The sequence below is a fragment of the Carassius auratus genome, unplaced genomic scaffold (genome assembly GCF_003368295.1).
Source record: "Carassius auratus strain Wakin unplaced genomic scaffold, ASM336829v1 scaf_tig00215530, whole genome shotgun sequence".
Taxonomy (NCBI): Eukaryota; Metazoa; Chordata; class Actinopteri; order Cypriniformes; family Cyprinidae; genus Carassius; species Carassius auratus.
Window position 1 is genome coordinate 1 of NW_020528126.1, and position 144,179 is coordinate 144,179.

Below are 144,179 nucleotides of genomic sequence, written 5' to 3' on the forward strand. Positions count from 1 at the left end.
ACATGACCTCACAGTAAAAAATATAAATGATTATTATTGTATGTTTTACAAGAATATACAGTTCAATTTCAAAATTGCACATTTATTTCTGTGTTACTTGCCATTTCTTTCTGAAGTTTATTAGCAATTTCCGAAGGAAAAGCGTTTCCACACAATTTTGTTGTTGTTGTTGTTCAATGCGCAACATCAGTTAAAGAGACCAGAAACAACTGTAAATATTTATGCTGTACATACTTTATGCGGCACTTAGCCTGCTTCCCCCTTATTTCCCTTAATTCACTCACATTACATGATTTAATCAGCTTTAAAATGGAAAACAAATTGCTTTGGCACAGCATGTGAGTTTGTGTAAATACAGAGGCATATTCACGCTCAGCTGTCCTTTTTAATTTGATCTATCTGTCTTTCCATTCTTTATGTATCATGAACTATGCAGTTCAACTTGAATGACAAGCTCGCACACTGAAGCAACAACAACCAGACGCAGATCATGGTGGCTACATTGTTAGCAACACATTTGCTATGTATTTTCACCAGTATATTTTTGTATAACACAAATGAATGGCTTTAAGATTGTTTAGTCATTTTTACTAAGCACTTTCCAAGCCTTTATATAGTTACATTAGATTTAAAGCTACAAAAAGGTTGCTGTACGTGTACAACTGTTTCCGACTAAAGCTTTAAAAAGCAAAGTGATATTAGCTGGTCACTGGAGGTCTGTGATTATGTACCATTACTGCACACACAAGCAGTAATTTGTCTTCATAATTGGCACTGGCACAAAGACCCAATCAGAGCAGCTTACTAGGTGATGTTGGCATGGTAATTACAATCGGACAGGAAGCTTGGCATCCTGGTGGCTTCCATTTTAAGGTCAGAGTTCAACTTTAGTCAGCTTTCACAATGTAAGCTTTCACTCAGACATAAAGACAGAAACATGGTTAGCTCCTACACCTACAGCAATCTAAACCCACACAGTACAACACATTATCTATTATGTATAAGGAGTGACTAATCATATACTGTAAGAAGGATTCTATCCAATAAAAGTCAAAGGTGAAGTCTGTAATTTCTGCACTTGGAAAGGTATTGATTTTTAAAACTGCAATGTTCAAACTCACTTAACCTCCATGACATTTCACGGCTCAAAATAAAAATAAAATTATCTAGCTATATTACATCAATTCAGACATGTTTACGATAATGATAACATTCAAAGCAAAACATTACAACACTGCAAAACAGAACTGAACAGAAAAGCTTGCATACTGGTCACGGTCCTGCACTGCTCCTATAACAAGTGCAGTTCAAGTTGTTCTGGATAAAAAGTGTCAGCTAAAAGACAAACTAATAGTAATAGGTCTATAGAGAAGCGTTCTGGAGAAAGCTATCGTTTTCGGAATCATTCTAGATAGTTGAAGGTTATCGTGCTTCATTGATAAAAGATATTAAGCTCATCAACTTGATTAGGTAAAAAAGGGGATTTCAATAAGATACTTCCTGACTCTTCAGAAAAGTCACTGGCGGCCTGGTGTGACATTGCATGCATGCATGATTTTGAAACTCCACACTTCATGTTCATTATTCTGAAAGCGGAGCTTCTCAGAGAAGACGATGACATAAACCGCCATTGTGAAGAACAGCGATGAGGATAGCTCGCTCGCTAAAGGTTCATTCAAACTAAAGAAGTCAACCAATCAGAGGGCTGAAGTTTGTGTCCAACAGGCAATTCGGAGGAACAAATTAATTCATATTCGCAATGAACCCTGCAGTTCATCACATGCTTTTACCTCTATATTTTTTCTGACAATGCCTGAGTTCTCAGTCAGCCCGGGCCTCGAGACCAGCAATTTTAACCTATAATGAGAGCAGAGAAATAAATCACATCTTTTTGGAGGCGCTTCCTGTTTTTTATTTCAGGCTAGATGGACATTTTTCAGGAAATGACAGAGTTGACTTGGATTTGAGATGGCAGCTGGGCCGTAGGCAGGGGTTCTGATTATATGGTTTCATATTAAAATTAGCAGCGTGTCCTAAAGCCTAAAACAGGAAGTCCTTGTGTGAGGTCATAGTGATGTACTGAGGGTCTGTATATGACAGTCAGTGGTGTCATGGCTCTGAGGTAGACAAGAATTAAATGTACACAGCTTGTGTGGCTTCCTGTGTGTTTCCATCTCTTCAAGCCATTCCTTATCGACTATCAAGGTGTGGGTTTATTTCATTCACAGCAAGAGAGGGGAAAAAAAACCTCGCTAAAAGGAGTATGCTGGACCAGAAAAAAAGGGTTAAAATGTTGCTTTTGATTTTAGGGACTATAAAAGTAAAGTAATGGTATTGCTATAGGCTCCTTTTTACTGAGGGGGGAAAAATGCATCTTTTTACTGGCCAAAGTAAAAAAAAAAAAAAAAAAAAACAATAAAATTTACAAATAAACTCTGATTTCACGTTTACATAAAAGCTGCAACTTAAATTATGCAAATAATATTGTAAAAATAATAAATAAAAACAAAGTGGCCATTTCACACCATGTGCTCAAGAGAACAAAAATGATTTCAAGGATATTTGCTGCAAAATAAAAGTGGATGTTGAAGCCACTGCAGGAAATATAAATTTTATTAAATTAATATTACCTAATAGTGAAGCTACAGTAACAATTCAGTGGGAATATTAGCCAACTGTCTGAGAATTATTCAGTCACATGACTTCTGAATTGTATCAAAAATTTATGCGGCATGTTTTTTTTAATTCTAGTTTAATGGCATGTCATCTTAAAAAATAAGTAAACAAATAAACTAAATAATAATGATGATGATTATTATTATTATATTATTGACATATCTGTTATATAATATTTTATCACATATTTTGGAAATGTTATTTGCATCTTGCTGTTACAATCTAGAATTTTTGTATGCATCATCTCAACATTTGCAAAAAAAACATGGACAGATAGCCCTTGATCAATACAATACGTAGCCCCAAATCATACATTCAATAAGCTAGAACAAAATCCACATCAAAAAGAGTGTGGGGCAGTCTCCTAACCTTATATTTATGAGGCTCGTTTCCATCACAAGACAAATAATAAATAAATGACTTTGGTATAAACTCTATAAAATAAAGTATAAAATAAAGTTGTGAGATAAACTCTGAAAAAAATCAGATTTCGCAAGAAAGTTGCAATTACCGGTTTAGTCTTTTTATTCCATGGAAGAAATGGGTTTCCATACACATTAGACCAATTCCTAATAAATTAAACAAAAGTGTTATAAAACAAATCATACACATACTGTACTAATGAATGTATTCTGAACCATGCAGATGATTCATTTCTATGACCTGGAAAACTGAGCAATGTTTTAATGGGGTTTCGGAGTTGAAATAGAAATTCAGAACTAGCGTCTGTCTCTGGAGGTTAATATCAGAAAGGGACTGATCTTTTTCTTGCAGCGGGGAACATGCATGAACAAAGTCCAGCGTGTCACGCAGCAGGCCAGACAGCGGGAGCAGCGGTTCCCCCAGACAACCGCTTACCAGCACAGCCACTCCGACAAGCCTCTCATCTTCCTGTTTCATCTTCTCCTCCTGCATCATTTAGTCCCTGGAGAGTGTGCATACTTAATGTGCGATGATATGGAGGTTACCCACCGCCAGCAAAACACTGCATTCAGAGATATTTACATGTCAACAAGCCCATTTGCCCAAACAAATCATTTTTATGTTGATTTCTGGAATGATTTGGTATGATTACAACCAGGCCATTGGGGAAGCAAAAAGGTAACAGAAACACCACCCCCTGGAGAATCTTGACAGAGAAGAGGTGGGGATCAACAAAGGAAAAAATTATATTACCATACCACAGAGATCAAAAGCAGTATAATGTTCTGGCAATCCTAAATTCAGACCCTACAGGAGCTTTTAAACACCCAGACAGTGCAGATGTGAATGACGAGCACTCAGCGTGTTTTCATTAGTGGAGGAGTGGGCGGAGACTAGTACAATCAACCAATCAGAACGTTTTTCTCTAGTCAAAACAGGCCAGCATGAAACAGTTACTATAGTAGCTGTTTTATCTAGAATGAGGTTTTAGATATGGCAACTGAATAACATTAAAACACAGATTTTCGCTCAGTCATGGTGCTGCTAGCCGAGACTTGATCCCACAACCCTAAGGTTAGGAGTCATACTCTCTAACCACTGGCCACGACTTCCCTTAAAAGTTAAGTTCCTTCTAAAATATCAAATATTTTAAAAGAATGTATGCAAACATTTGCTGGTGCTCATTGACTTCCATAGTATTTTTTTCTTCCCCACTATGGAAGTCAGTGGGGACTAGCAACTGTTTTCATTACCCAACATTCTTCAAAATATCTTCTTTTGTGTTCAACAGATGAAAGAAACTCATATGCTTTTGGAACAACTTGAGGGTGAGTAAATGACGACAGAATTTTCATGTTTGGGTGAACTATACTTTTAAAATTGTTTTTCAACACTGTTTATGTTTAGAGATTTTGACTGCTGTTAGGTTGATTAATATCGGTGACATTCATGCTACTTTAAGGAGAATTAGTAGCTAGCCCTATGTGAACTTCACATCCTAATTGAAGACCTTATGAATGGCCGATGTGTATATAAGACAAACAGGTTGAAGGTGCGACTACCTGTAGTGCTGTATTATTTGTCACAGAAGAGAACAATGCCTTCCATTCAGATCTCTCTCATGCGAGGGAGACGTAATGAAAGATAGACTAGAATGTCATTTCCTTGTGTTTGCTGTAAACACTCAGGGTTGGCACACAGCTGCGACCCGTGATCTCCTGTACCACCTCAGGCCTGACGCCGCTCACATCAACGCTCATTTAAACTGGACTTGGCCGTGAGATGAGTGGTTTGTTTCTGCAAAAAAAACTAAAAAAGTTAACAAAATACAATTATACTTACATTATAGTGTTCATGTTACCATGTAAGTACAATTTATGTGAATAATGAGAAATACTAATTAACATCATGTTCTTATTATGCAATTAGCTTGTGGAGAAGCTTGCAATTACACATTGCTGTTGTAATTAATTTGATTCATTGTCCAATATGTGTAACATGAACACTGCGACTGTGTTAACCAAGAAAACAATTAACAAATGCTCAAAAGCTCTGCCTCATGAAAATAAGGTCTGTGGTTAATTTTATTTGAAGGGACTTGTTTTGTAAAAATAATATGCAACAAGCTAAATACATCTTTTTTTATTATTATTATCAAAGCTATTCTGAAAGCCTTTTATAAGTTCCTGAGGGAACCCATGGCTAATTTGCTTTATGATGTCTTGTGACATCAGGTGACATCATTTCCTCTAATGTCTGAGTGAACTGCATCTGAGTGAATCTGTTTCTATTTATTTTCTATCTTTATTTCCTTTTCCTTCTCACTTTTGGGTTTCAATTTTACTTTACCCCATGGGTATTGCATTTTCTTTCCTTCTATTCTGCTTCAACAGTCTCACTTTGTTGAATTAAAATTGCTAAAACTATTTTCCCGTGGTTGTCCAGTTGTTTAAATCATAGGCTTTATTTATATCGGTTTCTTATCATAGTTAATTTATGAATCCACTATGGCTTTATATATGGGGGTTCAGTCCCTTGCTCAAGGGTCTCACCTCAGTCGTGGTATTGATGGTGGGAGAGATCGCTGGTTATTCACTCCCTGCAACGACAACTCCTGCCAGACCTGAGACTCGAACCTGCAACCTTCGGGTTACACCTCGACTCGAACCATTATGCCACGACTGTCCCAGTAGGTAGAACACAAAAACAGAACGAAAGACAGAATGATAGATGTAACAGTAAACAGACAGAACAACAAAGAATGACAGAACGAAACAATGACAGAATGATAGATGTAATGATAGACAGAACGATAGCTATATCAAACAATAGGTAGAACGATAAGATAGACACAACGATAGACAGAATGATAGAGCTACAGAATGTTTAAAAAGATGGAATGACAAAGAATGATACAATAATATAATGTCACATAGACAACGATATGAAGAATTATAAAACTATGGCAGATAGACAGAACGACACAGTATAAACAAATAGAATATACTGTATATAGATATAATGATAAAATAGAACAATAGATGGATAGAATGATAGATGGATGTAACCATTAGTTACATATAATTTATGGATAGAATTTTAATTCAACAGACCTGTTGGATGCATCTTTATTGCTTTCACACATTAATAATAAAAACCTTCTTTTTAAATGACTCTTGCAGTGTCAGCCTTGTATGAGTCAGATCTGCCCCCAAACATGAATGTATAAATACATTTTGTGAAAATGTTTTTAATCAAGAAATCCCCATTAAAACAACAACAACAACTCTGCATTATATTAAAAGATTGTTTTATTCACAATTGAAGTGTAACAAATATAGTTTATCAAAACCTTTTGCTGCTCTTTAATATAATTTATTACATAAGATCATAAGATTTATATAAATGATGGCTGGCAGTTTGCCAGAATGAGATATGTACAATACAAAAAAAACAAACAAACAAACAAACAAACAAAAATGAACCACTTTACCACAAAATTACTTGCATATATATTAAAGAAAAGAAGAGAAAAAAGTAAACCGAAAACCGAAACAAAACAAAGACTATGTGCAATGGAATGATTATCAGCAATATTGTACGGTTACATTTCTGAGGTTGTCTCATGAAGAAATAAACGACAAGAATCACAAACAAAAGGCATTTTCTATGCAAGATCAACACAATATTTAAACAAGCGCAGCTCGTATTCTGAGTATCGCAACCAGATGCGAGGAAACATCTGTATCCGAGTGTCACCTAAGAGTCGCTACAAATCATCAGTCACAGCTTGAGGAATCACTTTCACTAAAGAGACAGCACAAATCGCTAGTCCGCGCTATGCCGCAGCAGTGCTAAACATCGTTTAGATTTGCAGTATCATGAATCCAGTGAGCGCGATGTCTTATCTACAGTGTCACAGTGTCCTCGAGATGATGTTACTTTCATATGTTGCGGTTCCTAACTCTGACAGTATGCCGTTCACTAGCACACATACAGCGGAGAAATACCATGTCAAGTGTTGCAGTCACTGGCCTCAAGAGAGAGGAATCTCTGCGAGGTATTTTTTTCACCTGGATCCACTAGTATACTACATTGGTAAAGCACCACACCGTTCTAGTTGAGCAGGGTGGTTTGGTTTTGGGAACACTGTCTAAATGTAGATGCTAGCATCAGCACCACTCCACAACAGACCTTGCAATCCTGCCATTCAGACCTCAAATTTGAGTTGTCAATTCCCCAAAATTACTAATAAGATGGGCATTGGTCTGTTCTTCTATAAATTGGAATGTGGCTACAGATGTAGTGTATGTAATTTTGTATGTATGTGTGTTGTATCCAGTGTATTCATTGGTTTGCATCTTTTTCCATCATCATTCCGCATTTGTGCCGTCACATTGTCCTACAGTAATATTATTCCTATTCTTTCTTCATGGAAAACCCAAATATACTGATTCACAACTTTGTGCTTTCATGTTAAATCAAATGAACGATCAAACAAACAAAGATAAAATGATAAATCACAACAATTAGGCCAAAGCATATTCAATTCACATTTGGTGGTACATTCATACAAATATTCACTCCCCTTTTTGACTGATGCTGCCCGTGTTGTCCTAATAAAACACTTTTCCAATGGATTCGAGCAGCTTCACTGCAGTTTACTACAATGCTCCTAAAAGGACCTGGTGATTAGATTGGAGGAAAAATTAGATTTCAATGCTGATGCGTCTTCTTGGGTTCGCACACAGGAAACTATGCATTCGCTCGCAAAAACCTTTTGTGTTCCACAGAGAAACTTTCGCTCATAAAAAGCTGTTTGCCCGCTCACAAAACCTTTGCATGAGCTTGCAAAATGTTTGTGATGGAAATAAAGTGGGAAGAAAAATTTATATTCAGCGTGTTTGCTAGCAAACGCAAAACTTCTCAGGAAAACAATAGTTTTGCAAGCAACTGCAGTGCATTGAATTGTAAATTTATCCTCTCATCTCATATTTTTTCCTATCATCGTCTCCTCTTAAGAGTCTCTGTAGTTTCCTGCCCTCCACACTGAAAAAAAGACAAAAAAATCCCTACATCTTGAGTAATAAATTAACACAAAGTACTCTATTTTACATGTCTAGGATAAAAAAAGTCTCTTCCTCCACTGATTAAGTAAACAATCAAAACACATTTTGCACACATTATTTGAAACAAAGTAAGCTCACAAATGTAGAGGAATAAATGACTTATTCTTACATCCATTAAGAGAGTAGGAGGGCTGTATGCCAGTAGGAAGAAACCTTCGGCCACAGCGAAAATAAATAGAGCGTTGCTATTAAAACTAAAATGATCAGTAAGACTAAAAGGCACTAGTTGACTTGGTTTCACTACCTTGCTGTCGAATAAAGCCTCAAAACGCTGAACCAAACCTCATCCCGAAAGAAACAGACAGCAGGAGATGGTGAAGTCCAGTGGATATCTCTTAGCTTCGCTCCTGTAAATGCACATGATGCAAAAAACACAGACGGACTTTTATGCAATTACCTATGGCTTTATTACATGTGTGAGAGGGCAAGTATGATGGAAAACGATCTGGTCCGGTCTCCTCACAGAGGAAATAAGGTCCTTCTGGGTCTCTGAGGTTCAGAGACGTGTCCGCAGATTCAGGGACAGAGAGAGGGGCGACAGGGCAGCATGCGGAATCCCGAGAAGAGACGGCAGAGGAGAAACACTTGAAAAAAAAGTCCTGGAGGATAAGAACTCTCCAGCCACAGGGGTTTTGAGTCCATAGCTCTTCTCCACCGTTAAAGCAGGTTCAGGAAGATACGTCTCAGTGGGGTTTTGGGGTTGGATGAAGATTACTTGAGTTGGTTTGCTATTTCTGGGGTCGGTTTCTTAATGACAGGAAGAGGATGGGCCTCCGTGTTGAACACCCAGTGTTCGAAGGACAAATGGTCGTCGTCGGAGAACAAAAGATACAGATACCTGAAAAACAAAGAAAGAAAATCTCTCAAGATGTTTCCAGGGCATTTTATAAAACAGTTAATTACAGTGAGATTGCTTGTAAGAGAACACACTTTGAGCTTCAAAAACACTCTTCAGGAGTCTACGGGTGACGTCACAAACAGTACATCCATGCTTTTATACAGTCTATGATTAATACCCATTTACTATCACTATTTATCCAATGTTGATTCAAAATATTTATTTCTAAAGCTATATTTTGTAGTGTAAATTAAATGCTTTTCTCATAGAATAGGTTTAAAAATATACACACACACTAGGGCTGTCAAAAAAAAAAAAAAAAAAAAAAATATTTACAGTGGGAGCCAGCAGCCTGTCATGGAGAAAAAAAAAAAAATCTCGGAATGCTCCACGTGAAACTTTGGCGTTCCGCCCTTTTTCTATCGGGTCTAATGATTTTGGTTAATATGCCCGAGGGGGGGGGGAGAGAGAGAGAGAGAGAGAGAGAGAGAGAGAGAGAGCGCGAGCAAGACCGCGCTCGTGTAGTTTGAAGACTGAGTGCGCGAGCGCGAGTGAAACTTCGGTGTTTCGCCCTTTTTCTATTGTGTTTAATGATTTTGATTAATATGCACAGGGGAGAGAGAGAGCAAGAAGCGCTCGTGTTGTTTGAAGACTGATAGTGTGCGTTCAGCCAGGGCTCTCTCTCATACAGGCGCAGGAGTCATTCTATTCTACATCACACACCGATCAAATAAGGCTTTGACAGCCGCCAAAAACAAATAAATACAAAATAAAAAGATCAATGCAGAAAAAACCCTGGATTGGTTATATAACGTTGGACAGAATGTTGATCCGGCCATCGCGTATATTCAGCGCACATAAGGTAAATGTTTTGCAAACGTTTTTTAGAGAATAAAAACAGGTCGACGAATGGATGCGCATATTTTGCGTCGACGTATTTTTTGCGTTGTCCCAGCCCTAACACACACACAAACAAAGTCTAGTCTTTCCACCAGTTTTAACAATGAAGTTTGACAGAACTCAACAAGCTGCATCATTTGAGGTACGGTTTACGTCTAGCACAAAAGGCTGCGTCTCAACACGCCAACGTTTAATATTTAATATGCACAACAGTACAAACACAAACACCACTAATTATCTCAATGAATTCCAAACTGCATAAATCCACCTCTTAAAATCGGAATGTTTTCTTCGTTAACAAAACATGAACATCTCCCAAGTGCTTAAGTGAAACTCTGCCAAGCAAAACACTGCCAAGACAACAACAGCAACATAAATAAGGGATGAAGATTACAAATTACAAAAGGTCTCAACATTTTGCTTCCTTTAGCAGAGAGTAGCAACTTGTTGCCGACAGCCATAGCTAAAAGACATTGTTTTATGAGCGAAGGCTATAATTCAAAACCTGCAGCCAAGGAGAAAAAAAAAGCCACAGGTTAGAAGGCACAACTTTATTTGGAAGGCTGGATGACAGATTTTAAATTACAGTCTATAAACTTTAGCTAGAGACGGCGATGCTGACACTTGTTTCCTGATGAAGTTGTGACCTTGATAATATGGATTCTAACCCTCCCTTCCTCTCGGTTTCCTCTCTGAACAGACATGCATTGGCTGGAGATTTGCTGATGAAAGGCTCTCTTCTCCGCTGGCCCTCTGAAAATATAAGCTGCTGACCTTAGGCCTCTAGAGTTAAAGCTAAATCATGCGGGTCCACTGGATGAACCACCTCTGGCGGCTTAAACCATGCTTGGCCTCCTTCTACAGAGAGTATGATCTTCAGACCTGGGAAGAAACTGGAAGGTGAAATTATAAATAAGAAAAGGCAGCTTTATTTAACGAAAGAGGTCACAAGAGGTCAGACTGCATCTAAAAGTGAAATGGACCCAACAATCATCACACTGATAACCACTTTTATATTTAATTTTTGGGCCATTTTTAATGGAGATGTGTCCTGGTTTTACTATATGCTGTGTGAAGTGAAGCCTCAGAATACTGAATCTAGAAAAAACAGCAAAAACACAAATAGTAGAAAAAACATGCATAACGACTGACGAAAAAAGCCACATCTTAAGCCCTACTTTTACTCACAGGCATATGCTATGTGGTTTAAAACATGCATGTATATATTTTTAGAATTATGTTCTCTTTAATGTCTATATTTCATTACATTTATTGCTTATGTATTTAATGTGTTTATATTTTTGAACAGCACTCCGGTAAGCTTTTTTAATTTGTTTGTTTATGGATTGAAATAAAATTATTGTACATAACATTTACTAAATTATTTTATTTGAAAAAGCTTAATTTTGAAAAAAAAAAAAAAAAAAAAAAAAAATATATATAATAATAATAATAATAATAATAATAATAATAATAATAATATATATATATATATATATATATATATATATATATATATATATATATATATATATATATATATAGATTTGATAAAATAAAATGATCGTATGGAGAGGATCATATGCGTGAGTCGGCATATATTAAAAACTTTTACAACTACACAATCTCAGTGTGATTATGAGCACTATTTTGTTTTACTAAGAGTTTGATATTGAATCTCGGGGGTAAATCTATTAGACTGCGGCTGTCAAACGTGGCTTTACCGATCTCAAGGGCAGATATAAACAAAACGCTATTGGCTATTTTAAAAAGGGGGTGGGCTGCTCTATATGTCCCGCCCTCTTTTCCAGTTTCAGTTTAAATTATGTCACCACATAGAATAATGCTGCATGTTTCAAGGCACTTTAGGGGACCTTTAAAGAGAGCAGAGAAATTAAATGTTTATTAGATATTCAAAGACTTGTTGAAATTAAATGCATATAAGCTGAATGCTGACTGTGGATGAGAAAGTATTATAGCATTTGCCTTTATGTTACTAATAATACACTATGCTATTTTTTCATATATTCTTTACTAACTGTTTGAAAGTTCTGTGTATAAAAAAATTATCAGAAGTGTTATACAGAGACAATACACTAATGAAGACAGAAACGGGGAGCTCTGGGCGCTCAGGCGTTGGCATCTAAGAGCAGTCAAAATAAAGGTCCTGCTTCTGACATATCAGCCAAACAGGAAAAAAAAAAATAAATAAAATAATAATAATAATAGGCCCCCCCCAAAAAGAACATATCAGCGGATATATTGTTTGACTAGGCAACATTTACTCATTGCATGAAAAATACCTTCTTTTCCACGGAAGAAAGTCAGTCATACAGGTTTGGAATGAATGCATGGTGAGTAAATGAACAAATTTAATTTTTGTGTGCGTGTGTGTGTGTGAATTATCCCTTTAGTGGCTCAGCGTGTGAAGCAGAGCAGATGCAGTGTGCTGAAGTGAGCATGTTAAAGAGCACAGTCATGTCTACAAACACACTGAGAGCATTTCTATGAACAGGAAACTCTGATCCCTCAGCCCGCCAGACAGTCTGGCTCTGAAGAAGAATCATTACTTAATATGCACTTACTGTGCAAAAGGGGCGAAAGCAAGCCAGAAGCAGCAACAGAATGAGAAACAACCAGAGTGGGAAAAGTCGAAAGCAGGGGCTTCTTGATGCGCGCTCTCTCTCACTCTCAAAGAATTGCTAAATCTTGTCTGTGCTCAATTGTGTGCGCTGCACTCCTCCTGGCCAAAGGGCAAGCGCTCCTCCAGAGTATTAAAGACTGCAGAAATGAAGAGCTGCTGTCTGGCCTGGCAGGATGAGACTCGAACAGTTATTTCCTCTTAAAACGCAATCAAATGGGAGGACTGGAGAGCTGGGAAGAGACACCAGCAACCCCCTACCCCAACCCCAACACCCTCTCCACAATGAAGGCCATCATTTTGTGCCCTGACAAACTGATCGACTCTTTCTTTATTCATTCCTTTCATTTATCCGTCTTAAATGATGAATGTTGTTTGATAAGTACCACTGTGAATGAGTTCCAGCTGTCACAGTCTTGTGTCTCAATCATTTCACCTTGACAGTGACAATTTTCCCTCTGACAGAGAACTGGCTCAATTCATGCATTCTAAGTGAAGAGCTTTCCTCTCCTTCAGACAGTCATTGCAGAATCACAAGTTAGTCTCTCGCAACATGCCTATATATTGCAAACCAATGGATAAGAAGTTTGTGAAAATCGCAGGCTCCAGTCAGACTCAATCTCTGTGCTACAAAGATGTTTTTATAAGCTTATTTCAGCCCAAATTCAAGACAGTCAGCTGTGTATGTGTGTGTGCTCTGTACTCACTTTAGTGTTTCAGCCAGGTAGAAGCTCTGCTGCACGTCATCATGGTTGGGCGTGCTAGCGTAGACATCTCTCACTCCGCTGTAACCCCCTTCCACCCTGCAGTACTTCTCCAGAGCCTGAAAAACAAATGTACCTGTCAGTATCAATGTCATAGTTTTCCACAATCCTAGCAAGTGTCATGTAGCCTGCTTTTCATTTTCAGAGACCTGGCACTGATGCAAGTCAATAGGCCCCCAACCCACAAGTCTATATGAAAGAGCTGGCCATCTCTGGCCCTCCAGATCTACATTCCTGCAGAGTTTTGCTGCAGTTGTAGTCTGTAGTAATTCTAAAGACCTTGGTTAGTGTATTCTTACTGGCCTTGAGGTGCTGTGTAGGGTGCAAAAAAGGACATTAAGATACTGAAGATTTGACAAAATAGTTCTTGGAGCAAAGAATCAAGCATTGAGTGAGTGTTGAGCCAGCACATTTTTATGAGAGAGGAATAGATGGCAGAAGGAGAGCGAGGGTTGAAGAGATCTGATGTATCGCCTGAAGGGACAGACACATCACAATGGCAATCTGAAGTCATTATGGTACAATTACAAGGCTGTGAGACCCTGGCGGTCTAATCCCGCTGTGCTGAAGTGCAGCGAGCGTCTGAAGGCATGGATAAAGCCTCGCTGTGACTCACAGTCTGGCCTACATCCTGGGCCTCTTTACCAGTCACATACTGGTGGTGTTATGCAATAAGTGATAATGTGAAATCCATGTGACTGAGTTCTCACCTGCACCGCCTCCCAGCCCCACTGTCTGTATTTGGGGTCGTGGGTGAACCTCCACATGTACATGTACGTCTCAATGACCTCCGGCCTCAGGATGAAGTACTTCTCATTCTGCCGTGTGGCGATGGCTTCTACGCCTCCGTCGAAACGGAAGGCCTCGGGACCCAGCTTCATACCTGAAACACACATGCTGTCAAATTCATCGCTTAAACATCCACGTTGACAATGGATTATGGGATTACACTGTTCCTGAGATGAAGAGAAACACTTTTTGGATGTGGATTATGGGCTGTGGGATAATCTGGACCTCTGATAATCTGTGTCTGCTAAAAATACCTAAGCATTATGAACAGGCCAGTGATGATTGTGTATGTGTGTGTTTAATAAGGGATTTGAGTGTGTGTGTTTGTGTTCAGGGTTAACAGCAATGGATTTAGGGAGTCTCTACACTGACAATAAGACTATTATAGACAGAATAGTTATACAAATCTCACTTATGGGTGAGCACTTTATAATTCAATTTATTAAATTTATAATAAGTAAATAAATTAGATTTTTTTTGTGATGTTGTGTCATGATAAATCACTTGTTTTACACATTTTTTGTATTTTTTGCATAGAAGTTGCTGCTAAATAAATAAAGACTAATATATATATATACATATATACACACACACACAAACAAATCGGTGGGGTAAGAAAAAAAGGTACATAACCACAAAACATTATTTCTTTTTTTTTTTTTTTTTTTTTTTTTTAGATGTTTAACATTTCAAAGCTGTTCTCCCACTCACTTGTTCGGGAGTAAGACTCGTGACACGTGCGGGCGATCTCAGCCGCCAGTTCCATCTGGTGACCCGTCTTATCATCGGGGGCTCCGTCCGCCCCTAAAGCGATCATACCACCAGCGAAGCAGGTCAGGTGACCCATCTTATGCTCCAGGAGTCCGCCTTTCCATTCAGCGATATACGTCAACCCTCCACTTGACTTGCGGATCAAATTCTTCTCAACCGCCTGCACGCAGAACATGATAACAAGAGATCACTTTAAATGGTTGTTCAAATCAATTTCTTCTCTCTGTGGTTATTCATACTGTGTGGGTTAAAAGAAACTTTGTCCTTGTTTGCATTTGTTTTGTTTGCCTAACAATAAGAGAGACCATTCAAGGCTTCAGAGTGATTTCATTCTCTAAAAAGCGTCAACCGAACTGTTCACAGCCCGAAGTTAGATCATAGCAGAGATCAGGGTCACAGCTGTGTGCCAGCGTTGTGTATTTACAGAAGCGTCACACACATGGGAAATGAGATTCTTATCTGTCTGGAAAAAGGCCCCTGTGCATTTAAATGGAAAACTGGAGATGTTCATCACCATGGTACCAAAGGAAAATAAGAAAATAAGTAAAGCATATGACTCCCTCTTTTTTTCTTTTCTTACATCACTCTCTTTGTTCTTCTATTTCATCATAAATATGGCACCAGTTTTGAGGGGAAACTAAATGTAGTAAAAGAACCAGCATATATTTTTTCAGAATCTTGAATACAATAAAGTACTGATTATGGTAACAAGTAGCCGAACAGATGTAACTGCATATCAGATTTAGATGAGTAAATAATCAAAGATCATCTAGAATGTGCTCTCTGATTTAAGAATTCGATTCTGGATTCTGGATCTAGGTTCACTCTGAAGGGTTTATAGAATGATCTTGACAGACAGTTCATTATCCTTTGTATTACTACAGTGCCAATCAATGGACATAAAAATACTAATTTGAGTTCGTTATTTTGTTATCCAAAAGAAAGAGCACAGAGTGAAATATGAAACCAAAGTCGACCACAGCTACTGAAGTAAATACTCTCCTGCCTCACAACAGTGATAAATACATCTCTACTGTAAGATGGGTTAAAGCCTTAGAAGCTTAAAAAAAAAAAAAAGTTTCTGAATCCAGAAGATTTTTCAGTGAAAATGTCCAGGCTCACCTCAAAGTTTTTGCATGAAAAAAATAAAAAGCTATATAAAAATAAAGCTATATAAAAAAATAATTTGTAACTAAATTAAACCTAAAAAGATATAGTAAAAAGTAAAAAACTACAGCAGTATATAAATAATAAAACAAAAATAAATAAAAAAATAATTAAAAGAACTACAGTACCAAGACATTTAAATCATTTATATATAATTTTAGTAATATATAAAATGAATATTTATAAGTAATTGAGGATTATTATAATTTTTTTTAATGCTCACCATAACTAGAAAGATATAGGAAAATAATATAAGAAATTAACTACCCGAATGCCAATTTGTAGCTTGTAAAGCAGCTTGCCCAACAAAAATGAAAATTTTAGTATTTAGCATTCCTCTAACAAACTGAATTGAATCTGCTGCGATTCGTCAGTCACTTCCGTAACGTCCTTATTTTTTTCCAACGGTGCAAATAATCGAATGCTACCAGCTGAGAGGTGTGGATGGACGGAGATGACCAAGCAGCCTATCCATGGTTAGTGAGATAAATTAGGTGAAATCAGGCTGTACAGAGTGAGTTAAAGGCCTGAAAAAGAGCTTTCTCTAGTGGTAATGAATGCCTGGGTAAAATAGTGGACAGAACAGCCGTTCTCTGAAGGTGACCGACATAATGGACTTTTCTTTAGCTGGATGATTGGCCTGGAGTTCAAAGTGTGTGTGTGTGTGTGTGTTCGAGTGACTCCGGGGAGGCACCCAGACAGACGGCCTGAGGGACAGCATTATCTTAGGCAGGTTGTGATGGTCCTCTTTAATGAAAGTGAGGATTGAGTTTGTGGTCTGTAACAATCAGTCTGCAGCAGCTTTCCAAAGCTCTCACGGACGGCTCCAGCAGAACAACGCTGGTGGCAGCTTACACACAAACACACACACACACACACTTTACTTTCTTAGAGTCAGACACTATAAAGACGAATTCCAACTCACAAACTCAAAACCCACAGAGGACAAATTTTCAGTTCAAGCTTGAACAACAGACTAAAATTTGCATAGCAAACATTTTTAATATTCACACAGGAAAAACTGGACACTTGAAACTTGAGGGTAAAAAACATACCACTTCTGTTATTTTAATACATAAACTTTAACTAGATGTTGAATTTGACAAGTGAGCAGTGATGTAAAAAATGTAACCTGTAAAATGTATATTGTGAATCTGGATCGTTCTGCCATATTAAAAAAATAAAATTAAAATTAAAATAAAAAAATACCTTTGAGATTTGATTTGGCCAAACAGGGTGCAGATTTGTGCAGAAATGTTAGAATTTTTTTATATGAATTCGCATTAACATGTCATCAAACAACATATGAAGTATTTCCAGAAACATTATAAAACATATATATTATATATATATATATGCAATAATCAATGTTTGAAATGACAACTATATAATTATATATTAACTACATAGCACTATTTTGTTATTTAAAAAAAAAAATATTTGATACTTTGATTATATGGTGGAACAATTAATTTCCTAGAAAGTACTACTTTACTCTTTAAAAGCAAGTCTAACTTCAATATGTATTCAGCAGATTTACTACTTTTATTTTTAGGTTTATTTTACTTATCTGAAAATAATGTGTGAGAAAACTGAAATTCATTTGTGTATTAACTGTTTTTAGTACAGTACTAGACTAAGTTTAGGATAAAAACTGACCAAAAAACTGAAAAACGTATACCTAAAAAAGGTATACTACAATTCAGGAAATTAAGAGACATAACTGGTCAAAACTAATTACTGTATGTGATATTGTTTTATTGACTAATATATGTCTGATCTTTGCATGAACTGCAATTCAGTAGATTCCACTTCCTGTGGGACATGGCCAATTCTATTTTGAATTCACATTCATTAACTGAAAGGGACCCAATTCTCAAATTCAATATTTCACTCAACCCTGGAATCAACTCGAACCATGACTGTGTTGGTGCTGAGCTCCTATTAGACACTGAAGTACTCCGTATCCTCAATATTTTGCTGACACAAGTAACTTTAGATAGCAGGGATCTTCCAGAAACAAGGATGTCAAGGATGCTCTTGTCTAGTCAGCATTTGATCAAATGGCCAGCAGAGTGTAACATTTCTAAGGGCTTCATCTCTTTCTGTAACATTGGTCTTTACCTGCAGGGCATCATAGTAAAGCTTCTTTCCCTCCTCGTCGGTTTTGTCTGACATGAGCCAGGCCTTCAGCAGGTACTCGTAGAAACTGTCCCCCAAGCCTCCAACTGAGACGTGATCTGCAACACAGCGAAAACAGCTGAGTGAGTGAAAAATATCTTCCTTCATTCATGTGCCAGCATAATAGTCTGCTGTGGGACTGCTTTAAACAGAATAACACCAATTATTAAGCATTCACCCACATAAACTTTCACACAGACCTATAGAGAAGAGCTCTAATCTCAGCACTTTACAATGGTCATAAGATTGCTTAATGATGATATCACGGAGGTACATCACCCATGTTAAAAGAGATGAACCTAGCAACCACCTGTAACATCCTAGTGGCTAATAAGAACACACATGCAATCACCTAAAACACCCTAACAACCACTGAAACATCCAAGTGACCACTTTGCATATACTAGCAAACACTTCGAATAACATAGAAAACAACTTATAATATGCTAGCAACCAATTAGAACACCCTAGCAACACCCTAGTGGCCAATAAGAACAATTTAGCAACAATCCTAGAACACCCTACCAACCGCTTCGAACACCCAAGCAGCACCTAAAACACACTAACAACCACTGAAACATCCTAGTGACCACTTAGAACACCCTAGCAACACCTGAACACCATAGCAACCACTTAGAACACCCTAGCAACACCTAAAACAAGTTTGTGGCCAACAAGAACACCCTAGCAACCACCTAGAACACCACTGAAAGCACTTAGAACACTATAGTAAAATTTATAGCACCTTTGAAAGCATTTATAACACTCTAGCAACCACCTAGAGCACCCTAGCAACCACTTAAAATAACCTAGCAACCACTAAGAACACCTTAACATCACAGAGGTGTGTATGGGTAAGCACCACTCACATTTTCTAAAGAAAGTGAAACAAATCTAGTAAATTATTTAAATGAGTTTTTAGTTAATAAATGTGTGTATATGTATGTATATATATATATATATATATATATATATATATATATATATATATATACACATATACACACACACACACACACACACACACACATTTATTAACTAAAATCTCATTTAAATAATTTACTAGATTAATGAGGTATAAATATTCACAAGATTCCATATCTGAACTACTGTACAGTATGTGCTGTGTATGCTGGAGTCTAGTGAGTTCCTGTGTAAGGAGAAATGAAGCGTGTATGTGTGTTTTTCCAGGTGATGTGTGAATGGGGCAGTCCGTTCAGCGCTGTCTAGTCCACTGTGTGTGAGAAATGAGAATCTGTGGCTTGAGGGGCAGCACTGTTGTGTGAGTGTCTGAGTGATGATCAAGCTCATGAATATTTATACCTCATTAAGCACTTGTTTTTGTGATAGATGTGTCAAGAGATATCAAGCCTCAGCGCAGACAGCCATAAAAAATACACTGCAACGCTACTATTCAGAGAAAATGCACAGAAAGGAAAAACAAGGATTTTTCTTAAGATTAAATTCTTATTTCAAATGTCAGAGGGGCTATTATGGTACCCATTTTGCCTGTTAGCACTAAATTTGTTAGCTACATTTCTAAATTAGGCAAATTTTTGTTAATCTTACTCCAATTATGCAGCTCATGGGCCAAAATGTGTACCAGGGGCAAGTTAATGAAATGACCTGCTAATAGCCAATCCTTGACTTTGATATTGTTTTAAAATGTGCAATGACCAACAATTACAGCTACATGTACTCAGATTTATATCCAGTCATAAGTGCTGGTCGGAGCCTTCCCATTTTCCAGAACAATGTAGTCAAAGTGAATAAAAACATCTGTTAATGTTTCAACTTGTCCCAACAATGTCAAATTCTTTCAATTTAAGGCATCCTTATTGGAGAAAAAAAAAAAAAAAAACCTTAGCTACCGCACAGCTTTCAATGGTAGTATAATTTAATGTAAAAGTGCACTTAAACTATGTAAAAATAAAAGTCTGCACTGCAAGCAAAGTGACATGACAAAACTAGATCACTCCGGTGACAGTGACGAGAAGTCTTTCTTGCACTGCTTTATTTATTATAATAAGAGAGGTCGTTTCATTCTCTTGCAGCGTCATTGATGAACTCGAGGCAGACTGGATTTGCCTGTAGGCCAGACTTTGAGCACCTCTGCACTACCTGATTTAGTTTCTTAGTCATATAAGATGGCTTTTCCCCACTGTCGTAATAACAATTCACACACATCACAAAGAAACTCCAAACTGTACTGCGTTGGTGGTAAGAGGGCTTCGCTGTGCAAAGGATCTGTGAGGTCTTCTGTTGGTAAAATTTGACAGCAGGAAACAGGAGTTTTGTTGTCAGCTCTTGCAGTGCTTCCTGAGCGAAACCTGATGACCAGCTGAGATTACTACCCAACAGACACCGGGAACATTTGAAGCCTCTCTGTACAGCACTGAAGCACACAGAGCAACCCTGAAACAGACCTCATGCACGTCAGGTGCTCGATCATAGCCCAACATTTCATACTTACTCGCAACACAGCAAATACTTACTGAAAGAAAAACTCTTAAGTGCCAAAACTACAGCTAATCAAAACATGTTCATTGTCTGATGTGGAATGGGGGAATGAACCAATGAGATTTCACTGTGGGTGGGGCTACAAGTGCAATGCGACAACATAGCAGCGTGGCTTCAGAAAACTTGTGAAAAATTATATGTACAATTTCTGAGACTTTTTTATTAGGGCTCAGATATTCAGCCCAACACTTTCTTTTGTGTTTCACAAAAGAGAAAAATGGGAAGGACTTGAGGGTGCCTAAATATCCCCCTATATAAAGTTAAAACAAGCACTGCTATTCAGTGTCTCATGAGTTTTCAATTCGGTAGGATGTAACCTCATAAGACCGCTTACTAGCTTATGAAACTTCTGTTGAGTGGCACATATGAAGCTAAACTGGAGACAGCTTTGAAACACTGAGAATCTCTGACAGTGCAAAACGAAGTTTGATGTATGACGATGAAAAAGAAAAAGAGATAAAAGAGAGGAAGGGTAGATTGTGGAATTTATAGGATGGTTGATTCATGTTGTTGTTTCATTAAGGTTAACCCTAAAGCTTCAAGCTGCTCAAACCCAAACATGACAACTGACCCACATATGGAAAGCCCTTCAGGACGGTTCTGGGCTACTTGTGCGAAGCTAAAAGACTGACAGCCATTTTCAAGTGCAGCCACACGTTACCATCCCATCTTCCCTGCAGCTTGCTGCCATCTCAGATCATTTCTGTTTACGATCGTCTAAACAAATGACTTTTGTCGAAGCGAAAAAAGAAGGACTTGCTCCAATGCACGGAGAAGAAAACTAGTTTTGGTATTGCTACATTCTGACAGCTCAAAAGCCTCTATCTTTTTTTCCTCCATCATAATTCATATGTATTATCCCGACGACACACACTGCAGTAAGAATCTTTGTTCTCCTCTGGCTCTTCATCATCAAGCGCCTGCGTCATCAATGACCATGAAGTTGAGACAGCGTTGCTCCCCACGCTAAGCCGCCAATAAACCCCTTGGAGCGAGGACGACACGAAAGCCGGCTAAAGCAGCAGAGCAGGCCTCACTGAAGTCGTCATTCCAGTCGCTGCGGGACCAGCATAAAACATCCCAAACTATTGATGTGTGTGTCGTCTACAGCATGAACTTAAGGAAAAAAGTGTGTATATTTCTGGCTTTGTTGCATAATTAACTCTTAAAGCACTATGACGACAGATGTGGTGAGAAAGTTGACATTTCCCGACAGTTTCAGGGGCGCCACTGGTCAAGCCAAAGTCTCATATGGCATGTGCACAAACCGTCTGCTACAGATTACACCCAAAAATGTCAAAAGCTGGCCGTAATCAGCGATTGAAAATGGAAATGGAAAGTTTTATCAGTTTGCAGGCGACCAAAGTCATGTCTAAAAGTTCCCAGGCTTCAATAGGAAAAACTTGTTGCTGGTTTTGTCAGTGTTCTGTCTATCTGTCTGTCTGTCTCTATCTCACACTGACTAAACAAATCAGCGCTCTATCCATAAGAGAAACACTTACAGATCAATTCCACTTAGATACAGATAAAGACACTCATTTTAATCATGACATTTCTGGGAAAACACTTCTGAGGTTCTCCAGTATGTGCGTGTGTTTCTGGACTTACGCTGGCCCCACTGTCCACTGTTAGGGTTCAGGTAATTCGGGTACAATCCTTGAGGTTTGTCCAGTCGATTCAGCACCTTTCTGATGTTCATTACCTGCAACGGCAAATCACATATCGCTTGTATTATCACGTCAAATTAAGCCATAGCTAAGCTCATCCAATAACACAGTAAACAAGGGACAGAACTCATGAATCTACAGACTAGGTCACTTTCACAGCTTGCACAGCCTCATTCAGAGCTTGTAATAGTGTCATTTGTCTGTGTCTATATTTCAGGTCAGGTCAGCAGATTCATTCGAAGAGAATCAGATATGAGGATTGAAGCGAAAAGAGCATCAATATAACTGTTACGAGCGGAGGTCATCCTGGGTCACTGTGGTCAGCTTTTATAACAATTCACGACCGCTCCAAATTCACATTTAGTTCAGTGTGGTGTTTAATACACTGCAGAGGCGTGATGCCTGAACTGCTGCTCACCTTCTCGGCAAAAACTGGTCTCCCTGAAAGAGCACTGAGATGCATGAACTCCAAATGCAGCGTCCCGTATTCGGCAAGAATACTGCTTCCTCCTGACGCCCATGGCCAGTTTCTGCCGATCCCACTGCATGAGGAAGAGGAATTACATGAGGAGAGATCAAATTTCAGTAACTCCGCAATCATGAGCTCTGTGTTTATACTTTACATTTTGTGTTGTGCAGAAAACCTTCAACCAGTCAAAATTGCAACTTGTGTAATTTTATGTATTTCAGATTGAAACCGAATATTCAGAGAGAAATAAGGCAAGACCTGATTTTAATCATCAGACTTGATTGGATTCAGGGCTTTGATATTATTGGTGAGAATTTCAGTTGATTCTATACACTGTAGTTCAAAGGTTTAAGGTATAATAATAATAATAATAAAATAAATTACTACTTTTCAGCAAGAATGCAATAAATTGAAGTAAAGAAATTGTTAAAAAATATTTATTTCAATGAACTGAAGTTCTTTTAAATTTTATATTGTATATTTAAAGAATCCTGAAAAAAAAAAAGTTTCTATCAGGGTTTCTATAAAACTATGTAGAATAACAGTTTTCAAAACTGATAATATTCAAAAACAAACCAAAAAAAAAAAAAAAAATCTTGAGCGCCAAATCAGCATTTTAGATCGATTTCTGAAGGATCATGTGACACTGAAGACTGGAGTAATGATGCTGAAAATTCAGCTTCGCATCACAGGAATAAACTAGAATTTACAATATATTCAAACAGAAAACATAATATTTAGTAATAAAAATTTTCATATTTATTTTAATATATACAGTACAGTATTTGCTTGTGAATGAAATATATATATAAACATGAATAAATAACACACACGCACACACACAAATTTCAGTACTTAACACATCTTACATGGCTGCCAAGTTGATTTCATGGCCTTGTTTTACAGAGCGGCCGTGTTTTCCTTCAGTGTTTAGAGCCGCCTTTATTAACTTTCACTGGCACGCTTCCAACTAAAAGCTGACAACTTAACTCCGGCCTGAAAATGGAAGCCACGTCTCCTGACCCGCTGCTCCAACCCCGACATCAGATGCGCTCTGTGTGGGCCTCTGTGTCTACACCAATTATGAAGATAAATCACTGCTGAGTAATGACACGTAATCACAGCTTTAACGAACGAAAGAATGACATTCTCCACTTTATTTTTAAAGCCTAATTCTACAAAACAGACCGTGCAAGATATTTGTGTCATTAAGACAGCAAATTACCCACAGTAGCTCTGGCCTGGAGGAACGGAGTACTCAAACGGTTTAATTTGGAGGCATTTTATGTGAATGTTTTTCTATGTGTGATGCAACTGGATGGCAAAGAAGTCCACGCGTGTCACTTTGACTGCAAGAGGATATTTTCTAGCCTGTGGTAGTGAATTCTTAATAACACAAAATGAGGTAAAGGCCTCATATTTCAGGCCACAGCAGGAAACGCGTGTAAACACCTTTGGAATGTTGCTACCAATGTCATCATTTTTTACACGGCGCTGATCTGCCTCTGGCACTACAGAGTTCTGTGCATTACACACGCTGCAGGGCTCTCCTGCGTGAGGAAACTGATGTGTGCGAATGTGAAAATGCATTCAGTGACATCTGACGAAAACTTGCTAACATAAACAACTTACATTCAAATGACACTGTGGCTGGCTGCTTTTCACAATCAACAAAACTTCCCAAATCCAATGGTTTAAGGAGTATTTTGAGTGTCTTCACTTTAATTGGACCATGTAGACTTCAATAACAATGCGACTGTTTATGTGAACCAAACTTCACAGGAACTTTCAATCATGTATCTTGTAAAAAAAAAAAAAAAAAAAAAAAAAAAAGTTTGACATGTATAACACTCAACAGGTCAATAGTTAAAACACATTCAAATAAAAGTTTGATTACATTGAAATCTTGAATAGCTGTTAATGTTTTGTGTTTTGTTACACTGGGGGGAAATGGTTTAGAAACATTTAATCAGAAATGGCTAATAAATTAAAGTAAAATACAATTTAAATAATTAAATGACGCCTTGAAGTAGAAAGACTGAAATGTAATTTTCTTGTAAAATGTACTCCAGACTTTGGGCTATTTATGTATGAATTAGTTAATGTTACAGTTTAAAGCAGGTTAATATAAACTTCTCAATATAAATGTTCTTTATCAAATGTTCCTCACTCAAATCTGACTGAACCCCTAGGGGCACGAGTGCTCCTAAGCAAATGTTAGTGTAGAGCACGGAGCTGAGCCAAACCAATTTGTTTTTCATTACACAGATGATTAGAGCATGTAACACAAAAACGAAGGGAAAAGAGATGCCAGGCACACAACAAAAAGATGATAAAGGCTCTTTCCTGAGATTCCACACTTACCTAATTATCTGCCACCTAATGATATTTCATACGTATGCTGATAGAAAATTCCTTTACATAATATAAAACGGCCAAGAATATATTTTACACGAACGAAAAGTTTCCATTCTACAGTGGAATTACATAAGAACAGTGACATATTACTGAATATGGTGGCATTTCATGGAGTTTTAATTTAAATTCATGTGAATACTTAAGGCTTAAGTCTATTTTCATTTTTGTCTATTATGCAATACGTCCATTTTTTTTTTGCAGAATTAAGTCATGCTTTATTAAGCATTGGTCCGAGTGCTGTACTCTACACGCTCAGATACAGCAGATATTTCTGGACTTTTGACAAACTGTTTTTACTTGCTTTGGATAAAAGCATCTGCTAAACCCAAATGTATGTCAATTTTGCATTAAATAGGCAAGCAGTGTCTTCTTTAAAGCAAGCGAATGTCAATCCGTTTCATTTGTTTAAATATGCAAACTTTTAAGAGGCAGACAGAAAAGCTAGTTCTTTCTCAGCTGTCTTTCTATGTAGACCCATGTCCCTTACATTTGGACACTTAATGAGCAGTAAGGGATACATAACAAATGATCTGCCAGAGCTCTGAGAAAATACCATTAGCCTGAATAATTAAATAGCGCTGGAGTGAAATACGAACTCCACCAAATTAACCAAAGCTCATGTATCCTCCGGCTGCTACAGAACCTGGCCTTTATGTTTGACATCAGACCAGAGTCTCACAATGACATTCTCTCCATCTCTCTCGTCTCCAACCTAACATTTCATTCATGTAGGCCAGAGGCCACAGAGGCATGCTATACATTACAGAGATCTATAAAGCAGTCGGACCCCACATAACAGTGATATTGATCCAATAGGATGAAATTGTATGCGTTTGTGTTTAACTTTCATTAACGTCTGCAGACAATAAAAGCAGCACAGTCATACTGGTAACGGTTATGACTGCTCCACTAATGATCAACAGCAATATGCTTCTGAAATTAGGCTCATCACATCATGCACATATTCCTAACAGCCCAAGTCTTCTGAATTGATTATCCTGCTGGAGTTTAAGAGCCTGGGGGCACAGTGGCGACCCGGCCATTTGTCATAATAAAACAGAGATTAGCAAAAGAACGTTTATACTATTCTTTACTCCATGACATCTGCTTAATGTAAAGCTCAATTAAACTGTAGAACAATTTTCCGTCATTTTGTTCGACTTTATTTCGTCTGGGGCGAGAGGGGAGTCCTAAAAATGGATCAAACGGAGCTGTGGCTCTCAGAGGAGGGCGAGGGAAGAGTAATGTCTCATTATTGTCTGACCTCTCGCCGCCTGTTTTTTTTTTTTTTTTTTGGCACGGCCAGAAGAAACGTCCTCATCAATCCCTATCAAAAGCATCCATCATGCCTAAATAAGCCTGTTATGTAACCCTTACGTATGCCCGTAATAGATGAATAACTGAAATAATCGTGAACAATTGTAAGATACCATTTAGAGGACATCAATTATCTAGAGAGGAAAATGATGGCAGAAAAGCACGCAGCATGTGGCCTATTCAAAGCACGGTTATGAAGCTTTCATTTCCAACCAACAATGAACATCTCAGCAAAGTGCAGCCGTCATGCAGTTACTGTCTTGCCTTTTTATGAAACGAATACATTATGTGAAAGGCACATTTACCTCAATAGAAGATTAGTGTTGACTGACACTCCATCACTTTCTTTAGTGTTTCTTATTCAAGCATGCATACTTGTGCTATTGGTTTGACTCACTGTGCCATGTATATATACAGACACGTGACATCATAGGGGAACTAGATTTGTTTTGTTTTTTTCTTTTGTTGCTATGTGGTTGCTAGGGTGTTCTGGGTGATTGATTACCAGTTTAAATCAGAAGAACCCGTCTGCATGTGTCTTTCAATGTAGGTCTACTGAATTTAAGGAGTTTCATCATCAATGGGTGAAAATTGCACATTTAAAAGAGTACCACCCCATTAAGAACCAGTAATAGACTCTCTTCTTTAAGCTCTCCACAACATCTCTCAAACAAATCTGTGGATTTAAAAAAAATTGCTCTCAACAGGTGAAGTCAGACAGTGATTGCCTTGAAGTTGATCAAGGAGGTGAATTAGTATATAAGTGCCTCATTGATTAAACGAGATAAATTAAGAGATGAAACTTTATTGTGCGGATTAAAAATAAACATGATAAACAATTATATTAAACTCACTATTGGCCTCAATCAACAAAGCTAGACTAGCTTATTACAAATTGTCTTTGTAAAGAAAACACAATAATACTAATAATAATTAAAGATAACATTATGAAAAGGGAATTAAATTTATTAAGACAATTGATAAAAAAAAAGAAAAAAAAGATTATACAAAATTAGTGGTAAAAAAATAAGTAATAGTTAAAAATATTTTTTTTTAACCTTTTTTCCCATTATTACATACTTGTATGTAATATTATTATATTTTACATATACTGTATGTAAAATATAATAATAATAAAAAATAGTTTTTTTTTTCCATAGTAAATGTAGTCTAATATGCTTTTTAGCAGCAAATTAGGAGGGGTTTGGAAAAACATGAGGTTCAACACACGCATGCACACATGGAGTAGACAGAATACATATTTGAATAATAAAAAAAAGGATGTGTGTATGTTTCCATTAATACTTAGAAGTATGAGCAACAGTAACTGTGATTGTTTTGTTTGCAAGTGAAACTAATTAAAGGATGGCTCTGCCTTGTTGCTATGGTGAACAACTTTCATGTAAATTTTTTACCCATTTTGTACAATTCAACCTCTTTGACATGAGTACAGTATTAAGTTTTTGGTTAAGTTCCAAAAAAAATGGGTATATCTAGATTTAGATGCTTAGAAGTAAAAAGCATGGCCTTAACATGCTTGTAGTGAAAGACTTTGCTCTACTCTTGACCATGCAGCAAGCAGGACTCTTCAGTTTACTTGAAGCGAAGGAGGATAAACCGTTAAAGTGATGTCAGACAGGTAGCACGGTAAATTTGATTTGGGAATCCTTTATCTGCCTTTCAAGTTTTCATAAAAAGCACCAGGATGGAGTGCAGAAGGGAGATAAGCTGCAGAAAAATGACCATGAAACACATTTCACTAAGCAGAGGACGTTAAAAAACTCTTCAGGAAAAGGGGTCAACAGTCACACGAGCACATGACTAGATGGGCTCACAACAGACCGGGTAAAAAGGAAGGAAAGGGTAAGATGGAGGGGAAAAAGTAAAAATAGAGAAATGCTTCAGGCTGCTTGACTTTAACCAAGGGGAACATGGGGGGGGGGGGGGGGGTGCAACGAAGGACTTATGTTTATGCATGAAGGGAACTTTTCCCTATTGAATAGTTAACGAGGAACAAATGTGGAATTTGCAGGAATTCAGGACTGCAGGAAGAAGCGTAAGAGGGCAGGTACAGGATGATGGCTTGAGCGTTTGACACTTCAGGAGTTTAAAGAGCTCCATGTCCTTGGCAGGCAGTCGCAGGGATGATCTAAAGCAGGGCTGCCCAACCCCGCTCCTGGCGATCGACTGTCCTGCAAAGTTTAGCTCCAATCCTAATCAAACACACCTGAAGCAACTAATTAAGGTATTGAGGCTCACTTAAAAATTAAAGTCAGGTGTGTTTGATTAGGGTTGGAGCCAAACTTTGCAGGACAGTCGATCGCCAGGAGCAGGGTTGGGCAGCCCTGATCTAAAGCCAGGGTAGGCAAGTTCGGTCCTAGAGAGCCGCAGTCCTGCACAGTTCAGCTCCAACCTTCACCTGCCTGTACCGTAGTAATCCTGAGTGGATTGATAAGCTTGTTCAGGTGTGTGTGATTAAGGTTGAAGCTGAACTCTGCAGGTCTGCGGCTCTCTAGGACCGGACTTGCCTACCCCTGATCTAATGCAACATATACCATCAAAAGGTCCAATTTTTGGTGGTATATATAAATAAAAAACTTTCTTTCAAAGAAAACAAAATGTTCTTGATTTTTTTTCTTAAGTTAGAAAATAATAAGAAAACCGTTTACAGAGAAATTGTCGTCATTAAAATGTTTTATAAATGCAGCTCCTAGAAATTTCAGTCTTTTCAAATACATTCAGCCAGACTATCAACTGAAGAGAGCCGTTAAAAGTGGTACTTACACAAGAAAATATTTAATATCTCTATGAAAAGAACTGGCCATTAATCTACCATTTCTTTCTCTTCTTCCTCTTCCAACCAGACAATGTTTTAAATTCCACTTTCAAATACCTTAGAATGAACTGCCTCACAGTTTTGTCTTTTACAAGTGAGTTGAAAGGATTTAAAGAGAAAAACAGCAGTAATCAAGGTTTAAACCACTGAAACAATTGCAACACTCCTTTAAAGCAGAAAATGGAACAAAAGGAAACAGCTGCATCAAGAATCAATGAGCAAATAATGACACATTTACTGCTGGTTTAATTTCAAACACGCCGGGAGTCGCGTCGTCTTACAGTTAATTGAACAAATGCTTTGTGCGTTTCGAAGCAGCAGTAAATGTTCACATTTGGATTTTACACCACAATTAGAGACTACACATCATGATTGTCCACACTGTGTGAGGGTTTTGCCCATGCAGAGAGACTGCGTTCACGCAAACTTGTGCAAAGAGAAGCAGAAGTTGACGATGTGAAGGGAAAGTCAAGCACAAGGCCTTCAGTCTTGCTCCAGCCAAATCTGGGTCAACTTTGTCTGTAAAATTAGGCCTCTTCTGTCTTTTCTCGCCCCAACACTGGGGACTCACAGTAGACAGATAAAAATAAATGAATAATAAAGCCCACATACCACATAGAAATTCAAATGTTCTGCTGGCTTGAGGCTGATTGCTACTGCAAGTGGGTCAATACTCACACTGGCGACTGCATAAATGTGAAATCTGTCCAAACATACTGTGTTTTAATTTAGATTTACGTGCTGTTTATTACCTTTTCCTAATAAGTGGGTTACATAACTGCTGCATCATTTGACTGTCTTCGATGAGATCTCTAGACTTGCTCAATTAAACGGATTCAGAAGAGAATACGAATTCATAGCTTAGAAACTGTTTGATGAGGGCATGAATCACAGTCATCATCACTGAATATGATTATGATCTTTTCTCTGGAACTTTCAACTGACAGGAACACAGGGCTAAATAAAGGATGATGGGACCACCGAGGACACCTCAGAACAAACAACAGCTCATCACTGTGTTTAAAAGCTCTAACTAACTAACTAACTAACATACATATATACAGATATATAGATATATATATATATATAGATATATACAGATATATATATATATATATATATATATATATATATATAGATATATATATATATATATATAGATATATAGATATATAGATATATAGATATATAGATATATATATATATATATATACACACACACACACACACATTATTTATATATATATATATATATATATATATATATATATATATTCCTTAAATGTATTATATGTAAATAAAATAAATCTGTATCAATATTTTTTTTTATTTGTATTATATGTATATACAATATAATACAATAACTAATATGCGTTATACTGCTATCTCTATATAAATGTAATTTGTTATATTTACTATATGTAATAATACATTTATAAACTTCATTTATTATGTGTACTTCAGAAATGAATGAGGCTATGAATGTGAATTCATCAGATCCTACATTAAATCACAAGTTTCAATACTGACTTCAATCTGACTTTAGCTTGTAATATTGTCCTTCTTTGAAATGCCTTCAGCTGTGCACATTTCATGAAGATGCATTAGGATACATCTGCCCACTAGATGAACACACTTACAGAGCCACGATCAGCCTGAAAAGGGTCTGCGACACGAATTACAGGCATATGGTGGCGGCACCACAGGTGCCTCGAGCCAAAGCGAACAATAGTGTGGAAGCAAACAGCATTAGCAATGTGGACGGAATTAATGATGTATGTGACACACATGAAGGGAGGAAAACGCCTTCGCTAGAGGTGATAGGAGCACTTGTGCTAAGTGCAGATATGGTGGAAAGCTATATTTACTGACAGGAAGTGAAGACCATTTGTCCTGTAGGTGTGTTATTAGGCGCTCCTTGTTATAAAATGCTTGGCCGCTCCATTTAGAGCATTTGTCAGAGCACTTCACTCCAGTTTAAACAAGGAAACACACTGCGGACACACAAGCTAATATGAAAAGCTTTGTTAAACACTGAAGTATGTTTCTGCTCTCTGCCATGTGCCACCCACTCGTTCTGCATTGTCTTCGCCAGCGGTGCCTGACTGCAAAAAGACAAGAGTTGTGTAGTCTGTCAGTCGAGGGATAACTCTGTCTTTCTCCAGATCTCTGCACTGATTTCCTGCTTGCCTACGGTTGAAGAGCTCTGGGTGGCCAGACATCCATCACAAACCAGGACATCTGGGATCTCGGACATTGTTGTGAAGTGTATGAATCAGGAGTGGGCCGTATGACCATATAATCTATTTTATGTCATTTTATATAACGGTTACGGTCTATTACCCTAATATATGTATATTTTTCTGTAAAGTAACAGCTTTGGATAATACAGTGAATCAAATACACCACAAATGAAATCTATTAGATCTTATTTGATTATTTTCTCTTTTTGCATAAAAAGCGCTGGTTGCAATCCAAAAGATAAGATTTATAATGAAAGATAAGTCTGACATTAGTGCAAACCCTATAAAGCCAACTGTGATATATAACATATTAATTAAAGCCTCTAAATTATCAGCATGATCAAAACTTGCGGTAACACTTTAGAATAAGGTTCCATTAGTTAATGTTAGTTAACTACTTTCGTTAACATGAACTAAGCAAGAACAATCCTTCTACAGCATTTATACGTCTTAGTTCATGTTAACTTCAACATTTACTAATGCATTATTTAAATCAAAAGTTGTGCTTGTTAACATTAGTTAATGCACTGTGAATTACCATGAACTAACAATGAATAACTGTATTTTCATTAACTAACATTAACGAAGATGAATAAATACAGTAATAAATTTATTATTCATTGTTTGTTCATGTTGATTAATACATTAACTAACATTAACTAATGGAACCTTATTCTAAAGTGTTACCAAACTTGCTAATAAACCTGTTGAGCTCAGAATATTTCATGTCTTTTCTATTGTCTGATTGGCAGATTATACATTTGTAGCAAGTAAAATCCTATCATAATTGTATTATACTTAGTTCATGGTACACACGTCAATTTGCTGTAAAATATTTTCAGATTTTTATAAAGTAGATGTGAGGAATACATTTTATATTATTAGTATTATTTCAAGATGAACATTTACTGGAATTAAAGTTAAGTTACTTGATTAGCGGTTTTTTTTTTGTTTGTTTTTTGAAAATCATGTTAAAATGTATAGAAAATGACACAGGCGGCTTATAAAGAACATTTATTTTTTGTTTCTAAATCATCATTGCACTCCATTGCATTAAAGATTTTGAAACTTCAGAGCTGCAATCATAAAACGTAGCATTGAGAGTAGGGATTGGTATCATTAAGGTTTTAACGGTATTACAATTACCGATACTGCTTAACGGTCCGGTACTTTAACGGTATTCTTATCGGTACTTTGTGTTGTGTGGTTTTTTTTTTAAGAACAAGTTGAGACCAGAATTAACATTTCTTTTTATGTAAAATTAATAAAACAATTATTTGTAGGGCAAGAAACAGCCATGTTTGAACAAATAGCTATTATACAAAAAAAACAAATGAATGTAAAACATATGAAATAAACTATATTTTTATAAACAGAACTTCTACATAAGGTTAGCAAACTAGGGAGATTTTACATTTATTTTAAATGACGTGAACAACATTGATTCAACATGATTTTAGCATACATAACGTAACTGACGAAGCTTGGGCAACAACCAGATGACGATCTAGCTAGGCAGTCTGTCTATATATATATATATATATATATATATATATATATATATATATATATATATATATATATAAAATAATAATAAAATATGATAATATAAATAATATAATAAAATAATGTAAATAATTACCTACATCTACATCTATAAATAATCACCTACATCTTGGATGTCCTGAAGGGGAGTAATAATTTTTGCGTGAACTATTCCTTTAACTGATATTTCTGAGACCAAGCTAGCTGAAAAAAACAAGGGATGACAGCATAAAACAGCAACGCAAGCAGCACTTTAACAGTCAGACAACGTCTTTTGCAACGAAATAATCCCACCACATTGTTTGTTCTTTATCATATCTGTGACAGAGAGCCGTTGCTGGGTTTGAGGCTTAAGATACAGCACTTGCGAGTTAATAAGACCGGCAGTGGAGAGATCTGACCTGCTTGGCTGAAGAAAGCCTCGGGAGTTTGTGTGGAAATGTGTTTGTTTGTGCGTCACTGACCTCTTTAGGTTGAGAAGAGCCCAAGGGACGCCGGTAGGGGTCTTAAAAGCCGGCAACAGCTTCTCTCCTAGTTCAACAGCTTTTCTCCTGAACACCTGAAATAAAAGAAAGACAGAAGTTAGTCTAACCTCATCCGCACACAGAGGCAGTAGAGTCGTGTAACCTCTGGCTGCCCCTGCCTTCCCATAAACTCACCGGATTTATTTTATCAGTCATATTTGCATGATACACCGAGTCGGCTGACAGAAAGAGAGGCATTGATATTCTGCTGAGGGCAGGATCCGGGAGACGGCTGATGAGAGCGGATAAGAAGAGGGCACGCGGACCGCTGTAAACCTTCTGCCTGCCTGCCTGTCATCTTCATTCCGCTCCTCTGACAATTCAAACCATCAAGGAGCTGCTACCAATCCCTCAACCAGCAAATATGCTGCATATCGCTACGAGCGGAAGCAGTTTTATTCAGAAACATGATTTTTAATTAAGTGATACTTAAACACTTGTGTTTGTTTAAATTAAAAATAAATATTTCATTAACACCACAATTCCAAATGCATTATACTGACTGAACGTAACAGTAAAGACATTTATAATGTTACAAAAAAATTCTGTTTCAAATAAACACTGTTCTTTTAATCTGTCGATTCATCAAAAAATCAAAAAAAAAAAAAAAGAAAAAAAGGTTCCACAAAAATATTAAGCAGCACAGCTTTTTCCCACATTGATAATAATAAGAAATATTTTTTTAAGCAGCAAATCAGCATATTAGAATGATTTCTGAGGGATCATATGACTGGACTGGAGTAATGATGCTGAAAATTCAAAATATTTATATAATCTTTTATACTGTATTTTTTTAAAATCAAATAAGCCTTTTCAAGCATAAGCGACTTCTTTCAAGAACATACATACATACATACATACATACATACATACATACACACACACACAAACACACACACACACACACAGACCCAAAACACTTTTTAAATTTATTAAATAATATAAATCAATATTAAATAATATTTAAATAAAGTGCTTAATGAAAATAATACATTTTTCTGATTTTTACTTGCTATGGCGAAAGTTTTGGCCTGCTTAAATTATCATGACTAAAAATATATACATTTTAAGTTTAGCTTATAAAAAATTTCTTGTTCCGATATGTATGAGTCTCACAAATAATTTACATTTCAATAAAACCTTTGACAAAATGTTACCTCGGCAACATATTTAAATTAGCAAAAATCGGTCATAATAAAACTAAAGTTTGTCATCAAAACACAAGTTTATGACAAATAAACAGAAGATACTGTCACAACACAGCACTGATCCATATATTTAGAATCCACTTGTAAATATCAGCCCAGGATTCCTGCCTCAAAAAGTAAGTTTTGCTCCTTTCTGTCTTTAATATTTAAATTAACAGTTTTCTACGATATTTTTCTCAATTACAGGCAAGTAAACGCTGAAGATATATGATATTTGTTGTTCAAGGTTTAGCTCTTCATCTTCAAAGGGTTATTTTGGCGAAAGAGTTGCAGAAATCTGCGTGCAGATCTTTGCCGTAGAGCCGAATTTACTCATCCCTCTTGTAATTCATCCTGTGTGTCAGAGTGCACACAAAGCAAAGGTCCCCTGAGCAGAGCCAGATCACTGCGTGAGAGCCTTTCTAAACACCAGAGAGGCCGGCGACACAGACAGAAACCAAACTGCAATCCAATGACTTCTCCTGTAGTGTGCAGCAGTAAAACAATACGAATCATACAAATGGGATTTAATGGTAGGAAATCAGAGACATGATGGATCATCCCAATTGTAACAGTGAAGAGTTGGTTTCATCTAAACACACTACTGATCATAATTCTCGCCTTGCAGCTCTAAACAAGGACATCTTTTCCTTCAAGTCCATCATTCTGTATGCATGTCAAGGATGAGGTCAACAACAAGAAGCATGCGTCGCTCCATAGCGTTTTCCCCAGCGCCTGCAGCCTTGATGAAGTCTGTGTGCTCGCCCTTGCTACTTCAAACACAAGGTGAGCTGCTATCTCGTCCAAGTGAATTCACTGAGCAGGCTGTTCTGGATGGATGCCACATTCAATTCTGCATTCAGGCAGGTTTAAAAATAATAATAACAACACATTTGAGACTGTGGACTATCATTCCAGATTATGATGCCATCAGCATGAGCTCAATCTGAGATTATGGGAGAGCCAGTCACTCAAAGCATGCCATCACTTTGATTAATGTCTCTGATAAAACCCCTACAACCTCAGAGTAAACAAAACAAGAGAGAGCAACTCTGCTGGACACCTTAAAATAAAGTGATGACAATTCTCAATATATATCAAAAACAGTCATCCCATAATATAAATGAGAACTGATGTCCACAGCATGCAAAAGTAATTTGTGGATGACATTTATAAGTGGAGTCTGATTATGTAAATTGGACAAACTACAAAATTAAGCATAATTAAGTTGTTGCTTGGCTGATGTGTTTGGGGCGGGACGTTTATTTTGATGTTTATTGTATATTGATGTGTTTATTCCTTTTTATAATATTTTTATTAAATACGTATTTGTGAAAAAAATATTAGTATAGTATAGTGTTAGTATGTGTATATTAAACATTTATTTTTTTAATCCATTGTCAAATTATTTCAAATTTCTTAAATATGAATTAAAATAAAAATAATATTGTCTTTATATTGGCTCCCTTCTTTCTAAGATATTGCCATTTGCTATATATATATATATATATATATATATATATAAAAATCGGTCGACCCCTACTAATAATTATTAATAAAATAATAAAAGAATTTCACAGTATTATTATGTGTATATAAGTGCAATTATTTATTATCATATTAAGTAATAGATGTTTTAATAATAAGAACAACAAATCATTATCATCATCAATACATTATTAAATATTAACCATTTTTATTAATACTGCTAACAAGAAAAGTTGTATTTTTTATTACTGATACAAATAACATTGTTATTATTGAATATTCATATTATCATAATGTATCATTAAATATTGTTATAATGATACTAATAGAACAACCCCCCAAAAATATTTACATGCTGTGCTATATCATAATTTAACAATATGTATAATAATAACAACAACAACAACAACAACAACAACAACAATCATCAGCTTCATCATCAATAAACTATTAAATATTAACAGCTGCTGTTATTTATACCACTACTAATAGCATTATTACTGTTATTATTCCTATTAAAATTATCAATCATTTATCATTAAATACCAATTGATACTAATAATTAATAATTATTATTATTATTAATTTATTTTTTTTGCGATCAAATGTTTATTAAAAGTAAAAAACAACTAAATATAACAAGGCATTTCAAAATCCCAACAAAATGGTCAAAAGAAAATGTGTAAACACACAAACACAGATAGATACAAATAAACGCACACACACAACACACACACACACACACACACACACACACGCACGCTCACACAATATTATTGTTACTATTATTAATAAAATACAAATATTTATAATATTTAGTGTGAAATTTAATGTTGGAAATAAAATTAAAAGAAGGTCAGGCAGACTTTTAGGTTAAAACTTGAAGGTTGCTCAAAAATGTCCTGTCCTATGCCACTTCAAGGTGGAAGTGCAAGTATGTGTGAGCATGAAGCGACTGTTGGTCGTAAGATAAATTGCTTTGTCAGTGGATGGTGACTTCACAAGCTTTTACTTAAATTACTGTTAGGATCTACAGGGAATGGAGCATACAGCTGCAGAGAGCCACCTGATCCTTTCAAAGCCCTACAAAACCTGTTACGCTCACCTATAGATAAGTCTGATCCAGGTATGAAGACAAACGGAAAGAAAGTTCAAGAAAAAGCTATGAAAGCAAAGCCCTAAAGCGCGAGACAGCTTTGACAAAGGTTGACATTTCCACCTCCGTGAGGACCAAAGCTCATGCAGAGGGCACACAAAGTGTAGAATGGAGACATGAAAATACAGCTAAACTACAGCAAAGGTGCTGCATGCAAATTTGAGTGAATTTGATCTTTAAATCATGTTACAAGAAAGAAGGTTTACTGAAGAATGCAAATGACGTCAATCATAACAGTCGCTCTGCACAAAGTGGACAGCAGTGTTACCTTTCTTAATACAAAACTAAAATGATGCTTCAATATTTCATTAAACTAAGTGAATGTTTCACAGATACTTCTGGAAACCAGATTTAGGTCTAAAAGATGAATTGCTGTGAAAGAGAATCTATTATCAGATCAATCCAAGGTAAACCAGGCAGACAAAACAAGGTCTACATTACCAAATGAAATCCCAGAAGCTGTAACCCAGATCAACTCATTTTGCTTTTAATGCATTATTAAACATGCCATGAATTGGTATTAACCATCCAAACAGATAATAGTAGTGTTTGCTAAAGCAGTGGTGTTTTACTATTGCTCATAATAAGTTTTATTAATATGAACTAAAATGTTCAGCTTTGGCCTTTTAGTGATACATTTTTTATTCCTGAATGGTGGCATGATGGCAGTAAGAGAATATAATCTTAGAAAATCTCATTTTAATTTCTGTATTTTTCCTTAAATGTTACATTAAAACATAAATATACATTAAATTAATACATTTTATATAATGCATAATTTACACACACACACACACAAAATATATTGCCAATGGTTTTTTAAAAACTCATCTCAGTCAACCAGAAGTCAATTCTAAAGCATTTCTAAGTTTTCTAAATTTGAAATGCCTTGTCAATTTGAACCAAATTGGAAACATGGCAGTTACAACAAAACCATGTAGGGAACCATTTAATCAAACGGTGTACTCTGAGAGAGGCCTTTATGAGCATCTCTCTTCACACAAGATCTTTTGTATCTTTAGGGAAAACACTGTTCAAGTTATGTATTCAAGATACAGTATGTACAGAGAAAGGAGGACTGTTTTTGATATTTCCCCAAGGTTGGATTGGGAAACCCGAGCGATCTCTCATATGAACGCAGTCAGTAAATTACACCCGGAGCTCCAGTCAATGGCTGCTCTGCACACGCTTCCCTTTGGCTGCAATACAAGACAAGCTGTAAAAACAGAGCAGCCAGCTCACATCTGGCTTGTGTAGTCATACAATCCAGATGGATAATAGAGATCTCTAACTGCGGTTTCTTGAACATCAACATGAACACGATGCAGTGTGTAGTTTTAGCCTTTATAATTATAAAATTCACACTGTAAACATGGCAAACAAAATGCACAAGTTGTAATACAACATTGTAGCATGCTTTATAAGAAAATGCTATTTTGCTCTACTTCAAAATTTCATGTTTGAGACTGTGGACTATCATTCCAGATTATGATGCCATCAGCATGAGCTCAATCTGAGATTATGGGAGAGCCAGTCACTCAAAGCATGCCATCACTTTGATTAATGTCTCTGATAAAACCCCTACAACCTCAGAGTAAACAAAACAAGAGAGAGCAACTCTGCTGGACATCTTAAAATAAAGTGATGACAATTCTCAATATATATCAAAAACAGTCATCCCATAATGTAAATGAGAACTGATGTCCACAGCATGCAAAAGTAATTTGTGGATGACATTTATAAGTGGAGTCTGATTATGTAAATTGGACAAACTACAAAATTAAGCATAATTAAGTTGTTGCTTGGCTGATGTGTTTGGGGCGGGACGTTTATTTTGATGTTTATTGTATATTGATGTGTTTATTCCTTTTATAATATTTTTATTAAATACGTATTTGTGAAAAAAATATTAGTATAGTATAGTGTTAGTATGTGTATATTAAACATTTATTTTTTTAATCCATTGTCAAATTATTTCAAATTTCTTAAATATGAATTAAAATAAAAATAATATTGTCTTTATATTGGCTCCCTTCTTTCTAAGATATTGCCATTTGCTATATATATATATATATATATATATATATATAAAAATCGGTCGACCCCTACTAATAATTATTAATAAAATAATAAAAGAATTTCACAGTATTATTATGTGTATATAAGTGCAATTATTTATTATCATATTAAGTAATAGATGTTTTAATAATAAGAACAACAAATCATTATCATCATCAATACATTATTAAATATTAACCATTTTTATTAATACTGCTAACAAGAAAAGTTGTATTTTTTATTACTGATACAAATAACATTGTTATTATTGAATATTCATATTATCATAATGTATCATTAAATATTGTTATAATGATACTAATAGAACAACCCCCCAAAAATATTTACATGCTGTGCTATATCATAATTTAACAATATGTATAATAATAACAACAACAACAACAACAACAACAACAACAATCATCAGCTTCATCATCAATAAACTATTAAATATTAACAGCTGCTGTTATTTATACCACTACTAATAGCATTATTACTGTTATTATTCCTATTAAAATTATCAATCATTTATCATTAAATACCAATTGATACTAATAATTAATAATTATTATTATTATTAATTTATTTTTTTTGCGATCAAATGTTTATTAAAAGTAAAAAACAACTAAATATAACAAGGCATTTCAAAATCCCAACAAAATGGTCAAAAGAAAATGTGTAAACACACAAACACAGATAGATACAAATAAACGCACACACACAACACACACACACACACACACACACACACACGCACGCTCACACAATATTATTGTTACTATTATTAATAAAATACAAATATTTATAATATTTAGTGTGAAATTTAATGTTGGAAATAAAATTAAAAGAAGGTCAGGCAGACTTTTAGGTTAAAACTTGAAGGTTGCTCAAAAATGTCCTGTCCTATGCCACTTCAAGGTGGAAGTGCAAGTATGTGTGAGCATGAAGCGACTGTTGGTCGTAAGATAAATTGCTTTGTCAGTGGATGGTGACTTCACAAGCTTTTACTTAAATTACTGTTAGGATCTACAGGGAATGGAGCATACAGCTGCAGAGAGCCACCTGATCCTTTCAAAGCCCTACAAAACCTGTTACGCTCACCTATAGATAAGTCTGATCCAGGTATGAAGACAAACGGAAAGAAAGTTCAAGAAAAAGCTATGAAAGCAAAGCCCTAAAGCGCGAGACAGCTTTGACAAAGGTTGACATTTCCACCTCCGTGAGGACCAAAGCTCATGCAGAGGGCACACAAAGTGTAGAATGGAGACATGAAAATACAGCTAAACTACAGCAAAGGTGCTGCATGCAAATTTGAGTGAATTTGATCTTTAAATCATGTTACAAGAAAGAAGGTTTACTGAAGAATGCAAATGACGTCAATCATAACAGTCGCTCTGCACAAAGTGGACAGCAGTGTTACCTTTCTTAATACAAAACTAAAATGATGCTTCAATATTTCATTAAACTAAGTGAATGTTTCACAGATACTTCTGGAAACCAGATTTAGGTCTAAAAGATGAATTGCTGTGAAAGAGAATCTATTATCAGATCAATCCAAGGTAAACCAGGCAGACAAAACAAGGTCTACATTACCAAATGAAATCCCAGAAGCTGTAACCCAGATCAACTCATTTTGCTTTTAATGCATTATTAAACATGCCATGAATTGGTATTAACCATCCAAACAGATAATAGTAGTGTTTGCTAAAGCAGTGGTGTTTTACTATTGCTCATAATAAGTTTTATTAATATGAACTAAAATGTTCAGCTTTGGCCTTTTAGTGATACATTTTTTATTCCTGAATGGTGGCATGATGGCAGTAAGAGAATATAATCTTAGAAAATCTCATTTTAATTTCTGTATTTTTCCTTAAATGTTACATTAAAACATAAATATACATTAAATTAATACATTTTATATAATGCATAATTTACACACACACACACACAAAATATATTGCCAATGGTTTTTTAAAAACTCATCTCAGTCAACCAGAAGTCAATTCTAAAGCATTTCTAAGTTTTCTAAATTTGAAATGCCTTGTCAATTTGAACCAAATTGGAAACATGGCAGTTACAACAAAACCATGTAGGGAACCATTTAATCAAACGGTGTACTCTGAGAGAGGCCTTTATGAGCATCTCTCTTCACACAAGATCTTTTGTATCTTTAGGGAAAACACTGTTCAAGTTATGTATTCAAGATACAGTATGTACAGAGAAAGGAGGACTGTTTTTGATATTTCCCCAAGGTTGGATTGGGAAACCCGAGCGATCTCTCATATGAACGCAGTCAGTAAATTACACCCGGAGCTCCAGTCAATGGCTGCTCTGCACACGCTTCCCTTTGGCTGCAATACAAGACAAGCTGTAAAAACAGAGCAGCCAGCTCACATCTGGCTTGTGTAGTCATACAATCCAGATGGATAATAGAGATCTCTAACTGCGGTTTCTTGAACATCAACATGAACACGATGCAGTGTGTAGTTTTAGCCTTTATAATTATAAAATTCACACTGTAAACATGGCAAACAAAATGCACAAGTTGTAATACAACATTGTAGCATGCTTTATAAGAAAATGCTATTTTGCTCTACTTCAAAATTTCATGTTTAATTCATGTTACTTGCAATCCGTTTTCTTGCGAAAATAACTAGCAATTTCTGAGTGATTGTCTTTTTTTTTGGGGGGGGGGGGGGGTAAAATTTGACAGCAATTTTTCTATTTACAGTCATGCAAATCTGCAAATTTACTAGCATAAGGAGACCTAATATTTATGGAAAGTTTGATTATCTAATATGAAAATGATAATCCGATTATCCAAATTGTGGATAGAAATGTCTGAAAATTAGTCAATTTAAGATGCTGCTAATAACATTTAAAAATTAAGATGTTTTCTTTTTTCTTTAATTTTCGAATGATCCCCAAGGCTATATTTATTTTATAGCAATTACAGTAAAATTGTGAAATGTTAAAAGAATGGTTTTACATTTTAAAGTATGTTTAAAATATAATTTATTCCTGTTATTGAAAATCTAAATTATATATATATATATATATATATATATATATATATACACACACACACATATATACATATATACATATATACACACACACACACACACACACACAATTTATATATAAATAAAAAAATCTATGTTGAAAACTTAATATTTTAACTTAATATTGTTGCTTAATATTTTTGTTAATGGTTATATTTATTTGAAATTAATATTTATCACACCATAGTAATTATCCTCCCTAACATATTTTAATGCATCCTTGTGGAATAAAAGTATCAGTAAAAAAAAATAAACAAAAAAGTAGTGTAGATTTCATGATGATCAAGTTATAATTTAGCAATAGCAATTATTAGGAGAAATAGTCACTTTATTTCCAAACATGACTGCAGTTCTGTTACACAGTAGAATCACTGTCAGTGTTAAAGCAGCGGTTGCTTTTACACTGTTTCTTGAATTTTGCATGATGTAATACGGACCCAAACCTCACCTTTTCCAACCTTATTCAATCTGATAAGGAACGCAACAGAGATCCGCCGACATAATTGTGTATCTGCTGGCTGGTGCGTTTCTCCCTAATGAATTAATTCTGCTTCAATGCCAGAGTTTGTCTGCCAGACATGTACAGCTGTGTGACAGACAGGAATAATTGATTCCTCTAAGGTGGAGCAGGTATCTTTTTAATAGGACAGATATATAGTAACATGGGGCCATTGTGCTTATAATACAACAGGGATGAATAGGCGGACTGGCGGAATGGAAGCAGAATTTATCAGCGGCATACGACACTGAAGTCTCTGCGTTCAGACACACTGAATCAGCCTTGACATTGTGACACATCATATCAAAAGAAGAAGAGGGGGGGATTCTACTTACAACAAAAAATTCAAGCTTAACAATACCAGTAAGCTAAAATGTGCCAGAAAACATCTCTGTGATGTCTGCACCAACATTTAGTTGTCAAGGGCATGTCTGGAAATGATAAACAGTGTAGTCATACCGTAGCCATTCAGATGAAAATGAGGGGCTGGTTGAAAAGACAAGATGGATGGCATGAGATGACAGGCACGAGAGATAGATGGGGAACAGGCTTTCAGCATTGGGATGAAATGGGCCACAGGGACGCACCTGTGCTCACTGATAAAGCAGATTTAGTGAGAACGTGAAGCCACACTGACCCTGAATGTCATTTTGTGACATATCAAAGGAAGAACAGGAAGCACTGGTGTGATTTCACAGACCACAGCCAAACTGAAGAATAGGGTTGTCAAGAATCAGTACTTTGACAAGGTGCATATGAAAACAATGCTGATCTGACTGCAAGATGGGAACTGACAAACACTTGATCTGTTCCTGTAAACTGAGCCAGTTGTGTCTAGAGTGTGAAATTGCATTTTTAAATGAGGTCAAACAGGTGCTCTCTTCTTATTGCTTATAATTTCATCTTTCCTCCATCTCTCCTGACTGTTTACATAAATCAAGGACTTGAGAAAACTTGATCACTTGTAAACGTTGTTTACTTAATACTTAAAAAGCATTTTTACATTTGCTAATCCTTATGTTTATATTTAACTTGTGTGTGTGCAATAGCATATTTGTGATATAAAAATTACTATTGAGAACGATAAAATTGTACTTGTTGAAATCTAAAATTCTGGTATTCTGACAATCTTATTGTGGTTGTAAATACATCAATAAAAATATAGTCATATGCACTTCTGTTGAAAAATTTGGGGTAAGTCATTTTTTTTTAAAGAAAAAGTAAAGACAATTATGTTTCTAAATATTTTGGTTTAAAAAATAAATGTATTCATAAATTCTTAATTTTTTCATATAATTTATGCATTATTTAGAGAAGAGTTTATGAATTTATGAATTATTTTTCTATTCATCAAATAATCCTGAAAAATGTATCCGCTTTTACACAAAAACATTAAACCGCACAACTGTTTTCGGTCATTGATAATAAGAAATGTTTCTCCAGTATCAAATCAGCATATTGGAATAATTTACAAAGTATCAAGAGTCAACTTTGGAATAAATTACACTGTAAAAAATATTCAAATACTTTTTTTTAATTGTTACAAATATTTTAATATTTCAAACTGTATTAATATTTCACAATTTTACTGTTTTACTGAGATAAAGCACACAATCCCAACGGAACGAAAGATAGCATCATTTGCTGACCTTCACCCAAAGGCTTTCACAAAAGGCACACTTGGCTCACTCTCACAAGCTGATAAAGTGGTCTGAAAACACCGAGATCAGATAGTAGGAGACACTCAGCGACAAGAAGAAAGGAAGCACTGCTTTATGGACACCAGTCAAAACACTGTGAAAAGACACGTCAACGAAAGCATTTGCTATTTATTTTGTCTGGACAAGATAAATGTGTGAACGAAGGTGTGACTGAAACAGATAACTGGACATTTGGATTCTGTTTGACCGATTCTCTTTTCGAAAGAGTCATTTGTTTATGAATCATACAACAATGTTCATGCTAGTTGTTTTTTGCTTTCATATACTGAACACAGCCCTATGAAAAGATGCGTGTTTTATTTCACACTACACAGACCATTAAAGGAAAACTCCACCATTTTTCCATATTGCACTATGTTCTTCCCTCAACTTAGATGAGTTGATATGTACCTCTCCCGTCTCAGCTCATGTACTCAATCGCTGTAGCACGCGGCACCACTATGCTAGCGTTTAGCTTAGCACCATTCATTCCTTAGGATCTGTTAAACAAAAAATCTGATTTTAAGCTCATAAAATAGGATATATTTTTATTGCTGTGATTCAGAAGCATCTGTGGTGATTCCACATCTTTGCAAATCACATATACCGTGCAAAACAACTCTGGACTATCAATAAATATTCTGAACCTGCACAGAGAAAAAAAAAAAAAAAAAAAAAAAAACACCACACAAACAAACAAAGTCTAAAATTGAAATGCTCTTTTATTTCTTGACATAATAGACTATGCTGCATTCAAAATTAAGACGGGAGCTATGCTAAATCTGATGATGCAAGTTGGTGACCTTTCTGGAGAGGCAGAAGAGACCGCTATTGCGTTGGGCTCTAAATGAGAGTGGCAAAATAAAACCCGCTGTCAAGTAGAAGCTCTCACAGTGCGTTTCAGCGGAGACCTTAACCTTTAAAGAACTCACAACAGCCAAAAGAAAATGAGGGAACTGGAGCAGAGTGATTCTATCAAACATATCAGCCTTTGTGTCAGCGTGCCCTAGCGGATACACTTCAAGTTCAGCCACTTCCTGGAAAAAAATATTTAATACATCAAGATTTTATTTTAAGGTGTAAAGAAGCACATTCTTTTTAAGGTATATTGCTATTTCATACAATCTGAGAGCAGGGTTTACTGCACTAATACAAACAGACCTTTGAGTCACTCCTAAATACATAAATACATGAACCTGACAAACAACAGGTCATTGGACTGCAACACAACGTGACGCTTTTTCACAGGGTTTTCCCCAAGCATGCCTGGTCTTGGACTTGGGGAAGTCGTGGCATGATGGTTAGAGACTCGGAGTCGCAATCGAAAGGTTGTTAGTTCGAGCCTCGGGCCGGCAGGAATTGTGGGTGGAGGGAGTGCATGTACAGTTCTCTCTCCACCTTCAATACCACGACTTAGGTGCCTTTGAGCAAGGCATCCAACCCCCAACTGCTCCCCGAGTGCCGCAGCATAAATGGCTGCCCACTGCTCCGGGTGTGTGTTCACAGTGTGTGTGTGTGTGTATTCACTGCTCTGTGTGTGTGCACTTCAGATGGGTTACATGCAGAGCACAAATTCTGAGTATGGGTCACCATACTTGGCTGAATGTCAATTTCACTTTTTTTCACTTTCACACTTTTTCACTTTTCGTTATAGTCCCACAGATCAGGACTTCTGAATATTGGTTTAAAGCTTGTCCACTTTGCAACTTGACTGACTGGAGTAATGATGCTTTTTCATCACAGGAATTAATTACTTGCACTGATGCACTGAAATGAAACTGAAATGAAAACTCTGGATGCTCTTGGCTGAAAAACATATAAACATACATTTTCGTCACACCACGAAGTGACGAAGACTACAGGGAGAGTGAAACCTGCAAACTGAACACTGACTTTCAGACAAAAACAAGTAAATTGTTTGAAATTGCAATCATATTTCACAATATTGCTATTTTACTGAATTGTAACATATAAATTCAGTGAAAAAACATTTCCCATCATAATCAATGTTGAAAATATTTGTGGAAACTGTGAAGGGAAACTCCCTTTAGGATTTTTTTTTTTAATAGAAAGAATGCATCCTTGCTGAACAAACCTATCAAAATTAAAACCTCACTATGCAATTTACTTAAGTAAAAGAAAAAAGAAAAAAAAAAGGTTGTACCGTGCTGCTGAACTGTGCCAAAACAAAGAAATCTGAGCTGTTACTCAGTGGCTGGAGGGCTATTTATTTCCTCAGGTGTCTAAAACTACAATAGTCAATGAACTGTAACAAACAAAACAGCCTCACTTGGTTATTCAAACAATTCATTTGCCAAGTAAAATAATGCAAACGCTGATGGGAAGAAGGGGCCTAGAATAAACTAAAGTTGACATTGAAGAATTGAAGAATTACATAAGGGATCAAAAATCAATGTCTGAAGTCTGCAGCCTGTGAAGGTGTAAAGACATCCTTGTGGTAACAGAGCTACAGGACCTGCCAACAAACCTATGAAGATCTGTTCTTAAACCTGATCAAGCTGTGATAATCCTTCCCAAACTTCCACCGATGTGTGAACCCTTTCACATAAACCAATTTTCACCTTGTCAGGGTATCCCGTGGTGCGAAAAGTCGAGTGGGATGCAAACAAGGGGAGTTGTGTTCCTGGCGAATGGAAGGAATTCAAAGTAATGTGCAAGATTTCACAGACAAACCGAGGTTTGGGCTTCAAGTGCTTCTAACAAACAGATTGTAACCGTAATCATGCTTAACCTAAATACGGCACAGTGCATCTGAAAATACCATGGCCTGTTAACGCTGGAGACGCTAGTGGCTTCTAAACAGCCTGAGATTGGAAATCCAATTATGTGACTTCAGGAATAAATGGCCAGCAGAAAACACCTGAATGGAAAAAGGAAGCAAAGCACCTTCATGTGTGTCTAAAAGCCGAATTTTTGACATTAATTAAAGGTTTTGTTATTAAAAGATGAAAAGTTGACACGGCGAGGCAAGACCGTAATGGTCAGACACAGACATAGACTTGCATTGTTGATCATGTCTGTGAAGTCATCTTCACCAAAACCAAAACTGACACCAGTGCCAAGACTGAGGGGGCAAATCTAAGCAGTGCACCATGTATAAAATCCAATAAGAGGCCAAAACAACCCCCAAAAAAACCTATGAAGCGCGAGGACCAGATTCGGCATGTTCAAATTAGAGATTTGGCCAACTGCAAACAATTCACTTCTCCGCCTCAAAGAGCGCCGGCTCATGTCCAATCAGACACCTGCTGAGGGAGGAGAGTCGGGCCAAATGATCTGTATGAAAACCTCTTCAACCTCACAACTTCCTCTGCGGCCAGTGCCAGAGCTGCACATTTGCAAGCAACCCGGGACGGCAACAGGTTGGAAGAGTCAGGGAGCAATCAGAATTTATGCGCCGTCCAAAACGTCCTAAAAAAACCCAAGCTCAAAAACATCAACATGGCGGAAAGGAATTCAAAAGCGGCAAGTGGCCAATTATTTCTGATTGCTTTCATGTCGTTGGCGATATAGTGTGAAATTGCAGATTAGTGAAGCTCGTTTGAGCTCCGTCCAGCTCTGTTGTGAGGGCTGAAATGAGTCTAGTTCCTCCGATGGTCTGTCTCAGCAGCTGGGCCTGACCTTAAACCCCAAAGCTGCCGCTGGTAGAGCTGAAACACGATAATAATGTTACATGAAGAAAACTAGAGAAAATTAAAAATATAAGCTATAACTAAATCAACAAAGGTTCGACCCAATAGGAATGACTCATTTACTAGTCTAAGCCGGGCCGTTTCTCGTACAAAACTGAAGGGGCCAGATGCAAGAACAGATTTGCCAATGCAAATTTTGCCCTTATCAACACAAAGACTTAGAGGTCAATCGACTTGACGGACAAGCAATTTGTGGAAAGGGTAAACGAAGGACTGTTATTTCATATAAACCACTTGGAATAATTAGAGCATGCAGATGAAGCAGGCCTTCATTTCCCCTCGCCGAAACTAGCTCCATTTGTCAAGATAATGGATTTTTGGTTTTAATGCTCTGACACACGCAGTGTTCATAATGTTTCTCGTAGTTATTTAGAGAGCTGTAGCGTTTTCTTTCTCTAGTATCAGTCAATAAAGTTTTCCAGTGATTACTGGGTAATATGAAGAGCTTTTCCCTGGGGCAAGCTTACATTTAGCCCATTTTACATTAACTGCCTAATCAGCCCTGAATTGTATGGTTGTGATCTGAACATAAGAACAACAGGTCTTGTCTAAATTGAGATTTTAGTTACGGAAGGTTCTTTAAACACAGAACTTTGACTCCCAGCCTATACCTGCGAGATGTTTTTTTGTGAATCTTTAAAGCTCACCTAAAAAGAGCGTAAAACATTAACATTGTGAAATATTACTTTAACTGCTGAAATTGAATTGTATTTTAAAATACTTTGGGATAAAATAAATCTATCACAGCTAAATGACAGGTAAAACAGAAGAATGACTAAACACAGAACAAACAAACATTTGCAGCGCCGTCTTGATGGATCAAGACATATAGTGCATATATTTAGCAAAAACTCTTCTCTAGAATTAATCTCTCTAACAAACAAGCAAGCTGTGGACACTGAATGACGTGCATGAAATAAACACCATGATGAATTAGAAAGATGAGACTTTGTTTCTAATCAAAAGAAAAAAGTAACAAAAACACAAAGCTGACTGGGAAGCGCACCATACAAATGTCTAGTGAATGTGAATAACTGAAACAGCATAGACTAAAAGACGGATTTTGAAATTTAAGAATCAATATTGATAATGTGATGATTTGGTACACATTAATTTTATTATTATTATATTTGTGCTTTTGTAACATTTTAAATGTCTTTACTGTCACTTTTTATCAATTTAATGCATTCTGGCTGAATAAAAGTATGTTTCCTTCCAATAAAGAAAAAAAAAAAAACTTCCTGAACTCAAACTTTTGAAAGGTAATGCATTTGGCACATTTGTAAACATCATTTAATCATAATATATGCACTGAATTCTCTTGAAACAGCTGTGATTTGTTGTTTCTGAAGACTGTGAATGAAAAATTACACCAATGGCATAACAAATCAATCTGAATAGTTTGATATAAAACCAGCCAGTAAAAATTCTGAAAAAAAAAAACAAAAAAACTTTTTTTTAAATCAGTACCATTTAACATTGACAGGAAACCTAATTAGAAATTCCCATGGCTTACATACTGTAGCCTATGGAAACCTGATGAGACTGCAATCTGATGAAGTCCAGGGAGGCCAGTGAAGGATCTCTTCATCTTGTGTTTTGCAGCACGTCTCTCAGTGCTGATAGCCCTGCAAGTTTACCAGAGACAGATAGAAACACAAGCTTCCTCCCGAGACCTCTGCCTGTTCTTTCTTCTCTCTAAGCCAGGCCTGTTCTGAACTGTATAATTCATAAAAAATAGACCATTTTTGTCTAATACGTTTTCACAGCACTCTGTATGTTGAAAGAAACATCATATTCTTTATGTATGGCTGCTGTTTTACATTTCTGAAATGTGAAAACACAGAGTTGAATTTGAAGGAAGGGACTTAAGGGATGGGAGATAAATTGGCCTTGCTCTTAATAGTAGGAAAAGCTGGTCCGCTGGGGACCAGAAGGCCATGAGAGAGGGGGAGCAGTGAGTCATCCGTGCAAATGTACAAAAAATTCATGTAATTGGCTGAGTCTGCCAAAGAACATCGGTATCTGCTAGAAGACTGATTAACTGCTCAACCAGTCCAAGCGCACAACATTAACAACACAAACAGGCCATTATGTGGGTGAAACACTCTGACGTACCTGGTTATTACCTGATTAAACCTCAAGTGGTGCTCCGCTCTCCTTAACAATTCACACTCTTCTGCCACAATTAGAAATCAACATGCACGCGCTGGTGCCACGTGACGGGATATGAAGATGCAGGGAGTGCAGAGCTGAAGATATAAGCAGTACTGACACACCAGCAGAAGTTCTGACGGACAGACAGGAATGTGTAAGATCTATTATGAAGTTGTGGAAAGAGTCGGGTCAGTTTAAGTCAAGAGGGATTTACGAAAGCACTATTTTACCAGCCTGTCTGAAATTCTCATTGATGTGATAAAAAAAAAAAAAACTAAATTACATCAATATTTCAGGTTCTTGCATAGATACACAAAATAATTCATCAAAAAAAAAAAAATTATATATATATATATATATATATATATATATATATATATATATATATATATATATATATATATATATATATATATATATATATATATATATATAAAATTGTTTTATATTATTATTATTGTTTTTATTATATTCATGTAATACAAATCATTTTAAAATAGTCAGTTAGATAATATCTAATATATAATCTAACAACATCTGATATAATATAAATTGTTTATTTTTGAATAAAATTAATCAATAAAATCTAAATAGAAAATAAAAATAAATCTAGTGTTGTGACTGTCAATGTGAAATCCTGAAAATCATTATGCATAAAATAAAAGGTTTACGTCAATACTTTTCAATATAATATCATAGAGTATAATACATATAATACAATGTAAGTTAGTTAACAGAATAATAAATAATAAAATCAAATCTAAATAATATAAAATAAAAGTAAAGTGAAAAGAAATAGTGCTGACTGCCAACCTGAAAACATGAAAGTCAATGTATAAAACAAAATAATTACATCAATACAAATTATTAGATGAATAATTATTACGTCAGTGTAATATCATAATATCGAGTCACAATATCTAATCTGATATAATATAACAATATAAATGTAATGTGGTGTAATATATGTTTGTTAGGAATTTCTTTTGTTTGCAAGTCTGTTTGAACTAGTCAGCATGAGTCATGAGAAAAACATGACATTTGTAAATTGACCTCCACCTGAGCTAATTCTTGCCATGCTGGAGGATGCAGGTCAAAAAAGTATAAGAGCCATCCCTGAATACACACGACTGGACAAACAGGCTTGTGAATCTTAACACAACACTTACAACACAATCCACCGTTTATCCTCCATGTCAATCAAGTCTGGGTGCAAGTATGGCTTCAAGAAAGTATGAAGAATATTTAAGACTAGTTGATTTTGCTTTAAAATATATCTTATTCCATCTGGATGTTCTAAACAGCAAAGCGATGCATGAAGGGGCGATGTGAGATCTAGTGGAGTTACGGTTGAGACGGAAGTGCTGAAACCGAGAGATAAGTGACAGCTGGAGCTTTTTGCACTTCTACATCTAATGCACCCTGTCAAAAGTGGCCAGTAGAGAGATGGATCGAGATCACAGACCTGAATACCTGCACTTATCACCACTTATCACCTGCACTCGCATTTCTGAGCTTAATGCGAGAGGCATTTTAGGGCCACGTGCAACCATCTGAAGACTTATTCCTGATCTAAAATATACACTGGGTAACTGTGTCGCAGTTTACGCCTGACTGGTCCCAGCTGGAAGCTGGAAATAAAGTAAACTTGATGTTTTGTAAGCAAACATGAGGCCCTGTGTTGTAAGGCCCCATATTGTATGGAGGAAATTGCTTGTCATGCTCTATCAGAGAAGGAAAGATCTCTTGCTAATAGTAGATGCGCCGAGCGTCTGGGGTATTTGCAGGAACGAGTGGAAAAACAACTCATTTACCTCAGAGCAAGAGAAAATGATGTGTTTACGGCTAAGTAACGTTGCTTTATGCAACGCTCTCTAAAGTTTCATTTCTCTGCTCGTTGCAGTCAAACTGTTGTGGCGACTCAGCACAGCTGGCAACAGGCGTGGCGATTGTTAATTGCCACATAACTTCAATCAAGGTAAAAAAAAAAAACTGTAAATATTAAAGCAAGAAATGGGCAAATTAGTGCAATTGAAAATGCAGCATCAACTCAGAGAGCTCTTTGTAGTCGGGACAAATGGCATTACGCGAATGGTACACAATAGCCATGTCACTCAGCACAGCATGCCGGCATTAAAGATGCATGCGACGTTTTCAGTATCGTTTAGTGAACGACAAAAGAATGTCGTGTGTATTTACAGTAAAGATGTCTCCTGACTGAAAACAAATGGCTGTGGACCGAGTGAGGATGATTAATTCCCTTTGCCTACTGTAAACAAGTCAAATGCATTTTTAATAATTCCAGAAAAATAACAGCCCACGGATTTCTAATGAGTTGTGATGCGTCTGAGTCTTCCAGACTCAACACTGAGGAATACACGTGTTTCCCACCCTAAATCCCGTCCTGAAAGAATATATGGAGACGACTGCAGAGAGACTGAGAGAATCAAGGAAGGTCTGAGCAGCAGTTGAGAAGAAACCGATGTTATGATCATTAGCAATGACGGTATCATTTATCCTGCTCTGCCCTGACAGTGGATCTTGAGTGATAGCTTCATGTAATTATGTCGCTTGAGCGGCTTTTATCAGATTGCCATTGTTTGGAATTTCGCTAGGCAACTAAAATGAGGTAGCAGGGCTTAGTCACATGGTTTGAGTGTAAACGCACTCAATAAGAGCACCTACGCATGTGTCATTTCTATCCCTCAGAACAGTGCGTTATGCATTTCAGGGCTTCAGACTGCGACCGTCTATGCAAGAATGTACAAATTACGTAATTAAATTAATATAGAATAACCCTGGCACATGCACAAATAAATAAATGTAAAAAATTGAATATAATATTAATAAATCTATAACCCACTACACACACGTACATCAATATTGCTATGCAATATACAAATGTAAAAAAATGTATACATCTAAAATGTTCTAAAAATAAATATACATATTCATATACATATAAAATTACAAAAATATAAGCAAATAAAAATACAACTGGATTACATTATGCAGACACTAAGGAAAAGAGCAGTCATTCTTATGTCATCCATGACAAAACGCATGAGCTGTAATAAAGCTGGAGGGAAATAAAGTATTTGCGCAGCCATTGATCTCGGTCAAGGTATAGAAAAATCTACACCACAGATGGGACTTGCCAAGGGTTATGTAAAATGAATTATAGAGCCAAAAAAAAAAAAAAAAAAGAGATGAAAATCGATGTGTGATCCATTAAAGAGTTAAGTGCTGTGCTCTGACAGGTGGCTCTGTCCCAGGCTGCTCACTTCAATGATGGAAAACCGTCCGCGCGTAAATAATGTAAGAATAAATCAGCCAGAAATTAATCCTCTCATCATTCAGGAGAGTAAACCCAGCGCAGGACTAAATCACACCAAACAACATCAGCTTCTGATGAATGCGGCCGCTTGCTTTACCCGTGCTTCGGAGCGTTTGCGGTATTTGCATGAAGGCTGTCTCTCAAGACGATGAAAGATTCATCAAAGAGCCCGGTCCTGCTTTGAGTGCCAGCCAAGCCGCCGAAGCTGTCAGCAGCTAGAGAAGAAATCACACTGCTTTACACGTCCACCACCTCAACCCATCCAGATCCTTTATGTTATATATGCATGCATATATGTAAAAGGGGAATGAGAAATGGCTATGTTGCCTGGCAGAAGTAGACTATATTGATCTGAAGCCTCTTAAGGAAACCTAAATATGTCTTCTTTATGCAGATGCATTAGCCATCATCCTTCAGTCATGATTTAGTCATGCGGTGTTAGAAGAATCCTATAATGGCTTTGGTCTCCAAAAGATTACATTTTCCAAAGCCCAGTGAGATTTTAAAGCCAGACACATTTAATAAGAGCTCTTGCTGCGGTTTAACAATGTGAGCGGCTACCTGAAGGCTATCTCCTGTAATCAACATCTCTCAGTTCAGGGCACACGTTATTACAAAAGGTAGGCAGGAGGGCGTCTCATTATCCAGAGTGTCTGAGATTACTGTACTGAAGGACTTTCATCAGCTCTGTGCTTGAATCCTGGACTCTGTGCTGCCCACTTTGTATTCAACCGGTTCAATACACGGTGATGAAACAAGCTTGCGTCTTGCTGAGAGCACAGTAATGTAGTGTTCAAAGATTTATATTGCTGTTAGTGTATTCTCAACAATGGAGATAGCGGAGACCTCCACTGTTATCTGAAACGATGTTTGACAACCAACTGCTTACTTCAACAGACAGCGTTTGGTTTCGACACACACCAATCTTATGTAACCCATCATGTGAAATCTCAGTGGGGGATGACATTAAGAGGTCACGTCTCATTAATGAGATGGCATAATGTGTCAACTTTAGAGATGGTGCTGTAGGGTTTGTCTGGCGTTCAACAGGCATGAATGCTTTCGGTGAGAGCATTAGTGAAAAACATTATTCGAGACTTATTAATATGTTATAAATAATATTATCTTGAATGAAGCTTCAAAAAGCCCAAACAGTGACTAATTTAATGAACTTTATTAAATTAAGAAATGTATTTTAAATTTTTTTTAATGATTTCTAAACCTAATTAAAGTTCAGATGATTTCACAAATTCATTCACTTAATTATTTAGCAATATGGACTCCATGAAGTCCAGATCTACTTGTTTTAAGCAAAAATAACTATATATACTTATATATATCTATTTACATTTATGCATTTAGCAGGCGCTTTTATCCAAAGCAAGTTACAGTCCATGCAGGCTATAATTTTTTTTTTCTCCAGTATGTGTGTTCCCTGGGATTTGAACCCACAACCTTTTGCGCTGCAAACGCAATGCTCTACCACTGAGCAACAGGAATACATATATACTGTTAATGTTAAATAAAATTACTCATACCTTGATAAAAGCACAATACTGTAAAAATCCACCTCTACTGTATAGTACTTTACTATTTACAAGAAATAATTGCACTAGAACGGCAGCAAAATCCAATCAAAAAAAAAAAGAAAAAAAAAGAAAAAAACATATCCAGTTGTTTTTCTCAATTCCAAAAAGTGCATTACTTTCTTGTAAAACCTGAGCAATGACAAGAAAGCAAAGCAGATATTATTTCTATTCAAAACTGTATGGTAGTTAAGAGTCTTATGCTTACCAAGACTGCATTTTTTTATTATTATTATTTTTTTACAAAAATGCGTAAACAGTATTATTGTAAAATAATAGTATTAAATACAGTATATTATTACCATTTAAAATCACTATTTTCTATTTGAATATATTCTAAAATGTAATTTAATCCTTTGATGCAAAGCTGAATTTTCAGTATCATTACTCCGGTCTTCAGTGTCACATGATCCTTCAGAAATCATTCTAAAATGCTGATTTGCTGCTCAAGAATCATTACTTATTATAAATGTTGAAAACTGTTGTGCTGCATAATACTTTTATGGAAACCTCATTCATCACAGAATTATTTGGTGAATAGAAGTTTCAAAAGAAGAGCATCAATACAAAACAGAAATCTTTTGTAACTTTATATATGTCTTTCCTGTCACTTTCAATCAATTTAATGCATCTTTGCTGAATAATTACTTTTATAAGTGATATGAAGAGTCACTGTGGATAAGTGAGATGGTTTTTCTGCTGAAGGGTCTGCCTTACATCAACAACCACACGAGTACATCCCCGATGAAGCTCACACAGTGATCCGTTCCCTCTCCGGACAAACCGCACAAATGAAAGCTTACACTATCACTGAGAGCACATTTGCTGCAGGACACAATGAGAAAGCCCTGAGCATCAGCGGAAAATGCCACTCTTTTGATTTGAATCAGATCCTTTACGTCCTGCCAGATGCTGCTGGGAAAATCTAATTAACAGGAGGGGAGATCGGAAATATGAGCAAAGTTCTACATTAGCCTGATTCAATGAAGGCTCTGAAATGGGCTTTGTGTGTGTGCTTCAGGTCACGCTTGAGAGTCCAACATCTTTTTGGTTTCAAAAAAGCTTTCAATTTAGCAGAGTGGGCACAGAGCTTCCTGGATGTGCCGGGATCACAGAATGAGCTTTAAGTGGGATGGTGTGTGTGTGTGTTTGTTTGACTTGGCTCAACGTCCAGGCAAACAGTCGGACCACCGGGAAGACAGACCCGAGGCCCCTGTGGCTCTCCTGAGAGGTCTATTGTGTCCTGCCAACTATAAATGTCACCGATTTCCAACACGTTTCATGCAGAGATTCAAGGAAACGGTGTCTTTAAAAGCGTAGGAGCCGAGAACAAATGCCAGCTACAAGCTTCCAGCTTCCTTCAGGCAGCATGTCAATTATAGCCAGCTTGCATATCAAATCCTTCGGCCATAAGCACATATTCAGTGTGGTAAAAAAAAAAAAAAAACATCTGTACACTCCAGGTTTACATACCTCTTTGCCTGAGAGATAATAGGCAGATAGCAGGCCTCCAACAAAACGGATGTTCACTTCAAAGACGGAGATTTCGGCATTCTGAGGGAATAAAACACAGGAACACAAAAAGAGGTGAATATTTAAGCTCATAAAAACACTGTGACTGGCTCACCTTGAACTGCAGACTGTAGAAATATGGGGGGGAAATGAATACGGACTACAAACACACTTTGCCCTCACTCGCCAAACACAAAGAAAGAAAACAATATAAAAGAGATGATAAAGCTCTGCTGGGATTGGGCAAAGATACAAACAAGATCCCACGGGAGGGTGAAATCGGAGTGCGGATATTTTCTGCGGATCTGGATCATGACTGCTGGGTTAAGGTGGTTTCCTACGGTGCATGTAACATGAACAAAAACATCACTCACAGGATAAAGAGCTATAAAGAGAGGATGCTTCCGAGACCATCTTTCAAATAATAATTAAATAATAAAAAAATAACCAAGATTTCAACAGAAAACCTTTTTGATGTTATACTTTTTATCTTACATTTATCTGCAGTAGAGAATACTTTCAGCACTGTTACATCTGACATTACGATTTCAAATACATGTTTTAAACCAGTGCTCTTAGACAGGTGACACACAGAATTTTACATTATAAAAACGTATTTATAGTATTAATATTTTATTACTTTAATCTTCACACATACATATATTCATATATTCATACACACACACACACACACACACACACAAACTGTAAATTTAATTACTGATTTTAATTAAATTATACAGTAACAAGTTTAACTTATATTTCATTCCAATTTTAATACACATTTAAGGCATTTAAGATGCAAAATTTGTGAATAGATTTATGGATTACGATTTTATTGCCAAAACAGCATCTATGGCAAGATCCAATGTATTTGAAAAGAAACAAATAGTGGTAACATACGGTAGTAATGAAACTCAAATCATTTATATAATAAAAAAAATAAACCAAGATTTTTTAATTTAAATATTTGATTAAAAAAAAATTCTAGATTTTTTTTTAAGAGTGTTAATTTGATTAAAAAATTTAAATCAATCCTAAAAGTATGAGAACTACGGTTTTAAAATATTTAAAAGTTGTAAAAATGAGATTCTGGAGGTTAAGACAACCCTAAACTCAACCAAGTATCTTAGAGCAGCAGTTATAGCTGGAAAGGTTTATATAATATTGCATGAATATTTCAGACACTGCAATCTGGCACTGTGCAACCTGTGGCATGAAGCCGCAAGTCTTAGCCTTTGCCATGTGACGTTATACAGTCTGACCACAACATGATGGTTGTTTATGAGGTGAAATATTTGTGTCTCTAAACAACCAAACAATAATGACATGCTTACTGCTTAACATAGGCATCATGCACCATCAAAACAATTTTGTAACAGTGCACAGGTGGCACAATAGAGAAATGTTTTGCATCACATTGGTAAATATCCGGTTCAGAGCAAGATAAATGGCTGATGTCTTGAAATGGCTAGGGGTGTTATGGATAGCCTCCTCTCCAATGCTTAAATGGTTACAGTGACAACAGGGCACCAGATGTTTCCAGATGATAACTCAACCCTTTTGTGGGTTATAGGAATCTGTCGGAAACTGGCACAAAAAGACCATGACAAATGCTTTCCTGTGCATGTTAATGGGGGACTTGAGAATATTATTTTGCTCGGCCGTGAATTGACCTGAATTTTGGGGGAAGGGGGGTTGGCTGTCATGTGACACACAGCAGCCACAACAACACTTATGTTTTATTATTTTTTCCTTTTTATTCAAAACATTCCCAAATGCATTAACTGAATTCTCATGAAATATCTTGCTTCTCACCTTATAGATTATGTTGATCTATAGTGGGCAACGGTCAAAGTAACCTAACGGCGCATGAAAAAACCTGTCTGTTTACTTAACACATATGGGTGTCATGCCATAATGCCATGCCATTTATAATTAATGTTAATTTAACATTGAAAATTAATGTGAATAAAACATTGCAAGTAAGGCTACTAATCATAACAGCGAGAGCAAAGAACATTTTTCACTGACTGCCTACTCTAGTTACAGCACTCTCAAAAATGGCCATTAAAATCACTACCTTACAGATTCATAAGATTTGGTTTATAATGCAGAACTGTAAAAACACGTTTGTCTCTGGCTCAGCGACCAGCCAGTGAACGCATATTTGAATTTAGCAGCTGATGATATGACACACTGAACGTTGTAATCATGCCAGTGTGATTTAATTAAATATAGAATTTATTATTTTTTTATATATATATATATATATGTGGAAGCTGCATTCAAAATCCACTTGGCTCAAAAATCTGAGGGGGCAAGTGCACAAGAATCTTGTGAAATGATCTCCTTGCACACATGAACAGTACAAAGTCAATGAGTATCAGGCATAGATGAGGCAAAAGCAGCGATGCACAACCTCCACTGACTCTGCAACTCTGCAATTATTAAGGGAGCTGGCAAACTTTTCGGTTGTTAAGTGGTGACTAAGAAGCACTGTTTCCGGGTCCAAGCCTCAACACACTTCTATTGAGAATACTACCACAGCAGACATTTATGAGCACTTTTTATTCATATTAAACAATTGAACTTAAAGGTAAAGGTTGTAGGACCTGCCACGAGAGGGCACACTACCAAAACAATAACAATGCGTGGTTTGATGACGCTAAGGAAGAGCGTGGAATGATGCGATCTGTTATCTTCTACCCAACCGCTGACGGCCATCAATCAGACGGAAAGATAAATCATGGATTTAACGTGAGTTCAACGAGTTGCGTGAGTAGATTACATACAAAGTCAATGCAAAGACGCGATCAGACGTGTCCTCGCACGGGTCTAGATATGCAATGCCCGCGTTTGGTGTGTAGGCCCCATAATACTAATCTTGTTGATTGTTATAATAGCGTACGTTTTCTGTAAAGATACGAATCAAAACAACTCACCTGTCGAGTAAAACACAAGCGAGAATGGAATCTCTTTCTAGTTGAAGTTTGTTGTGAAGCTACTTCTGCGTTTGTCCACGACACTGTTGTCATGTGGTTTCTACATCAGTAAAGGCGGGTAACAAAGTGTAACTAACGTCATTGATAGGCGACTGCACGGCCCATGTAACCGTTAAGAATGGGATTTTCTCATGATTTACAAGTAGCTGAAAACATTAGAGATATTGTTAGTAATCAGCTGGACAAAATATATAGATATATGTATGAAACAGGACAACCAACATTTGTGTCTATACAACATAGTCAACCAAAATTGCTTTGGTCATGATGAATACTGATTCAAATTATTTTTGTGGTCCGATAACTGGTAAACAGAAATTATTATATATTATGGAATTCTGTATAATAAATAAATAAATAAAAAGACTATGATAAAAATGCATTACAACAACAAAAACATTAAAAAAAACAAAAACTACTACTAATAAATTTTTTAGGTTACATATACTGGTTAAATTCAAAAATACATTAATAATAAAAAAATGATAAATTTAAAATGTAAGTCATAAATAAGTAACATTAATTATCAGTCCCTCTCTAATGCAAACTTCAGATGAGAGAATGGAAACAGATGGACACAATGAAGCACACTGTGCTTGGGTTCTGTATATAATGGCGCATCTCTGATTGTTAAGACTTATAAAAAGGGAAGGGATTTCTATTTTTATGCTTTTGATGAGGTTTTTCGATCCACCAGCGGTATAGTGTCTCCGTCTGAAAGGCTATCTCACTCAGGTTCGAGTTCAGCTGGGACTTGTGGTCACTGCAACATAACGGGTCTTTTACAGCAGCGGGTGAATCTGACCTTCGATGATGCTGGCTTTTACAGGAATAAAAGAATCCCACAGCATAAAAGATGAGAGATTAGGACTGTTGATACAATGAAGTGACTCTCTTCCTCCGTTCTGCTCCAGGGTCAGATTTCGCTGTAAAGCAATCTGATCAGAACTTGTAAAACAAGGGGAATGTGCTAATGAGGATACACAAATAACACAATAGACCAAAAACGCTGAACAACTAAAATACTGAGGATAAACTAAGAATAATCATATCTCCCAAAAATAATCAATGAGTTGCCAAAGAGATTTGGGAAAACCTTCGAACTGCTTTGAAACAGAGCTCTAGATGATAATACAAGCGCGATTTACAGATAACCTTTTCTTACACAGCTAAACAACTTTTAGCTGCTCAAAGATAATCGGATGATAGTGGAAGTCAAATGAAGCCACGTGAATAAACTTCAAATGGCTACAATTATTCTGCTAAGACAAGAGGCTTTTGCGCATCAGAAATGGGTTGCTTAGTATTCCAGAGCCCAGCTGAATATTAATAACTGTTTCACAGGGGATTTTTGTGGACTCTTTCATTGTTGGAATTGCTTGAGGGTAGAAGGAAAAGCCTTTCAATTAAAAGTTGTTTAACACTCTTCATTAAAGGTTCGGACCCAGATACAGTCTTCTCTCTTGCCTTAAATTGAGGTGCAGGAAGTACTGAAGGACTTCCGATGCTTAACTAGCGGTAAACCCCTGCAGAATGTCTAATGAAATCACCTCACGATACAGAGGCAGAAAACCGATCGAACATCAAACAAAGAGCTATTTTTGTCTACATTGTTCTGCATATGTTGTGTCTTAATTCATTCACCAACTTGGTTTAAACATTTCTGGACTGATCTGCATGCACTATTGATTCCCTTTTGCTATTCACATGTTTCACGATTAATCAAATGCTGCTCTAAGTCCTTCAGTTTCCCTACTACATTATAGATAGCAATATTGTGAAATATTAAAAATTAAAATAAGTTTTCCTATTTTTATATTTTTATGCACAAGATCTTTAGAAATCATTCTAATGTGCTGATTTGTTGCAGAGTAATATCTCTTAGGTCCCATGATGTTAAATGTTTAATAATGTTTCCTGAGGTTTACTTATATTGTTAGTATGATTTTTACATTTAAAATTTAGAAATAAAAGGCATTTTTATATCCTGATTTTAGCTCTCTGGCTTGAATGCTCTGTTTGAAGGGGCGTGTCTGCTGTGAGACTCTGAGTAAACCACAACTGTTGTGATTGGCTGACATCTTTGCATTCGAAATGTGCATTACATCTGTTACCCTTTTGAAAATACTTTTACTACGTTTTTTTTTTTTACTATTACAGTTGTCGAGATTAACGGATCGTGGAAGTGTTGATTAAATAATTATTGTTTAGATCTTTTCCCATCACATGAATCACTGCAGTGGTGAGCACTGAGTAGACAGATTCGGTTTATCGCATGAATGCAGTAATCTCGTCATTGCAATGCGTTTTCTCTCACAAAATGCTTTCGCCACAACTAACAGTAAACACAGTCTCGACATGAATACAGTAAGAGCTTCGATGTGCAAGATAACAGCGTCATTCATTATAACGGCAGTTTGGGCAAGTGTGCAGATATACTCGCGATTGACAGCTCCAAACAATATAAAGGCATTCTTTGATCGCTCTCTGTAGTTCAACTTAAATAACAGATTTGTTTCATGCTACTAAGAGAAACAACGTCAAGTTGATCGTTTAGTCACTGGCTTGATTCAGCGATGCATAAACAGTATTAAACGATTTAGAAAAAGTCTGTGTGAACATTAACGAACACTGTTACTCACTGTTTGTGGCGGTGCTGTCGAATCCATATCGTTAAACTCTGTGTGTATTGCCTGTGCTGATATTGGGACTGAATTATATGTAAATGTTTGGGCGGCCAAAGCAGGGAAAGGGGAAGTAACCTTTCCCCTTATGACGACATAAAGGGGAAGATACCAGTGAAATGTTCATGCCATGGTACCTTTAATATCAAATGTTGAAAACTATTGTGCTGCTTGATATTTTTCAGGACTCTTGGATAAATTTCAAAGGTCAGCATTCATTTGAAATAAATATATATATATTTTTTTACACTATAAATATCTTGACTGCCTTTTTGTGTCCTCCTTTTTTCTTCCACTAATTCTTTTGCATGTGAAATGTTTAACAGTTCTGCTTTCTTCAAGTCTGCTCACACACTAGCTACGATTTGTTATCGGGTCTAAATAATTTTTAACGGCCTCATCCATCAATAACAGACACTTTTTGCATTACACTGTAACAGGAACACAAAACAATCAGCACTGGAACAAACCACTATAACAGGCAGAGACTTGAAAACACTGCATTTCTTCTGAAAGCTATGATTCTTCATAATGTCACTCATTTAAGTAATGTTAACATGGTCATTACTGAACATAAAAACATCTTTACTGTACTTCATGGAGTTAACAAACAAAGTTCAGGGAATGGGAGTCTGAAAAATGGCAGAAAGAATGAGACAAGTCTTGAGATGTTTTTTTTTTTTTTGTTGTTGGCTCGGATGTGGAAAGACTCACTCTGACAGACTTGCTTAACATGCAGTGATGTTAAAATCTCCCCAAAAGAGCTAAGGTCGACTGATTCCTTTAGCACTGGAGACAACATAGACGAGTTCTCAAAGCTTCATCAAAAAGTCATTATTCTGATTCTGTTGTATCATTCAGGGTCACATTTATAGAATATAAGTATTTGCAGGGATAAAACCAAAAATGAGCATACAAGGCTTGAGTCTTACCATGTTAAAGTCTAGGTTCTTGTCCACCCACTCGGTAGCAGCCTCGAATTCGTCATACATCTCCATAATGTAGAGCGTGTCCACTGCATCCACGATGGTGGCTCCTTTGAGACTACCTGTGGATAAATATGACGACAAACCATTTGAGAAAACTTCCTGTGGGGATACGTCTAGGATCAGAGCTGAAATAAACCAACAGCTTTATGATAAAGACCTTTCGAGCCTTTGAGATATGGTCACTAATGCCCTGCCTAAGGGAAAATCCTGTGCAGAGAGCAAACGAACAACGGCTACAACAAATGAAAACCTAGCGAGTTAACACCCTCAAAGGGAAGCCAAGGTTAAGATGAACAGATCTTACACAAGACAAGTATAAAAAATCTTTATAATAAAACTACTGCAATTTCTTAAATACGTATTATTAAAATTATTATCATCATCATCAGCAGCAGCAGCAGCAAGAACCTTTATTTTTTATTTTACTAAGAAAAATTATTTGTTAAATGTAAAAAATTTATTGCTACTTCTATTATTCTTCTGTTCTTCTATTATTATAATTCTTCTATTATTTAAATTTTTATAATTCAAATATATTTAAATTGTTTTCAATTATTATTCATTGTTTATTTTAGATTAATATAATTTAAAAACATTTTATTAAGAAGTATAAAAAAAAGAAAGAAAAAAAAGAGACATCAAGGTTTTTAATTTAAAGCTGCAGGGTTAATTTTTTCCCCAAAATGCAGAGGCAATCTGTCTTATTTCAGGTTAATTCACACAACCATTTTAGGAATCATTACCCAGAAAGGTTCTCCAACAACATGATAATAAGAAAAAATAATGCAGCCAATTAAGGTGGTGATGTTGTGAAACAAATTCAGGAAGGAACACAATTGCATATGGTAAAATAGAGCAACCCCTCAATAACACAAAAGACGTTCACTAGCAGTTTTTCCATTTGTACTGATTATGTACGCAGCAGGTTGGGCGACACTGCTTTTAGTACTTTAATAATTAAAGTCTGGCACTGCATGCAACCCGCTTCAAGAAATGCAAAGCTGCCAACCAGCTGTGTTACTCATTTAACGGCCCTGGCTTTGTTTAGTGATGATGAAAACACAACATGACAGAATTATTGTGTGCACTATTTGTATGCAACATCATAAACACCTCCTACAGAGCCTTCACTTGCCTTTGCCTTTGAGAAGGCCAAAGAAATTATGGCAAATCCCCAAGAGAGTATGACATGAAGAAAGTTACTGTGAGAGATAGCTAGCCAGAAGCTTTGGAACAGAGAGAAAAAAAAAAAAAAACACACAACAACTTCGCAAATCTCCTTTACAAGAATCTGTCAGGAAAAAAAGAAGATACAAGATATGGGTTTAAAACATCTGGAAGATGCAAGCATCCCGTGCCCCCTTCATTTCCACAATAAGAGGTCGACCACGACGAGGTGACAAGAGAAACAGGAAAAAAGGAAACGGGATGTGCTAATCCAGCAAAACACCATAAAAATGAGCAAAGAGCCCTCCCTCCTGCTTCCTACAGCCACACTGTTCTTTAGGAAGAACAGTCTCCATACTGTTAAATCGCCCCGTCGTAAAAGTTCCAGTTTTATGATCTGATGTGGCATTTTCAAGACTGCTTTGGTCTAAAGTCATTATTTTACATCATAACCCTGCGCCCTAAACCAATATCACTGGTTACTATAAGCTTCACTTTATAAAAGCCAGGGAAACAGACAAAGATGAGAGCATGTCATGCTAAACTACAATACTGGGGTACAAGCACATGAGCTTTGGAAATTCATGTAGCGAAGGTGAACAGTCTGAAGGCAGAAAATGAGGGTGTGTGTGTGCAGGTTTCATAAGATCTAAGCCGTCTGGCTTTGTAAATGCCATAAGTGAAAGCATTTTATAGACAAATATCACAATATTTTTTTTAAAGGAAAATTGTTAGAAAAGTCTATAAATCAAGTTTCATGAGGAAATAATTTAAATTAATAGCATATTAACATTATTTTTTGTGTATTTATATAAAACAAATGTAATATAAAAATATAGAAATGTATAAATTAAAAATAATATTACATTATCTAATACAATAATACATGTATTTTATATAATAAACATGAGTAAATAAATTCAGATCTAATTTTTATATAAATTCACAAGTATATAAAATAAAAATAATACAAAAATCAAGAAAACAAAAATGTTACTATGCACATTTTATTTTACTTTATTGGCATTCAAATTGCGCAAGACGTGAATTTATATTGTAATTCTTTACAGAGGTATATTATGTCACACTTCACACAGTAGCGCATATCCGTGATTGAATGTTCAGAAGTTCATTTTGGATAATAAAGTTGGTTAAATTGTTAAATTACCTGCCTCCATTACATATCTCTGTCATGTCATTATAAGTGTTTGATCACCACATTTGAGTGATCACTGCAAAAAAAAATGTTTGTGTATATTCTGATTATGTATATACTGTATTTTATATATAGTACCAGTCAAATGTCTGGACACATGAATGGGAAAGTGTGCAAACCTTTGACTGGTACAGAACTACAATATATACAAAGAATAACAGCCGATGTATTGATATCAGTATCGGCCCCAAAGAAAATCCATATCGGTCAGGCTCTGCATTGTATCTAATCATGTATTGGTCCCACTTTATATTAAGTGGCCTTAATTACTACATACTTACATTTAAATTAATAATTTGGTACTATGCACTTATATTGTTTACACGCATTGTTTTTACATTATACTTATATTTGAAAAATATGTAATTACATTTGTAATTAATTTCTTTAATTACATTTATAATTACACCGTTGACCCATCCCTTGCACCTTAACACACCCTTAAACCTACCCATACCACCAAACCCGTCCCTAACCTTACCCATTTCCCACCTCAATAGCAGCAAAAAAGTTTTGCGGTTGCACTTTATTTTAAAGTATGTGAACTTACAGTGTATTTATCTAAGAAAGTTCTGGTAACACAAGGTAACTACATGGGGTAGGGTTAGGTTTAGAGTTAGTACCTAGTTATTACATAGTTATTGTAATTACTATAATAAGTACATAATATGTACATGAGGAACAGGACTGTAAAATAAAGTGCTACCTGTTTTGCACTACAATATGAACACAACAAGTACATTGTATTATTTTTTTTTAAGTACATAGTAGTTAAGGCCACTTAATATAAAGTGGGACCCATTTATTATGTTATTATTAAGTGCATAGTATTTAAAGACACCTAAGATAAAGCAGGATGTAACTTTTTTTAATTTAAATTTTTAGTTTATATGCATTTTATTTACCTGTGTTTGTGTATTTAAACAAACAGCTCACATTCTGCTGAAGCCAAAAAAAATTCATATTTAAACATAATACCAAATATACAAAAAAGCAGATGCAAACATTACGCAAATACAGGTGTTCTTTGCAGAGACGATGCAAATCAAAATCTCCTTTACAGAATGACTGCACTGCAGGTGAAAGGACAGCATATTTGTGCACTGCTGTGTCTTTACACAGGCCCTTGAGGACTCAAACCCCAGTGAAGAAGTGTGAGGAGGTCATAAATCATTTCGCTACAACGTTTTCTGACACAGCCCTGGGTTAAACATTCACATCTCAACAGCTTTCCCCCAACGTGACTGGTTTTACCCTCTGAATGTCGACCCAAATCAGGCCTATACAATCTTATCCACAGGGATAATGTCCAGAGGTTTAAGGGACTCTCAGACACTATAAACAGATCTTATCAATTCCAATTACACTGGTTAAATTACAAACCAGCACTTAATGACCTGATAAAGCTATTCACAGACATGAACCTTTGCTGAATCTGATGGGAGCATGTAGTGACCTCAGGTTAGAAGTAATGGGACACCAGCTTGCTTGCCTTTTAATACAAAGACCTGATCTTATCACCGTTGTACCCCTTGAGAAGGTTGTTGGTCGAAGACGATAACCATCAGACGTCGAAAGTACAATCAACTACTGAACCATCTTCCCTCCCAGTGCATGTTATGGATTAATCAATGAAACCAACAACTGGTTACTTCTTAAGCAGGGGCAAAAAAAAACAAAAACAAGGAACGAGCACTAATGTTTGACTGTAACATCTCGTGCTGGAGCTCATCTCAGCAAGGCCTGTATAACAGATGGCTGCTCATTTGGGATCTGAAACAAAGCCATTACCACGAGTGCACCTCCTGGAAGCGGTATTATCCAAATGAAGGTTGACCTCCAGAGCTATTTGGCAGAGAATTGACATTGGCAACATCAGCATCTGCAAGGTGGTGCATTCCTGCATGTTTATTCTGGGCTGACAGATACTGGACAGCTACTCAAAAAACATTATCTGGCAGGAATTTATTTATTTATTTTTAGGAGAAATTAGCTTTTGCCCCCATGACGCATGTCTACACATAATCAAACATGGGACACAAAGTATAACATGCATACTTCTCGGTCAAACTTCAATTAGTATTTAAATATATCTAATAATCATGCAGTCAAGCTAATACTGATCATTTAAGCGGTTTCAATTTACATTTGATTAATTTTTTTTTTTTCTGAATGCTTACTTGAATACTTAAAAGAATAGTCCACACAAAAATGACAATTCTTCTATATCACTAAAATTATTTTCTGTGAAACAAAAGGTATTTTTAATTTTATTTTAAAATATTTTATTTTAAAATCTATTATATTTGGGATGGGATGGTTCACTGAAAAAAAAACAAAAAAAACAAATTGAACCGTTCGGTACTCCACACACGGTTCGGCACGCTGGGAGCACAGTTCAACTTAAACCTTACTAAGCATCTGTAATATGGTTTGCTATAAATAACACATAAATAACACTTAAAACAAACAGGGTTCAGCTAATACAGGTTTCTGTTAATGGATGTGCATTCTGGCTTCCCAGACATTACAATAACAGCGATGAAGAAAAACTAAATTATAATAAAAAACCTTGACAAACCATGCACTCTTGTTCAATGCGAATGCCGTGGAAGAGCAGTCATTTATTCCGTCATCACAGGTATATCTGTGTTTAAACTCATTTAAGGCTTTGCCAGTTTAAACATTTAAGTGCCAAATGATGCAAGCTCACGCGCGCAGTAAGACCATGTAATGCCGCAGAACATGCGCAAATATTAAACTCTCTCTGAAGTATTGTGTTTAAATGGACAAATCCATACAAAAATGTCAAAACGCCCGTCTTGGTAAGTATCCTATTCCCTTAAAGTGACAGTCTTTATATTAATTTCGAAGAGCAGCAACAACAAAAAAATAAAAACAAAAAAAAAATCTGCACTGCTTTTGATTTATCATTTTCTGTACCTAAAAACTAATGCTAGACCTCCTTAAAAAAAAGACTGAAAATCACTGTTTATTTTATTTGCATCTTTATTCTACTGTATTTATTTGTGCTGTTGCTTGTAGTTAAAATAGAATATTCGTTTTTAAGTATAGTTTTTCCATAAACAAAGCACATACCAAACTGTACCGAAACCGTCACTCTAAAACCGTGAAACAAACGGAACCGTTCCATTCGGTTATATAGTCATTTTAAAAAAAGAACCAGCAATTTGTTCATAAATCAGACATCACTGATTGTGCGGTTTATTTGTTTGTGTATGCAACCAATGAGAACTACATAACAGAAAGTGGTGTCTGTTCCTTCTCCTATATTTTACAATGTCCTGTGGTTCTCAGCATATTTGATTCAGACTGCAAGCTCACAACGGAGCTTAAAAAAATAAAATATCATAATAAATCATTTTGCTGCAGGGTTGTAGATCCAGCAGCAGGGACCTGCCACTACTGGATACAAACAGTAAAACATTACCGCCTCTACTCACACATTGTAATGAGGAAAATATATAAACAGACAGTATCAGTGAACCCCGAGGATTGACACAATCTCTAGTCAGAGCTTCTAAAGCAAAATACATCACTTCAGAAATAAGATTAGGCTGGTGATTTCAGCTGAAACATGAAGGCTCGTCTTGCTCAGCAAGGAGCTGTTTGTAAGCACATCTCCAAGCAGCGGGAACTCCTAAAGCCTGCTGTGACGCTGGACGACGGGCTTCACGCAACAAACACAAATGCACATAAGCTAATGTCCATCAAAACCAGGCCATAGTTCTGGCCAAGTGGTTGTTGGAAAACTCTGTCTGTAGGAATCCGTTGGCCTTATTCAAGGCTGAATGAGCAAACAGCAATGCAACACAGCTGTCTGCTGAATCCTAAAAGCATCAAACCAGTTAGTACCAAAGATGCTCCAATTTGTGTTTGCCAGCCGGCAGCCAACTGGCAGAAGAAAAACACACACGCAAACACCGCGATCATTAACTTGAAATCACCCTCTACAAACAGATGGGAGTTTCTTCAGCTACGAGAACTTTCATGTCTATGGGGTAGATTGTTATGAAAACTAACAGACTAACTTTTTTCTTGTTTTATGAAGGTCACATTAAAATATGAGACATTATAAGGGCAGGAGTGAGTTCACTCGTATAAAAATTAATGGGAGAAATAGTCATTTGCAATATGGCAGCTGCAGTCCGGTCTTACATTTTTAGAAGAGCCAGCTGTCTTTTTTATAGCACCAGTGTCTGTTTATTTACTTAAAAATTAATGTGCATAAACAGTATTTATACAGTATTTTTAGATTTTATATGACTGGAAAAGGTTGCCTGAAGGAGTTAGAGACTTAAAATGGTACTGAAACTTTTTCTATGGATTAATTTATTTTCTCTCTATTTTTTTTAGAATACATCTATATTTATACAGACATTATAAAAATATTTGTATAATTTATAAGATTTAGTACTTTGAAAATTATTCATATAAGATTTCATAAATTAATACTACCACACAACAATTTTGCTATTCATTTATTAACGGTGTTAAGTTTAGAAATTAAAAATTATAATATTTGCCACAAATCAAAAGCTTGTTTGACAAGAAATCTGAAGCAAGTTAATAAGAATAATCAAGACGAATCCTGCTGCCAAACAAAGTCTCATTTAAATTCAAATTTGGAGGATCTTTTAATGAAACAAAATCCCAGCATTTTATTCAGTTTCTGACCCCAAACACAGAGCTAAGCATATGCCTTTTGTTGGGCCATTAATAAGAGTGTGGCTGTATACTGACAGAACATCATGGTTCAGCAGCCTCTGTGCTAAATGAGCACACAAGGGTTTAGAGCAAGACTGACGTTTTCTTCCTCCTTTCTACCACTTATGCACTTATTCTGCACCCTAAAATAAAAAGTTGGATGTGTTTTTATTTAATTGCACAGTTCATGGCAAGGACCATCTCACAATGGCTTCATTCACTGTTGGGAAATGGTTATTTCCGAATCACAATCAGACTGGTGGACATTGTGGAGGAAGATCCGACAGGATGAGAGAAGTCCTTTTCCCTGTGTGTTCTATTAGAAGAAGTGGTCGTGACTGACAAGCGCATACATTCGGGAACAGCAGACAGTTCACACTGTACCTGAGCGGCTTCATTAGCGATGGCTTTGTCTCAGTCCATGCTGGTTTCTTACACACAGATCCAGTCTGGAGGATCTGCTCCTCTCTGTGCCGAGATGATTGGCACATGGAACAGAATGGCCAGTATATTCAGTAGGACTGAATCAGAAAATGTGAAATATGAAGACAACGAAATCTATATTGAGGTCAACTTTTCAAACGTTCTCTCGGAACAGATTTCATAAGCAGTACTGGAATACGGAGCACGGGGCTATGATTATGCTTGTACTCCGCATCGATCAAATGCTCTGGTCTGGAAAGTTGAGTTATGAAAAGAAAAGATTTTGTTATGCAAAAGCTCAGCTAATCAAAATTAGAGGATATGTTATACTTTGGTCTTTTACTCTAGTAACACTAACTGCACCATTGTATTGTGGCAGAAATGTGGGATACTCGCATCAGATTTCATTATATTATTAATGTAGACATGCATTAAATGTAATGAAGGAGTAATGGAATACAATTATAGTATTTTTTGTGATTAAGCTATGGCATATGTGAATTTATATTAAATTATTTAGACTACTGTTTTTCATACAAATACCTAGAACCCATATACATAAAATTTTACCATGGTATTGAGGGTTTTAACTGTGGTTAGCATGATCTAAATATACTACACTATGTATACTAAATATACTATACTATACTATGGAAGACCAATGTTTAATTTAAATAAATTTAATTTCACTATATAAAGTTGTTACCATTTATACAGATGTTACGGTTTTTGATAATGAACAAATTAACATCTGTATCCTAACTCAAGCTACTGTCAAATGTTCATTTCTAAGAGACAAAAAAATGTATTATTAATATTGCAGCCTGCATTGCAAACGGTTCTGAAGATACGCAATGTCAAACCTGTTTCATGGCTTGAAACACTATCAATGCAGAAACTAAGAAATTAAGTTTTCTATTAATTTTTCTATACATACATATACATACATACATTTTTTTTTTAAATGACTGTAAAAGTGTAAACGATTAAAAGTGTCATGTTCTGACGATAAAGAAATAAAACCACAATGAATGGTTTATTTTCTACAATTTTCAATTTGGAGCAAAAATCTTACTTCAAACTTTCAAAGAATTAAAGTTTAGAAATTTATCATGCTATGAAATTTTTTATAATGTAATCATTTTTTTGGCCATACTGCCCAGCCCTAGTTCATCCAGTCAAATTGGAGGATAACTGTTGCATTAGGTTACACAGTGGAATTTTTCATCTGCAGCATTGATTTATCCTACTACTTTTTTATTTGGATTTATTTTACAGATACTTTAAATAAAATGTGAAATATATTGCTTTGAAGGTACACATTTTATTTGTTATTTCAGTTCTTGTTTTCTCTGTGAATCGAACCCATGACTTCGGCGGGGTTAGCACCATGATAGACTGTGTGAGCTATGGAAAGTAAAATCTAGCAATTAAATAATCCACCAAAAACGATTCCTTTCATCATTAGAAGGAAAATAAAGTTATGAAACAGTGCTGCCAATTTAATAATATCCATTTCAATTTAAACCAATTAAATGCTGAACTGTAAATCATGCAAAATAAAGGATGCGAGTATAGCCCATATAGCCCCTGAGAACATAACCAATCATGAGGGCTGTACAATATGGAGAACAATCTGAAGCTGATAATGAAAATCATCTTTAAATGAATAAACTTGATAAGTGTGTCAAATCTATTTAAATTATTTTCAAGAAATACTTAATTTACATAAATGACATCTGGTACATTTAAGTTAAACCAAATATAGAAAGAATGGTGCTTTTACTTAACTTTCAATTTTTCACAAAACTGTCCACACTCACACATCCCAGTCTTTCCTTAAATTCCATATTTTACAAAGCTGTTTTGGTACCAGGAACACCAAAAATGTGCTAATCAACTGTCCATCAGTTTAATCTATCAAATTATAAAATGATAAACACCCGTTCTCTTTTACCGCATTCTCATTACTTCTGTCCCAGGTAATGTAGATTTAATGGCCTTAAACAAGCTCAGAGTGTGTGAGATATTCAAAATCACACTAATCCACAGATTCTGAGGCCTTAATGATTTTTCACGGTTGGTTAAATGCAATTCATCAGGAATTTGCCATATACTGCACAAGAATTAATGCAATTAATGCAAGTGAGGTTAAATGCTAGAGGGAAAGATCTTTGCACACTTGGTGTGTGTGTGCATGACACACAACATGTGACACAGAAGCAGGCATAATGTCTTGACTAAGCACTTCCATATGGCATGACTGCAGCCTGATTTTTCTCTGCGAGCTAAAGTCCTGGGGGTTGTAAAGTGTCTGATTTTGTGAGCACGTCTTCCAGTAAAGGCTTTGCACTATATATCGGAGTGTGTGATCCATCCGGCCGGTCTCAGCAGCTCACATCTCACTGAGGAACAAGATCTGAAGCAGCACAAAACAGTCGATTCCAGCTGCCTGGTCAGGTCAGGTATAGAAACCCTGACCAGCGTATTCCAGATCATCTTTTATTCACATCCAATGTAGCATTAACCCAACCTCTAAATTAATAATGGCAAACCCTGCCAGACAAAATGTGTGTTCCATGGTCTCTGATGTGGCCGTACGCCCCATGGGGCCAACCTTACTATTTGAGAAATTTACGAGCACTCAAATGTGCCTGGAAACACACATGCACATCTGAGTGCATAAGAAAGAGTGTAATTTAATTCTTGCCATATTGTTATTCTGATAGTGTGTGAACCAAATAAATTAAGACCGTATATTCTACTGGCACGTCCAAAGCAAAATTATGGAGGTTAATCAAATGTGCGCTGTAAATCCCCGGCCTGCCCTCCAGCTGAGCACCAAATGACTATGTGGAGTTTACAAAACAACAGCAGCACGTCTGATGAATTTTTCATAACACGATCTCGACTCGCAAAAACAGCAAGATGTGTGACTAACAAGATTCAGAGAGCTCAATTCATTAAGAGGATATACGGTTGGAAATGATCAGTATGATCAAAAAAAGTTTTCAGTCAAAGTCAGTCCCTCATTTGATCAGATTCACTTTTTTATTTGTTTATAGTGAAGTAGTAACTGAAAATTATCATTATAAAATATGTTTGAAATAAAATAAAATAAAAATCTAAATTACTAATAAATGTTTGTTTAAATGTAAATGTTTATATTCCGATGTTGTATGTAAAACAGTCGATTTTCATAATTGCTTACTACCGTATTTTCCGGACTATAAGTCGCACTTTTTTTTTTCATAGTTTGGCTGGTCCTGCGACTTATAGTCAGGTGCGACTTATTTATCAAAATTAATTTGACTTGAACCGAGAGAAATGAACCAAGAGAAAGCATTACCGTCCTCTCGCGGCCTATAGACGGTAATGTTTTCTCTTGGTTCTTGGTTCTAAATAAATGCGACTTATATATGTTTTTTTCCTCGTCATGACGTATTTTTGGACTGATGCGACTTATACTCAGGTGTGACACTTAGAGTGCATCATTAATTTTCACCTGTAAATAGATTTCACAAAAGTTTTTAAAAGTCTAAGTTTCAAACTAAGGTTTGGACCACATTTAAGCATTAGTTTTTATAAATTGACAATAACTCTAAAAATAATAAAAAATAAAACACTAATGCTATCAGATAAGTTATTTCTAAACTGTTTTAATTGGTCTGTTGTGCACTAAACTTAATTGTTAATCAATCAATGAAGCTACAAATGTGTTCGGACACAAACTACTATCACACACACACACACACACACACACACACACCTGGGCCAAGTTTAATCAGTACAGGCAAGTCTGACTGTGAAAAGTTTATTGTGTCATTATTATTTGTAAAAATCATCATTGTTGTTCTAGAATGATAACTGTAAGTGAAAATGCATGCTGATAGTTCCCAATTTTTTGGAAGGCACAGTGTCATTTCTGGGAGGAGCTAAGTCACGCATATTACAACATAAAGAGTGTGATAATGAGTTGCTGCTGCATACTCTGAGATACTGATGCATATTACAAAGCTCACAGGAATATGGATGGACAGTCCTTCATGAATTATTCACAGACTGGTCTGCCCACTCACAACCTGCGCTTTTCAGCTTCAAAATAGAAACAGGTCAAGAGGGTGACGGGCAAAAGCAGCAAAACAACATTTCTTTACAGACAAGGAAAACACATTAATGCGAAAGAGGCACCAAAGAGGATCAAGGTATCATGAAACTATATTTGTGCAGTGTGACCATGCTATCCCTGCCTGATGAAGACAGAAATGCTTTTGTTTTTGCCCTCTTGAAAGCAGAAATGGACCCAGACAGAGCTTGTGAAGTGAGAAAGAGCGGAGAGAAATCAAAAGCCTTTTTGATGGAGGTCACCTAACCACCTGTGCAGCGCTGATTGACAGTTCTGACTGCTTAGCAATTCACTGTTGAGATGTCAACCTGTATGTGCATGAATCATAGTTTCACAGTCACACTCGAGACAGAGACTCACCAAACAAATTGCTGGAGTGGCCTTGTTTAGAGACGGGACGCAGTTCGTTGGAGCCCCAGGCATAGCGCTTGTAATTATCCCAAGAAAACTGCATCATCTGAGGAGAGAGAGTGACAGATGAAGGGGGTTACCTTTGTGAATTTTGGTTGACTTCCTAAATGCAAAGGTAAAACAATCACAGAAATTACAGAAAGTAATCACTTCAGGAAACTGCATGGTTGCCCCTTGATGCTGACAAAGCAACTGGTTTTCAATCACGGATTGATTCCTTTGAAATGTTTGTGTACAAAAACCATTTAAAATGGGAGTTTTTAATAATCATGGAAAAGTGGACTGGGACTCGTTTCCGACACTAAGGCTATATCAATCCTATGAGTATACGGATCAATCCAATTCCACTAAATCAAAGTAATTAAAAAGGCAAAAGCACATTTACACATTTTGTCAACGCAAAATAAAAATGCAAACTGTTCCACATTTAACGGTGCATAAAATTAGATATAAAATGACATACCTGTGCAATGTGTTTTAAGCTTACAAAATGTTTGAGCATTTTGTGAATTATAGTGAGCATTTGTAAGAACATCTGAAAGCATCTTTCCACACTTTGTATATTTCTAAAAAAAAAAAAAAAAAGACATTTTAAAAGAAAAGTGCAATGCAAAATTGTGTACATGACTCATTATAATGAAAAATACAAGAAATAGAGTAGCTTGAAACTAAATTATTACAATTTCACATTTTTTGTTTTGTATTTTTGTTTACTTAAAAGTGCTGTGTGTAGGATTGACACCAAGTGGTTGAAATAAGCATTGCAGTCCAAATTCAAAATATTGGAGAGGGGTCTTTTCACCCGGCCCCTCCTCCTCAGACTTGACAGAGGCAGGTTGCCAGATAGACGTCACAAACAGGAACGAGCGCACATGACCATTAATGAAAAGAAATACGCTGTGTTTTCCGCCAACTGACAACCCGGGGTGCCGAAAAACAATTGTGTAAACTGGCAGTGGATGGGTTTCACAAACCAAAACAGAGAAAAACATTCCTGCTTGGAAAGCACATTTTCAAAGTATGTTAAACAAGTATGTTAACTTGGCATGTTTCTTAAATATCTGCAAACATATTATGGTTTTTTTATGCTTTAGTAGAGTCAAAAACTTAAATACAGCACCTTTAAAACACTTAATTTATTAAGTAGAAGGGGAAAAGCAGCTGCATTATTTACTAATGATGTGTGGTGTGTAGAGGAAACAAAGATAAGCAGAAACGCTCAGAACTCATTTTTCACTGTGACAGGACGGTGCTGATGATCCCAGAGAAACAATGATTGGAGAATGATGAAATATCCTCAGTAATTTGTGTGTTAAGTAATCCACCTCCAGCTCATTCATTCTAAAACTCACAAGAAAGAGTTTTTAGACCACAGTTCTTGCTCTCCCCAGGGGTGTCAGTTAGCAGCTCAACAGAAACAGACCTTCTGTTCTCCCTGGAGAGCGCCAGACAGCACCAAAAAGAGAAAGAGAGAAAAAAAATAACTCCTGACACACACACACACACTCCTTGGACTCAAGTAATTTACAGCCTCGGCACAGACTCCCAACACCAGCCAACTGGCTCCAGTCAAATTAGATCAGTTTATTGACTACTGGCCAACTTTAAGCGTGCCCTAATCATGTAACTCTCTTTGCTTTCAAAGACAGCCACTCAACACCAAACATACTGACTGAAAAAGAAAAGATAAAAGAAGTGGAAACAAGTGTCTTAAGCTGAGGAGTCCAGGCTGGAGATGAGCAGATAGACAGAGCTGCCCGCAGGCCTCCAACTGGTTGAGAAGACGACCACAAGCTGTATTTATTCTTACCAGTGCTTCCTGCACCGCTGAAGCTACAGCACGAAAAGGCAAAAATAGATTCTTATTTTTATAACTGAACAGAGGGTAATTATTTTTTAACTAAAACTATAAAAAAAAGGTAAATTGAAAGAACTGAAATGAATAAAAAAAAAGAAAGAAAAAAATTATAATGATAAAAAAATAGAAATGTTGCCAACTGGTTTAAGTACTAAAATTACTAAAAGGAATATAAAAATTTTAACTGAAATAAAACTATAGTAACATTTTTTCAAAAGTAAAAAAAAAAAAAACGTAAAAAATTAACAAAAGCATGTAACAAAACAACTTGCCTTTAAAATAAATTAAAATAATGAAGAGGAAGAAAAAGTGAGCATGGCAAGACTGTTTTTTTTCTTTCTTGCAATCGGTATAAAAAAAAAAAAAAAAAAAAAAAAGAGCCATTCATGACCACATACTGTATATGCATTTAAAAAAAAAAAAAAGGATAATAAAAAAATAAAAAGACAATTTAAAACAATTTAATGGCCCAAATAAAGTAATAATATTAATAGTAATAATAATAATAATAATAATAATACCAAAACAAAAAAAAGCAATAGATATAACTTTTATCCCCTTTATTACTTTGCACATTAAAACCAAGTAAAGACTGCTAAACACCATGAATCATGGTCATACTTAAAATAATCCTTAAACTGTGTTTATTTTGTGAAAGACTCACACAGTCTAACATGTCTACAACACACATCAGTTTAAATCCAAACACAGATTCTGCTTTATTGAAATTGCTTTTTCAAGAGGATTTTAATACCTGCAAATTCTAATATGTCCGGTGTAATCCTATCATTTGTGGATGTGCCTGCCATCTGTCTGCAGCGCTCCGGCTGAGTGATTTCTGTCTTTCAGACGGCAGCGGGCTCCAGTGACGTCAACGAGCAACAAGGTTATGGCCCACATGTGATTACTCTGGTGACGCCACCCAAAGGGTCGGGTCAGAACATGGTGCAAACAGTACACAGAACCCCAGACAACCTTCAGTGGCGGAAACACAAGCATGAGGTCTGGTTGACAGGGGACCGACACTGAGTGGCTTATGTCAGATGAGCGGAGAGGACAGGTGCACATGAACATGGTGAGGATGCTTGAAATTTGTTATTTCTTTCACACATTCCTGAGAGGCATCCACCCCACGGCCTGCCAAACAGATCAAACAGCTGCCACAAGGTTGAGGTGCTCTGAAGCACATGCCCATTCCTAGAGGTCCATCTCTTTCTGGGAATATTTTCAAAATAAGCTGTTGCAGTGGGACCATACGAAGCGGTTTAAATAAATACAGGGTATATACAGCGATCCTTAAGTTAAATTTACTACTTTTTAATACCTTTTTTACTACTTTCAGAATATTTTTTAAAACCATCACGACACAGAATTGCAAGTGTTAATCAGCGACCTTTCTATTATTTACACAGATTTTGACATATATAACATACAAAAATAATAGATTTAGAGACTGATGTTGACAGCATATTGCACATTTATTTCACTTAGTAAATAAAAATAAAACAAATACCATAAAATGTGCAATGGAGAAAATGGATAGTTCCAGCACACTGGCTGGTATTCATTGCAAGTTGATGCATTACAAACAGGCATCTTCTATGAACTGTTGCGGATTCTAAGAACTGTTGCGGATTCACAAACTGCGCCACAAATTTTTGGCGGTGGTGGTGGAGGTGCAGCCGCGCAGACAGCTGAGATTGGTAGAATTAACTGCTCTCTCCGAGCACGCATTCCATTTTTATGTTTAGGGGATTGCATATGCGACCGAAGTGCGTTAGCTCCCATCCAGTTGACATTGATGTTTTTTTTTACACACCGAACAATAAGCCTTCCTGTTAGTGTTGTCATGGTACCAAAATTTCAGTATTCGGTACCGATACCAGTGAAAATCCACGGTTCTCTGTACCAATTTCGGTACCAAAGCAAAACACAAAAATTTGCTAATAAAAAAAAAAAAAACTTTTTAGCACTAAAAAAAAAAACAATGACATTCTTTATACTTATTTACAACTGTGTTTAAAGTTATATAATTATGAAAAACAGTAAACAAGTTTCACCCAAATTTAATTTGTCTTTTAATTTATCAAATTTAAACATTTTATTTTTGGTAAATAAAGGGGATTTGCAATTAAAATTAAAACATGGAAGAAATATTGAGATTTATTTCTTTAAAAAATAAAGTTTTTTATTTTTTTCAACAGTGGTAGCAGTATCACATACATTTTACTAAATAGTAATATTTCTAGCACAATGCCCTTATGTAAAAAGTTTCTTTTAGGCGTAATGAATGCATATTTGTCATTTTGAAATTGCTATTTGTGCATTAGCTCCGCCCACTACCGGAGAAACCGGTATGTCTTCTGCTTTTTCGAAAATTAATATGAATAATTCTAAATGAACTCCATTATTTTGACAGGAGAAGACAACAGATGCTGAAATTAATGCAAGCGTCATGCACTTCAGTCTATGTAGTAAACAAACCCGCACGTCTCTGCCATTCATTAATTCACACAGAGACGCGCAGAACACAGATTCATATTTCAAACAACTTTTGCGGCTTAACATTTACAGATACTGGTCCATATGGAGATTTGATTTGATTAATTTATACTTTCACAAATTCCATGACTGTCCATATTAAAATGTAAGTTTCATTTACATGACTGGATTTTGAGATTCCGTACTCGTTTTCTGCTTTGCGGAAATCATAGCGCTGTATGCGTCAAGAACCGGGTTTGAACGGGACCTCGGTACTACCGGTCCTTAAAGAAACCTGGTACCGTCACATTTAAATTTTTTTAGTACCGACTTGTTGTTTTTTGACAACACTACTGCCTGTTATTCCCTGTACAGGCCTGAGCCAGTCGTTAACCCAGCTATTAGAAAACTTGCATTTGTCCATGAAGACGACGATGGTTGTCCAGTCGTTGAAGATATGCCTTGAAGCAAGTCTAAAATAAAACGTAAGCCAGCCACTTCTGTAGAGCGCGCGTTGTGTTCTGAGATGATGCCGAACCATAGTGCCGAACGACCACTGAATATGACGTCAGCATCAAACATACAGTGAGACGGAGACGGAAGATCTTTGATTATGTGCCCAGATATGCTAAAGCCCATATAAACGAACTAACGCAAACGCAGATATAATTTCAATCAGAATAGGACACCTGATAGTCTGGAAAAAATAATACCTAATTTGGAAAAAAAATAATACCTCTGAGACCACATTTAACACTTTTAATGGCCTTAAATTTGACCATTTTGATTTATCACTTTTTAATACTTTTTAAAACCCCGCGAAATAAGACACCCTGAAATAAGAAAAAATAATATAAAACTCTATAACAATGTTAAAAATATACAGTTCTTCTAGTATATAAAACCTTCAGTATAATTTCCACCACAGCAGACAAGAAATGTTTCTTGAACAACAATTATTGAAGGATCATACATACACACACACACACAGGTTCGAACATACTCTGTTTGCAGTGTGTATGTAGTCCATGTGTGGTACTGAAGCAGCACAGACAGGAGTCTGCTCCTGATCCGTGGCTGTTTACCACAAAAACAACATTTATCCATCCTTTTGATTTTAAATCCAAACATTGTTACTTAAAAGAATTGTGATTCTTTTTTATTTTTACACTGTAAAATAATACAACCTTTCATCATTTATTCAATGCTTTTGACTTTTGCATTTACTTTTAGATTTATATATCAAGTTGCTAAAGCAAAACATTTAAAATACTTTCTTACGTTATCCCAAACATTCAAAAGTAAATCTTACCATTGACAGAAACAGTTAGCTCTGCAGCCATTCTTTTGCATTTAAATCTTTATTACAAGCAATCATGCGGTTCATAAAGAACTTTAATAAAAAAACTTTAAAATCATTACCTTGTTTATCTAAAAGTGTTGGCTGTGAAACACAGACTTTAATTATATGCATTCATGGTGTAATTACTACATTTGTGTCAATGCATGCTCATATTTACCGCAAACAATGCACTGTTACCTTAATTCAGCACATACTGTGCAGCAAAAATAGACTGAGTGTGGAAATAATCTCTAAACAGCTGCAGACACACCGCTCCTAAACGCACTGCCAGACCGCAACAGTGTGTGCAGTGTGAACACTTTAAACCATTAACACGAGCGCAGAAAAAATATGCACCACATATGCACTGCAAACGGAGTATTATTATGTGTGTGCGCTGCAAGTGCGGTCTTCAGGAAAGTGAGCACTGGCAAGAATAAAATAAAATAAAAAATGCATTTTCTAAACTTTAGTGACGATGTGACACTACCTCGATAGTGACGATTCCTGTGTCAACTGTGCAGACGCGATGTGACCTTAGCCATTTGCATTTTTAGAGAGAAAGAGTGTGCTGTGATTCATTTACAACGTTTGTGAAAATTATGGCTCAAATAAACTTTTTCAAACTACTTTCAGTTATTTAATTAAGAAATATGAATTGTACCTCACCTAACACATTAGAATTATTTCACCCACACCGGACAGGTGCATCATCAGCTTGTGATGGGTTTTATGAAATCGGCCTTTTTAGAGACCGCTGATAAATCATCCCAAGGCAATTATCGGCTGATTGTGATCGGTAGCTGATCAATCGGAGCACCCCTAAAATATATATATATATATATATATATATATATATATATATATATATATATATATATATATATACAGTGTTTCCCACAGCCTTGCACTCTATTCGTGGCAACACTAAAACTACACTAAACAAAGAAAAATATATTAGAGATTAACTAGTTATAGATTGAACTATCAAATCATATACTTGGTTGTTTTGATGTTTTACATTTTGTGCACTGAACACAGTGCTCCATTTGCAATGTGGAAATGACTCGTGCTTCCTGTCTTCAGGGAAATGGAGAGGAAATGGGGTTGGCATAGCGGGCTAAAGGGGGGTAAATGGGATCCAAGAAGGGATCAGAAAAAGAAAGGTTTTAGGTCAAACAGAAAGTGAGGGGAAAAAAGGAAATGGACTGCATGATTCTGGCAGAATGAAATGGCAGAAAAAAGTGCTTTTGTATTTTGGACTTTGTAAAGAGTGAGGGAAAGAAAGAACCCTACAATCTGCATGCTAGCAGAAGCACTAAAATCGGTCACAATCTCAGTGCTGGGTAAAATTCATCACCCACTCTCCATATACTGCCTGCCTTTAATCTTCTGCATGTTCATTTTAAGTTCTCCCAGAAAGACTACTTTCTATTTCTATAGCAACAACTGCACTCAAACACTGCAAATTCAACCCCTCCTACTGTACCCGCCTGCCCGTTCCCAAACCCTCCATCTCTCATCATAACACCCCTTAATATGCCTCTTTTTTTCTTCCTCACACCAACAGGGACAATGCGTGCTGACAGTGCTTCTTTTTCTGCTCCAGAACTGTAGTGCAAGTCGCTTGAGACTTCAAACAACAAGTTCAGTCATGGATTGGTGTTTGACAGCCCATTGTTTCTCTGGAACTGTGCACTGCTTTGCATAGTCGCACAGTGTATGTGTGTAAAAGCATCCAGTCGAATCAATGTCAGGTATTGAATCTGGTTAAGGTCCATTGACATCAGACTAAAGGCCGAGAGATTAAAATATTATACACACACACACACACATACATATAATATATATATAAATAATTAATAATAATAAAAATATCATAGTTTTTGCAGAAAATTAAAAACATACAAAAAAACAATACAAAAAATGAAATATAAAATAAATAAAAAATAATAAAAAATAAAAAAAAACATACAAAAGTGTTTGTGTTAAAATAAAATAAAAAATAAAATATAAATAAATATATAATACAAACATTCAGTCAATATATTAAATTGATTAAATATTTTATATTATAGTTTACTGTATATAATATAATATATAACACAGTATATACTGCATGTAATATACTACAATCTAAATTTTTCTACCTCAAAGCTCATAGTTATAATTGATATAACAAATAGATCAAGGAATCTGAAAAGCAAATCAAATTCAAAAATCATATTAAAAAATTAGTTTTTGGAAACTAATTTTGGAAATTATATACATTAATATCCTCACGTGGGATTTTGTCTGATATATGATTAATTTAAATAATTCAATTAATAAAATCTGTATTTACATGCAATTGAATGTAATTATTTAAATTTTATTGAAAATGCTACTAAAAAGCCAAAACAAAAGTGTTATGTGGTTGTCATTAAGATGGATGTCTTTTCATTACAGAATCTGACAATGCATCGGTCTTCCTCAAAAGTCAGTACAATCAAAACCACCGAGCACATTAGGTAAACCCGTTTAGCATAAAAATCTAATTAGACCCACCTGGGCATCAAGCCTGTGCTTGAAAAATTGGTTAGAGCAAAGCAGAAGACCATAAAATCATCAACTGGCTTTCGTCTTAACAAATGCATCCTTTTTCACCATCTACTTCAGTTGTAACATTTCACCTCAACTCAAGCAAAATAACCAGCCATATAAAATGCCTGAGCACATATCAATAGATTAATTCAAATCTGAGCCACAGATACAGGCTTTCGAATGCCGCTTTCAAACTCCTGAAAAGGTTCTAGTAACTTAATTACAACCACCACAGTCACAAGAGAGACTATCAGAGGGTTTGCGTGTCTGCCACGGAGAGAATTAGGATTATGAACTGGAGCCTGTCTCCTCCTTTAACCACTCGTACATTCTCACAGTCGCAGATTCTTCAGCAGCTTATCATTGGTAAGATCTTCATCCCTTCTCTCAACACACGCAATCTGTTCCCAGCAGGCATGTGGCTTTACTCTCATTTACAACTTCTTGTTTACTGCCTTGGTGGTGCCGTGTTTGAAATCCATACGTGGCTGTGGCAGCTTGACAAAAGAAATCAATGAACAACATGAAGCATCTCCATTCATCGTCTAGTGGAGCTTACCAAAAATGGCTTGAATGTCTTCTGTATGCACTGTTGATGGGACAGGTATCGAGAGATGGGACACGGAAATGCCGCAAGGAATAGCCTAGTACCTCTATCCTTCAAACCAACGCATATTATTCATTTCTTGGTTGGTTCCACGTGTGGCCTTGGCAGCCGTTGCTGAGGAGGAAAGAACAACGGTGTTTTCCAAGAAAAACAGGACCTTGGTAAATAAGTAAAGGAATATGAAACATGATGCATGTTGAATGTTAACCATTTGCATTTCCATATAACTATAAACTATGATAAAAGTATATTACGACAAAATCATGTGCTCGTGCGAACAAATGAGAAAGTTGCAAAAGAGTGACCAGTGGGAAGAGCGAGTCTGAAGCCCTGCATTGTGATGCACGTTCAAGTGGTTTTGTGCATTTTGCCTTGTCTCTTATTTGTTCAAACAAAGAGAGGAAGTTCTTTTTTTTTTTTCTTGGTTGATTCTTTAATTGGCAACTTAGAAAGACAAAGCTTAAAGAAAATCCAAAGATTCCAACTGTTAATAATAATAATAAGCTGCTGCTATCAAGCCGCCTTCACTGAGAGGACATTATCAGAATGAAACAGTCATTTTTATGCTGTTTTCCAGTAAAAGCAGACAAGGTGAGGTAGTGTGTAGCTGTGGAGATAGTATTCAGGAGCCCTCATAAGTATATGACAAGGCAAATTTGATAAGACTGTTTATAACTACCTAGTCAGCAGCAGAGAGTTCACACAGAAGGAAGGACGGGATAAGTGTCTTTAGATCTCCTAAATGCATTTTCAACACACAGCAATGCTCTTAAAGGCGTAGTCCACATTTTTTTTTTTTTTTTTTTTCTTGATTGAGTTGATGGGGGTGCAGTCTGATGTGCTAATGCCTCTTTTTTTTTTAAAGCATTACTTTTCTCATAAAATGTACCTTTATTGTTCACTGCTCTGTCCTTTCTCTGAGAAACTCGTGATCATTTCCTGCTTTTATGAAGCTCCTCCTTCAGAAATAGGCGATGGGCTCTGATTGGTTAGCTAGCCCAGTGTGTTGTGATTGGCTAAACCGCCTCTAATTTGCATCTAAATGCCCCGCCCCTCATCTCAGCATCATGTGCTCCGGATGTATTGTAAATAACAGTATCGTTAATATCAGTTTGAGCCAGATTGAGAAGCAGAGGATATTGTAGAAGAGGATTCGTGCAGAACCTGTTCAAGCACAGCTCTTAATGGTAGGCCTATGCGTTTTTGCATACTTTTAGATACACTGTAAATGCTACTGCTTATGTTAGCTTTTTAATATACAGTTTTATCCTAATTAAAGCTTTAATACAGTAAGGCAACTGCACTGCACAACTGTCATATCAGTCCGTCAGAAAAGCAGTTCTGATTTTATTTTATTTTGTTAGCTAAATTAGTTATTATTCTTGGCTGGATAACTCTAGCAGGTTTTAAAAGCCCAATTAAAATGTAATATGTACACAGTTTGGAATAAATTACAGTGTAGTCACATTTTTTAATTAGCATGTTTTTGTATTTTTGCTCTTGTACTGAAACTTGTACCGAGAACCGTGGGTTTTCACTGGTTTTGGTACCGAATACTAAAAATTTGGTAGCGTGACTAGTTAGCATGTTTGCACACAGCCTAAAGGAAGAAATGGAAACAAAGCATTCATAAGCTGCCAACTTCACTGTCACATAATACATGTCAGACATTCAATACCAACACAGAGAAGCCTTTAGGAGTAACAACCTCGGTAGCAGTATGAGCACACAGACTAATGATTGATTCTATTCAACGCTCATTATCTCTGTGACATTGAGAAGTGACTAAACAAGAGGTTGATGAAGTGATTGACACCTCCTTAATCTTTTTTGTAAACTCCTGAGTTTTGTTTTGAAGCTAGATAACTTAAAGAAGCTCATGATCAATTCATCACCTTTAATTTAACCAATTAAGTTTATCAATCAGTCTGTTTCAGCACAAAAGCATTCAATAATCAGTTAACTGGCCAGCCGAAGTGAAAGTGTTTAGCTTGAGTACTTCATGTCACATCATGTCTTGCTTTCTTGCATGAAATCAGGCAAGGCTGAACGTAACCAGCCATTGTAATGTTTCCCTGTAAATATAGATAGTCCAAACAGCGTCAATTTCTCAAATATTTAAATATAAATGCAAAGAATAACATACATTATAAACAGTATATTTTAACCCTTAAATATATACTTATGTATGTGTGAATATAAACTGGCAATACCAATAATAATGTAATGCAAAGAAATAGAAAAGTAATATTACATTAATATTACAACAACAACAACACATTAAATGTAAGATATCAGAATGCATTTAAATACAGTGAAGTATTAAATAGAAATAATATTACAACAACAACAACACATTAAATGTAAGATATCAGAATGCATTTAAATACAGTGAAGTATTAAATAGAAATAATGCAAACTAAATAAAATGTATGACTACAACAACAAATCAAATAAACTTGTTACATATTATAAATATAATGCATTCTATTATTATTATATTATTATCAATATTTATACAATGACGGATTAACAGTACAAAAAATGGTTTTAAATAAGGTGGACTGAATTTATTAAAAGGAAATGCCAATTCATATTTAGGTCTGTATATTTAATTTATTCATAAAATATGTTCATGATAAATTAGTAAAGGATTTAATGGCTTTTTATCTCTTATTTAGATGACTGTTATAGCTTATGTTGGGTGAAAGGAAAAATGTAAAATTATAATGCAATATAAAGTATTATCAAAAATAAATCAAAAAAAAAAAAAAAAATGATGACGAAAAATAGCCATTTCAGCAAATGAACATCCCTAAGCTGGATCTAAGGTAGAAGCCTTCAAATGGAGCACATGCACAATGCTGTAATTAACAGAGACAGTTTCGTTTCAGTCACGCCTGTAATTTCACTTCCCCTTACGGCACCAGAAATGGTACAGAAAACAGCAATAGTAATACCAGTCCAACAGCCGATCTCAAACATGCGGGAACACAATTATGCTAACATTGCACGCTACGGGTGTCAAGCTGAAAATTTAGTCATTCACATAACGGCTGTTTCTGAAATGACAGTCATGCTGCACAGAAAGAGAAGATGAAATGTCTTCTCCGACGCCAGGCCTAGAGGCTAAAGAAGTCAGGAGCTTGATGTGTTATTCAGTCAGCGGACGTGACGATAATACTCAAGTCAACCTAGACAACACATGCTACAGCAGTAAAACAGAAGCCTTCAAAAGGAAAAACTAGCGATGAGACCACAATGATCAGCCAACAAAAATAACTGAACTTTTAAAACTTCATCTCCATTTGTGAACGAATGAGCATGATCTGTAAACGCCCACTGAGAATCACGTGCGATCTGGGTCAGGTAAACTCTTCTTAACGGATCAATCTATCAGTCGTTCAGAGAACCTAATAACTGTAGAAATAGATTTTTACTGGGGGCCAACAAATGAATTTATTTATTTGTTTTAGTTTTTTTTTTTTTTTTTAAGATGATGCCACTACTGAAATCTTAGAAGGCATGGTGACTGAAGGCTGATATAAAAAGCTCATATATATATATATATATATATATATATATATATATATGAGCTTTTTATATTACACACACACACCTGTTTGTTTTTGTGAAAAGTGGGGACATACCATAGGCGTAATGGTTTTTATGTAGAAACCGTATATTCTATTCTATCGCCCTCCACCAACCCTAACCCTAACCCTCACAGGAAACTTTGTGCATTTTTACTTTCTCAAAAAAACTCATTCTGTATGATTTATAAGCGTTTTGAAAAATGGGGACATGGGTTATGTCCTCATAAGTCACCCTCTCCTTGTAATACCTGTGTCATACCCATGTCATTATACAGAGTTGTGTCCTGATATGTCACAAAACCAAGAGCACACACACACACAATACACTATTTAATTTAAAATCAATAAATAATTGCTGCAATGAGATTTTACACATTTATTAAATTCTAAATAATTAATAGCAAAATGAATTAAATCCAATTTGATTTAAAAAAGTCTATAAAATAAACAGATTTATGCTTTAGCAGCTTTTTGATTCTGTAATTCTGTATTTTTATAAATACACCGCATCACATCAAGATTTAACACTGCATGACATCTGAGATTTTAAAGCAGAAGTGGATCAGTCTGTGATCTAGAACACGTCTGTCTGACAACAAAACCCCAAGTTTAGGTCACGCAACATGACACCCATCCAAAACATGACTGTAAAGCACCAACTGATCCGAAGTAAACTATTCAAGCACGTCTCTCAGAAAAATATAATAACATCAGCCATTTGAGCCGTTCTGGAATCAATTAACTCTGATTATAGCCAAGATAATTACCTTTAATAAAACACTTTAAATGTTGCATCACAGCAATGCAAATCTAAAAGGAAAAGAGCACAGATCTCTGTGAAATTAATGAAACTGTTGAACTGTACATTTCAAGTTGTACTGGGTGTTTTTTTTTTTTTTCTTTTTTTTTTTTACTAAATGTGTATGATTTAGAGGGATTGCTTTCCAGCTAATCTGATCAGTCCATGCTGGATCTCAAGATATTTCCCAGTTAAACTGAGTATTTAGGCGTTAATGTTATAATTTGGCATGCTACACTTACATGCGAATGAAGAAAACCTGCCATGTGACACCACTGCACATTATCAGCTCTATGAAGCCCAATCGCTGACTGCCAAGTGAAGCTCCACAGGTTAATGACCCGCTGTATGCATTCGTGTGCATGAGCAAAACAACTAAAAAGACATTATGACACACAATAAAATGATTACAGTGGTGAAACTATAACAACCCATGCACGCACACCTGAGGAGCACCTGCAGACGGCATGCCAGAGAACAGGTGTGGTTCAAGAGGGTGGACATGTGCCTCTCTGGCAGAGCAACGATGGCTAGCCTGGCTCACACTACCAGACAAGCTCTCTATCTCCCTCTCAGGCACACAAAGCCATTGATCCACTGCCAAAACCCACTCTCCAGAGACAACCCAGTCCCACAGCTGAAAACAGGGAGGCAGAGTTAAGTTACAGCCATTTGCCTGACTCTCCGAATGAGAGTGGAACCATGGCGGCCGGCCAACGGCGTGCTACGAGGTGCGTCCTCCTCCAGTACCAAGCCATTCAATGCACTCCAACAAAGAGTTTCTCAAATTGTAGGATGAATGGACAAATTTATGTCTGAAAAGAAGCGTGGCATCTAGGGTTGTCAAACACTCTCTAATGGAGTTGAGTGAGATGAATGGAAAAATGCACTTTTTGCTCAGAATGCTTGTCATGGTGCATTAACCCAAACAGAAAGTTTGTTTTAAGTGAATGCTAACAGGTACGAAATCAAATCTGATTTGTCAAAATTTTGGATCGGTGCATTAGAGCTTGAGGTTTAATATGATGACTTATAAATATGCTATCCTAAAATGAATCAAACAATACTGAACAAATTGTTCTTTGCCGCATAGTAGGTTTAGTAAGCCCTCTAGAAATAGAATATAAGGTGAATAAATATTGTCATTATTTCTTTTTAATAAATGAAACTGTACTCACATTGTAAATGCGATAAAATGGAAACTGAACTCAGTAAGGATATTCTGATGGCCAGTCATTCAGATTTTTACTTCACCTGCCAATATATTTACCAGCCTTGTCCCAAAATATTCAACGATTTTCTTATGTAACTCCAAAAACTAAACTTTTCTTTTCTTTTCTGCATGTTTTTGTACAAATCGTACTGTGCGATGCAATACTATCACTCTTACTGAGTGGTCTGTAGTTTCGAACACACTCCTACTGTTTCTTTGATTCTTCCTGATTATCATCATCTCTGCAGCTGCAACAAAACCTCATCCATGCTCGGTGGTTGTACATTATCTTATGACAAATCAGCAGACTATGCCATAATATTTCTAAGAAGTCATGAAAATTGAAGTACAGGGTCAATGAACTTCACGTTTTAGTGGCAGCACAGCAGTCAAAAACACAGTATTACAACTAATAATCATTAGAAGACTGAGCTAAATTAGGTAGCTTTATAAAACATTTGATTAAATTCTGTTATTCACAATCTTTGAAAGCTTACTTTAATACTAAGAGCACAGTTTACTTCATTTGCATCTTTATTGTATTGTTTGTAATTGGTTTCATTGCTCATTTTATCCCCTACTGTGCACTTGTCTTGAATAATTACTTGACGCAATATTTACTCAAAGACTGGCTCAGTCAAAAAAGGAAATGGTGTCATTTTCTCATGCATTTCAAGCTTCAAAACAGCACCATAAAATTGGTCCACATAACATTTGCACTATTTTTCAAGTCTTCTGGAGACATATGACTTGTGCTACGAACAAACCAAACACATTAGAGACGGATCAGTCCAATGCATAACGAATGAATAATTCAGACCAGTTTCGTGCACAGGATCAAACGATTCTTTGAAAATATTAACTTAAGAAATAGTTATTTGTTCATGAATCAAGATTTTCCAGTTTAAATTTCAGTCTGTTCCTCACACAAAGCTATCATACAGCTTCAGAGTTTAAATATAGTGCAAATGGTCACATGGACTATTTTATAAAGGCTTTTACAGTCATTTTTTATAACATTTTGGAGCTTGACAGTCCCAGTCCTCCTGCAATTGAAACTGAATAAATTGGTCAGGATCTTCTTACAAAATTCACTATATGTGATCCATGGAAGTAAGTAGCCCTGGGCGAAAAATCGATTGAATGAATTAATTCGGATTTTTTTTGTTACAGGCGATTTAAAAAATAAGTAAATCGAGTTTTTGTGTAATGGCGCATTTTTGGCTCCCCGGAGCTTCCGTAGCGTTAGTTTCACATGGCAGTATGGCAAGCGACAACAACAACAACATCATAGCACAAACGAAACAGCAAGCAACAACATGGCTACCGGTGAGAGTTGGAAGTTTGTTCCCAAGAAAGGAATAAAATCATCTGTTGTTTGGAACTGGTATGGGTTTGTTGCGACAGACGTGGAGCAAGAGACCCCACGCTGCCTAAAGCCCACCGCAGTCAAAAGCAACAGCACCAGCCGAATATGAAAATGGGGGTTACATTTGTCTTGCTTTTGATTAGGGCTGCTCCGATCACGAGCCGGTTCTCTAATCAGCGGTAAATTCCCTCAGGTGCGTGATTTCACATCGGACAGCTGTTACTACAAGGAGCCATAACTGAGAAGATGCGCAAATCCACCTCATTTTCAGCGTTTATTTGCGCATCTTCTCAGTTAACAAACGGCTCTGTGTAGTAACAGCTGCTCGATGTGAAATCACGCACCTGATGGAATTAACCGCTGATTAGAGAACCGGCTTTACTGACGAGATGCGCATTAACGATCGGCCGATCGTGATCGGAGCAGTCCTACTTTTGATTAAATAAAAACTAAAATTTGTTTTAAGTTGTCTGCTGTTTGTACTTATTACTTTCCTTAAGTAGGGAAAAAAAAAAAAAAAAAAAACGGAAAAAAATCGAAAATCGAATTAAAAAAAAATTAAATCTGAGATTTTATTTTTAGGCCATATCGCCCAGCCCTAGAAGTAAGACAAGCATACAAGTTTGGAATGGCATATGGGCGAGTACATATTTAGACAAACAAATACTTTAACAAATAACGCATGTGTATTGTGCATGTGACTGAGATCATGCCCTACCTGGTACCATCAAGTCACAGTCATAAAGCATTAAAAAAGGCATATTATGTTTCGATTGCAATTCTCTATGCAAGCTGAGTGAAGCTGTTACCACCTATAATTAAACTGGGGAAAATGTGCTTGCAATTTTCAAAATAAGCCAGAGGCACCGAGCCACGAATTCAAGTCTGAAATTCATACCACTGTTACACCTGATGTGTTGTCATAAAACAGAGGTAGACCTGTAGCAGTTGTCTTTAAGGACCTCTGACCCAGAAAAAGATAACCCTTTCAGATTCAGTGAAGAGAAGAAAAAAATCTATTATTTGGCTTCAGTGATGAAAGAAAAAAGAGGGCAGACAGTCTGAAAGTTTCATAAAATCCACAGGTTTCCACAGCAAAACCAGAAAGATACATGACAGCCTACGCCCTATCTGTGCTCTCACAGGGCTGAGGGATTTTCGTTTTGTACAGAAACCAGTTTTAACTGTAATACAATAGTATGAAACCGTACGGTCTCTTATAAAGGCATTGGTATATCAACTATCACTGTAATACATACTAGTCACTCCTTTATGTATTTTCAACAGCTCATGGACAAAAGCAATATAAAACCACCATGACACATATTGGCATGACCTTTATATTAGTGATGGAAAACACAGCAACAAGATTTGACCCTCTGACAGGTGGCAAAGTAATGAAGACTTAAAGGATAATCAATGTTTCCCCTCCATTCCAATACAGAATACGAGGGAGTGAAATCCATTATTTGTTTAACAGGCTGAGCAAGCACAATAAAACCACCAAGACCAAATATTTAAATGAAATTAATGTCTCGGAACCCTGTAGCAAAATCAGAAAGGGAACTTTCCCAGAGCAAAGTGTCAATGCTTCAAATAACACTTTCTGCACTTTATTGGTCTGTTTGATTTTTATGGTTCAATGGAATTGGATTGTGCAGTCATAAAACCAACTATAATTTGTTGTAAGAAGCAAAGAAGAGAAATGGGATTAGTGCTGACATGCTTCGGAGATGCTTTAAACTTAAATATGAATACACAAATCATTGAGGGGAAGTGGAGGTTGGGCCGTACAGCGCACCAGAAGGTTATACAAGGGAATACAACAACAACTTGGTATTCTTGCGAAAGACCAGCTATACATAATAAAAAATAAAAAAAAACTGCTGCTATACTGATGCTTGGACAGAAAACATGATGCTGTAAATAATAAAATCACAAGAATAAATTAGTCTGTCAATAAAACCAATATTGCACAATTTGCCCATAGATCACCTTCAAAAAAAATATGCAAACTGAAGACAATTTCTGGATGCAAATTACAGCATACACTATAGTTTAAAAGGGTAATATTTAATATACAGTACCGTTCAAATGACTTTTTTTTTTCATAAGAAATTGCTTTTATTCAGAAAGTAAACTTATTTATAATGTTAGAAAAGTTGTTTTTATTTCGAACTATCTCATGAGAAAAATATGTTTCTAACTCCTATGGAACTGTACAATTTCAGTTAAGATACATAGGGCTCTATGATTTATGCAATGTGTAAAACATGGAGAGAATCGCGAAATGCAGTCATAAAAACGGAATTCGCAGTTGAACGAGGAATGTCACGAAATGTCAAATTTTAAGTGAATCAATAACAGTAGGTCATTACAGTAGGTCATTACTGATTACGGAAATATTATTACTTGTGTTATATATCATTTCAAGTTCTAATCAAGGCTTATTGAAGATTTAATTTAGTTTGACTGGCCTGCATGCCCATGCAGTTATGAAGTATTATAGTTTATTGACAACTGTCACAATTGACAACAAATGCAAGGTAAATAAGTAAATGCATAAAGGATTTTCAAGTTTCATCACTGACAAAGATCATTCATGCAAAGCGTGCCAAGCCCAACTAATCTAAAATAAAATACATTGTTGATTATTTTCATGTTCAATTATTATTGATCTCATTGATTCACTGTTCCATCATCTCATGCATCTTCTGATCAATGCATTCTAGTCTAAGCAGATGTTTATTGCTGCTCTAATCAGCATTGGACTCTGATTTTGGAGTAATCAATTACTCGAAAACCAAGCAATCACAATTGCAGCACAAGTGTCCCAATGCTTGCTGAAAACACCAACCAAGACTCCCTTGTGTTACTCATTTCACGTGCATTTTAATCTGCCAAAACTAATCTGTGTTTTAGCATAGAAGAGCAAGCAATTCATACAACAAAAGCAACACATCATGGATCCTAGCAAACTGTTCAGATATGCCATTTAAAGCCAGTGAAGATAACGCTGCTCTTGTGCTGAATTTCGCATTCTTCTCACAATCCATTATACATTCTCCAGAAACACCATAATATAACAATGATCCAGAATTTTGACCACTAGAGAACATATTCCAGCCACCTCAAGACCAAAAATTAGAGTGAAAAAGACAAATCTGGCTGGGGACTAACTATGCCTGCAGCAACTGAGCTATTGCTCGAGGGCATCCATTACATATCTCAGTACCTAAGGTCAGTCGGGCTGCTTCTGGCTAAAACGAGATTGACCCAAATAATCCAAAGGCTGGCTTAGGTCTCCAGACAATTTACATTGATCACAGCTGTAGTTGTAAAAAGGTGCAGGAATCTTGTGGAGAAAAAAATAATAATAATTCTCGCTCACCTATCCATATAACTATCCATCAGTAGATTCTACCTCTAAGAGAATGCCTTATTCGCAAGTAGGGTTGCAAAGGGGTGGCAAATTTCCAGTAAATCCCTGAAATATATAAAAAAAAAAAAAAATACGAATATAGTATATATATATAATTAGAGGGCGAACGATAGTATGTGTGTATATATATATATATATATATATATATATATATATATATATATATATATATATATATATATATATATATATATATATATATATACACACACACACACTATCGTTCACCCTCTAATTTATATCATGTATGAATAGGTTTTATGAAATTAAAGGTATTCTAAAATGTCTGTATCAATTTAAGAGGTCTTAAATTTGGGGATGGAAAACAGAAACTACTCTAATGATTAATCAAATTTTCTTTCAAATGTTATTAAACTTCAAAGGGTTATGATTTCATTAGGAACACTGCACTTTTCAAAGAAATTGCTTGTGATCTAACTGTTGATTTATTATGTTCACTTTAATGTGTTTATTTTGTAATATGTTGTAGACAGTTGTAAGAGGGCATATTTTATGTTTGAATGAGCAGTCACAAAAAATAAAGCACAGACATTTCAAACTTAGAGCATCTGTGTATTTTGAGCTTGTTAAAACTCCTGCAATATGCATAAGGCTTTTTTCCCCCCAAATTAATAGGGATTTTGATTCCATCGTAAACTGCATCTGGTTTTTAATTCAATACATACTTTAATATAGCATCTTTCTGGGCTGGTCCGTCACAAGAAGTAAAAAGACATAAAGAACAGGAATTAAAGAACATTATTTAACATGCATTGCTCTAACAGATTTTATGCATTATTTCATCAATTATTACTGCACATTTAAAGTTATTTTTAATGCACTCCTAACATGCGCCCTGGAAAAAAATAGCCCTCTGACTGCACAGTATCAGGAGTTTTGCTTCATTTAAGCTGGCATGCAAAAATTAAACCACTTAAATGTGTTTACATGAATACATGCCATTACATGCCAGTGGTCACATCTCCTATGGAACCGGAAGTTGTCAATGAAAATGAATGTTTAAGTCATTTTCTGGAAGGATCTACCCAAGATATATATTGCATAACCTGACATAAAAGACAGTTGATGTCAATATCATTCAAGATCTTTTTGCTGCCACATAGTATAATCTGACAAGCAAAAAATTTAACTTTATGCACTTCTACAAGTTTTTGCAGCCTGTATTCTAAGTTATAAACTTACTTCTTTTTCAAAACCCCACTATAGGCGCTCTCTTTAAAGTTTAATTTGTATACATTTTTACTACATTGCCCAAACATTGATATCCTATGAACATTTCGATGAGAATTTATTTATCTTATTAGCTTGAATTGTGCATAATTAATGGCGAGAGGAATAAGGGCTGAGCAAGTGGAGAGCTCCGTCATCTATAATGAATGAGAGGAGCTCAGAGCCCAGATGGGTCTGTAACGTGTCCTGCGAGCACTTTCTGCGGTACTCACACTCAAGAGAGAATATTAGAGGTGCAGTTGAGAAGCCAAAAACAAAAGCCACTTTCACACTGCAATTCCGAAAAATACACTGGTAATGTGTCCCGGCAATTGTTCCCGGGTCGCTAGATTTTGCCCCTTTCATACTGCCAGTGATTTCCCGGGAATATGTGCGTGCGTTCACACACAACCCATAAAGACATGTGACATCAGGATGTAGGAGTCGAAAACGCTAGGCACGTTACCTTTCACTCAAGCTGGCGAACGATCTCGGCATTAGCGAGGAAAGTGAGGAACTAACTGATCTCTGCTTCATTACAGTTTGCACATATTTTTTACGTCGCAAACGTTGATCTGCTTTCAAAACACCAGGGTAAAAGAGTCACACGATAACATGCGTCATCACTACGACACAACCTTTACAGCATTAGTTCTGGCTTTTGTTCACACAGCGCTCGTTCAGGGACTAAACCCGGCAATGTTTCTAGGTCACCGTCCCGGGATCAATCCCATGGCGTGTTTGTGTTCACACAGAAGGAGACCTGGCAATGTTCCGGGAATTTTCTGGGTCCAACATGCAGTGTGAAGGGTACTTTTTCGTGGAGTGCCTTTACTGAGGCCACCCTCGATACAAACATAATGCATTCTAACTACAGCCAAAGAGCCACGAGCAAATATATTTGGTGGGGAATATTTAAGGTACAGTTTGGAGCACTTTGTCGAGTCAGAACGGTTTAATTACATTGCCACAGCCTAGCCTTGCTACTGATGATTATTAATAAATTACTAAATGATTTCAGACTTGTTTACTGATAAGAGACTGTTGATTAGCTTTTGCTGCTAATAATGTAAAGATCAAGAACAGTAATTTAACAAATGAAAGATATACTAAACATTTCTACAAAACTTTCAAAAGTGTGGGGTCGGTGAGATTTTTCTAGGTTTTCGAAAGAAGTCTCTTACTAAGGCTGCATTTATTTGATAAGAAATACATTAAAAATGGTAATACTGTGAAATAATATTACAATTTTAAAGAACCTTTTTCTATTCTAAAATGTAATTTATTCTGGTGATGGCAAAGATGAATTTTCAACACCCATTATTCTAGTCTTCAGTATCACATGATCCTTCAGAAATCATTCTAATTTTCTGATTTGGTGCTCAAGAAACTTTTTTTTTATTATTTTTTTTAATCATTGTTGAAAACATTTGCGCTGTTTAAGATTTTTTTGATACTCTGATAGACAGAAATTTCAAAAGGATTAAGAATTTAAAAATAATCGTACTACTGACCCAAAACTTTTAAATAGTACTGTACATTTATAATAAATAAATGTTATATATTTATCAATATTTTTCATTAGGCCTACATATTTATTGAGAACATTAAGTTTAATACCAGTAATGTAAATATTAATATGAGTCAATCAAAGAGATCTGCATTTCTGTAACATAAATTACGACTATATTATTACTATTAATAAATTAAAAAACAAACTACAAAAGAGTCCAATTACTGTGACTTATCTATTTTTGGAGTTTACAGCTTTTAGTTATAAAGGCAAAAAAAAAAAAAAAATCTCACACAACCATTTTCACTTCATTTATTTTCTAAGGCAATTCAAGTCCTCAAAGGTCAGAGTGTCTGGCGGGGCAAGACAGAATGCCCACAGCCTCGTCTGACAAGTGAGACCCCACAGGGTCAAGCTGTGACTGTTTGTTTCCTTCAATGGATGAATTTTCTGTTTGTTGCCAGCGATCAATGGATGAAATCCTGCTATTCAAGGGTGAATTATCACTGTTCTGATGCTGAGCCACTGCTTTAAGCAAGAGAGATGAGGGGCTTGTGAGATCCACAGGAACACAAATAGTCTTGGAGAGGAACGTGGAGGCTTCCACATACACTAATGTGCTTAACTCTATGACGGTTTAATCCTGGCGTTAAAACTCATCCAACTCTGGCGGACTAACTCTGAGGAGCTACCGTATTATCAACAGGTTTTCCACTGTTAGCCATTAAGATGAACTACTACGGAGACTAGAATACGCTTTGTGTCACATGATTAAATATACAAAAAAAATTCATGAGCAAAAACGAGCCCTCCAGCAAAAAGAAACAGTAGTAAAAATTCTCAAAACATAAGCTGGCATTGCAAAGTAACACAATGTAAATTTAAACGACACCGTAGGAGCATAGAAACCATTTCCTTATGCAAATAACTGAAACTGAAACATAGTGACTGACTGTGGAAGACAAACTCACATAAAAAAAGGACACAAGGTCAATACCAACTGAAAAGCGATTTTAAAGCTTTACCATGCTGTCAGTTTTCATCTAGATCTTTACTGTGGACTTGCCTGACTCAAATGGGAAAAGCAGAGCCTCAATCAATAGCAAATTTAATTTAATCAAGCTGATGCTAAGTTAACATTCGACTCATACTGAGGGATTATTAGACTGGCCTGACATGCTCTAAATGCACCCATCCTGACAGAAACAAGAAATGACAGCCTTGTTTATGCTCCTTTACAAGCTCATGGTTAACGCTTTAGCAGGTCACTGCAACCAAGACACTGAGATGAGCTCAGCTCAATCTGAGCAAGATATCTCTACTGCTCCAAGAAAACAGATTTTTTTTTTTTTTTTTAAAGTTACTGTAGTTTTCAAGGCTACACCATATTTACCAGCATCACTTAAGAATAAAAATCAATAGTGATATCATTTATATTTTCCAAAAGAAAGCAAAATGAGGGAATATAATATAGCTTCAAAACAATATTGATAATGAAAAAAATCAAATCAACTTTGCAGGGAAAACATACTTGAGATGGCCATTAATTAAGAATACACAAAACATCTACACCATAGGTTATTATCCAATACTGCAAATATTTTTCAAATTATTACTAGTACTTTACCAACATTATTTATTTATAAAAAAAAATTATAGTGTCTCAGAATACATTACTGTGCCCTTGTAACTAGTAATCCAAAACTCAACACATATAGGCCCAGGTTTTGGCTTACTATTGTCATTACTGGCAACATCACGAATATGATGCTGATGACTCATCTTGCACTTATGATATAACTTACCCAGATTCCATGTAAACAAAACGGTTGCCCTTATCATGTAAAAACATCAAGCTCAATTATGACTGAACAGTCTGAAATACAGGGAACAGGGAGGGAAACATGAACAGGAGCACTAAGATAAATATTAATAACAGAGAATGCTGACAGCAGTACAGGAAATACTGACTGACTCTCGAAAAGAAAGAAAAAAAATGGAAATGCAAACTAAAATACTGGGTGAAATGGGGAATAGTGACTCAAATACAAACAAATACTAATGGAAATATGAAGAGTTCTGGCTTGAAATACTGAAAAACAGGGAATACTTACTGAAACATAAGAGGACTTACTGACTAAAACACTGACTGAAAAAAATAGTGAATACTGACTGAAAATCAGGAAAATACAGACTGAAACGGGCAATCCTCAAAAAAAAAAAAAAAAAAAAAAAAAAAGGAACAATAGCAAAATTATTAACTGAAAAGACAAACACTGATTGAACTGCAAAAAAAAAAAAAAAAACACATTAAGGAATACTGAAACCAGGGAAGACAGACTGCAACAGTAACTGCAATAAAGTCAATACTGACTGAAAAGGAAGGCATAACTGCCTGAAATACAAAAAAATAATAAAAATAATGAATACTGAATAAACAGGGAATGCGAACGGAATAGAGGCAGTGCAGACTGAAAAGACAGGGAACACAGTCTGAAATAAAGACTGAAAATGTTAAATATGGGGGGGGGGGGGGTGTATGGGATAAATACTGACAGAAATGGGTAATGTTGATTAAATACTGACCACAGGGAATTCAGAGTGAAATGCTGACTGAAAAATTTGAAATGATGACTAAAACACTGCCAGGCAGTAATACTAGGTGAATGAGCGATTGAAAGAATGAACACGTTCTCCTGTGAGCGACAGGAGTTTCTTGTCCTTTAACCTACACGTCAGAACATACAGGTTCAACAACAACACGTCTACTTATCTATCCTATTACAACTCTGCGTTTACTTCACTGGAAATGCTTCCTGAAACTGACACGGTCAACACTCCTCCAGTTTTGGTTTCCGGCCACAAGTAACTTACTGACATTACACTAATTTTAATAATAGATTGAAGGAGAAAGTTCTTTTCACATTAATGTCTGACATTTCTCTCGAGTCTAAAAACATCAAGAGAATATCTAGTAAAAATAAATAAAAATAAAACATACAGTACCTCTTTAATCTTGGCTCTTTTCGCTTTAATGTCAGGATCCGCGGGCTCGTGCCCTGTTGCTCCAGGCGGCCGCTCATACGGAACAAACGGCAAACTGTCAGCTTTCGCTCCCTTCCCCTGAGCAAGTTTCTCTTTGTCGCTGTTGATGTCCTGTTTGATCTCGCTCGCCCCTTTTTGTAGGGTGTCCTTGGCCTCAATCAGCGCCTTTTCGTGGTCTTTTCTGATCTTGGCCAGGATCTTCTCATCCTTGCCCGTCCCGGTGCTCGTGTCACTGACCGTACCTGTGCGCGTCTCTGCCTCCACCGAGGAAGAGCGGAAGAAAACTCCGCTGAGCAGCTTCGTGGAATCCGGCAAGAAGAAGATAGCTCCGAAACACAGGGTGATGAAGGCGCTGAACACTAAAAGCAAGATGAATTTCTCCGTGAGCCTGAAGGAGGTCGGGCTGGCGGACTTCCTATTCGGAGTGACCGTGAAAGGCAGGAGAGAAGCTACAGGCATTTTCTTCTGCGCTTAAAACCCTGCCTAAATATGTTAAATTCTACAACAAAGTAACTCCCCGATCACCTTGACCTACACTGCTCACGATAACTGTTACAATGATCTCAAGGTGTCCGAGTAGGAGACGGTAGATCCTGTGAAAGAAGTTGATCCCAATGCACGAACGGAGTCCCAGCGTCTCAACTGCTCACGCCTGAAACACATCTGTGTAAAGTCTCGTTAGCGGAACGGAAGGAATGGCAGAGATCCGTGATTGACAGCGCGCCTTGGCCAATCGCTTTGTGCCGCCAGGGCACAAGTTCGTTGTGGGCGTGTCTTCCGGATTTAAAGTACAGAGGCGTGATGTCTTGTTCAAACTTAATTGATTATGGACTGGGATTATGTTCTTGATCATAACGACATAAAAAAATTATGGAAACGTAAAGGTTGGCCAATTTAGTTTGTTATTTTAATTTCAGACTGTAATTATTATAAGTAGCCCCTGTACAATTGATTAGCATTTTAAACGAAACCCTCTGTAACCCTTTTCAGGCTTAAATATAATATATATATATATATATATATATATATATATATATATATATATATATATATATATATATATATATATATATATATATATATATATATAAAAACATAGTACCAACCTCATCCTACTTTTTAATGTAGTCTGGATAACTTTCCTTTAAACTTACTTCGCTGATGTTTTCTTAAGTGCCATGAATGACATGAATTTGTGTCAAAACACAAAAATAGACAGGAATTAAAAAAAAAAAAACTTTTTTGAAATTAAATTAAATTCTCTATGAAATCAAAAAACTCTCTGTGTTACAGAGAGTCACTGGTTATGATGCAATCGTTAGCCTAATTTTTACAAAAACTGCTTCTACGGGACCATAACGTAAGGTACAAGTTAATGGTGCCTTTTATACATTTTCGTGTTTCTTTAGAAATAATAAATTGATAAATGGAGTCTTTAAACGCCTCTGATGTAAAGTTATTCGCTGTCAAAGTGACGCCAAAATGAATGGGATTCAATGGAATGCTAACAGCAGGTGGGGGTCCGCTAGCCAATGGCAGCGCCCAGGGGTGTTTCAAAAAAATATGAAACCCTGCCTCCCTGGCAGTTCGTCACCTACGCCAAAACAGCTCAACGATTTTTTGATATCACTTCATACTTTATCTTCTCTTCAAATCTTCTGACCAATCAAATGCTCTCTATAATCCGAAGTGCCCACCCCCTGCACTATAAATACACGCTGAAGCTGCGACTATGATCGATCACTTAGTATTTCCTGTACAGTGAATGGCTAGTAGTGCACAATGTAGGCGATAGGGAACGATTAAAACAGTGTAAATAAGCTTTCGACAGGTGCAAATTAGGTCTGATTTTATGTTGTTTCACGCGTAATGCAGCAGACCATTTTGTTTTACTAAGAGTTACATATGGAACCTAGGGGGTAATCTATTGACTGTGACTTCACCCATAGGTTTCCGAAGAACGTTTTTGAAGCCAAAAGTGGGCGGCTGTTGCCACCTTGGCAGCGCATCACACCCGTATATCGAAAATGGGCAAAAAGGTGGGAGCTGGTTGCTGAAGCCGAGCCCTTAATTATGCAGAACTTTAAGGCTTAATATAATTTAAATGGGTGAGTTATAAAAAAAATGCACCCCCCCTCACAGTTTTCATGATGGGCAAATTTAGCTATATAGACCAAAATATTTTTTTTAACCAGGCTGTAAATGTTATTTTCTGCTGTAAAGTTGGGAACTTTAACATGGGGAGTCAATGGGACTGACTCCCTTTTGTCATCAGCCTCAAGCGGCCAGTCGATGAATTACAGTTTTAAGTCACTTCCGTGTGTGCTTCATGACAGAGAGGGCTGGAGGTTGCCGCTTGGGCTGTACCGAGCTTAATGGCTTTGGCCCAAGCAGATTTAAACAAAACATACTGGCTATTTAAAAAAAGGGAGCGGGCTGCTAGATATGTCTCACTCTCTCTTCCAGTTTCAGTTGAAATTATGTCACCACATAGAATAATGGTGCATTTTTCAAGGAACTTTATGGGAAGTTTAAAGGGGTCATCAGATGCTACAGTACATGCACTTTTACAAGTGGTTTGAACTAAAATGTATGTTGGCAGTGTATACACAACCAATAATGATACAAATTCACCCAGTGTTTTTTTTTTTAATCTACTCAAATCTTTTAGCCTGACTACGTCAGACTTCATACGTCAGACTTCATACGTCAGACTTCGTACTTCTGCTCAGTTTAATTTAGCTTCTGTACTCAGTCTGAGATAGCGAACTATCTCCCAGTTTCCTCCGGCCTCAAAAGAGCCGGACAATCAAGGAACAGAGCGTGGACTGAGAGCCGTGACATAGACTCTAAGCGCCGAATGTAAGATCATAGATTAGGTTAGGAAAATCGAAAATGACCATTGTCATTTTTTGTCAATTATGCTATTCCAGACTCTGTCTACGAGGCAAAGTTAAGTAGCAGAGTTTGGTATTACCAGGCTAAAAAATGTTAGATTTTTGAAAATCTCAGATTCCTGTCTTTGTGACTTTACACAGACAGGCCCCTCCCACGATAGTTTGATTGACAGCAGAGTTTCAGCATAGACTGGACTGACGTCTAACCTTAGACCCGCCTTGAGGGAGCTGTCTTCAGTCTGCCATTGTTTCGATGCTGGGGCAGGTGTAGACAAGAATGTCTCCTAAGCAATTTAGGTGTTTTTTTTTGTTGTTGTTGTTGGATGTAATAATGAACATAGCCATCATTATTTACTCCTGATATCTGAGCCGTGGAAGACACAGTGGATTACATTTGTTTCTGAAGGAAATGCGCCCCCAATCTACGTAAATGGGTCAATTTTTGCGCAAATCATTCATGATCCAGCTTCACCAACAGAAAAAAAGGTGTTTTTAAGGACTTTTTAATAAATATTTGCAAATCACTAACTGAATATTGAGATGTTGATGTCTTTAGGCCATGACTTTTATCAAACATGTGAAGTTTGGTGCAAAATTATACATGTTATGTTTGAGTTAATATAATATGACATGTTGCCTACAAGTGGCGCTATGATTATAACTGAATATCGGCCTTTAGATGTCTTCAGGCCAGTACTCTTATCAAACATGAAGTTTGATAGCATGCTTAAGAATAAACATAGAGATTTCAAGAGGGTCCTCGCACCATTGGTGCTTGGGCCCTCACTAAATGGCAGAGGCAAAGCTCAGTAAAGGTTTAGCTATAAACTTGACATATTGTACATAAAACTAGACCAGATTTTCCTATAGACAAGGATTTCCTGAAACTTGATTGCAAAATAGACAGAACGTCAGACAGTAATCATTCAGCCTTGACTTTGTTTTCCCAAAAAACTGGCAGTAACATTGCTCTTTAACAAGAAGACTGAGAACAGGAGACAGCTGCTTCATGCAGGGAGATTTTCGGGCAAAAGCTGAAAAACTGCTTTGAGAGTTTTCACTTTCTTAACAGTAGGATGCTGTGCTCCTCACATCTGGAAAGCTGAAGCATACAAGCTCATTGTTTTAAGTCAGTGAGTTTATCTGCCAGTGAATATCAGCAGTGGTGGGCTGTGCAGCTGTTGTCTGTACGAAGTAGTGACTATGCTAGCAACTTTCAAGAGATCCAGTGCAACAGCTTCAGTTTATCCATATGTTCTTTTTTATTATGATTGATAGCCAAATCTGTTTTACTACAAGTACCCTACTTTTCAGAAACTCCATTGTGTTTTGCTTTTGTTGTTTTCTTAATGTTAGCTCAACCTTATTTCAGGCATTTAATCAAAAATCCATTAAAAAAACACTGACTTTGGGAGATGGAGCTGTAACTTCTAAAATTCTAGCTTGTTTCTGGGTTTTGGCCTACAAAATACTTATTTCTGCTGTACTCAACATTTCATTCAAGGGAAGTTGTGGCCTAGTGGTTAGAGCATTTGACTCCTAACCCTAAGGTTGTTGGTTCAAGCCTCGGCTAGCAATACCATGACATAGGTTCCATCGAGCAAGACACAGAGCTCCCAGCTGCTCCCCGGGCACCACAGCATAAATGGCTGCCCACTGCTCTGGGTGTGTGTACACCTTAGATGGGTTAAATGCAGAGCATGACTTCTGAAAATGGGTCACCGTACTTGGCTGTATGTTATGTCACTCACTCATTTTATTGGGGTGAGCATACACCTTTTCCCCAGACATGTAGTGGACAGGTTTCAGAAATTCCCTAAAATGTCCAAGCTTTGTTTTCCTTTTGCCTTGCTATCTGCAGTCTTTATACATTATGTGGACATGTATTTGCTTTGGCAATTTTCTGTAGATTCTCACACGCCACGATTTGGTCAATTTGGTAAAAAGCCTGCACACTATTGGTCAAACTACTTTTCAGTCATTACCGTCATCAAATATGAAAACAATATGAAAACAATATGAAAACCCATAGATTTAGGCAATTTAGTCTGAGTAATAAGGACTTATGGTTAGAAGACCAAGCCCTATTTGAACAACGTTTTGAACACTTTTGGGCCTGAGTCAATATGCTGTTCAGGGGGCCCAGAATCTACAGCGGCACCCCTGATAAATGTATTTTGTCTTTTTCACTTGTTTATATAAGTGAAATAAATCTGCCAGTACATTTAGACAAAATGCATTTGTATTACAGACACTTGTATTTTTAAAAACAAGTTTTAATATTTTATGCAGAGTTGCTTTTCAAGTAAATATGTCTTGTTTTAAGGCGTATTAGTTACTTTAACTGTAAAATTAGACACAAATGTGACTTTGCCATATTCTCGGCTGGGTGGATTTCATTTGTACACTAAAAGAAAAATAAGAAAGAGCAGCAAAAATGAGAGGAAGGAAGGGCTGTTTTGTGGAAAACAGCAGGTGTCTTGCAGGACATATTACTATAAAAGCACATGGGACGTGCAGTCACATTACCTGCCGCAGGAGTTCTCGCACACAAATTCCAGGGGATTTCAATCTTGTCACTTCATTATAACAGCTGGCTGTTTCTCCCAAAAACACGAGAAAGAGCATGAAGGATGTTGAAGAGGCTCTGCATTAAGGAAGGTATAGTATTCAAGGTAAACTAAACAGAAAAGGAGTATCTGGTCTGGAGAAAAGTAACCAGTTCTACCACTACACCCAGTTTAATTACTCAAAGAGTTCTTGAATGAACTGTAGACAACATTTTTTTTTTTTTTTTTTTTTAAAGGAACAGTTTATTATTTGGATTATTTTACTTTAAGGGTTTAAAGATTTCAATTAAAAATAAAATTGAAAATTTGCTGAACATGAACTCACTCTCCAGCCATCTGTAGATGAGTTTGTTTCTTTATTGGAGTAGATTTGGATAAATTTAGCACTACATCACATCCTCACCAATGAATCCTCTGCAGTGAATGGGTGCCGTCAGAATGAGTCCACACAGCTGATAAAACATCATAAAAATCCACAAGTAGTCCGCATGACTTCTGTTTATAATAAAGAAAAATTCTTTATTAGGGCATTTTAACTTTCAAAATACCGCCAAAATACCATTCCATAATCCATAATAACACTTAGTCCAGTGAAAAGTTCATCCCTGTTGTCTTTTCACATTTCACATACATCAACATATTGGTTTAGAAGGGTTTTTGGACAGTTTTTGCTTGTAAACTGTGCTTAATCTGTCCACATTTCTCTCCTGATTCTGACAAGATGACTTTTTCACTGGAGAAAGCAATATTGAGAGCATCAGTTTGAAGTCTTGATGTATTTGTTTCTTACAAACATGCAGCTTTTCACTTAACAAGATCTTAACTGATGAACTGGAGTTGTGTTGAAAATGTGTTTATCACCTGTTGGGCCTCATTCTGATGGCACCTATTCACTGCAGAAGATTCATTGGTGAGCAAGTGATGTAATGCTAAATTTCTCCAAATCTGTTCCATGGTAGAAACAAACTCCTCTACATCTTGGGCGGCCTGAGGGTGAGTTCATCTTCAGCAAACTTTCATTTTTGGGTGGAATATTCCTTTAAATATCTTTGCCAAAATTCATTTTAATTACTCAAAAAAGGAAAATAATAACATTTTATTGGCCATTTGAAAAAGTGATTGATAAAGAAACTAAAACCTCTCTCTCTGCTCATCTTGTATCTGAGGTAAGGGGCTTCCTGTAGGGGGAACGTGTGCACTGCGTGCAGCTCAACACCTGCCATGCACTTGGTTCGCAATCTCACTCAGCTGATTTACCATTTTCAACTAAACTGAATCATTCACAGTTTGTATTTCACTTGTCATCAGCTGCTAGATGAAGCTTTCTAAACATTGTGGTTTTTAGATGGATGGTTTGAAAGAACCTTAATCATACTGTTCAAAAACCATTTGGTTGATTTATGATGTGCACAAAAAGCTGAGGAAATGAACATCATTCCATGTTTGTTTCGCTTTTGAGGGAGTTTCTATTGATGCCATATGGCAGTTTTCCACATGCTCAGAATAAGCAGGCATGCAAATAATGATGGTCTGTGGGCTTCTAACATGTAACGACAGAGCCTATCAGGTAATGTTATATTATCCATAACTGAAAACATAACTGAAAATGAGTTGTAAAAGTATAATGGCAGAGATTCACAACTAGTGAAACTGTACATTAAAATTTGGGAGGTAAATGTGCAACAGCAACGAAACAGCATTTTATTATTTGAATGCTATGACATTCTTTTAACCAAATATATAGGTGAGTAAAACTATATGTGCATAACAGATAAAAATTACAGTTTTTTTTTTATTCTCACTGACAGTATTTTTGTCATGAACCCTGTCCACGCACTTCTGTTTGCACACCACCAGAGATCACCTTCTCAGTAGTATAGTATGGACTCTTGCACCACACTGTTGCACTTCACCCGGACTACAGTTCCCATCATCCATTGTACTGATTACACACACACAGCTGAATCCAATCAGACATGCTACATGAGACAAGAGGTGTGTTCCATTTGAAAGGGTCCCTACGCAGTGTTCACTGCTCCCTACTCCCTGAGCACGATATATCAGTTGAAGTAGACTTCACTGACAATAACCGCTCATTCGGAACGCCCTGCAAACGTCATCAAAGAAAGTCACAGATGGGGTCGCGCAGATTATGCTATAAATATATAAGACTACATTCATATTTTAATTTTTATTTACAATCACATTTAAAATATGTACACTATACAATAAAAAAATCATTGAGTACTATATAATGAAAAACGTATGTTTTTTATACACTTTAATTGACAATTGCTGCTATTACTTGACTATTAACAGAATTGAAGCCCTGCTGTCATGCAAATATGAAAATAACTTTTATTTGGTTAACTGTATAGCCTATATGTGTTTTTAATAAATGGTCATATAATTGCATAGCGGTCTTGTGCGCCTTCTTCCTGTGCACAGCCGTATAGTAAACACTGAGGTAAATAAAGTAAAATAAAGAAAAATGGCAGAGCCTCGTCTGCTTCTAGTCACTTTTACATTATCATACCTTTTTACAATCCATAATGAATATGAACGAAGACGGCCGTTCTGACTGGTGATGACGTGCTGCGCGCAATGACAGTTGGGGGATAATCGCTCTCCACTTCCTGTGAAGTGATGTATCGATGTTCCCTTATTCCCTGTGCCGTGCTCAGTGCCCTTCGAACTGAACATGTTCACTCCCTTCGGATTGGGATCTCACTTAAGATGGCGGAATACCCTGTGAAGTCCACTTCGCAGTACACTTACGGTCGAACGGAACACACCTAAGGACTTCCTCTTTCTGTCGAGTATTGTATGTGCATACCCTGTTCTGATCATTGCCTGTGTATTTCGGATTACCCCTTAATCTCGCCCTGTTTGGATACTGTTTACCCTTCAACCGTTCACAGTATTATTCTTGTGTCTTGCCCTCAATGTATCTGTTTGCCATCGCCTGTCCCTCACCTGTTTTGACCAGGTCCTTAGATAAAGCTTGCAAATGGAACCGCATGTTGACCGCAACAATTTTGGCCTTTGATTTACATTTTATGAATTTAGCAGATGCTTTTATCCAAAGCAACTTACAGTGCATTCAGGCTATAATTTTTTTCTTTTTTTTTTACACCAGTATGTGTGTTCCCTGGGAATTGAACCCACAAACTTTTTTGCTCTGCTAACACAATGCTCCACCACTGAGCCACAGGAACATATTTCTCTTTCGTGTCACATGCCTGCTTCACTCTGCAATAGCCACTGGGCAAACAATGAGAAATGTGTCTCTCTCACTCTTTCTCTCTGACCAAGACGTGTGACACACAGTCATGCCCTTCTGGTTCTTCACTGCTTTCACATGGTTTCAACAAAGGTATTAATAAGCACTACTATTTTCAGTATTCATAATAAGCAACGTTTCTTTCAAAAACATGAACAAAATCTTACCAAGCCCAGTCTTTTGAATGGATATAGATCATTTAGTCATTCTACCATGTAGTAATGTTAAGTTTTTTTTTTTTTTTACGAAAACAAAACTACTAAACACACACACAAAATTATAATATAAAATAAATGATAACAATTTATTAAAATAAAAAAATAAAGCTATTTAAAAATATTAACAGTATGTAAAAAATGCTAAAATTAGATTGCACTAGTTCAACTAACAGAGTGAGCTGTTTTTGTCAGACCAGGGGAATGTTCATGTTATTTTTGCACTTCTGTTTGGTACAGGTACAGTAATTACACACACTGCTTCTAATACTCTCAGTAAAAGTTATTACAAACTGTTACAGAAGAAACCTAGTTTTTTATACAGGGAAGGGAGTCTTTTGATCTTTAAAGGTTGAAAACCAACTACAACAAAGAGTTATTGACTGATGCTGGCCTTGTTCAATAAACATCACCAAGAATCCCTCCTGCAAGTCAGCAGAAATCCCACAAATCCTCCGAGTAATTCCAAATAGACTTAACAGCCCACCATCCCTCTGAGGATATATTCAGATAAGGCTTGCTTTCTATTGACACCTCTTGCATACAGATTCCCTCCCTAATTGGCCTATCTATCATATAATGGCATTTTCTTTGACAGCGTAAAATATTAACACTCCTTGCCCTTGATCTGCTGTCAATGATTTCGTTACAAGCAGGTCATTTGAAATTATTTCACTTTCAAATGAGATAATCCACATAACAAACTCATCTTTTGATTCGTGGACAACATGAATAAACAACTGATCTTTGACATTTTGTTTGATAACCTCATTGAACCAACATGCTTCATTATTGAAAGGTCAAATAAATTTTGACAAAGTGTTCAACACCATCAGAAGTGCCATACATTAGCACAGACTCATTAATAAAACAGCTGTAGGGTCTGTGTGCTTGCATTTATGTGTTTTGCATGGCTAAAATGTATTTTCCACCTCACTGAGCAGTGTGCTACACACCTCACTGCACTGCATATCAGCACAATGCAACATGTGCATGACGGAAGGTGCATCACTACTCCACTGAAACAGAGTGAATGCTAAATAGACTGCTTCTGCTATTCTTAGCTCTTTTCATGCCATATCAGTTAATTCACAATAATGCTGAATGCTTGTGCTGTTAGCAGTTAGAGTACTGTTGTCTGGCAACAAGTCAAGCACTTTATTACACTCGCATCAAATGGCCTCATGTGCAGAGGAGGAAACGGAATATAACACAGTAAGCCCTTGAAACAAATATATCCTTACAGCAGGAATTATTTCAACCTGTTTGTTCTAAAATAATATCAAGAAATAATATCAAGCATGACATCAATACAATGAGTGTGGAGAAAAGAGGAAAATCTCCAAAAAAAGACACACTTCCACATTTATAATTAATGAGAGAAGTAGATGCCTGATAAAACTGGTCTGAATGATTCATTTATGAACCAAACTGAACTGCTTCTTGAATTCAGCATGATGATTTTTACAATAATATCAAGAAGAAGATCAATGAAATTTAAAATTAAACGAAAATGAATGAGGACAGAGGCTCTCAGGCCCCAAAAAAAGACACACCCAAAGGAACATTCATGATTAATGAGAGAAGCAACCGATACCCGATTCATTAACGAATCATTCTTCTTAATGATTCTGCCGCAGCTTCACTGCTCACAGGAGTGGAGGGGAATAATAGTACATTTCTGACTTTTTGCCAAACAGAGCTATCATATTGGTCATATATATGGACTGCATTCATTAAACTTTTATGCACAAATATATTCGATCTTCATTCCCTTACACTAGAGTATTGATTTTCTTTTGTGTCACCTTTGGTGTTCAATAGAAAAATGACATTCATACTGTTGGAACTACATGAGAGTATCAAAATAATCACATTCTTATTTTAATAAATAAACCTGAATTCCACTTAAAACCGAGCAAACGTAGGCAATTTACATTATATATATATATATATATATATATATATATATATATATATATATATATATATATATCTTAAATATATACATGCATGGTTGTGTATTTATATACACATAATAAATGTACACAGTACACACAACATATATTATGTACACAAAAACTTTTATTTTGGATGTGAATAATTGCAATCAATTGCTGCCCAATATTATATTATATTATATTATATTATATTATATTATATTATATTATATTATATTATATTATATTATATTATATTATATTATATTATATTGGAATAAGAAACTGGGCCTCTATTGAGCTTTTAATTGAAACTCTATTTAATTCAAACTAGACTGGAGTTCAGTATTAGTGACACTGAGATTCATATGCATGTTCAATTCTAATGTGTCTTGAATGGATAACCTCTAATAGACCTTTTTAATCCCACTAAACACCTATAGATAAGGCCACACTTTTGACTTTCTGAGAAGTGTCCACACAAGCATGACATGCTGACAGGCTGTCATGCTTCCGCTCTCACCACAGACAGAGCGACATGTTTACTTCTCCTATCAGCAATGTCTCCTCCACTTTATGAGGCTGTCGCTTGGCTTTATTTAAAGAGCTGCCTCTCCTTTCTCCGTGGCTTGTGATTTTTCATTGTGATAGAACAAAATTAACTTCTGCGTGATGAGCAGGGCAGTGTAACGTACCTAAATGCAGAGCTGGTTTACAGGGAACGGGCTGATGTGAATAGCAATGAAATCAAACCTGGAGGTTACTTACTTGCTTTAAGCTGCAGAGCTGTGGTGAAATATGAATCAAACTAAACTGAACGAGGACAGGTGCAAACACTTTATGGAGCTGCCACTGAAGCTGATCTAGTGTGCTTTGATATGGTACAAAAAGATCAAAAGCTAACGTGACTTTCCCTATCTAGCGATTTCCTCTACTTCATTTGCATTCCTTTGATTCTGAAACGGTCTGTTTGTTTGCGAGACAGCCTATTCATGCTAAACTGCCTCAAAACAGACATGCTTCTGCCTCCTGTTCACAGCAGCCCAGTTGGGAAACCACAAAAACAGGATTTGAAATCATTCATGTTTAATTATTGACCTTGTGTTTGCTATGAATGACATAACTGCAGCTTACTGTACTGGGAATGGTTAATGCATTGTAGGCATTTCAGTCAATAACTAGGCAACTAGATCCCAAGATATTACGAGTGATTCAGCTGAATGACTTTCTTATTCTGTTTAAGATGTGAAATCTCACCAAAGAAAAATAATCTGAACCTAGAGTTATTATAATATTGAGATGTTCGGCCAACTATATTACAGTGTCAGGGCTGGAATAGTGAAGATGGAACTTTTTAAGACAGAGGACTTAAAATTAAAGGTAATATCATCTTATTTATCATCATGAATAAATATTGCAAGGTGAATTGCAAGGTCCCTAAGGTTCTCAGGCCTGGATTTATTAAAAACAATGAAGTGTTCCATTATAAATGGGCATGAATAAGTCAAAAACACAAAGAAATCTTTTTTCTTTTTTCCCCCCTATACATTTAGAAAACTTTCAGGATGGTAGGAATGACTTCTATCTTGCAAATGACAATGACACAGTTTAATATTCATTTGTTGGTTTGTTTTGTAATAAAATGGCCAGATCCTTTCAAAAAGGTCTTCCAAAGTTTCATTTCATGGGTAGCATGTTTATGTACATTTTTTTTCCCCTAAAATTAAAAAGCTTCTGAGAATCAGTGGTCATGAAAAACTTGTAAATATAAATTTCAAGGATAAACAATCTATACATTAAAGACAGAAAAATGAAATCAGTCAATCAAGTCAACCCATGGGACATAAGTGTCCATAATTGAACCAACACATAATAAACAGTAAATGGCCAATGAAAACACATGTCCTCCTGATGCTTCTTGAGAGAACATCTCATGCCATTAGTCACGACCCATCACAGCCTTACAATGCACGTGGAGTGAAAGCCATTTATCAAGCAACAATCAATACAAGAACCAGATCTGAAACCATGCTGTTATTTACATCCTACACTCTCTGGATTTTCCATTTATTCTGACTATTACTGTTCATGTTTTAGAGGTGACATTTCAAAATGGATGTGGATGTGCTTGTGGTCACCTACTCGTGGATTTCAAAGCAACACATAGAATTGTGAATTATTGTGTTAAAACATGTTATTCATTCACAGCAGACAGTTCAAATGCTGCAGGTCCAAACTGTTATGCAAAATTACAATATTCAACATAAATTCACTTCTGGAAAGCATCATGCAGAGTGCCGGCAGTATCATTAGTATCAATTGTTTTCAGTAATAATTGTTTTTTGTTTTCAATAAATAGCATATTGTGTTTAAATTCACACATTTTGGACAGACAGTTACATTCCTATATTCAGACAGAACAGTTTTACATGGGGCCATGATGTAACTTTAGCCTTATGTAAACTTCACCTGACTACACCAATAACTAACAGGTGCTCACAGCAAGAGCAGGAAAACCAACACTGAAAAAAGGCTAAGTCATTCAAAATAAAAGAGACATGATCAAAATATGACCAACAGTTAAGCAAATGCTCAAATCTATAACAGGCATAATTTAATTAAATCTGAATTCAATCTCAGCTCATTAAGCTCATTTTAATAATTAAAAAAAGTATAATTTAAATAACGCAAATAGATGTCTGGCTGCAATTTAAAAAAATAATAAAACAATTTGTATCATTTTAGGTGTAAAAATAATTAAGAAAAATACTGACTGCAACTTTGAACATATTACAATACTGCATTAAAAATTTAATTCAACATTTATTATACATGTAATAAATCAATTAAACAGTATAATATTTAATTATATTTTTTATTATATAAATAATACGTTATATACAAAGATGCACACTTATTGTCACAGATTGCCTACCGTGGTGGAGACGAGGATCGCGGAAACCAGGAGCGTTAACATCTGATTTACAAGTGATTTACATCTGATTTACATTTACATTAACAAGTGATTTATTTCACAACACAATGAGGAACACAAGCAGGATCACACACGTAAACTCAAGGGTAGACGCTTAATACTTGACAAGAGAAACTCAGAAACAAAGGGTCTCATGAAACACGAGCAGAACGATTTTTTGTGTAAATCGCGTGTAAAGTGGTTTTGGCATAAATTTTCGGATTCATTAAAACGTTCGTATTTTCCAAATGTTAGTTGGTACGAAAGAAATCTACACATGCTCCCAGCCAAGCGTAAATAGTGCGTTTAACTTCTGAACGTTTTGCTCATTAATACAGCTGCATTTTAATTCACCTTAATCGGGTACATATTTACACAGCATTTTGAAAAAAAAAAAATATATATATATATTAATTACATACGGGTTTTCTTTTAACTTTTATTATGTGAGCCAGTAATAGGATCTGTTATATGCTGCCAAACTTCCTTTTTTAGGACCTGATACGCCACTAGTACCCTTGAAAATAAAATGTGGCATTTTGAATGAACTTCTGATAATAAAACTTCAATTTCTGCAGATGAGAAATGTTTCTTTTTCAGTCGCTTTTGAGAAGACATGTTGAAATCCTTCGTTTGGTGTCATAATATGATGCTCACACATATAGTTGTCAGTCGGATTTAATGGGCGGGATTTATGGTAATTGAGAATGAGCGTGCACGCGCGTCCCATTTACGACTGATTGGAATTCATTAACACACACACACATTTCACTATCACATCTGACGTTTACGAAGTTTTTGTGAATCAGGAGAAGAGTTTTCGGGAAGTTCTCTTTACGCGCAAATCACTCAGATATTTACTCGTATATTTACGAATGTTTCATGAATGAGACCCAAAGGGTTTATATTAAGGGACCAATTACGGAAATCAATGGGACATAGTTGGGATAAAATAAACACAATCAGGGCAGGAACAGGAATACCAAAAAAGGCATGGAAACATATGAGGAGTGAAACATGGAACAGAGTCTGACACTTATATTTTTATATAATATTAAGTAATATTTGTAATATTATAATACATTATATTACTGAAACATTTAAGGTCAGTAATATTGGAATACATATAAATTCAGTACATATTTTTAAATAATCATAAAATAATTATTACATGAATATTTTTGTTTTCGGTAAAGTGCTTGTAAATTTTAGTATTTATTATAATTATATAATATATATATATATATATACATACAGTACTGACCAAAAGTTTGGACACACCTTCTCATTCAAAGAGTTTTCTTTATTTTCATGACTATGAAAATTGTAGAGTCACACTGAAGGCATCAAGGGCTATTTGACCAAGAAGGAGAGTGATGACCTGGCCTCCACAGTCACCGGACCTGAACCCAATCCAGATGGTTTAGGGGTGAGATGGACCACAGACAGAAGACAAAAGGGCCAACAAGTTCTAAGTATCTCTCTGGGAACTCCTTCAAGACTGTTGGAAGACCATTTCAGGTGACTACCTCTTGAAGCTCATCAAGAGAACGCCAAGAGTGTGCAAAGCAGGAATCAAAGCAAAAAGTGGCTACTTTGAAGAACATAGAATATGACATATTTTCAGTTGTTTCACACTTTTTTTGTTATGTATATAATTCCATATATAATTCCACGTGTTAATTCATAGTTTTGATGCCTTCAGTGTGAATCTACAATTTTCATAGTCATGAAAATAAAGAAAACTCTTTGAATGTTATATATATATATATATATATATATATATATATATATATATATATATATATATATATATATATATATTCTTAGATACACCTCAAGGTGCTTCTTGGACACGTCATCACTGATATATATGTATATATCATTTAATTTTAAAGGTTGCATCAGTCAGTAAGTGAACACATTTGCTTTTATGCGATGCAGCATCCAAAGTGACATAACACAATTAAAAATTACAAAGTATATCTGCAAAGTACAGGTATTGTTATTTTTTTTCTTTTCAGTACAAAACCTGAAAGCTGCATGTTTACAGTTTCATAACATAAACAAACTTCTATTGCTTGTAATCTCAGCTGGGTTCACAGAAAAACCAGATGTGCGTGTACTGACAGTGAGGCTAATCCGCCTGACAGCCCCTTAAGACCCTTCATGATGTTCTTTCATACACTGTCACATGAAAAGTGTCATTCTGTGTGACCAGTCCATCTGACACCGCCATCACAGCTCAGAGCCGGTCCACCCTGAGCAGGCATAACAACAGAGGAGACTGTTTCAGACTAATCCTTTTAATAAAGCTCTGTAAATTGTGAAGACTTACAAAAATACTCTACATCAAATGCCTTAAATATGAGATTCAAGCTAAAGCCCTCTTATCTCCTGTCATGGAGAGGTGGATGTTGGCACGGTCTCTGACATGGCATGTATTTTATGGTGAATTAAATTTAATGTCAGTCTTGGTGAGAAATCGTTTTTATATGTCTGATGTGCAGAGGAGGCAATGCCCGCGCTCTTGCAGCGATATGATAACAAACCGTCTGCGCTTTCACGTCACATCACGCTCAATTAGACAGTAGTAGAGCTCAATACTGGCTGTCTATCCACCTCCAATGACAAATATGCAATATATCAGAAGCCAATATTTTTGCAATTTTACTGGAAGCTTAATAATTCATAATAATGTTTGTTCCAGTGGAAAAAGTCAATCTCCTGTTGTCCGTTCACATCTTAATCCACAGAAATATTTGTTTAGAACTATTTTGGACTGTTTTCACAATGGTGCTTGAACTGTGCATATCTCTCTCCTAATTCAGAAGATATGACTTTTTTTATTGGAGAAAGTCATATTATAGATAAAGGACAACAATTTGAAGTTAAAAATGTCTTAATTATGAATTTGTCAATAATAAACATCTATATTGTTGATTACTTACTTTACTTGTGTATTATTTTGATATTTTAATCAGCTCATTCTGACGGCACCCATTCACTGCATAGGATCCATTGGTGAGCAAGTGATGTAATACTACCTTTCTTCGAATCTGATTTGCTGTAGAAACTCATCTGTATCTTGGATCTTCAGCAAATTGGCATTTTCAGGTCAAGTTTTCCTTTATGACCAGGATAACTGGACTTACATCACCCACACAACTGGTTGTCCCTGTCTCACACAGACCATGCATTATTTACACTGACAGCTGATACTGCTCCTTTCGAGCCAAGGTTTTGATCAGAAGCATGAACAGTATGTGAATATGGAGCTTTGAATACTGAAAGAAAGAAAAAAATATCTAATAGCCAGAACAGAATATTCTTTCTAGTTACTGTATTCACTGTGTCAGCCCAGAAACAGTCCTCATGCACACACCAAAAAACTGCTATAAAGGCGTTTAATGCGGGTAGGGAAATAGTAGGTGAGTTAAATCACCTTGTATCCTGTCCTACCCAAGAAAACACCTCTCAGTTCACATTTCATGGTTGAGTGATATAATCTTTTTTCACTCCAAATGTGCTGAGCTTCCTTTCAAGCTCAGCTGCTGAGATTGTTTCTCCACATTAACGTCAGAGACTAAACACATTTCACAAGGTCACTGTCAAAACCTGCCATACTTTCTTTTATTCTTTCACGTTCAAAATGGTGAAAGTTTCTTCGTGCCTCTAAGACTCATCAAATCCATTTGATTTTAATCTGTAACTGTCATTGTCCTTCTTCCGTCAAATTAAGACTGCAGTACTGATAACATTTCTATTAGCTGTGTCCTGTGGAAACAAGTGTTGCCATCACCAGGATGTCCAAGATCTTGACAGCAGCCCATACGGCATAATTGATCAGAGAGATTAGCAGGCCATCCTCTGTGATTCAGGCCTATCAAAGTTACTGAGAAGAGCAATATTTCATATTTATTTCAATATTTTACATTTACAAAAACTGAAGAGGAGAACAGTATGTGCTGGTAATGGGAAGAGTCCGTTTTCATATTTTCATATTTACATTATCTTCTTGTATAAAACGATCTGTTGTGTTAGAAAATCTTTGTCAAACTTGCAATCGTGCTGTAGGTCGGTTTAATTCAAAATGTTAACTTTATGAAGACGGATTTTTTCAGTGCTATCTCACGGCCAATTCGTACGTAGTTTACGAGATGGCTTATTCGTACAAATTTGTACGACCTCACTCGTACGATTTTATACGATTTGTCTAAACCCCAGTGACGGTTAGGTTTAGGGGCGGGGTTAGGTGTAGGTAATTCGTACAAATTCATACGAATTGTGCAAATCGTAAAATATGTACGATTTGGCGACAATTGTATGAATTTGTATGAGTGTGGTTGTACGAATTCGCACGAATAAGCCACCTTGTGAAAAATTTACGAATTGCCGTGAGATCAGGTTGGATTTTTACAAAACGGAAAACTCCTCATAATAGCCTACATACAGTGTAATCAGGATACCAACAAATAATAAAGCAATTTAATATTAATGTTAAGTTTTGATCGTCCTTACCGGACATGAATAGGCTACCTTACAGCTAGTCGATTGGAGAATAATATATTAATACTTTTAATTTTAACAATGGATTCTTTTTTTGTCTTTTAAATTTACCCTCAAAAGACATATAATTCACATTCTGCCAGAAATCCCTATCAGATAATTCAGTTTGTTCATCTCTGAACACATTGTATGAAGATAATGGTTATGTAACCATCTTAGCGTTTAGAGCTCTATCCGAGTTATTCATCTCCATTTCAGCATCATTAGAGACAATTCTGATGATTGCAGGTTCTGGGCGCACAATAAATCTCTGTCAAAATACAGATCACTTTCAGTTCCAGGGGCGACTGGGAAGTGTGGGGGTCACATTATAAACCTCAACAGTCTCGCTTCACTATGACATGGATATAGTCATATTAGATAACATATACATGCTTGCAACTAAACTACAAAACTTTCAGGCATTTTTGTAGCTCCAAAAGTGGCTCTAGCAACGTCAAGGTCACAGGTTTGATTCCCATGGAATGCATAAACTGATCAAATGTACACTTTGAATGCAAATGTAAGTCACTTTGGATAAAAGTGTCTGCCAAATGCATAAAAGCAATGCCTAAAACAGTGAATAAAGATGCATATTTTTGTAAAATATTTTTTTTGTCTTCTTTCCTCAGGAAGTTTGCTATTTGTCAGCGGCTGAGTCCACAATGCCAGGCACATGGGTCATGAATATTAATTGCATTATGCGATGTTCGTCGTAACTTATTTACTGAAAGGCAGATGTTGAGCGCTGGTGGGATTACTGGTTATCATTTGTGCATTAGTGCAGGACACCACATCTTTTGAGAAACCGTCCTTAGAGAAAAAGGGCCATGATACAATCTTGTCAGATTGTTTGCACCCTGTAAGAAGAATTTGACATGACAGCAAGTTGGATCTCAGAAGCCATCTTGACTGATGAGCCAGAATGAGGCTAATTGAATTGAGGCATAAATCAGCGGATCGGATGAGTGAGGTTGAAAAAGAACTGAAGTTTGGCTCGTGAAGATGCGTGTTGGCTCACGACCGATCTGGAAAGGAGATGATTTGAGGGTACAGCGGGCCATCTGAGAGGGACTTCTCTCCTCCCACGAGCACTGAGCTATTCCATTTATCATGTCCTTCGCACCCCACTCACTGCCATCTTCATTCGACATGAATCTAAAGTGGCCCAAATACACTAGAGCAGATGGCCAGAACCATTGGCATCCGGCCCCGGTCACCTCAGATGACAGGCTGTTTTGATCTCCACTTTTACTCCAGTGGTGCACTCGTTCTCTGGTCTGCAGCATCTGGTTTACTTCACACTTGTTATTTTCCTTACTTTCCCTCTGCTTGCCATGACCCTGTTTGATTCTGACCTGTGCTAATGTCACCATGATAGCCTTCTTCCTCCAGTCTCCCGCTTTGATGACATCATCAAGTATGTCACACAAGCCCTTAAAACAAGACAGTTTATAGTTTAGAGACCTCAAAAACCCTTTGAAAGACGGCACAAAAAAAGCCATTTCTTTTAGAGCTGGTTCAATGCATTCAAGGAGATGTGATTTCCAAAAGGACACAAAAAGTGGAAATAAGTTTTGTGTTCAGACTGCACTAGAAAAGAAAGTCATTTGGTGGCAAACTGGAGCGTCATCATAAACCGCATATTGTCCTCTTGCAAAATCTACACAACAAAAAAACACAAGCTTAGAAATAACGCTGAAATAGAGCATTTCTAAGAAATAAAATGATTTGTATGAAAGAAAAGTCACGCAACGGTAGTCTGGCTGAGAAAATAACAATATACTTCATTCCGTTCTGTCTTCCTGGTCAAATGTAGCACATACTTGTGCTACAGCGGAACCAGGTATTTGACAGAGTAATAAAACAAAACAAAAAGTGGTCTACGAGCAGACCATAAATAAATGTATTTACGGGACAGAGGTTTTACAGCAGACTAACGGTTCATTAATGACAGACCAGTTTTAGAACACATCCAATATATTTTATTCTATCAGTGCTTTCTACTGTAACAAATAAGAAATGCTGTTTTGTCCATGACATAAATGACTACTTACCATTATAAAAAAAAAAACATGAAATCCTTGGATATAAAGACTAATATAAATACATGAGAAAACATGAGAAAGTTCCCACAACTAAGGTCAAAAAAGAACCAAATAACTCAATAAGACAAGGGAAAACAAGATGGTTATTAATAATCAAGGGAAACAGGGTAACAAGACCTATAAAGCAAGAACAAATCAGAACAACTAGGAACCAATGACCTGACAAGATTCATGAACTAGAGCTAAATGACTTTATAACAAGACTATTAACCAATGACTGGACCAGAATTTAAAAAGAAGAGAAAACAGGGGGGGAAAAAGACATAAACACAACCCAAACATAACTTAATTAGAGCTAGTTGTCACACTTTTTACTCTATATTATTAAGTTTAAAAACAATAGTTGCATTCCAAATTACGCACTATACACTAAACTTAAGCACTATGCACTCAACCATGTATTGTATGGAATTTATAAGCTTATTCTGTCATTCATCATTGGAGTCTGATAAAAATATATCAATTTTGAAACCTGTGACTCATGTTCCTCAACATGACATTAATAAAAATAAATTGTCCTGTCATATAACAGTTTTTAACACAGTAATCTGTAAGAATAAAGAAAAACCTATCCACAACAGTAGTCAGACTCAGTGATGTAGAAGTCAGACTCATTGATGTAATGCTTTTCTTTTATAGATTCACCATGCTAGACACAAACAGAGAAAGACAGAGACACAGCTTCTGTCTTCTCATGTCACTATTGCTGACATAAACTGGTCAATGCTGAATTTTAACATCGCATCTCAGCAGAAGTCGGTTGACATGTATGTCAGGTTGTGATGGAGGAGGCATCCATCTATTTCAAATCGAATGCCTCCAGCTCCAACCGCAGAGCTCAAAATAATCACTATGTGACACACGTTACTCAAGCATGTGGTGAGATGAGTTCTTTCTTACATTAAATAGTTTTGAGCAAATTCTCTGCACAATTTTTCGACTTTTGTGCACATACTGTATTTCGGTGCAACAAACTGTATTATTCGGTAAGCACCAATCCATTTAACCAGCTGCTAAATGTGCTGAGATAGCACTGTATTGTGAATATTCAAATGAAGTCATTCAATTTCTCAGCACAAATACACATTCTTTCTATGCAAATTAAGCTCGTTATATATATGTATTGCTCATAAAATTCCGCACTATTTGCCCAGTGCAATTAATGTCATACTATTTCCACTCGCAGACAGCAGTGGAAAATTGATTTTTTTTTTTTTTTTAAGAGATCTTTATTTACATTATCTGTCAAATTTAAGCCGATTCAGGTGCCTGGATCGCAGTGATGCTGTACAGTTCCAGAAAAGAAGGCCAGATCACGGCAGACATTGCATTCTCCAAACACAAACCGGTACTGTCGAGAAAAGGAAGGATCCCTCATCCAAAACACAAATTAGTAACACCATCCTGCTGTGTCATAGTGCCTTAGTGATTCAGCTTAATGTTTTATTAATGGAGAACAGTTCAGCAGATCCCTGACCGCGAATGGACATCAAGAACCTATTAAACTCACACATTCCAGCACCATATCTGTTCAACACACTTTGCAAGTTTAGTGTTGTGAGGTAATAAGAATAAACTTTCAAGGGAATGTTAAACAGATATTGTGCTGGAATTTGTAAGGCTGCAGGGTTAAAGTGATTGAAGTATTTATTTTTCAGATTTCCATGAAACAAACAAAACAAATTATATAGTGCACTGCATTGCATTCATTTCAGATATTTCAAAAATTATTCCATTTAGTAAAAGTGGACACAGGATTTTACTTTCAGGCTCCAAAAATGACAAAAGTACCATAAAGGTATCATAAAAGTGGTATATGCTAAATATTCCTTGTAACGATATTAAAACTCCATATACATCGGGAAGAAGGAGGCGGGAACCGGCGCACAATCAAATCACTTTAATACAAAATACAAAACGGCGCACCAGCCCCTCACGGACGACTGGTGCGCATAAATAAAAAGCAAACACATAAAATAATGTCCCAGGCCTGGTCCTCTCTCGTCCTTCACGGTCGTCGCTCCAGTTTTATATCCTTCCATCTCCTACGTGGGACTCGATACTGGCGGTGGGGCGCAGGTGCAGCTCATCTTCAATCACTACACCTGGCCTCACTCCTCGTTCCCACGCCTCTCGGTCCCACCCCACTCGCCACATTCCTGAAGCCATATAATAATTTTATGTGAAGAGTAGATAGAAATAAAAAAATAATATATAATCATAAATAATAGAATAGAATAGAATAGAATAGAATAGAATAGAATAGAATAGAATCTTCTGCACTCTGGGGCAATGTCACAAGAGCAGCTTTCCAGTATTGCAGGAATAAGTACGTTTCCTGAACAACACTAATATGTAACTCTCTGATAGTATAAACAGTATAAGCAGCACTGCATCCACACTGAAATCTTCCACCACATCACATACATTTAATTGCTGTTCAGCCTCGGGCATGGTCTTGTGTGAGGATATCACTGCTGACATTTATTTTGACAGGCTCAGAGCGTTATGCCATCACATTACGAAGCAACACTTACTAAATAATTAGACATTTGTCATGGACAGCACACATGTAGGAAGCATCTTCATCCACATTTCTGTATTTTGACAAGTAGAGAGAAACGATGAGTGATTTACAGCAATCCCTCTTCTATGGTATTGATGGATGGCACACTATACTCTATTGGTCACAGGGGTCAGCTACGACAGCCAATAAATTTGAAGAGCACTTAAATGGAGTGCTGGGACAGCCAGTAAAACACACCCATGTGCTGCCACTCATCAGTCATTTTTATAACCTATAGTCTTGGTGCTTTTTAACCTTTCTGAATTATTCCTGCTTCCTGGCTGGAATATTATCATTGCATCTCTACGCCACTCTTTAAGTGACAGGAACATGTTAGGTCACTAATCAAAGATTAGTTCTCGACAGATGGGAAAAATCTGATGGTCTGTGCAGAAAAGCATACAATTATTTCTCAGTTTCTAAAAGAAGCAAAGCCGGGTCTGAAAAATTAAGTGATTATCAGACGAGTGAATCATATATTTTTTACACAGTACTCAAAGAATACCATGATTAGTAAGGCTGACAATACTTTCAAAACCTATAATTCAAATTTAAACAGCAATTTTTAACACAAACCGTTTGCATTCTGTCAGTCTTTTAATGGATGTGAATGGGAATCATGCTAAAACATATAATAAAACAAACTAACAAACAAACAAACAAAAACATACACAAACAAAACCAAATTAAACCCTACATCTTGTGAAGATACATTGATGTGTAAAGACACAAAACGATTGGTCTGTGCAAGAAACTGAACAGTATTTATATCGTTTTTTACCTCTGATTCAATCAATGTCTGAACTGTTAGAACTCTATTAAGCGCGTTCTTATGCAGGCGCATTGTCTTCTTCTTCTTGCTTTACAGCGGATGGCAGACTTAATGCGGAAGTGCATTATCACCACCTGTCTCTCAAATGGACCATTGATACTTTATCTACAATCTCAATTAGGAGTGTCAATGGTCCACTTTTCAGCTAATTTGAAATATATTAAATATATTTAATAGGGATGCACCGAAATTTCGGCCACCGAAAATTTTCGGCCGAAAATGGCCTTTTCGGTTTTCGGCCGATAGACTTTTATCACCGAAACAACACGGCCGAAATGTTGTGATGACGCAAACAGAAACCGCGACCTGCACGTGCACCTGCATAGCAAAGACAACGAGCTCCGCGCGACATTCACTTCACAGTGAGAACATTCTCTCTCTTCGTATTCCTTTATTCGCAGCACTAAAACGTCTCCTAACAAAGAGATTAAGACGGACCACGAAGTGAAAACAAAGAAAAGTACAGTCTTATAGAGTCTGTTAGCACACGTCTCACTGAGATCTTTTCGGATCCTCTGCACTTCATCGCGAATGTGCTTGATCCGCGTTATAATGACCATTACTTGTATGCGGAAATAAGGCAGCGCGCACGAGAAATGATCCAGGCCGCGCTGAATGCGGAGAAGCGCCAAGCGCAGGAGACAGATCAGAGCGCAGAAAAAAAAGACTCGTCTCTGCACCAGATGAGTGCCATGCACCATCGTTGTCTGATATGTTCAGTGGAATTCCGCAAGAAAGTGCCTCAAATAATAATAATACGTTGGCTATTTTGTTCTTATACACACACACAAACATATATACATACATAATATCAGATTGTAGCCATATTTATGCTAGATTTTCTGCTAGATTTCTGCTTTAATTTAATAAAAATGTTTATTTATGCCCTGGCCCTATTTAAATACACTCTCTCAAATATTTCTCAAATGTCAGGCAGATGACAAGCTCAACTGCTCAACAGCTAGATGGTTATCTGTCTGAAGTCCCCATCCGCAGAAGTGATAACAGTCTTGCCAACTGGAGAAGTGATGCACTTTCTAGTCCTACATAGAAAAATTTAAAATGCACTTCACCTAAATGCACTTTGTTTTTATGAGAGAACTGTTCATTTTAAAAACCTTTCTGCAGCCAGTAGGCCTGTACATTATTATTAAATATACACATGAGTGGGATAAATTTTTAGTTTGAATTTATTTTATACTGTGCATTGTTGCAATGTGCTTAATAAATATTTACATCATTTGTAATTATGTATTTTTATGGTTTTTTTTTTATAAGTTATGTAATTGTAATTATCTTTGAAACTTTAATATTAATTTATGCAATTGCAATGTCTTAATTTTAGTAAAGTTAGTACACGGTCATAGCAATAAATGCAATGGTACTAATAATTGGGATAATTTATTTCGGTGTTTCGGTTTCGGTTTTCGGCCTTGGTTTTCTCTTTTTCGGTTTTCGGTTTCGGCCAAGAATTTTCATTTCGGTGCATCCCTAATATTTAATACATTTCAGTTTGGCTTTCATGAGATAAGATGATTTGGTGAATACTGACATGTAACAGTGACTAGAATTTACTGAAATTACATCTCTTTTCCTCATTTACCTCAAGATTGTATCACAGTTTGTTTTCTTCATAATGAACAACTCTTTTGCTCAAACCGCTGACAGTCTTACAGGCTCATTAGCTTTAAATTCATCCATGCTACAATGACGGACCTGTGGGTGGATTGCTCATTGATTTTTATAGCCGTAAGTGATCCACAGACACGTTCATATTTCATGATACAATACAGCTGCATGTGGGAGGCTTGTACTCCCTGCTTGTTGTCCTCTTTCTTAACAGTTTTATCCATTTATCCAGGTATTCTTGTGAATACCTTTGATGTGAATATACAGCCCATCCCTGAGGCTGTTTATGGTGTAATTATGAAGCTGTCTTTTGACACGCTTGGAACTGATTATGTAGTGGCAGTGATATAAAATGTACTGTATTACTAGGTGGCTTACAGAAAGAAGCATAAAAACTCTTGGTTATGAAGGGTGGAAATGTATTTTGGTTTGTATCTTATTACATTGTGTAATTATTTACATGTACAGTACACCCACATATACATAGCATAGAAAAACCCTAAGCAGGTATATTAATATTACTATGTGGACTTTCACTATCAAATTCTGTCTTAGATTATTCAAATGAAACCATCAACAGCTGATTGACCACACAGACCTTTTGCCATGACACACACATGGCCTATCAGTATTAATAATGCTCCTAAAAGCTTTTACATTCAACCCTCCCATATTTAAAAGTCTTCACCTCTGTTCTAAATGTCAGTGATAATTCACAGAACAGCTGATGCTGTTTATTCACTTACGACTTAAGCCTTTAAAACAGTGAGAGAACAACAACACTTGCAGGTACTTAGCGTCGTTTGAGCAACATCAGCAGCCGAAACAGATGCTGGGTAAATGAAGATAAAACCAGACGGAGCTGAGAACGGGGTTTGTAATGGGTGATCAACGGCTGGATTTGCACAAGGTACTGCTCTGAGACCCACAGTCAGCTCAGTAATTGGTGCAGAACAAAGTACCTTTTGCAAGCTCATCCAGCTAATTGAATGGAAACGAGGAGCATATGGTACCTGATAGTGCTGTACTCTATGAAGTATTGTTTTGATGATGCATGCCACCTCACTGCAGAACAGTTCTGCTGGCGAGCAGAAGATTCCCTCGATAAACACCTTTCTGAGGTTTTGTGTTTTCATTCTGAGATTTCTGACATGCGAAAGCCCCCCCCCCCCATTTATGTCCTTGTGACATACCATTCCTATTGAAAATAACTGATGAAAGCAGCATTTTCTGATGTAAACAGAACATCTAGGCACCCTAAGAAGAACTACGGTGGTCATTTCATTAGTATATACTTAAAAAAAATAAGAAAATAGATATAAAAAAAAATCCAAAGGGGCATTTTAACAGTAATTCCACTGAAGGACCATTTTGGTTCCCCAAACGTCCTTCCAGTGAACAGCTCTTAAAAGAACATGTATTTTACTCACTATGAAGAACACTTTAATAATCTAAAGAACCTTTTTCCACTATAATCTTTACTCCAGAGAGCAATCCATAAATGGCAATAGAAGACCTTTGTTTTAAGAGAGTAGCGCTTTTTACACTGCATGTTGTTTCAAAGCAGCTTTACAGAAAATAATGCATTAATATCTTAAGCATTTAAAATGTCAAGATTTTCTATAAAACAAAAATGACTTAAATGTCTGTCTGAAATCAGAATATAATGCATTAGGCATATATGAAGTACTTTTATTATGCTCCAGTTGTATTTTTTTTTGCCATTGTGGAGCAGTTCTCATGTAGTTTAATTATATTGCAAGGAAACCCAGAATATTGTTTATAAATTCACCTTTTATCAGAGTCATATCCTCGTGGGGAGCGCTCTGTCTCAATGTACTTTCCCAGTCGTGCACTCTTCTCCAGTCCTTTCACTTTCTGTTTGTTTTCAAGTTGTTCTGTCCAAAATAGGCTTTTAATTTATAAAGAAAAAAAAAGAATAATAAAAAATACAGCCACCTTTTGTATTCCAATAAAGATAGAAAACCATATTGAATTATATGAGAGTATACATATGGAATACAGATTACCCTGAAATGAGGTAAAAGCCGAACTGCCATTGATGTAGTCCATGATCATTGTTCCTTTAATTGGTGGCAGGATTAAATCATTTAGCCCTTAGCAGTGCTTTAAGTTGGCCGGTAGGCACCGGTACTCAGTACCACCATGTATCGCCACCTCTCCATGTGCACAGAACGTGCTATTAGCGTACAGGTAGCCTACGTTCATTTCATTTGGGTATCGCAAATCATTTGAATCAGTTCGGGAGTTCGGAGCGGCTTCGTGGATCATTTAAATCAATTCGAGAGTTCGTATCGGGTTCGCGAATCATTTGAGTCATTTTGGGAGTTCGGAGCGGGATCGCGAATCATTTGAGTCAGTTCGGGAGTTCGGAGTGGGCGCGCGAATCATTGGGTCAATTTGGGGATCGCAGATCATTTGAGTCAGTTTGGGAGCTCGGAGCGGCTTCGTGGATCATTTAAATCAATTCGAGAGTTCAGGTTCGGATTAATTGAATCAGTTCGGGAGTTTCTTAGCGGGTTCGCGAATCATTTGAGTCAGTTCGGGAGTTCAAAGCGGGTTCACGAATCATTTGAATCAGTTTGGGGATCGGGAATCATTTGAATCAGTTCTGGAGTTCGTAGCGGGTTCGCGAATCATTTGAGTCAGTTTGGGAGTTCGGAGCTGGTTCGCGAATCATTTGAGTTAGTTTGGAAGTTTGAATGCAGTAATGCAGTAGTTCTTTCTAAGGGTGTTTTTTTTTTTTCAAAATCCTTTTGCACATTTTATTTATGTTCAGTAGTTCTTTCTAGCTCAAGCAAATCCACAAACTAATAAAAGGATTTATTATCAAGGTCGCCTGTTGACTGCTGTATATAAAAGCCCTTCAATATAGTTGTTGTTACCTCAGGGGATGAGGGGAGTCATTAAAAAAAAAAAACACGGGAATTTTTTTTTTCTTTTTTTTTTCGTGTGGCTATGATAGAGTACCGGCACCTCTTTTGGGCTACTTAAAGCACTGGCCCTTAGTAAAGGTCAGCGCTCACCAAACAGACAGTGGATGAGAAAGGTGAAAGAACCCTTGGCCGGCATGAACAAAGTCGTACAGACACTGAGCTGAGAGACATGACCTTTAACTCAGTTACACACGGTGAGAGTGGAAACATGATGTTTGATGCTAGGTTAAATCCCTGTCACAACAAACTTGAGCTAACCTCTGTAAAGTTTATGGGGAGGTGGGAAGTGTTGAATTTATGAATATTCCCAGGATGGCAAGGATTTAACAGTTGATGCTTTATTCTTTAGAGTAAAACTGAGAGTGGCAGAGAGAGAGTCCTTTTTTCTCTGGAGTAATCAGAAAAGATTTACATCAGCCTACCAATCTGAAGTCCACTGAAGGAAGGCCTGCTCACTTTAGGAGTTTCTCGCTTGAGTTACTCCTTATAGGGAAAGTATCTCACAGAAAGAGAACTGATGCATGTTTTACTTGCCAATTTGTTGACTCACTCACTTCACGAGTAAGATAAAACCATAAGTTCACATAATAAGGTCATAAAAAACAAAAATATGTTAACAATTTATCATGCATGGTTAATCAAATGTTATTTAAATGATTAACGATTTTTTGCATCAATGCATCTCGTTTTTACACACACCTAAAAATTCCCTAGCTAAGCACTCGCTTATTGGTAAATGACAAAGAGGACCCTCTTTATGGGTAGCCTAATTTATTTATAAATCCAACCCTCGCAGGACATTTAACAAAAGACATTTGCACTCTTTGTATGGTGAAATCTAATTATCTTCAAAGCTTAATAGGTGTACTATCATCCACAAACAAAACACTGTCATTCATGTTAATGCAAAAATTAGTGAGGCCAGTTTGCATTTCTAGTGTGCTCTAATGCAGTTTCAGAATATAAAATGAGTATCATCCACACAAATGGCACAACCTAATAATTATACATAGGCAAATTATTTAGTTTTGGATTAAAGGACCTTTGTTGATGTGTTACTGTCAAAAATTATACAATAAAGCATTATAATTGATTTACAGCCCTAGTTAACTCTAGAACTGGAAGTAATATCAACAACTGGCTTAACATTTACGTGGTGATTTATTTTTGGATCTTGCTGTGAGAACTTGACATTTTTTTTTTTTTACCTCAAATTTCATTACAAATGAGTATAACCATAATTATGGTGAAAATATTATTTGAAATAAAATAAAAATAGTAAAAGTTGTCTTACAAAATCAAACAAAAAATTGGCCAGTCAAATTTATATTTGAAGAAAAGTATTTTTTTTCTTAACTGTACATAACTTAAAAATAAATAAATATCAATAACTTAACTGAGTCAGATGCATTAAGGTTGCTGCAGTTAATCTAGTGCATTATTTACAGTAAAGTTCTATAAAACATACTATAAATTCTGTGAAATCTTTTACATTCTAAACATTGCCATGTACAATCCACACACAATCCATTAACAATCCAGAATATAAACAGTTATTGCTGGAAAGGAGATAAACTGTCATGTTTACATCATAAAATAAGGGTTGTTCATAATTGTCTTTCAACAGGAAACTTTTCCAGCAACTTCCTGTCAATGTTATTTGTCTGTACTTGACTTGAAGTTTATTTCACTCAGAGCAAGCTGCAAGAACAGTTTCATCTGTCACGAAAACCTGCGAGTGGTTTATTCCCTCTGACACCCTGACAGGATGAACACTATAATGACAGACACTGTGGAAGAGTATTGGGTCTCTGTGAGGAGGCAGACCCTCCACGGGGAATGAGAAAGAGACTGAAGCTGCAAACAAGCCCAACAAGGGATCTCTCATTTCCAGCCTCTGTTTGAAGGATTGATAACTGTCAGTTCACCCAGAAATGAGAATGTACTCACGCTCAGGCCTTCCAAGAGGAGGATGAGTTTGTTTCTTCATCTGAACAGACTTGGAGAAATGTAGCATTACATCACTCGGTCACCGGTGGATGGGTGCCGTCAGAAGGATAGTCCAAACAGCTGATAGAAACGTCACAATAATCCACAGTAATATTATGAAGCATTGATACAATTATAACTAGTTTGTATTTTAATATGTAATTAATTCCTGTAATGGCAAAGTTGAATATTAAGCAGCCATGAATTTTCAGTGTCACATGACCCTTTGAAATCATTCTGATATGCTGATTTGGTGCAGAAGACCCCGATTTGCATCAGAGAGTTTCCTACGGTCCTAAAACGTTGGAAAAACTGTGAAAGCATGAGGCTCATTGGCCAGTGAGTATTGGCCAGATCTCTGAGCAACATAAAGTCACTGCGCACCGAGCTTTGTAATTATCCTGACAGACAAAATGCTGTCACAATCAATTCCATTATCAGTCAGGAAGAACGTGCTGTAGATCATTCACGCTCCACCCAACGGAAGAGAGGCCATCTTTATTAACACAAAACAGCACACTGTTCGTTAGGTGAGACACGTTTACGCAGCAAATTGAGCAGCGGCGTGCCTGCAGGGGTCGACTGTAGAGGTTGTTAAAAGCTTCGAGCATGTCTGAACTCCCAGTGCAGGCAAAAGTCAGTGGACATTGTGGGCTGCTTTAGATCGTAATACAAAAAAGCTGCAGGGCATTTCTCTATGAGCCGGCCAGAATCTGCTTGAGATAATGATCTCAGCCCTCCTCGGGAGATTCAAGCAACATGATGCAATCACTGAAATCACGTCCTTTGTTTTGAGGACAGGGTGTCATTGGCTTTTCTTTCAACACTATAGGAAAGAGCAGAGACAATTGTTATAACATTTTGCTCTTAAAAAAAGGCATGAACCTTTGAAACTTTCCCTCAAACATCTTTCATATATCAGCATTGATTTCCCAAATATCAATAACTTAACTGAGTGAGGTATATTTAAGGATACAACGTTGGTTTTACATTTGTACTGTAACTCCCCATGCCGTAATGGAACAATAATTTTGAAAATTGTCAGAAAATTCTCTTTACTTTTTTTCTTTTTAGAAAATGTTTGGCACACACCTTTAAAAGCTTTCCTCACACATATTAGCATATTAGAAAATAAGTAAAATCAATAAACATCAATAACGTAACAAATACATAAAAAGTGCTATAAAATGTACATACACTAGAATGTGACATTGAGATGATTTTAGCTAGGAATATTACAAGTAGCTACAAATAACATTCCAGCAACATGCAGAGTGCAAATTAAGTACAAAATAATCCAATAATGTAATAATCCCAAAAACAGACGTCCCTTGAGTGAAAAAGAAGCCTAGAATAATGGACAGGCCAATGCATTCTAAAATTGGCTGCTGTCAACTTTTTGTGCTTTCTCTGCTGCTTCTTTTCTGGAAAGAACGTCATGCACACACTAATTCATGCGTAAATCTGTGCGAAAATTACACAGATGTTTTTTCTTGCTACAAACACATGCTCTGCCATCTGCGGTTGTGTCTGCTTAAAGTATTACAGTGTAATCATGAATGAAATATAAACACACGGTTCATATGTTGAAATAAGCCTCTTTAGATCAGGGTTTGTCTGCCTGGAAGCAGCTTCAAGCCAAGTTACATTTACACTAACTTTTTTGGTGCATATGCTTACAATTTACGTATAAAAAAAAAAGAAAGAAAATAATAATAATAATATTAATTAGAAAACAATTGGCCAAGGGCAAACATTGCAAAAGCATTAATTAAAATGAAAATATGCATACAATACAATGTGCATTTATTATTTTTAGTCTAAGATATTTTTACTATGGCTTAAAAAATAAAAACATAATAATCCCTAGTGGAAATATTCAGGAACCTGAATCCTAATTCCTTATGATTGCCATTCCTAAGTCATATTGAGTATAGCTGTTTCTGCTCTGAATTCACAGTGTGACTGAAGAGTGAATGTAATTTCTTGGCTGGATTATGACTGACAGACAGGATGAGTGGCACACATCTTATCTTCACTGCACCGGCGAGAGAGGGCTGCTGACACACTGGATTTTGCAAAGGAGCCACTGATACATTCTTAATGGTTTTTTGCTTAATTCGAGTCAGGCTTGGCTGGTCGGGTGCAGCAGATAATGGCAAACTGCAGACATTCTTAATAGACTTACAGAGTTTTGATTTCAGGGAATTCAAATCCATTAACTTGAACACCATCTTTCGCATCAGCCTCCGATGAGAATGAGGGTGAGGGAGGTTAAAAAAAAACAATAAATGTAGAAGCTCATTACATAATCAGACCATCACAAATACCCTGAATAATTGAATTACAATTAAACATACTAATCATTGTGATTATGGTCTAAATGAGGGCTGTCATCGTAATTACATCTATTTTGTGAGGCATTCTACGAGTGTTTCCTTAGGATGGTTGCAGAGATGCCTGCAACGTTGTCTCTAGTTCTTGCATAAAAATAATCAATCTAATCTAATCTAATCTAATCAAAAGAATGATATATGTTGGGAGCAGCAGGGAAGAATTTATATAAGCCCTGAATTTAAATATAAATGGGACAAATCTGTGCAAAACAAAGAAGGTGTATGAGTCAAATAATAAGGCAGTTTATTTCCTCCTGGAACTGTGTACTGTGCTGCGCGGGAAATGAAACTATTGTTTCCTTTGTCATCACCATTATTTCACAGGCTTCAAATTAAATCCTCCTCCCTGTTTGGCTCTGCTGTTTAAAGAGAATAAATGGAGGAAAGTTTCTCTGAAAAATAAATTTATTCTTAATTATCCATCCTCGGAGTGAACATGCAAAAGCTGTTTTTTTTTTCACTCTCTCTCTCTCTTAAAGGAGCCATTTTCTTGTTGCATATTGTAGCAATTCATATTGAGTCACATTAAATGTATTATGTACCTCAATGTCTCCTGTACCTATAATGTTGTTTTGCATGACAACTTTCCAATCACTAAAACTGAACTGGACTTGACCCTGTTCTATAAAAAACCTTTTCATGACAATTTCTCACTCACTCTCTCAACTTTAGATGTAAAAGGTCTATCTTATTATTATTATTATTTATTGTTTTTTTTTGCTACTGTACCTTTAAGAATGATCCAGATTTCACATGAAATAGACAACAACAAAAACTGTCACACTGTTAAAATTTAGTGAGGTTTATATTACAAAAAAATATAGTTTGCCAATGGGGTAAATGTTTTCAGAATTAGAATCAGAAAGATCTTTATTGCCAGGTATGATTACACATAAGAGGAATTTGTTTTGGTGTCAGCTTCCACCACACAAAAAGATCATAGTGACAAGACACAGATAACAAAAATAGAATAAGTATATAGGAAATAACAATATACAAAAATAAATAAATAAAATACACAACATACGAATAGAAAATAGATAGCATTTTTGTGTACGGGTATGCTATTTACAAATGCAAGGAAATGTGAATAAGAAGTATAGTGTGATAAATAAATAAATAATGCTGTATATTACACATTTATTGCCAAGGTAACTGTTCATGAGAGGATTACCTGAGGGAAGAAACTGTTCTTATGTCTGGCTGTTCTGGTGCTCAGTGATCTGTATGATATGTGATATGTCAACAGTTCAAAGAGGAATGGTCTGGGTGTGAGGGGTCCAGAATGAGGGGTGTACCAGTGATTTGCTCAGCAGTCCAGATTATCCACTGCAGTCTTCTAAAGTCTGATTTGGTAGCTGAACCAGACAGTTATTGGAGTATTCAGTTACTGCAGAGTAGAACTTTATCAGCAGCTCCTGTGGCAGGTTGAACTTCCTCAGCTGCGAAGGAAGTACAACCTTTGCTGGACCTTTTTAGCAAAGTCAGTGTGGAATTCCAACTTCAGGTCCAGAGAGATGGCGGTGCCTAGGAACTTGAATGACTCCACAGTTGCCACAGCGCTGTCAGGACATCAGACGTCCAGCTCTTTAACTTACTGTCGGTAAGCAGACTCATCATTGTCTTGGATGAGGCCAGTAAGTAACTTCAGGAGCTTGACACAGGGATCCTTTGCAAGGCAGAAGAGAAGACCAGTGGGGAGATCACACCTCCCTGAAGAGCTCCAGTGTGATTTTGGCCTGTGTATACAAGACTCTGGCCCCACTCCTGTAGGCATCTTCTTTGGGCTGAAAGAGCTGTCTGAGTTTTGCAGTGAACCATGGTTTGTCGTTGTTGTAAGTTAAATTAGTTTTTGTAGGAATGCACATGTCCTCACACAAACTGATGTTACAGTCTCTGTGAGCTTGTCCAGATCGGTGGCAGCAGCTTAAAAAAACACTCCAATCAGTGCAGTCGAAGCAAGCTTGTAAATCCCACTCTGCTTTATTAGTCCATGTTTTTACAGTCCTTATTACAGGTTTAGCTGGTAGGAAATGTAATGTGCTGTCTGTTGTTTTTGGCAGTTCATTTGAGAGATTTCCTTTATCAAAGTCCCAATGAATGATTATAGCAGAGTCCTGCTTCCTTCAGCCAGGTTTCTGTGAAACAGAGCAGCAGAGTTTTTATTCGGGAGAGCAGAAGTTTGTCCGTTTTGTTGGGTAGAGAGTGGAGATTCTGCAGTGGATGCTAGGCAGTGTTCTAAAGCCGTGCTGTCAGAGCTTGACGAGCATGCCGGTGTTCTGTAGATTTGTCTTACCCTATCAGATTTTGCTACCTCCCATTAAAACAGTGGGTAGTATAATTCGACAACGAAAAACGATACTGTAAAGTTATGGTTTATTAACATCTACTACAACCCTAAACCTACCCTTACATCAATGCAAATACAGTAATTGTGTTATTTTTGCGGTTGTAGCTAAAAAGGATACAGCTATTATAATTTTCGGGAATGAGTTAAACATAAATTGTAACCATTAATCTCCAAGTACAGCATCCCTGGGAAGCCCAAGCAAAGATGATTGGACTCCGAGATGAAAACACAACTCTTCCTCTTCTCTGTCGGAGCGCAACAAGACCACACCCCCTTTTTTTGTGTATTCATGTGGGCGGAGGATAGTCAAAATACTGTTTTAGTGACTTCACTACTGCAGGAACTAGAGGGATGTAGTCCAAACAAGTCGTTTTTGGAAAGTGAATTCAGTTAAATAAAATATCTCGCTTGGCATTGAACTTTGAGCTTTAGAATATTACAGATATTATTTATACTCTAACAACAACATTACACACTAACTAAAGTTTAAAACATGGGATCACGAAGAATGGGACTTTTAAAAAAAACAAAGGAGCTCATCACATTAAGTCATCAACTTTTTTGAAGTTGCAAGCAAAACAAAGATTAACTGAATTCAGACTCCAACTAAAACTGCGCTTCGGCCAGAAACGAGCCGGATTGCATCGCATGGTCCTCTTATGAGAATGTTTCATGCTGAAACCATTTAAGTGTGACCGAATTTAAAAGGAAACTCTGCTGTGACCGGTCTTCCATTAGGCTGCTTTCGGATTTCCAATAAAGGCTTCTAAATGTTTCAGTATTGGCTGATTCTGGGACATAATCACTGACTTTAATTAAAAGCTGTGAATGTGCATCGACGTGCGCACACATTGAGCCTGCGGAAAAGCTATTTAAAAATCCTAATGGAATAAATAATTTTCTTCATTTGCAAATGGCTCCAACAAGGGATGAGCAGCTTTGCATGAACACTTCATCATTCTGTGTGATTGTTTGACAACAGGCCTCTGTTAGCCGAATCACCAGCGGACTTCATGGAATGATTTAAACAGCATGACCAGTTATAAACTGTTCACTGTCACTGAATTGACAAATCCATCTATAGAGTCTGGGATGTAGAACCAAATGTTGAGCTATAGGACTAAAAATCCCAGGTTAAAATCATCTTTCGCCTGGAGTAAAACAGCATTGCACTTAACCATTTAATGGTATAAAATTCATAACATTTTATGTAAACTATGATTTAAAAAATGGAGTTGATACGTTTTTAGTTTTTATGTTTTTGAAAAGAAGTCTCTTATGCCTACCAAGGGTGCAATTACCTGATAAAAATCACAGTGAAACAGATATATTTTGAATTATTACAATTTTAAAGCTTATACATTTTCATATGAATTTCCCGCACTATTTCTCCAGTCTTCAGTGTCACATGATCATTCAGAAATCATTATAAAATGTTGAGTTGCTGCTCTAAAACATTTATTTCATTTCGTAATATTCTTGTGAAAACCAGGATACATTTCAGTATTTACTGGAAATTAGGAAGCTCAAAAGAACAGCATAATATTTCTTATTTAAGTACATATAAAAATGTATACAAACAAAAATTCTTATGCTTATATGTGCCAATTTACATAACTACTGTACTACCAAAACAAATCAAAACTACCGTTTCTTTAGTTTGTGTTGGCTAGCTATCAAAACCTCAAATGCAAGTACAACCTAATAATGATATTTACTGGTTATGATCAGTTATGGCTTATGAATGCAGCTGCTAATTGGACCATAAAAACCAGCCAACCCCTTGATAACTGAATCCAGTAGGAATCAAACAACTGTGCATTGTTTATATGAGCGACTGCCTCCAAGACTGACCATGGCAATTGAGTTGGTAGGATATAAAAAACCTGCCTTACCAATGAGGTGTACTTATTATTTATTGTACCTCTTCCTGTATTCATTACAAATTCCCTAGTACAACATATTATGGACATAAAAACACATGCACAACCCTGACGGGTGACCTACTATTTGAAATACGAAAGTGAAAATAAATAAAATCCAAATGACAGTGTGATTGCGCTCTCGACGGACAGCTGCCCTCTTTCTGTGTTTATAGTCATGCAGTCATTGTCCATGTGAGAGGATAATAAAAGATCAGGGCCAGAAGAGTCCATAAAATATGAAAGCATGCTGTGCACTTCACACACATTTATGGAAATACATTCAATAGGCCAAACCACCCAGATTTACTCTAGTGACATTGCAAATGCTTTAAAATGATGTACCTGTAACACAAATTAAAGTCACGTTCTCCCTGAGAGCAGTTTTAGTGCTGGAGGTCACAGGTCCCTGGGCTGTATATGTGTTCATGCCACTGGACACACAATTGACCAAAGCTTTTGAAAAACTGTTTACAAATGAGATGTACTGCCAGTGAAAACAAGATGTCATTAGGTCAGGCCATTTCCTTGCAGCTAAAATGAATACTTTGCAGGGGGTTAGCATTTGTATATACAATAGATTGTAGTAGTGCATAATGTATCATATCATGAACAAGATGATTATCAATGCATGAGTCAAACTCGTGAAGACTGTTAACAATTTCTGGCAGGCATGTTATTCGTTTTTTGTATTATATCCCTGCATGTGGGGAGAGACAAATCATATAGAACAGCGAAATCACTCAGCAACATGAACTTCTCCATCTGGCTGATGCTCGACTGCAGTATCTCACAGGAGACGGATCACATCAGCTCCAGCATCTGCACTCCTATTGGTAGTCACCACACTGCATCACTGCTCATTTTCATAATGTTACCATTGACTGGGCACCCATACTTAATGTTGCTGACATTTCATAAAGGACAAACAAGTGTTAAGGCCTGTTCACACTAAGAACGATAATTATAAAGATAATGACAACAATAAATATATTAGCATCCACACCAGTGCGCGATTTAAACATTCTGTTTTTCATAAGTGCATGCTGCAGTTTTTTTGTCTGCCACTTAAACTGCTTGAGCTCTTTAAAGCAGGATAAACTCTGATTGGCTGTCACTGTTCTGATCAGCTGGAACAAAAAAAAATTCTGAAAGTGATCACAACAATATCGTTTGTTTCTTCATTAGAATTGATTCGGAGGAGTTTACATCACTTGCTCTGCAGTGGATCCTCTGCAGTGAATGGGTGCCATCAGAATGAGAGTCCAAAAAGCTGATAAATTCATCACAATTATCCACAAGTAAAACATGTAATCCACAAACTGCACGCTTATAAAGACCAAATTCTTTATTAAGTCATCTTTAAATTCAAACTGTTGCTTCCAGCTGAAATATGATTCCCCTATCGATAATATTGCTTTCTCCAGTGAAAAAGCCATCATATCAGGAGAGAGATGCACAGTAAAAGCACTGTCTACAGTCAAAAACAAAACTATTCTATACAAATATGTCAGTGGATTTTGATGGACTTTTCCACTGGAAGAAACATTATTATGGATTATGGACTTGTGTTTTGGTCTGAAGTGACAGTTTAATGTGATCTAATGATGGATTTGTTTCTTACAAACAACATAGCTTTTCATTATTAGGCTGGATTTGTGTGGATTACTTGTGGATTATTGTGATGTTTTTATCAGCTGTTAGGACTCTCATTCTGACGGCACCCATTCACCGCAGAGAATCCATGGGTGAGCATATTTCTGATGAAGAAACCAACCCATCTACATTATGGATGGTCTGAGAGTAAGTCAATTTTCAACAAAGTTTCATTTCAGGCTGAACTTTTCCTTTAGTGTTTACTCGAAACATTGAGTTGAATTGTTCTTTAAGGTCTGGACACTGTACATATACATCCATAAATCCTGAAAGATGGGAATCTGATGCCCTATTCAAATTGCATCCAGCACAGACTGTGGGATTGTTTGCTCTGTTACCTGATTTGCATAATTCCTTCAGAGCACTGGGTACTAAAACAGCACAGCCAGCTACAAATAAACAGCGCTATCAGTCGGCACAGTTCATTCCTATTGAATTCTCCCCGTGGTTTTATCTTTTTACAAGTGTCAGATTGAAAAGCATTCATCTTTAGACAGCGTTCCGTTCACCATAATTAGCATCTCTCACACTCCAGCCTGCCACTTTTTTTCACCAGTGATCTTTCATGTAGAGCATGGCCCTAGGTGACAAAACTTGCAGAGATTAATTAGTTTGAATGGATCAGTGGGCAATGGGGTTCAGAGACTCCAAAATGAATTCAGCTATTCAGTATCTGCTTCCAAGACAGGAGTAGACAGGAAAGAAACTAAGACAGCAAGAGTTTCAAAGCTTTGTTTTATATTCAGTTATACACTCAGTGCTTTGTTTGCAGCACTTATAGTCAAATATTATTTTATGTTCTTAGCAAAAAAAAAATTCTACTCACTGGTTACAATAATGTTGTCCATTCAAACTGCCACTGTTTGTTGATCAATCTTTAACATTCATCAGTTGCCTTTCTCTTGTACTGAAAATTCTTTGAGACCATAAAATGAGTAATTTGCACTGCCAAAAGCTTAAAATAAATTTTTGACCCCCCCCCCCCCAAAAAAAAATATCCAAAAGCCTTTGAAACAAGATAAAATTTACTTGAAAAGCAACGCTGCATAAAATAAATAGATATTGCAAGATGCTATGGATTGGATACTTCACAAAAGCCTATTTTGCAAAATATTGCATTCATAAAGTTTAAAGAGTTGCTGAGTTTAGTGCAGACACAATCTTAGGCTGGGAATCATAATATAATCCACATAAATTTAAGCAAGTAAATAAATATTCTAACATTCTAACTATTTGCCAATATGCATTCAATCCATAGCTAATTTGTCAAACCATTTTCTGAATGGTCACAGTGAGTGCTGCATTTTATGTTCCTTGATCAAGATAATAACAGATTTAAACTAAATATACTATTTGCTAAACAGTATGCTCTAAAATGGGCTCTGCTCTAGTTTTGCCTTATTTTTTAAAGAGAGAACCAAATACGTTATTTGTGCTGAATGGACTATTTATTTTTTGTTTTTGTATAAATAAACACAACCCAATGCAAATTCATCCCTAATGAGCTGTTCATTTCGGAGGATGAATTCCAGAGCATATTAAATCTATTATTCAAATCAGAAGAAAAAAACATGATATATGCCCTCTTATGTGATATAAAGAAAACAAACTTAAAACACAAACACTAAAGCTTTGTATAGTATTGAAGCAACTGACCTTTAAAAAGATCATTACATTTTGTCACCTGAGCAGCCAACTATAGCAGGATTATAAAACATCATTCAGAATGTATTACAATTTATATGACTAATACCATTAAGATGCACTTTTCAATGTAAGTATATAAACTCTATACACATATTACATTATAAAAAAATATATCTTTTTTAAAATAGTGCTTGTATATAAAAAAAAAAAATGTTTAAACAATGTAGTTCAGATATACACACAGCAAATAATTTAGGATATTGTCTGCAGCCTTTCATCTAGAGTCAGCTTATCCATTCCACAAATGGTCAAGTTTGGATTTTGATAGGAGAAACTGATCCTAGACCAGCAGCAGTTCCAGGCAGCTTCATTAAGCAGTCGAGTGAGCTAATTCTAGCAAAATCTCCTGAGGATGGTTTTTGTCCTATTCATTTTCTCCTCATACTTGGCAAGTCATTTAGGATGGACGGCACAGTATGTCACTGCCCCCTAATGCCCAGCCCTGGCGCATGACCCTGGCATTAGCTCAGCTGTCAGAAACAAGAACTAGTTTACTGGGGATGTGATTAGAAGTGCAAAGTTGTGAATGTCTAACTTTCCCAATACTCTGCCCTACATTTAGCATGAGGAGTGAGACTCCTGAGGGTTTTGTAAAGTGAGAGTCATGTCAGTACACTGAGGTGGCAGTCTGATGGTGTCGAGATAGAGTGACTTACACCGTTAATGAGGATGAGAGATCAGGGATGGGAACCTGAAAGCCCTTTGGCACTGTTGCATCTGTTGTAATCATCTCTCTGTCTCTCCCCAATTGTATATGACAATTACCTCCTGCCTTCAAACCAGGTTCACTTGTCACCAGTTATGTATTTGAGACTTAAGAAGACAAGTTAAAAGACAAAAAGGGAAGGCATGCGTGCATATGATATAGCAAAAAAACCTGGCCCCAATATAAAGACACTGTATCAGAGAGAATAAGAGATTCCTGGGATTGTTGCATGGGGTGGCAATTGTTTAACAGCTGGTGCCTGCGTTAGAATAATAATCCAGCTCATAGTCTAGTGTGATTCAGAACAACAGATTCTCCATAAGCCCACAGCCCTACAAAACCCACTAAATCTGCCTTGTTATCATCCTTTACTGGGTGGAACAAACAAGGGCTTTGCATGCACTTTGATTTAGTATCTTTACATTCAGTGCACAAGGTTTTACAACACACTTCTATCTGTCCATCCATCATTCCATTATCCAATCTTCATTCCATCCTTCCAACCATTATTCCATCCTTCCATCAATCATTCAATTCATCCATCACCATTTTTACAGTAAAGCGTTTTCTTTAAAAATGGCGTTTTAAAATGAAAACTTTCCTCGTCCAACCTTGCATTTTCACTGCGTTTCTGAAACGGTCTCCGTCCACACTACACAGCTGAAAACGCAGGTCACATGACCATTAATGCAGGTACAACAATGAGCATAATGCTACTGCTTACAAGGTTACGCAGAGAGAATGTAGGCAGCCACGCCATCGTTTTCAAAAGTGTCTGTTTTGGTCCGTTTATACTTAAATGCTACCCTGGAATTTTCCAACTAAAATGGGGTCTATAGCATTTTCAAGGGTCAAAAATGCCAGGGTAATGTAAACGATAGGCCTAACCGTAGCAAAAGTTCTGCATTTTTAAAACGAAAAAACACTAGTGTAAACTTAGCCTTAATCGCTCCCATGTTATTCCAAACCTGTATTACTTTCTTTTCTTCTGCAGAAACCAAAACAACATTTTATTAATATCCATTTGGGTGAACTCAATATGATGGGAAAACGTGAACTCAATATGATGGGAAAACTATATATATATATATATATATATATATATATATATATATTTTCCTGACAAACATCCCCTATAGTCTAAACTCAAAGCTCCCTTAGAGTTTCAAAGATCTCAACAATATTTTTAGACTGTGATAACGTGTCAAGATACCAATGTCTGCCAGAACCGGATGCAACCAGTTCTTGACTCGAGAACGAATCAGTCTTTCGTTCGTTATCTGGTTGGTTCGGTGTTAATCTTCACTTCTCTCTTCGCAGCAGTTCAGTCACTGTACTGTTTGAGTACATGAATTACTCTGGGATATTGTTTTGTTTGAACTCAGAGGGAGTGTCAGCCACATTAAAAAAGTGAAAAGCTTACATTTGTGGATTAATGCTTATTGGAGTTTGATTTGTTGAATTGGTTCAAGAAGAACCGGTTAAATCGAATGATTCTAATCTGTAGTGTTGTGAACGCACTCACAACAGACCCGGTAAAGAAGACAATGCTGAATAAAGTTGCAGTTTTTGTTATTTTTGGACCAAAATATATTTTTGATGCTTTTCTAACTGACCCTCTGATGTCACATGGACTACTTGATGATGTTTTTCTTACCTTTCTGGACATGGACAGTATACCGTACACACAGCTTCAATGGAGGGACTGAGACTCTCGGACTAAATCTAAAATATCTTTCTGAAGATGAACAGGAGGTCTTACGGGTTTGGAGCGATAAGAGGGTGAGTCATTAATGATATTATTTTCATTTTTGGGTGAACTAACCCTTTA

At 36.4% G+C, this 144,179-nt stretch overlaps 1 protein-coding gene across 1 annotated transcript; it reads right to left on the bottom strand.

The window, feature by feature from the left end:
- Nucleotides 1-7,338: 7,338 nt before the first annotated feature.
- Nucleotides 7,339-101,789, bottom strand: man1a1 (mannosidase, alpha, class 1A, member 1). The gene is made up of 12 exons (XM_026260530.1): nucleotides 101,065-101,789; nucleotides 75,975-76,071; nucleotides 63,898-64,013; nucleotides 57,238-57,318; nucleotides 33,759-33,853; nucleotides 22,885-23,008; nucleotides 22,408-22,501; nucleotides 18,223-18,338; nucleotides 14,872-15,091; nucleotides 14,082-14,254; nucleotides 13,315-13,430; nucleotides 7,339-9,066 (listed from the first exon to the last, which is right to left on the bottom strand). The coding sequence occupies exons 1-12, from the start codon at nucleotides 101,560-101,562 to the stop codon at nucleotides 8,940-8,942; spliced, it is 1,857 nt and encodes a 618-aa protein (XP_026116315.1). The 5' UTR covers nucleotides 101,563-101,789; the 3' UTR covers nucleotides 7,339-8,939.
- Between the last annotated feature and the right edge of the window lie 42,390 nt (nucleotides 101,790-144,179).

Bases quoted from the DNA above. Each gene is read 5' to 3' on its own strand.
- man1a1 (XM_026260530.1), bottom strand. From the start codon at position 101,562: ATGCCTGTAGCTTCTCTCCTGCCTTTCACGGTCACTCCGAATAGGAAG. The intron at 15,092-18,222 runs GTAAAGACCAAT...TTCTGCGTGCAG, and splicing joins TTTACTATGATGCCCTGCAG to GCGGTTGAGAAGAATTTGAT. The intron at 13,431-14,081 runs GTGAGAACTCAG...TTTGTTTTTCAG, and splicing joins GGGGCTGGGAGGCGGTGCAG to GCTCTGGAGAAGTACTGCAG.